Source organism: Panthera pardus, unplaced genomic scaffold (genome assembly GCF_024362965.1).
Source record: "Panthera pardus isolate Hobbes unplaced genomic scaffold, ASM2436296v1 HiC_scaffold_13, whole genome shotgun sequence".
In the NCBI taxonomy this organism is placed as follows: domain Eukaryota; kingdom Metazoa; phylum Chordata; class Mammalia; order Carnivora; family Felidae; genus Panthera; species Panthera pardus.
The window spans coordinates 102,223,136-102,355,922 of NW_026526688.1; the positions used below are offsets into that span (position 1 = coordinate 102,223,136).

Here is a 132,787-nt window from a genome sequence, read left to right on the forward strand (position 1 = left end):
CTATGCCTTTCACAACTGCAGAGCTCCAAACATAGGTGGTTTTTCCTTTATTTACTATGCTTATGTAAAACTGGTACATTTCTGTTATTTCATTTTTTTCCTTCTTCATAGTTTCTAGGTGGTAGCCAAGAAAGAAGATGTGATGACAAGATGTGGTGGATACTATTGATATCCTACCCAGATCCTTTTTAATGGGCCAGTGCAGGCATCTCCCAGATTCTGTGAGTGTTCCCAGAATAGCAGTTCCCAACAATCCACTTCTTCAGGGAATTGCCCTCAACTGAAAGGAAGCCCTGGATGTTATGTCTCCCCTTCCCCATACCAGTGACCAACTGGGGTGGAAATAAAAAGGCTGGGCCCTTGTCTTTAGGTGGGCCACATTTTTTGGTGTAGTTCATGCTCAAGAGCTGCAGAAGGGATTAGGCTTGGCCAGACTCCAGTTGAGACCAAATCTGTGTTTAGCTTTTCCCTCTATTATCCTGTCTCCCTTCCTCCCTTTCTGCTGAGAACATTCCTTCAATATATCATACCCAAATCTTATTAGGCTTTGTCCCCAGTGAACTCATCCTAAGACATAGGTATTACTGTGATAATATAGATGCAAGGTAAGGATTATTCTAGGTGATTGTTATCAAAATTAATACTTCTCTGAGGTTAATAATAACTCTGGGCCAGCAACACCTTGTCTCACTGTTTTAACAGGAACATTGGGCTTAGAAGCAATGCTCAAAGAATTAGGTGGGGCAACTTGGAGAAGGGAACATTTTAGCAGAACCAAAAACAATTTTGTTTAGCGAAACACATTTAGGTGATTATGATTAATTAGAAAATTATCCAAGTCCTATATCTGTTTTTTAACTTCTTTGCTATTCTTAGTTTTTTCCTCAGTTACAGATAAAGGAAAGGAAGCAACTCTCAAATTGCTTCTTAGGCTTACTCTTTAAAAATTTTGGTACTGTAAGTGTTTCTGTATTAAATTTGCTGAAGACAAATACAGAATTCTGTATTAAATTTGCTGTATTAAATTTGACTTAATGGAATTCACAATACATTGAGAAGCTTAGATTTATAGACTTGAAATAAAACAGGGAAATAAGCAAAATAGTATCTGGTGTCTTCAGAGTTCTGTGTACTTTAAAAACTTAAAAATGAGATGTATTTTGTGATTGTTAAAAGCAAATTTACTACAACTTAAGACAACTGTCTTACTCAATCGTGTCCAATATATTTTTATTTCAAATGTGTTAAGCCAAATGAAAGAAGCTGTTAGAAATGGGAAGGTAAAGTGTCTTATGAATGATGTCTAAAAAGAACTGAAGTCACATTAATTGTTTATTGTGTGCCCTGGGACAAATCTGGTCTTCTACCATGTTCCATCAAACAGGGCTTTGCCACAAGCAGATTCTCAGTCTTTGGGTGTCTCAGAGTTCTTTCAGGGGCTTGGTATCATCACCCAAGGTGGTAATGATCTTTCTTTCCATGTTTCTTTTTTAAAATCAATCTAAAAGGTTATTAATTTTTTAAAATACGAGTTTGAGAGTTTCCCAGTTGGTACCACATGTTAGTGGAGACCAATGTATATACTCATGAGTCAATCACTCAGTCAACCACCTTTAGCTGTGTTATGGTTTTAACTATAATGCAATTTAAATTGCTCTTATTCTTAGTCATAAGTTGTTTAATTTATACTCATAAGGGTTGCTTTGAGACCGCAGCATAAGGTTTATAAGTTACTGAAGTGCATGATACTTCTGTAAATTTGTCTGAAGGTGATTTTTATCACATTTAAGATCTAATCATTTTGTTTTTTTTTAATGTAATCCACCAAGATGTCTCTAGTACCTTAAAATATGTTTAAAAAGATAAATTATAGTGGCAGTTTTCTCTAACTTGGCTTTTCATTTTTGTGAAGAAAAACTCCCCACCCTGCTAATTATATAAGAAGTATTTAAAATTAGTACTTTGAAAATTTTGCCATTTAGAAACAAAACACAGTACTTAAAAAAAAATCACTTGCCTTTTCTAGATGCAAAATGAAAGAATTCTAAGTATCATAAAGCTCTTTTTGTGTATTTTTGATGCTATATCATAGCCTCATTTTAATGTTTTAAAATAAATTTGATCTTCAAAATAAACTCTTTTCTTTTACACAAAGTAAATAAACAGTGGGCATCACTTATTAACTGGGAAATAAGCACTGCCAGTATATATTTTGATTACAAATATTATAAAGATTATAGGAAGAGCCAGGTGGCTCACTTGGCTAAGCATGCGACTCTTGGCTTCAGCTCAGGTCGTGATTTCATGGGTTCGTGAGTTTGAGCCCTGTATCAGGCTCCATGCTGACAGTGCAGAGCCTGCTTAGGATTCTCTGTTTCTCCCTCTCCCTCTCTCTCTCTCTCTCTCTCTCTCTCTCTCTCTCTCTCTGCCCCTCTCCCACTCTCTGTCTCCAAAAAATACATAAAACAGCTTTTAAAAAAGATTGCAAGAAGATGAATTTTATAATGCTACCTTAAATAATATAGCAATCTAAAATAAAATGCCTTATCTTTAAAGCTACATTTCTACACAAACATTTTTTTTTTCTCACCTTGGCTTGTAGATGCCCAAATTAATTACAAAATTTCACAATGAAAAAATGAGATAATTATTAAAAATCCTACGGGATTTGAAAGATTATACATTACTATGAAAGTGGTTTGTGGATATGAAAGAGAAAACATTGGATTAATGGTTTCTAAGATTTTGCTCAGCCCTGGAATACTTGTCAAACTTACGAGAGTAATTTTTAAAAAGATAATTCCTGCCCATTCATCAGGTTTTCCGGATTTTGATTTCTTTGTTATAATGCAAAAACGTAGCAGTAATAAATATCAGTACCATTTTCCTTAAGTTGTTAACATGCATTGCCAGGACTTAAGAAGGGAAACAAAACAGACTGGGAAGATTTGGTACCCACTGTCTTGGATAACCCTTTATCAGAACCTTGCAATCTCAGGGACAGTAGAATGCCTACCTTGGAAACTATGCAGTTAAACACAGATTTTGAGGATTGCTTAATTTTTAATTTTATTTTTTAACAATTTTATTTTCAAATTGAAAAATTTTATTAAAAACAATGCAAACATCTTATGGAAAACACAAAACAAGAAGAGGAAAGTTTATAATCCTTTATAACCAACAAAATTTTTTTTGGATTTACTTCATAACAAGTCCCTTCCTATAATTGTAATCATAGTATATACACTATTTTATATTATGCTTTTAGTATGATCCTGAACACTTCCCACATTGCTTTCCAGCCTTCATTATTTCCACTTTCAGTGGCTGCACAGTAGTTGATAAAGTGGAGGCACCATTTCTTTATTGGATAGTTATATCTGCATTTTAAGTGGTTCCTCAATGACGACTTGTTACTTTGCTTTGTTTCTGTAAAACTAAATATCCAAAATTGGGGTTATGTGTTAAAAATATCCCACATTTATAGGTTCGGATGCATATTTCTACATTGCTTTTGAAAGGGTTTTATTGCCAGTTTTAAGCATCACAGTTGATGAGAACATGCCCTCTCTACAATATGCAGTGTTATCACTTACATCTTTTTCTAATTTGAAAGGTAAAATAAAAGGGTATCTTGCTTTAATATTATCAATTACAAATGAAGGTAATAGATTTCTATAAGTTTGTTCAGTAGCCACTTTCTTCGTGAAATGTCTGTTAATATTTTTACCTGTTTACTTATTGGAATAATACTATTTCTTTATTTATTAACTTGTATGAACTGTTTATAAAGATAGTAAGTTTGCATATATATCCCAAATTTTTGTTTAAAATATTTTGCCACATATTGAAATGTTTCATCTTTATTCTTAATATCTGTTTTCTTCTTTTTGATTTCTTTTATTCCTGTTAAGATCAGACAGGTTCCCTTCTGATATAGGCTGAATTGTGTCCCACTTAAATTCATATGTTGAAGTCCTAACTCCAAGTACCTCAGAATGTAACTGTATTTGGAAGTAGGACCTCTAAAGAGGTAATTACCGTAAAATGAGATCATTAGGATGGGCCTTGATCCATCCAATTTGACTGGTTTCCTTATCAGAAGAGATTAGGATACAGACTTGCAAAGAGGGAAGACCTTGTGAATCCAGGAGGAGAAGATGGGCATCACAAGCCAAGGTGAGAAGGCTTAGAAGATTGGTTTGGTTCCCTGCTCACACTTTGATCTTATATTTCTAGCCTGTGAGACCTGTGAGAAAATAAATTTCTGTTGTATAAAGTCACTCAGTTTGTGGTAATTTATTATGGGGCCCCTAAGTGTTCCACCTTCCAACTCCCTAAATTCTATAAAATTCTGTACAACTCTGTGTTCTCCTGTCTCCCCTATGGCTTTATTTTTCAATTTACTTCTGAGATGTATCTGTATTTTTGTTGAGTCTAAATTGGTATGTGTTTTTCGCAAATTGCTACATAGCTAATCCATCTCCAGGCCCTGCTGTCTATTTTAATATGGAGTTATTTAGCCTCAGAAAAAGAATTGTCTAGAACATTCTGGTATCTAGACAAAACCTTCTCACGTCCCTTGCTGGAAATAGTTATTCTTCCTAAGAAGTACCCCCTTCTCAGGGTTTCAATCTTGTTTCACAATCATTTGTGAACTCTCTCCTAGTAAACCAAAGAAATCAGGAAAGAGGCTGTATCTTTCTCATCTGTATTTAGTATTTCTTTAGTCACAACACTGTACATTAAGGAAGAAATGATCAAAGGATCAGGGAATATTAGCTCTAAGTCAGACCTTGGATCATTATAGGCCACTAGTAGTCTGCAGGTTCCTGAGGCCTATTCAGGGGGTCTGTGATTTTGAAACTCTTTTCATTACACTAAGATGTTATCTGCCTTTTGCACTGTGTTGACATTTGCACTGATGGTGCAAAAGCAATGGTGGTTAAGTACGGTTGGTGCTTAAACATGAATCAAAGCAGTGGCTTCAATAGTTACCGCATTCTTCATGCCACATATTGGCAGGAAACAAAACTACATAAATATGTCCGTTGTGAAGCAGTAAAAGTTGTTAATTTTAAGTCTCAATTTGAATACATTTCTTTCAGATATTCTGTGTGATGAAATGGGAAGTATGCATAAAGCATTTCTACTGAATACTGAGGGGTATTGTCTCAAGGAAAAGCGTATGTGTGATTACTGGAGATGGTAGCTGGAACACTTTCTTTAAAAAAGCACAACTGACAAAAATTATGATTAGTCAGACTAGAGTATTTGGTATACACTTTCTTGTGAATTCAAGAAGGGAACCTATCATTTTAAGGAAAACCACTGACATTTGTTGCCAATGCTTAAAATTTGACCTTTTAAGCACAAATGAGAAGTTTGCAAAATTTGTTTCCATGTTTGAGGTAGATAGCTTTCCAATATTTCACAACTTTTCTGATTAAATCCATGGTGATATTAACATATAGGATTTCTTTGATGTTATATAATGAAGACACATTCCACATTGCAATTAGCTTGTAAAAAACTACCACTTGTTGACAATAAATTTCATGTAATAAAAAATAAAAAATAAAAATAAATGGCCAAAAGTTACGAGCATAAAAAAAAAAAGAAAAAAACTACCACTTGTTAATTTTGCGCCAGATTTTCTTCATATACTTAAATAAAACAACCCACATATACCAACAGATGGAATGCAGTAGGAGATCTGGGACTTGCTTGTCTATTCAGGTGGACAGTAAATAGATTTGCAAACACCAATTTGCAGACTTTTTATCTCTTTTTTTCTCCCAAAATATTTTCATTAAAATTTTTATGTAATAAGTTTATTTTTTTTGATTTTTATTTATTTTTGAGACAGAGAGAGACAGAGCATGAATGGGGGAGGGTCAGAGAGAGAGGGAGACACAGAATCGGAAGCAGGCTCCAGGCTCTGAGCCATCAGCCCAGAGCCTGACGCGGGGCTCAAACTCGCGAACCGTGAGATCGTGACCTGAGCTGAAGTCGGATGCTCAACCGACTGAGCCACCCAGGCGCCCCTGTAATAAGTTTATTTTTAAGTACACTTTTAAAATTCCAGTTTTAATTTCTTTTCTTTTTTTTTTTTTTTTAATTCTTGAGAGAGCGAGCACAAACCTGTGAGCAGGGAAGGGAGAGAGAGAGAGAGAGAGAGAGAGAGAGAGAGAGAGAGAGAGAGAAACCCAAGGACACTCTGCACTCTTGTGGAACCTGAATCGGGGCTTGAACTCACAAAGCCAGAGATATCCTAAGCTGAAATCAAGAGTCGGACGCTTAACCGACTGAGCCACCCAGGCGCCCCTCCAGTTCTAATTTCTAATATAGTAAATATCAGCAGATCTTATATAAACAAAAGGTCTTTGGGGTCCTCAATAGTTTGTTAAGAGTTTTGGGAAGGGGCTGTAAGGCCAAAAGTTTGATAACTATTGTGGTAAGCTAACTCCTGTAACGGTGGAACCTAATTCTTTGAAGGACTCTTTCCCGTGTCAGTAAAATAGTTCAGCGTCAACATAAGTTTCACATCAGGGGTCTACACTGAGAAAGACTTAAAGAGGTGCTTCTCTAGACCGCGGTGGGGGTGGAGCCAAGACTGCGTCTCCAGTCTCCCTGGAAACCACCTTTCTCTAGTGTCTTGGGCCTAGTCCTCCGTTCCTCTCCGCCTGTGATTGGAGCAGGTTAAGTCAGTGGGCGGTTCTTTGGGAGAGGGGCGGGGCTTTCTCTTTTGGCCGTGGGCTCCCTTCGCGTGAGCGTATTGACGTCACACTGGACGCCGCAGCCTTGACGCCACGCCTGTGCATCCCCAACTGAGGCCGTCGTAGCGGGGGTTGGCCTTTCGAGGGGACGCGAGCGGGACCCGTGAGGCCTGAGGTCCAGTAGCCTCTGTTGTTCCCGTGCGGTTCCGGCGCTGGCCCCAGCATCGGTGCCACCATCATGGATCTAAATTTAAACCGAGCGGATTATTTACAGGTAAACCTGAGGGAATAAAGCGGGCGCCAAGCGGGACGAGCCCCGCTCCCTGAGAGGATTTTGTCCTTCCACTGACGTCTGTCGGGGTCGCCCAGAGGGGGTGCGGCGGCGAAGGTGCAGGGCTGGGTGCTGCGCTCTCGTTGTCGCTGTCACGGGCAACTACTGCTCGCCCTTGAGGGTCCGCGGGGACTTGGAAAGAAGCGGCAGACGCTCCCGCGTTGCTGGCGGCTGCCAGCATACCTAGAATATATAGAATGTACATATATACACTTAGAATATACCTTGAATACCTAAAAAGAGCTGACGTGATCTCGGATTCCTCTTCAAGGCCGTACGCCTCCCAGGCTGCAGCTACCTGTTGGCCCGTAACTCCGGGAATCTCCCTCCATCTCTCCCCAGCCCCTTCTCCCGAGCGCCAGACCCTTCTCGCTTTGAGCTGGACGTCACCAGCCACATAATCATAAAAGCCAACGACAACTCTTTATTGCACATGTAATTTCTTCATGAGCTTAATTTACATTACTATTTACTCTTCATAAAAATTCTCTGAGTAGATAATGTTATAGATGGTGATCTAGGATCACTTAATTACTTAACAGCGAAAAAGGATGAAGTTCTTAACTTGAAACAAAGTCTCTGACTCCGGAGCTGGTGTTCTCTCTCTTACACTATCCTGCCTCTCAGTATTTCAGCTCTAGCCATTCTGTCCCTCTTTTTCATCTCCTTTTTCAGTGATCCCGTTTTGGCTCATGATACAAAAGTTTGCCCCGTCAGTTTCCCTGTTAGCTATGCTACGTACTTTTCACCGTAATATCTTCCGTAGTGAACTGGTCACCACGTTTTGCTACTGCTTGTGTCTCCTAAACATCTCTTGACTGGTCCCATTTTTTCCCCATCTCCATTACCCCCAATTCAGGTCTTCATCTTCTCTTTCTCCAGTAATTGAAATAGCCTCTTATTTGGGCTCCTAGCCTCCTGCTTCACCTCCCTCCAAGCCGTCCTTCACATCACTTGTTAGAATGTTTCAAAAATGCAAATCTAAACAGATTACTTTATTTTTTTCAAAAAAAAATTTTAGTGTTTTATTTATTTTTGAGACAGAGACAGAGTATGAATGGGGGGAGGGGCAGAGAGAGAGAGGGAGACACAGAATCCAAAGCAGGCTCCAGGCTCTGAGCTGTCAGCACAGAGCCCGACACAGGGCTTGAACTCACAGACCATGAGATCATGACCTGAGCCGCAGTTGGACGCTCAACCGACTGAGCCACCCAGGCGCCCCCTAAACAGATTACTTTAAACTTTAGTACTACTCCTTAGAATACAGAAGAAAGTTGTACTTGTACACTATATGTAAATCGTTTTATGATCTGTTGTTTACTGCAATGCCTGTCCCATTGGTCCCCATCCTCCCCACATCTTCTCTCATACTGTGCACCACTAGTGACAGTTCCCTGCTGTTTGCATCTTCCATACCTTTTGTAAAATAGTCCTCACTATCAGATTGGATGACATGACCCTCAGCATGTTCGGTGTTTTGCAGAAGTCTTCTATGTCGCATTTTTAATAATTGTAATCTATTTCCAAAGATTTTTAATTACTGTACGAAAATGAATAACTGTGTGAAGTTTTTAATGAAGGCTTCTAGAAATATGTGTTCATAAAGTATGTTGCCACTAGTGTCACATTATTTTTGGCTTGACAACTTTATAGCATAAATTTTACTATTTTGGGGTGGTTCCTATATTTTGTCATTTGTGGCATATATTTCATTAGAAAGTAAGTTCATCACTGATAGTAGTTGTTTCGTATCACTAATTGCAATACAAAATGAATTGAATCTGCTGGTTCTTTTAATCTCTTATGTAATCACTTCAAATTAGTGTATCAGAAAACATTCACTAGGTGGCTGGTGTGTTTCCTTAGGTGGGAGTGACCTCTCAGAAGACTATGAAGTTACTTCCTGCCTCCAGACACAGAGCTACACAAAAGGTACTGTAGAGATCCTGGTTTCTCCCTATCTCTTTGCTCTGACAGAGAAGAGGTTTATATTCCTTTCTTTATTAGTAAGTTACTCTTTTTAAAGTGCTGATGTTAAAATGGAAATAAATTTCTTTTAATTTGAACAGAGGTTGGAATACCAAGGCACATCCACAGTCAGTAATTTTCTTGGATATTATAATTTTTGTGTACAATCTGTAATAGTTTGAGCAAACTTATTGAAAAGTATATTCCAAGTTGCTCGATAAATGTTGTTGACTGACTGAAAAATATATTCCATTCCCCTGTTAATAATTTACTCAGTGTGTAATTGTGTGTACTAGATTGTGTATATGAACAAGAAACATAAAGCACATTAGGATATAGAGAAAATTCTTTTCATTTTTTTATTAAAAAAAACTTTTCTAAATGTTTATTTATTTTTGAGAGAGAGAGACAGCGACAGAGTGTGAGCAGGGAAGGGGCAGAGAGAGAGGGAGACACAGAATCTGAAACAGGCTCCAGGCTCTCAGCTGTCAGCACAGAGCCCAATGCGGGGCTCAAACTCCTGAACTGTGAGATCATGACCTGAGCTGAAGTGGGACAGTAAATTGACTAAGCCACCCAGGCGCCCTGGGAAAATCCTTTTTAAACTTCATTGTATTTTTAAGAGTAATTAAGTATTTTGATGTTGAACTTTTTATTTAATTAATGATAACTATATTTTTTAAATATATTTTTAATGTTTATTTATTTGGGGAGGAGGGGCAGAGAGAGAAGGAGACACAGAATCCGAAGCAGGCTCCAGGCTCTGAGCTGTCAGTGCAGAGCCTGACGTGGGGCTCGAACCCGTGAACTGTGAGATCATGACCTGAGCTGAAGTCGAACACTCAACCAACTGGGCCACCCTGACGCCCCACAATGACAATAATTTTCGTAGCAATATTGATCCTATGATTTCTATAAACCAATTATAATTTCTTAGTAGACTGGTAGGATATTTTAATAGCTGCAAAATAAATACAGTATTCTGATGTAGTAACATTTTACTAAGATAAATCAACATATTTTTCATTGTCATTTATTGTATTTGGTCTACTAGATCAGAACTTTTCAAACTTTTTTGGCCTTAAGGCCCTTTTACACTCTTAAATTATCGAGGATCCCAAAGAACTTTTGTTTATGTAGGTTATATCTATCAATATTACTGTATTAAGATTAAAACAAATATCTAAAATATTTGTTATTTTATTTTTTAAACAATACACCCATTACATGTTTACATAGATAACATTTTTAATAAAAAGTAACTGCATTTTCAAAAACAAAAAGAGGATTTAGTGAGAATAGTGGCGTTGTGTCACACTTCTGCAAATTCTTTAGTCTGGCATAAGCAAGGCATCTAACTTCTCATATCTGTTTTCTACATTCAATCTGTTGTCTTGGTTGAAGCATACAAAGAATATCCAGCTCACACAGACACACAGTTGAAATTAGGAGTTATTTAAATAGCTTTTTCCAGGTAATTATGGCTCTTCACATATACTTGACAAATAGTAGTTACTTAAACATTAGTTGCAGTGTGGAATAAGAAGCCATATTGATTAGCTTTTCATACTTTGACACATTAAAAACCATTTGTACTTTGAATGGATCTTTTACCCATGCATAGTTTTATAGCATCCTGTAATGGTCATTTGAGATTATTGGTTCATTGAGATATACAGATCTTCCAAAAGTTGAATGTTCAAATGTTGATTGTTCCAAATGTTATTATAAAATATAAAGCAAATCACATTTGTTGATGTCACTACTGATTTCATCAGAAAAGTTAAGTATGGAGTAGCTGTCAAGCTCACAGTGGCAGATTCAAGTCTTCCGAAGTACTTATTTCACTTGAAATAAGTACTCATTTTCACTTGAAAACCCAAATTTTATCATTGGGAGCAAATACTTTCAATTGTTTTCCTTTAAAATGACAAGCTCACTTCTTTTAGTTTTTTTGTTTTGTTTTGTTTTGTTTTTAATGTCTACAAATACCAAGTGTTAGTAACAGCTTGTTATTAACCATTGCCTTCTTTTTTTAATGTTTATTTATTTTGAGAGAGAGAGAAAGCCAGGGAGGGGCAGAGAGGGAGGGAGTGATTGAATCCCTAGCAGACTCCCTCGCTGTTAGCACAGAGCTGGGTGGCAGAGCTGGGTGCTTGCAGGGCTTGATTTACAAACCGTGAGTGAGATCATGACCTGAGCTGAAATGAAAAGTCAGACACTTAACCCACTGAGCCCCCCAGGCACCCCTTAACCATTGCTAATAGTTGCTAGTTGTTCTTTCATTCTTAAAATTATGTTTCTTGAAAAAATTGAATAGTTCAGCTTGTGACTAAAACTGGTATTAAGTGGTATTTTTGGTATGCAGCAAAAGTGCTTTATGCATATTTTTTATTTTCTCACACTAAATATTAAAAAGACATGATTCAAGGGCCAAAATTCAAGAAGATTAATAATTTTTATTGCTTCATCAAGAACATTCTTACATGAGGTTTGATTTTTTTCTTTACTCTCAAGTGGTGATGAAGATTACAGTGACAACCGGTAAGGTTTGTTGTCATTGTTTTGATTCTTGCCAGACACCAGCAACTTTATCCACAATTGCTCCGCATCATCATCGTAAATATCAACATAGCAAAAAAGAAAAATAAAGACTTACTTAGAAAAATAGTTTTCATTTGCCAGATTCCCTAAAATGTTCTTGTTGACCCCAGGAATCTAGGAATCACACTTTGGGAATCCCTGTAATTATTGTTTTCACAAATTATTGGAGTAATGTAGTGTTTAAAAAAAAAAAACTCAAAACCTTAACTGTTCGTATGTATTTTTTCATCTGAATAGGAATCTGCCAATACCAAAGGTCCATAAATCTCCTGAAAATGTGTGCATAATTATTTGTGAATGTTCATTGTTCTAGAAAGAAAGTCCATAGCTTTCATAAAATGCACAAAGGGATTTGTGATCCCCACACCAAAGTTAAGAATCAGGGACCCAAGAATGTGGCCTGTGCAACATCAACTTTTTGATAATTGAGACTTGTTTTGTGTCCTAATACATTGTCAATTTTCTAATGTTCCTGTGTGCTTGAAAAGAACATTTATAATGTACTTAGGATGAGTGAATTGCTTATTTATGCACGTGTGAGCACACACTCACACACACATATCCTACACATATGTACATGAATGTACACATACATATGTACATACATATTAGATCAGAGGTAATTGTTTTTCTAATCTATATCCTTCTCTTTTGTCTGCTTGTTTACCAATTCCTGAGAAACAAGTGTTAAAATCTCCCTCTGTATTTATTTCAAAATAATCCATTGGTTACATGTTGATAGTTGTTGAACCTGAATGATGGATATGTGGGAATTCATTATAATATTCTGTCTGCTTTTGCATAGGGTGAAATTTTTCTATTAAGAAGGTTTTAAAAATATCAAGTAGGTCAATCACAACTTTACTGATAATCTGTTTTGAAAGTTAATCTTAACATATTCTTATCCTCTAGTTAAGGAAAAAAATTACCTCCCTGACATTTCTGTTTCTGTTCTCTTGCTCTCTTTACATTGTAGGAACAGAATATATGACCAATAACTTCAATGATTCTCCCTACCTTCTCGTTGCCCCTTTCTTGTAATTTCTTGGACTATTATTTTTTGTGTAGGCACTTTCCTAGATTTTCTGATCTCTACTTTCAAAATTATGATTTATATTTTGAGATCTTGTTTCCCCCATATAAGTTAATAGGACATAATTATAGTAATTTCATATTCTCTTCAATCTATTGTAGGTGGTTATTGGAGATCACGATGGGGTAGTTATGTGCTTTGGCATGAAAAAGGGAGAAGCAGTGGTATGTATAGCTTTTTTTTTTTTTTTTAGGAGAAAAAAGGATTTTCCTCTTTCTTTCTTTCTTTCTTTCTTTCTTTCTTTCTTTCTTTCTTTCTTTCTTTCTTTCTTTCTTTCTTTCCCTTCCTTCCTTCCTTCCTTCCTTCCTTCCTTCCTTCCTTCCTTCCTTCCTTCCTTCCTTCCTTCCTTTGTAGGCTCCACACCCAGCATGGAGCCCAATGTGGGGCCCAAACTCATGACCCCAAGATCAAGACCCAAGCTGAGATCAAAAGTCAGTCACCTAACTGACTGAGTCACCCAGGTGCCTTGAAAAAAGGATTTTCTAAAAAAGAAACACACTACTTGTTGAATACTCTTAGGTTAAAATTGTCCTAAAAACAATGAAAAATGCATTGTGAGAAAAGTAGTTACATGAAGTATGAGGCTACAGGCAAGACAACAGTCATGTTCTAGCTAGCTGTAAAATACCTTTGACAGCCTAGGGTGATATATTAATTTTCTATGGTGTGTAACAGATTACTTTTGGGGATTTGAATCAATACTATTATCTCATAGTTTCTGTGGGTCAGGAATATGGTTTCGTGTCTTACATGGCTACAGCGTAGATATGAGCCAGGATCTATTCCTTTTTGGAGCTGGGGTCCTATTCCAAGCTCACATGGTTGTTGACGGGATTCAGATTCTTGCTGTTGTAGGACTGAGGTCTCCATTTTATTGCTGTCTATAAGCCAGGGCCTGCTCTCAACATCTTGAGGCCCCCACAGTTCTTTGCCATATGTCACTGGCCCTCTCATGGTGACCTGCTTCAAGCCAGCAGGAAAATCTGTCCAGTCAGCTAAGGTAGAGTCTTATGTAACTTATGTAACATAATATAACACGAAAGTGACTATCCCATCACCTCTGCCTCTTAATGTAACCTAATCAAGGATGTGATTAATGCATTATCATATTGACAGATCATAGTTTACAAGCAATGGGTCTGAGCTGTGAGCACTTATATATTCACTATACATTATGTAGAATTTATAAAAAAACTGGATAGGGTAAAAACTGTCAGAAGGTGCAGTGTTTCTATTATTTGTATATTCTCCCAGATACTTTATTCTCTGTATAAAGTCATTGGAGGGGAGGGAGAGAAATTGGTGCCAATAATAAAATGGAAAATAACCAGGAAGAAATTAATAATACAAATGGTATTTCCAATTAGATATCAAGTTATACATTCAGGTTTCCAGTAAATTCTACAATCTTTTACTTATACTACTAAAATTTATAAAAATTATGAAGAAAGCAGGAGAGATTAGTTTTAAACAGACAATTCAAGCGTAAAAAGATGTCCATTGGAGCCAGTGGGGGAATCTTGTTAAAATGCAGGTTCTCATTCAGTAGAAAAGTCTGCATTTTTAATAAGGTTAATCATACTAATCGCACTGCTTAATGAACTCTACTTTGAGTTGCAGGAGTTTAGATTTTAATGATGTTGCTGAAATATGTGTGGCAATAAATATTCTAAATTTTGAAGATATTTAGCCAAAAACCTTGAAGACCCACTGAAGTAAATACATTTGTATCTAAAGATGTTTCTATATAATGGAACTATAATACTTTGTGTGTTTGAAATCACAGCGTTTTTTATGGTAAAAGAAAATGCTTACAATAAATTTGTGTACTTAATTTTTTCCCCCATGATTTTTGCAGGCAGTGTTCAAGACTTTACCAGGGCAGAAGATTGCAAGATTGGAGCTAGGAGGGGTTCTTAATACACCCCAGGAGAAAATTTTTGTTGCTGCAGGATCTGAGATTAGAGGCTTCACAAAGAGAGGAAAACAGTTCCTCTCTTTTGAAACAAACCTCACTGAAAGCATTAAAGCTATGTATGTTCATCCTTTTTTTATCTTTACATATCCATTTACAATATTTTGGATAGGTGACAAACATCAGATTGAGTCTCATATCTTAATAGATTTCTTGGGAAGTAAAATTGTCTAAAGGCACTTTGTTAGTAAGAAACTAATTAACCTAGAATCAGTACAAAATCAATTGGTTGTTGAAATGTTTTCTTTTAAAGACTCTCATAGTATTTACACATTAATTTTTGACTAATTGGTTCAATTGATTCATGATTAAGGTATAAAAGAAAAAAGTAAAAGAAATCTAGAGATGTTTAGGTTTCTGTTCCTTTGATGTCTCTGGTAATTTTGGTTATGAGGTAGCATCATTTTGTTAAAAAGCTGGCCGTCAAAGTTGGTAACTACCAATAGGATATAATTTTAGGTAAATCAGTTAAGACCCTGAGTAAAAATAACTCCCTTAAGGGCTTTTGGATATGTGAGATTTTGCAGTTTAAATTTTAGTTTTTTTTAATCATGGGGGGCTGAAAAGCCTTTGAAGTTTATCTAACCCACTGTCCTCAGACCTACTACTGAGGAGCATCCCTTGGCAGCTTAAAAGAGTAGATTTCTTGTCTTACTCATACCTGCAGAATCGGAATTATTAGGAGTGGGTTAAAAGAAAAAGTTCTTCATTTGACTATGATGCAGCCAAGTTCTATAAGCAACCAGACATTGGTTTGAAAACTGCTAACTCAGTTCAGCGTTCTGTGTAATGCACAGCTGTCCTGTATAATTCTGTATAATGCATGTCTCATGTCCTGACATCCAAGCCGCAAAACTTTGGTTTGGTGAGATTAGGTAAGATTTAAACAGTGGTATATGGGAGTGAGTTCAGTGGTTTAATAAGAATAGAATACTTTCGAAATGCTTTTGTAGATAGACATGGTCAATGATAATTGTAAAATGCTAAAATCAAAGTAATACATTAATAATTAGCATAACTCACATTCAGAAGGATGTGTGGGCAAAGGTTTGAGAAAGATAAGGAATTTCCTAGACAATAGTCGCTTTTGCTAGTTTCTTAAATGTTTTTATTGGAGTGGCAGTGGCAGGATGGAGAAGATCTTTACTTAATTTTGAAAATTTATTGTCTGAATCCCCAAATTTATAAGGGTGCATAGGAAAGCAAGGTTATAACTTGGCAAGATTCAGTAAGAGAGCACTTACAACAACTTACAAGTTGGTTACCACTCATGCATCCCTTCCCTGCTTAACGTTTCCATCTATCCCTGCTCTTGTCAACAATAGTGATTGTAAGCAGTACTTTGGAAAATGTGTAACTGCAATATAATTGCAAATGTAATACAGATAGATTTCTAGATGAAACTTTAAGTCTTGAAAAAGAATTTTGTTAGTTGATAAAAATGATATTGAGGACTACTGAAATCATATGCAGAGCCACAGAGTGAGGCCACTTAAGCGATAATTGAAGAAGAGAAAATCAATGAGGATAATTATAGGATAAGAAATAATTTTAATTCCAAAACTTTCTAACTAGACTTTAGAAGTTTCACCTTCAAATAAACCTTCAAATAAAATTACCTTCTTTATTATCACCTTCTTTATGGTTATAGCAGTCTACAAGTGAAAGGTAATATACTAGTATATAATTTTTGTCAAGTTTCAGCTCCCCAAGTGAAAACTGGATTCGATATAGAATTAGAATGTTGTTATGATTATTGCCTACATTTTGTTAAATATAATTTAAAATGAATGTTTTTCATTTCTTTTTTCAAGATAAAAATCTAATGAAATATTTTTTTTTTTCACTGTTTACCATTTAAAGTAGATTCATTTCCAACAGCCTTTGCTAGACAGTTCAGAAAAGTAGTAAGAAAGCTAACTCTCTAATGCAGTCTACTCCACTACTGGTTGTGTGCCATTAGACAAGTTACCTAACATTTTATTGTTCTCTGTCAAAAGGAATAATAATGGTCCCTGCTTTTTAACATTATGAGGATTAAGCTAATCCATGTAATACATGTAAATCATTTAGGACAGTGCTTGTCACATAGTATGCATTTAAAAAAAGTTCCTTTTTTCAAATTGTCTTCAGATATAGACAGTTAAATTATCATTGTCTTTGTTTTCATTTTTTCTGAGCTTAATTTTTGAGATGCCTAAGACCTTAAGGTCTTCACAGCTTTCAAAATCAATGTTATACCTAAAGGCTAAAATTAAGTGGGGGAAATGAGGGGGAAAAATATCTATTCTTTAAGTCTGTGATAAAATGATAGAAACTGTATAAACTTATTTTCATCTCATAAAAGTTCAGGAGTTTTCTATGCTTATTTTTAAAAATATGGATATTTTTTATTACTTTTAATGTTCTCAGGCATATATCTGGCTCAGACCTCTTTCTCAGTGCAAGTTACATCTATAACCATTATTGTGACTGCAAAGACCAGCATTATTACCTTTCTGGGGACAAAATCAATGATGTCATCTGCCTTCCAGTGGAAAGATTACCTAGTATTACACCAGTATTGGCCTGCCAGGACAGAGTGCTCAGAGTTTTACAGGTTTCTGTGATTTGCATTTTTATAGTTTTTCATAATTTATGCTAAATAAGTATTACTGAACAATGTGTATTTAAGTTAAATTACTTATTACTGCCGCTTTAAATGTCTTACTTAAAATTATATCTGGAAAAAATGCCTTTTAATTGGTATGCTAATTTTTTTTAACTTGAGCCAAATGTATTAAGATCTTTGGTGAGTTTTAGGCATACATGGGAAAAAGGATGCTTCCTCCCAATCCCATACATAATTTCTGAGTTAGTCCAGTTTGAATGGAGTGCCTTTGCTATAGAACCCTTCGCAGCTTTTTTTTTTGGCTTTCTTCCTCCATTACCCTTTCCTCCCTGCCAAAATCAAATAAATGGAGGAAATTGGGTTGGGGAGTGGATGTTAGGCTTTAACAAAGAAGGAATAGTTGAGATCAAAGGATGTATCATTTGGGTTTATTCCATATTTATGACAGTATGTGCAACAAAATAAGCACTCAGTAAATACTTGTTGGATGAATAAATGAATGATAGAGGGAAAAATCATTTTATTGTCCTTATATTTCTATTAAAAACCATGATGCATAAGGTATTGTTATTAGTATAATAGTTACACCTATGTCTCTTCAAAAGTGACTTTCAATAAAATACACATACATACAAACACCAGGATCCACAAAATAAAGTTTAATGCAAATAACATAGAACAGGTGGATTATTTGGATCAGAAACTTGGGCTAATGATAGCGCAATTGAATAAAAAATCTAGCTGTTTATTCTGTGCCATCACAGGCTATCTCATTCTTTGGAATTTCATAGTCAGATGGCCATTTCTTGGTGTTAGTCCTTTTATAGAAGGAAAAATCCAATGGTTCTATGAGGTTCTCCCTGCCCCCCCCACCCCCCTGCCAAGGGAAGATAAAGTAATGTTCAAGATTCATTCTAGAGGGATGAATAATTAATTTCTTCCATAGCCTGTACTCCCAAATATGAATTGTTTGAATAAGGCTTTTAAACAGGAGCTGGCTAGAATTCAGTTAGAAATTGTTCCAGCTGATTCTAGGATTCTGCTTTGTTTAACTAGAAGAGATCCATGTACTTGCTGTAAAAATAAAGAATTCAGTAAGGATTTGTGGGAAGTTACAGCTTGAAGCCTTTGCTCTGCCCTTCATATGTCCTTCCTCCCCTTTACTGCTCATTATCCATTGCCCCAGAAGTAGCCTTTTTTTAAACAGTTTTCTTGTGGATTCTTTTGTGTTTATATAGTTGATATATATGAAATTTCAAATGTAATTATAAATAAAAGATAAAGCACATTACTTTTATATATTCTATATATATTTAACTAAAAGGTCATTACATATTTACTGTAATTTCACATTTTTTTCGTTGAATGATTTATCATAGTTATTTTTTCCATGTAAGTGTAGATACTTATAAGTACCCTATTCTTTAATAGCTTCACAAAATACTATGTACTAAATGAAAACATTAGAAGTGGCAAAATTTTAAAAAAGACAAATAAATGGACGTAACTTATTTTCTTCTCTAAATAACACGTCATTCTGCCTCTCACTGGAATAGGTTTTGGAAATACCCAAATACGTATTGACCATGTGACTATGTCAAGTTAACTGCTCCCAACTTCAGTCTCTTCTTCTGTACAATGAAAACACTGAGAACCCACCTGCTGGTATTATCCAACTAAATGAAACAACACATTCAATGTACTACCCTAAGAGATAACACCCTAGATGTTGGATATTGCTGTTCTGGTGGTACTCACCACCTACCTTCTTGGAGTACCAAAAAGTGTAATGGCACATTAAAGAGTGAGAAGTCCTGTTGAAAAAAAAATCTGCATAACCTTCTTGTGTCAGTTACCATCCTGAGAACCTGGACGACCTCTTAAGGTTGACGATGAGAATCAGGTTGAGGGTTAGGTAGGGGCTATTTTCTGCCTTAGATGACACATGTCTGCTACCACTCTGGGACTAGGGTGGCAAACTTCATTCACATTTTTCAGGAAGCAAAATTGAGCCCCTGGGCTTGTCTTTTTCTTAGGAAGTAACTTTGGGTCTGTTTAAATATTTGTGCTCTGAGTTAAAGAAAACAGAACAAAAAACTTATTCCTGGAAAGCTTTGATAGGAAAATTTACCAGTGTCAAGTTTTTGGGCAAACAAAGTATTTAAATTGAAAACTTCTCTAAGTGTTGAGTATTTTAAATATTTCTTCGTGATCTTTAAATATTATATATTTTAAAATGAGTTAACATATACAAAATTGCTAAAGAAATGCAAGTTAATAATCACAGTCTAACTTTTTTCAGCAGTTTTATTCTAGAGTTTTTCTTTATATGAATACTGATGTTATCAAGGAGTATGTATACTAAATTTATGTTCTGTTTCAGTTTTAAAATACTTGTTCTTCTTCAGGGATCTGATGTGATGTATGAAACTGAAGTTCCTGGCCCACCTACTGTTTTAGCACTACACAACGGAAATGGCGGTAATCACAATAAAATAAGGAAGTGCGTTATGTTATTTAAGTCTAGATATTTCAGGTTTTTAATCATTTAATTATATATTAAGTATAGTTAATCATTTAACTGTATGTTAAGTTTTTAATAATGTAACTATATGTTAATGAACTGGAATTGAGACAGTAGTCTGATAACTTGCCAGTAACTAACAATAATGAATTGTTGAACTTTAATTTTCAGTGTCCTCATCTTAAAATTAGATGATGAGGAAGGGTCTTATCTCTTAGTTTATAAAATTCTGTGACTATATAACCATCCTCCAAAATTAAGTTTTCTGTCTTTTTATATTTTTTAAATGATATTTTTACATTAAAGTCCATGTATATGAAAATTTTTTCAGTTTTAAGGAGATCTTATGAGTCATGAGATAAGTATAACATGTTGACTTAAAAAAAATTTTTTTTTATGTTTATTTATTTTTGAGACAGAAACAGAGCATGAGTGGGGTAGGGACAGAGTGAGAGAGAGACACAAAATCTGAAGCAAGCTCCAGGCTCTGAGCTGTCGGCACAGAGCCTGACGCAGGGCTTGAACCCACCAACCGTGAAATCATGACCTGAGCTGAAGTCGGACACTTAATCGACTGAGCCACCGAGGTGCCCCTAACATGTTAACTTTAATTATAAACTAGGTGACTCTGGAGAAGACCTTTTGTTTGGAACATCAGATGGAAAACTTGGGCTTATTCAGATCACTACCTCCAAACCGATACACAAGTGGGAAATTCAAAATGAGAAAAAGCTGGGAGGTATGTTTTTGATGTAGTTTAGATTCTGAAATGTCATTCATTATTAAATATCCTAAATTTTATATAGTTCATTCTGTTTTATTTATTCACAGTATTTGGTAAGCTTAACAATTTACAGAGCCACCTCAGATTTATTTACTCTTTGTTTATTTAGCAGGTCTGTCATACTTTGGCATCATTTTTTAATTAAGAAATGGTAATGGTAATTTAGGATAGGTAGGTTTTTGTGGGCTAATGTCCATCCATAGTATCAAATCCATTATTCACTGATGTAGGAAATTAATTGGAATTTAGGAATATTTGATATTAAGCAAGGAAGAAGTATAGTGAGTCAGGGAATATTCTGGTTTTCTAAAGGATTTATACCTTTCTGAGGAAATTTATATCTGACTTAGAAAGTAGTAAGATGGCTATTTATAGGTATAGTAATTCTATTCATGTATTCATTTATTCCTTCAACAAATACTTGTTAGGGGAGACAGAGAATAAACAAATGAATAAATAGATAACTTCATCTAAGTCATCTGAAAAAAATATCAGACAGTGATGCATTAGTGATAGGTGGAAGGAAGAAAACTAAATTTAGACTGGGTGGTAATGGAAGGTGTCTTATAAAAGGTGAAATTTGAGCCGAGATCTGATTCATAAGAAAAGGAGTTAGTAATGTAAAAATTGGGGGGAAAATTATGCTCCAGAAAGAGGAAAAAATCAGGGCATAAGTAAAGAGGAAAAAATCAAGGCATAAGTAAACTTGATTCATTTGAGGAGCAAAGTGAAGGTCAGTGTGGCTAAATGCATTAGCATGACAAGACAAGTCAGAGGCTTAGCATAGGGCCAAATCATGTAGGTCCTTGTGGACCTTGGAAAAGGATTGAATTTTAATCTATGTGCAGTGGGAAGTCTTTGGAGAATTGTAAGTGGGAGTATGATATGATCTAATCTAACAAAACAAAGCAAAAAACATACCAGGGAGAATGGATCTGGGGGAAGCAGCTCAAAATTGAAAGTGTGGCGATCAGTTAGGAAGTCATTGTTATAGTTGTTATAATTTATTTTAGTCTAGACTACAGATAAGTGGCCTGAGCTAGGCTAATGGTAGTTGGAAATGGGAAGGACTCAATTTCAGTATATATTTTGGAGATAGAGCTGTTAAGATTTGCTAAGGGATTTGGTCTGGGCAGTGAGAAAAAGACAGGAATCAGAGATGTAGTCTAGATTTTTGGCCTGAACAAATGGGTGATACCTTACTGAGATGAGGAGAGTTTGGGGAAGGACCATTGATGGGGTGCACTAAAGGGGAATGAAGAATTTTCTTTGGGGCATAGGACGTTTGAGATGCAAATGGACGTCTCAAAGAAGATGCTGTATAGGATCTTGGATGTAGAAGTCTGGAGCTCTGGGGAGAGAGAGGCCAGAGCTAGAGATAAAAACTATGAGCCATTTCCATTTAGATTATATTTAAAGTCTTGGAAATGGCTGAATGTGGGCAGAAAAGGGGATACCTGATTATGCTTCAAGTTTTCTGTTCTTTGTTTTCCCATTCTGATTCAGTATATACATGTTTTCAGCCTTACTTTGTCTGTGCTTGGCCCTAATATTAGTTTTATTAATAGCTTGTCACCTCTATCATCTTTTTTAAAGGTATTTTGTGTGTTGACAGCTTTGACATTGTGGGTGATGGGGTTAAAGATTTACTTGTTGGGAGAGATGATGGAGTGGTACAAGTGTATAGTTTTGACAATACAAATGAGCCTGTTCTACGATTTGATCAGGTCAGTTCATTTAAAAAGACTATATATGCTTATATTCATCAAATAATTATAGAGATGATTGTGATGTTTTGGGTGTTATTAAATTATATTAATATCTTGTGTTTGGCTTAGAATATTGCTGCTTTGATGTATCAAAATCTTCTCTAGACTGCTCTTATGTTTGAATAATAGGCTATTGCCTTCCAGATAAATAATAAATTGCTTCTTCATTTGGTTTCTAAATATTGTATACCTGAACTTTAATTATTTTGCCTTAGTTTCTACAATGCATAGTGGATTACAGGAGTAACATTTATATGTTTGGGTAACAAACAAAACTGTTGTTTTAAAGTAATAATGTTTTAGGAATAAACTCATGTTGTTAGAACAATATCAAAATATCCTTGAGCAGAGAGAGAAAAGTCGCAATTTCACTTCTAACCACCCAAGACTTTACCAAATGAGAAGAATTACTAAATATGAGTAATTTTAGTTCACAGATTTTAATGTAGTTAAGCTTGTTTATGCCAAGGTACGGAGTTACATGGAGAATCACTCTGCTGTAAAATGAATCTTTCGGTTTCATAAAGTGGTGTTCTCTAGTCCAGGGTTTCCCATCCTGCCTTATGCAGGATGGATTGAGGCTGTTTTAAAAAAAAACAACAACAAAAACCACAACCAGTATCAAGTTTTCTTTGTCTGATTTCACTACTAGTGCTTCCCCTCAGTCCCAACTTTAACTGTAGATGAGCAAATACAGATGTTTTGATGTATAGATAAAGGTATTACATAGATAATATGAGAATAAAAATTCCCTAAAGGTTTCATAGAGGCTATCATCTCCTTTATTCATCTAAAAAACTTTATTCTTTGTTCATTTCCAAAAACTATTTGGAAAAAACGCATGAGAGGTGGTATGTAGAATTCAGATGATAGACTAAACATATTGGGAGTTTTGCTTATGTAATTTTTAAAAAAAACCTCTTTATATAAATAAATGATTTTTGCTCATTATGTGGCTACTGTGGCTGAGTGCTACACACACATATATGAGTCATTTTCAGTCTTCTTTCCCCCAAATTTAAAAGCACTGGAATTTTCTGCCATTTGTGCAGGATTTTTGCCTCTCCAATCTCAGTGTTTCGAATGATAAGTATTCAATAAATGTATGTTGAATGTCTGGAGGGAGGAAAATAAGTTTTATTACTTATTTTAATATGTCTGTGCACTTTTTAGCTATTAATGAAGTACTTGATCTTAAATTTGTTTTAGATGTTGTCTGAAAGTGTCACATCTATCCAGGGTGGTTGTGTAGGGAAAGAAGGCTATGATGAAATTGTGGTATCCACGTATTCAGGTAAGGGAAATGGTAATAGGTAAAGAAAGAATCATTAAGAAAAAATATACATTTAATAAATTATTTTTTAATGTTATTATTTAATGTTAATTTTGAGAGAGAGAGCATGAGAGCAAGCAAGCATGAGTGGGGGAGGAGCAGAGAGAGAGAGAGGGAGAGAGAATCTCAAGCAAGCTCCATGCTCAGCCCAGGGCCCAACACAGAGCTCAGTCTCACAATCCTGAGATCATGACCTGAGCTGAAATCAAGAGTCAGACACTTACCTGACTGAGCCACCCAGGCGTCCCTTAATAAATTATTTTTGATGATAACTTTTTAAAAAAAGTGTTATTAGTAAATCAGTCTTACCTATAGCATTAAAACCTTTACTGGTTAAAAATTAAGGAGGGAAGGAGTAGGTGTATTGGTTTATAAAAGAGGTAATATGTGAATAATGGAGTACTTAACATACTCTACTTAATCTTTGAAAATTAAATGATATTCTTTGGTTTAAAAAGAAGTATTTACTGAACTTTAGTTTGTGTTTTGTTACTGTCTATATTTCTTATAAAAATTCCCTTGCTTTTGAGTTAGTGATTCTTTTACATTCTTAAAATAGCCAATGCGAGAGTTTAACTTTCCATAAACATGATTTTCGAAAGACAGTTCTAATTCATCAGGTATATTTGAACTTGCTAGAATTGTGTTGACTTATTCCATACTTGAAAACTAAAACTATAAATTGAGAAGTGAAAGATTTCTTTAATCATAGTATTATAGTAGTTTACACAAAATAAAAATAGTATCACAAATGTTTATTATGTAGTTTCTTTATGGCTTCAGTATTTTCCAGCTTGATATATTTTGTTGTTTTGTCTTGTTTTTTGAAGGACAGTAAGTCCTAGGACTAAATGAGGTTGATGTTGGTGGACAAAGGGGCATGTATATTGGGGTTTCTTTTAATACTAGCAGTACTTAATGGTGCACAATTTAATTCATCTCTGCAGGCTGGGTTACAGGTCTGACAACAGAGCCTATGCATAAGGAAAGTGGACCAGGAGAAGAAGTAAAAATTAATCAGGAGATGCAAAATAAAATTTCTAACTTAAGGTAATTTTGGATTTTTTTGTTTGCTTTTTTTTTTATTTCATGAAGTGTGTAGTTCTTATATTTTATTGGAAGAAATTATACAATTAATTATTTTATCACCTTTTTAAATTTATCAGTTTGAGAAAATTTGCAGTAAGTGCTAATTAGTATTTTAAAGTTATAAATATACTTTTTATATTATTTATATACATATTATTACTTTTTTCTATACTGACTTTTTCCTAGATCAAAAATTACATTTTTCATTTGTTTATAGATAGTTGTAGTGTTTTGTTTTTTCACAGACATTAGAAAGAGACCAACACAGACAGCTGTATTCCTTCTTAATTGTACTGTTTACTGCTCCTGTGGACCCTTATGAATCTGTAACATTGGCTTATCAGTTTTCTTACTGGAAATGAGTAATGTTGACTCTTTTAGACACAGGGATTGCTTCTGTGGCCTGTTCAGTTTGACAAATCCTATGAAAAGAGACCCCAGACTCAAGTAAATTTGCTTCATACAGTGAAGAAGTGGGAGTTGCTGAAACTTCTAATGACTGCTCTCCCTACTTCAACCCTTACCAACCTCTTGGGGGCAGTGAGGGCTGATCTATTTTTATTTTTGGTGGTAGTTGAGGGCTACTTAAGTTTTTAAGGCAGCAAAATGCCACAAGTACTAGTTTACTAAAGCCACACCACATGTTTACCACAAGCCAGTTTAGCAAAGCCACCTGGACTCCAAGCTCCAACGTTCATGCAATAAGGAAACCAAGTAGAATTAATGGCTATTCTCTCACATCGTCAGTATACCTTACATTTATAACCGAGTCTGTCCCTCCTGATTCCAGTGGAATGTAAGCTCATGAGAAGCTTATGTCTGTTTTGTTCATTCAGCACCTGCAACATAGGTACATATGAGGCTCTAAGTAAATATTTCTTGTACGAATGAATCTTTTCCTTTGTTTTGTTTATCGCACAAATCCCTTCCAAGCTCTTACCCAGATTTTTTCCCCTAAGTTGGGGCTGGCTAAGCCTCATGTTGTTGTTTCTCAGTTACTAGTTGTTACATTTGCATATGTTGTTTCCCTTTAACTGAAGTGACTCTAAGCAATGAAGCAATGTCTGTACAGTTGAAGGTCAACAGAATCCTTTTAAACACTTGATAGAAGAAACTCAGCTGTACCACTGGCTCATGATCATCTTATGGTCCCCAAAATGTTAGTACTCCACAGCCTCCTTCTTATTTTGTCTGTTTCCCCTAATTTTTACTGAAAGGCATATTTACTGGTTTTACACATTTTGTTTCTTCAAATTAAGTCTAACATATTTCTCTGCTCCAGTACAATTAGTTTCTCTTCTGATTAACTATAACTAGATTTGTGTGTTAGAACTGATTATTTTCAGCTTGCCTTGATAGTTACAACTCTTTATTAATATTGCTGGTATGGGACTGAGTTTTAATTTTTAGATTAGAGATAAATAATGTGGAATTGTTTGGTTAGTCATAGAAACAAAACTTTGTATTAGTGTCATAGTTCTAGTTCAACTAATAAAAATCCGTTTTGCACAAGTAAATGTCTCAAATTCTTGTAATCATTCTAAGGACTTCAAATGTTTATACTTATAGGTGACAGTTGTATATATTCTCTCTAGGAGTGAGCTGGAACATCTGCAGTATAAGGTACTACAGGAAAGAGAGAAATATCAACAGTCTTCCCAATCAAGCAAAGCAAAATCAGCAGTACCTTCATTTAGTGTAAATGACAAGTTTACATTAAATAAAGATGATGCCAGCTACAGCCTCATCTTAGAGGTGCAGACAGCAATAGATAATGTCTTAATACAGGTAAGCCAGTGTCTAATTTCTTTGTTTTGTGATTGGATCTATTTTGCAGACCAGCCGTATGCACTAATTATTATTGAACACTTTTAATTTTAGACAGTAATTTTAAGTGTTTTTCTTTAAATTGCATTTAGCTTAGATAGTAATTTTAAAGGTTTATCTAATCTTCTATTAGATAATCAGTTTGCTCATAGATTATCTAAGTTATATCTTTACTTTTTATTTATCCTGTAAGTATTAAACGAAAGACTGATGGACTTAAGTTTTAAGAAGCATCAAAAAGAACAGTAAGGGTTTTGTTCTTTGGCGATCTTAAGAGAATTTTAAGAGATGCAATTTAGAAAACTGCAGTATTTAATGCCCTTATTAGAACCTTTTTTTTAAGCTCTCAATTCTAAAATGGTAGCTTACAGTACAGCTTGCTCATTAACCACCAGTTTCTGGGTAGGTCCGTAGACAAAGTATATTCCCAAAAGGTGAAATATAGGGGTAATAATACACAACTCCATTCAATAATATATTTAATCAGTTTTTCTTTAAATTGTAAGATATTCAGGGAGTGGGAAAGGATGGTAGTAGGATGAATGGAAAACAAGCAAAAGATGGAAAACCCATAAGAAGATGAGAAGAGAATAAAGTGGAGAAAGAAGATAATGTTTAAAAAGATGTGGGGGAGAGATCAGATTATTAATTAAAATTTAAAGGCTGAAATCTGTCTTAGGTAATGCTAGCATAAGGGCTGCATTACACAACTCTAGGAGCACCATTTAGATAGAACTGAGTGCAAAAACAGTGCCCTAGGAACTACCTCTCTAGAGGAGACCAAAAATTATCTCATTTTTGTGATGCAGGTAAAAACTAAATTGATAAAAATGAACTGATAGAATCAGAATGGCCATATTATTATTTTTAGACTATGGTAACATTTTTAGCATTGACAAAAATAGGTAGAAAGATTATACTTTTAAGGGGGTGGTGAGAGATGATCGTTTATGATCTCTAATAGTCCAAATTAGAAAAAAATAAACATTGTGATATAACATTTTTTAGTGCATTTATTTTCTAGAAGTACATTATCAAATGTAAATTAAGAGAATTCATATGCTCAAATTTAAAGATGAACATGAACTAGAACTAAAGAGAACCCTAAGAGAAAATAATGTTTTGTAAATTTTTTAGCTTTCCATCTGAACCATTTTTTTTTTTTTTAATATTGACTGTAGAGTGATGTTCCAATAGATTTACTTGATGTGGATAAAAATTCTGCTGTTGTCAGCTTTAGCAGCTGTGATTCTGAGGTGAGTAAAAAGTATCAAGAAGTTTTCAGACACTTTTTCATTTCTATTATACCATTTTGAATAAAGCCTAATAAATGCTACTAAGGTTTAATGTTTCTTCAATCTGTTTTTCATAACCTTTCCCTCAAAATCTGTTTCAGCTCATTTCCCCTATTTTCAGATAATCCAGAAAACTGGGGTGTTTTCCTAGATTCCTTCCTTTCTCTGATCTGTTAAATCCAGTTAGTCACTATTTTTTGCCAGTCTATGTCCTTGGCTCCTATGTCTCTACTCTGCTTCATTTCCACTTCTGTTAACTTTTCAGGCCCTTACCATGTTTGTTTGAACTACTCATCTATCAGTTTTTCTATCTCCAGTATTGCCTCTCACCTCCAGGCTCTGCTGTACACCGCCACCAGAGAGGTCTTCCTAAAATGTAAATATCACCATGTCATTTCTTTTTTCAAAACCTTTAAAGATTCCTTATTTCCTGCTGTATATAAGTCAGATTCCTCATTGTGGCATAACAGCTTTCCATGATTCAGCTCTTGATTACATCTCTAGCTGATCTCTTACCAGCTGCTACCTTCCCTCCCATGCACATTATTGCTGCCAAACTGAAGTTCTTAAAATTTCTTGAAAATGCTATATAGTTTCACACATTCCTACATTTGAACATGGTCTGTTTCTTCTGCTTGTTCTTTTTCACCATTTCTGGGCTTGTTGAATCTTGCTTAACCTTTATTTAGCAGACATTTGGTGGGTACTTACCATGTGTAAAGTGTCTTGGATGAGATTGTATCAGAGCTTTTGGATATGCTTAATATATCACTTCTTTCTGTTCAGTACTAGCACACACTAGCAGTCCCAGAACTAAGTGTGGCTCCTGGAGAGAAGTTAGGGAAAATAAGGTCTGGAACGGTTGTTTTGGAGAAGGCAAGCCAGAGCAGATGATGATTAGAGTTGGCAAGTCATTATACATATAAAAAAGGGAGGAATAGGGGTGCCTGGGTGGCTCAGTCAGTTGAGCCTCTGACTGTGACTCAGGTCATGATCTTGCGGTTTGTGAGTTTGAGCCTCGCGTCCCAGAGCTTGCTTCGGATTCTGTGTCTCCCTCTCTCTCTGCCCCTCCCCCACTCACACTCTGTCTCTCTCTCTCCTTCAAAAATAAGTAAACATTAAAAAAAATTTTTTTTAAAGGGAAGAATAAAAAGAGTAGATGAAGAACAAAGTTGATAGCTATATTCGGGAATAGTTTTTAATATAATTTTATAGTAAAGCTTTTCTTTTAAGAGAGATTTTTCATAGTTGTATTATGTAGTATGTATGGTTTGTCATCCCTGTTTGAGAATAAGAGATTTTATCAGGGGCGCCTGGGTGGCTCAGTCGGTTGAGCGTCTGACTTCAGCTCAGGTCATGATCTCACAGCTTGTGAGTTCGAGCCCCGCATCGGGCTCTGTGCTGGCAGCTCAGAGCCTGGAGCCTGCTTGGGATTCTGTGTTTCCTTCTCTCTCTGCCCCTCCCCCACTTGTGCTGTGTGTGTGTCTCTCTCTCAAAAATAAATATTTAAAAAAAAGAGAGAGATTTTATCACAGTTGTATTATGCAATATGTGTGGTTTGCCATCCCTGTTTGAGAATAAAACATAAAAGATTAAAGCCTACATTTTTATTTTCATTCAAAAAATCAAGTTAATCTTAAAATCTTAATTCCTAAATTACTGTGAAAGATCAACCTATTTACATCATTGCAGGATTCTTTGAAATGAGTATTTTATACTAACTTAAAACCCATTTTCTAGAAGGATGGCTTTAAAAAAAAAAAAGCCTTAACATGGGGATTTCAAGTATATACACAAGTAGAGAGAATAGTATAATAACCTCACTATACTCATTGTTCACTTCAACATACGGCCAGTCTTGTTTTATGCTCTCCTCTATCTCCTATCCCAAACCTAATCCCAGACATTTCATGTATTTTAATCTTTATCATCTTATTCATAAATACTTAGGTATGTAACATTTGTTTTTAACCACACGAAAGTATATTTATTTTCAGGTTGATTGATATTCTGTTTACTAAATTTAAATGATTTTAAATTAAAACGTTCAAATTTTCTTTTTGATATTAGCATCCTTTTTCTTCATTTACTTATTAAAAATAGGGAAATAGTAGTATATGAAAATTGCATACTAAGTATTTCATGTTGCTTTGTCTGGTTTTGCAATTCATAACCCAGATATATTTCTCTGTTTTTAGTAGTTTAATATTCAGTTTCCAGAAGTTATCATATTTGAAGTAACCTGTCTAATTTAATTCAACAAACATGTATTGAATGCTTACAGTATCATCTCAGGCACTGTGCTATTTGCTGGAAATACAGAGATATGATATTTCTTAGTCCTCTATAACTATTTGTGATAATCAAAGACATTCATGTTTTGTCTTTTAATAGTGTAAACATTAGAAGTTTGTGCTGTCAGTTAAATTTTTAGAAAAATTAATATTTTAAAGTATTGTAGTGGCACCTGGGTGACTTAGTCATTTGAGCGACCTACTCTTGATTTTGGCTCAAATCATGATCTCATGGTTGTGAGTTCAAGCTCTGTGTTGGGCTCTGCACTGACAGTGTGGAGCCTGCTTGGGGTTCTCTCTCTCCTCTCCCTCTTCCCCTCCCCCCTCGCTTTCTCCCTCAAAATAAACATTAAAAAAATGTTATTGTAGAAACTCAGGCTGGAAAGAGCATGAGCTTGTGTCTTAAAAGTATTCATTTGGATTCTGATTTCTTTACTTATGAGCTTTTGGAAAATTTTCCTAACCCGAATGCTACAGTTTCTCCATCTGTAAAAACTTATTTAGTAAAAGTTCGCATAGGGTTGTTTGCAGGAATAAGAAAAAAGCACTTAGCACAGTGTCACCCACATGATATGTGCTTTATAAATGATAACCATTATTATTATTGATGATGTTTTTATTATTATAAAAATGTGAGTTTATCCTTTGCCTTAACTTTGAATTTTTCCTAGTCAAATGACAACTTTCTTCTCGCCACTTATCGGTGCCAGGCAAATACCACAAGGCTGGAACTCAAGGTAAAAATGTTTGACATTACCTTTAATTGAAAGTTTGAACGTTCTTCCCCCTAGGTATATCTTGCAATGTATCATATCACTTCTTTGTATTGTTTTCTCCCTGAAATAAGTAATGACTGCTGGATGACCAGCTGGGTTTTAACTCAGCCCAAACCATTATCTCTGCTATTGGCACACAACCAATCACCTTCTCTAAAATTACCAATCCTGAATTTCCTCTTAGTGGAATTTTTTTTTCGAATTTTCTATTCTGGAAAGTTTCAAATGTATGGAAAAGTAATGACTTCAGCTTCGGTAGTCATCAACTCATGACGTTCTTGTTTATACTATCACTGTCTATCCCAAAATATTCTGAAGCAAATACAAGATTTTTTTATAATTTCAGTTGTAAATATTTCAGTACATATGTCCAAAAGATAAGAACTATTTTTTAAAACATAACCACAATACTATTATAACACCTAAGAAAAATTAACAATAATTTCTTAGTTTCATCAAATATTTAGTATTTAGATTTCACTGAGTTTTTTTTTACAGTTTGTTTGATCCAGTCATGGTCCAGACAAGGTAATTTGGTTATTGAAGTATTTGAGCATTTGTCCTATATTTTCCTACCATTTGGATTTTTCTGATTGTGTTCCAATAATGTCATGCATTACCATCTTTCTAAAGAAAATCTTTTAGTATTTTCTTCAGCAATTTAGTAATATAATCTCTTTCATAATTAAATACTGATTGTAGCACACAAATCTAATTTAGTTAATTAATTTGTGTGAGGTTTTTAAAAATTATTTTTGATATATTTATGATCTAAAAAATTAAGGAATGGTTGTTTTGGAGAAGTGTTGATGCTCAGAGATTCAGTCTGTGTTTTTCAAGAGAGATGTTGTACAATAACTTTTTCACATCTAGTTAAGGAAGTTCCAGTTAAGTGTAGGTTTTTTTCCCCTAAACAATTTATTTTAGTCTGCATAAGTCCCCTTTTGTGTATTTTGAAAGAAAAATTGAAAACTGGAATAAATTTATTTCTAAAGGACTATACTTAAACATATTTTATGTAACCTAATTAAACATTTTAAATTACATATCCACTGAACAAGACTGTGCCAATAAATTGGGAAGTAGGCCTAAATATATTAAAAAGCTATGTTCTTTTTTTTAAGTTGGATGCAACTTAAAACTTTAATGATAGATGCAAGAAAACTAATGAAAAAGAAGAAAAAGGTGAAACTTATATGGTAAAACATACTATGAAACTACTGTAATAAAAATAATGCAGGGTATTTAAAAGGCCTAAATAAATAGGGAGTGCAATAAAATTGTATAGAACTAGAGCTTAACATACATTTATGGAAATTTAATGGATGACTTTTTTTTTTTTTTTGAGAGAAAGAGTGCAGGTGGGGGAGGGGCAGAGGAAGAGGGAGAGAGAAAACATTAAGCAGGCTTCACACCCACTGTAGAGCCCAATGCAGACCTTGATCTCACAACCATGAGACCATGACCTGAGCTGAAATCAAGAGTTGGACGTTTAACCAACTGAGCCACCCAGGTGCGCCTAATGCATGACATTTTTATGTAGGGAAAAATTCTGTTAAATTACTATTTCTATTTAAAAATTGGTGTCAACACAACTGGTATATATCTGGAAGAAAATTAAGTGGATTCTTATCTTAATGCCATATATAAAAAATAAATATAGATGTATTAGGTACCTAATTATTTTTCAAAAGAAGGAAATTTAGTTATCTTTTAGGTAATGGGTGAATATCAGTAAAACACAAAGACTACTACTACGTCTAACTTGTTATAAAAACAACTATTCAGTAAGGAAAATAGGCAGAGAATATGTTCTGTGCCTCAGTTCACACAAGAGGGAATCAAAATAGCTAGCAAATATTAAAAGAAAATGTTCTAACTTACTGTTAGGGAAATTCAAATTAAAATAACAAACAACATTTTCTGCTTATCTAACAGACTGGCAAAAAATTTTAAAAAGCAACATCACCATGTGGCAGGGATGAGAAAAAGACACTCTAAATCATAGCTGAAGGAAATAAAAATTGTTATAGCTGCTTTGGAAAAACAGGCAATAGTCCCACTTGGAGGAATCTATTTTAAGCAATAAAATCACAGTATTATACACACAGATATGTATTTAATTAACTGCAGTATTGCTTGTAGAAGCAGAGGAGTGGAACCAAAGTGAACATTCAATAATTGAATGGTTGAATAATTAGCTATTTATGCATTCCATGGAATATAACACAGCTGCAATAAGGAAGGCATTGATCTATTCCTGTTAACATGGAGTGAATTCCATGAAAAACAAGATGTGGATAAAATCCCATATATGTAAATACATTTTATTTACATATGAATAAAGGTATGAAAAGAAACATACCTGTCTGGTATGATAGCATATGCCACAGGAGAAAGCATGGGTGGGATAGGAGTGGGAGGGAGGTGATGGCATTAGGAAAGACAAAGATAAGGGGAAAATGTGACTATTAGAAATAAAAGAAAGATGTCTATGATATAAATAGAATTTCTTCATGTGAAATTATGATTTTGTTTTTGTACTTGTGCATAGAGAAATGTATGAAGGTATGACTACCAAAATAGCAATCATGATCATTTCTGGGTGGTAGGATTTCAGGCGACTTGTATGTTCATCCTAATTTTTCTGTATTGCTTATATTTTTAATAATGAAAATGAATTTTTATATAATCAAAAAAAGCATTATGACTTTTTATTCTGGAAAAAATTATGTGCTAGTGTAAGCTTACCTTTAAAAAAGAAACCCTGAAATATAGCTGTATCAGATCTATTTTTTATTTCTTTTCTGTATTTTTATTTTTCCTCTCTTTCCATTTAGAGCAATATTTGCAGTGTAACATTTGCAAAAGACCTTGCTTTAAACTTTTAGTTCTCTTTCCCATTTAGGTAAAACATTGATTTCTGCCCCCCTCACATGCTAGGAAAAGTGTGAGTTAAAATATCAGCTAGCAGGTCACCTGGGTGGCTCAGTCAGTTGAGCATCCAACTCTTGATTTTGGCTCAGGTCATGATCTCATGGTTCATAGGAACGAGCATCGCGTCAGGCTCTGCGCTGACAGTGTGGAGCCTGCTTGGGAGTGTCTCTCTCTCTCTCTCTCTCTCTCTCTCTCTCTCTCTCTCTCCCCTGCCCCCTCTCACTTGCATGCGTGCTCTCCCTCTCTCTCAAAATAAATAAAATATAGCCAGGTTAGAGCTATGTTAAAATATAGCTATGGTTAGAGAAGCTACCATTGTAATTCAAGAAGTACTACAGTCCATCTATGAATTTGAAGTGAGAGAAACGGAGACGGGGGGGCAAGAGGGAGAAGCTGGACAGCTTTCCAACTCCTGAAAAATTAATTCTTCACAGTGTAATGAATTTTTATTTTCTGTTAAGTGTTTTGAATCCTCAGGAGGTCCAACCAGGTATATTTAAAATAACTCAAAAGAATTTCCTAATCTAAATATGTTATAATTAGATGGTGTATACTTCTGTATTTTCATAGAAAATCAAGAATTAAGTTCTTAGAAACTTTTTTTTTCTGTCAGTAGATTCTTATATGTCAATATAAGCTGTCAATAGCTATATGCTATAATACCCTTATTTATGAGAAAATGAAGTATTACATTTAAGTTTTAGTTATTTAAAAAACTCACTTATCCACCTCAACAAAATGTCTAAATTTTAACCATTTTTGATGTGAATCTTATGAACTATATTAGACACTTGTGGTTTTAGATGTGATGGGTTAGTATGTAAGAATGTACTTTTTTTGGAATGACACAGCACTACTAAGTGTAGACAGATCATCTAAAAATATGTGGTGGGGATAACTTTTATAGATAGATTAAGTTTGCTTTTGCCTGCCAAAGCTTTTTAAATTTTCCTTTACTCTAGTGGTAAAAAGTAATTGTTTAATAAAATGTCATTATTTCCTTCAGAATATCACAGAAGAGATTAAGGTCTAATTACTTGATTACTTGTGTTGAACATTTTAAAGATAACATTTGTGTTATGTTGCTAGGTTATTCTTATTTTCTTTTCTTTTGTGTTTACTCAGATTCGTTCAATTGAAGGCCAGTATGGCACACTTCAAGCATATGTGACTCCAAGGATTCAACCCAAAACCTGTCAGGTCCGCCAATACCTTATCAAACCCCTTTCACTCCATCAAAGAACTCACTTTATTGATCATGACAGGTAGGACAAAGGAGGGAGCAGTTTATTTTTTAGTATATTACATGATACAGATAAACTTGCTTTTCATTTTATAGTATAAATCTGGTAGCTATTTGTACATTTTAAAAATTAAATATTTAAGCACTGTGGATTCATATTTTTAATATAAGATTTGTCTTCTTTTAAAGGCTGATTTGAGTTGGATTTTCCTATCTTTCTCATATATTACCATTCTGATCTCAGTAGAGTAACAGTTCTCTCTCCCAAATACCTGTTGTGAATAAATATTGTTTAGCACTTGAGTTCTCTGTGAACAGGATCTTATTATAGTATTAACCTCAAAGGTTATATTTCCTTTCTGTTTCACCTCAGGGAATATTGGCAAATCAATTGGTTGTGATAGTCCCTGTTATTTCTGAGTTCCAGTCCAACTTAAGCATCTTCCTGTTGGTAGTTTTTCACTTTCTTTCCTGAGATGAGAGACCATGAGCTTAAATGAAGGAGAAGGGAAAGAAATGAACAATTACTGAATATTTTCCCTCTGCTGTATGTTGTACTAGATGCTTATGCATTGTCATTTAAGCCTTACAGCAAGCAAGACAGGTAGTAATGTCCCCATTTTACAAATGAGAAATAGAGACTTGGAAAAGTAAGTAACTTGCTGATACAGGAAACAGTTATGATTGGAGGCTTAATTGAACATTAAAGCACAGATATAGGTAAGCATTCCTTTTTTTCCATGAGATTGAAAATTTTATTTATCTTATGGTTAATATTAATCTGAAGAAAATTTAATATTTTTATATTTGTTTATACTTTTATATTTGTTTATATTTGTATATACTTTTATATTTGTTTAACTACTATTGCAAAATTCTGTTAATGTGTTGTATACATATAATACCTCCATGTATTCCTACACACAAATGTGTACCTCCACTATTAAATTACAGACCCATGAATACACTGACTTTAACAGGCCAGTTCAGTTTTGCTGAAGTTCACTCCTGGGTGGTTTTTTGCCTGCCTGAAGTCCCTGAGAAACCTCCAGCAGGAGAATGTGTGACATTTTATTTTCAGAACACCTTCCTGGATACACAACTTGAAAGTACCTACAGGTAAATAAAACTTATTACTGGTTCAGGAATGTTTTTATATAAATAGAGCTTCTAAATTTTCATTTGTTTTAAGGCAGGAATAACTTGAAAATAATGTGACTGAAAACCTATACTGTTCAAGAGAATCTATTGAAAAACAAGTAGAATTAATGATTTAAAAAAAATGTTTGAATACAGACGAATATGAAAGATCAATACCTTTCCTATTCCCAACAATAACCAGTTAGAAAATAAATGATTTGAATGATTTGAAAAGACCCTATCAGAGTAGCAATAACAATAACAAAATATCCATATAAGATCTGCAGAAATATCTGTTATTAGAAATATGCAGAACTTACATGAAGAAAACTTTAAAATTTTATTGACATAAAAGACTTGATTAAATGGAGTAATATATTCAGTAGTCATCAATTGAAGACATAAACATGGCAGTACTTCCCCAAATTGATTCATTTATTCTAGTTTCAGTAAAAATTCCATTGAATTTCTTTAGGCAAAAATAGAATATTGCTCAGAACTTGAGAGTTTAGAACAGTACAGGGTTTTGAAGCTATCATATTGAGGGTAGAGGTCATATTCTACACTCTTCTCAAGCTCCCAGTTGCACTCCTGCCCCTTTACTGTCACTACTCATTCATTTCCAATAGGCTTCTATAATTTCTGTTTCTGAATATAGTAGAGGCTACATTTTCCTTCTCTTTTGTTCCTGTCTCTTGAATGTGAAATGACCTATTTCTTGGGTAAGGCTGATTTCTCTACATCTGCTCTTTGAGCTTATACCTGTCTCTCTGTCTAGGATTCTCTCCCTAAACAGATTATTGAGCTATTCTACTTCTTGCTTCCTAGCTGAGACTTTACCATGCTAAATTCTGGAAATAGGAGTGAACACATAATTTTACCTCAGAATGCAGCCTTTTGGGACCAAGAAGTATCCAGCAGTATAGCTGTTTTTGTTTTGTTTTGTTTTTGCATCAGTTCTGTTGAGGTTTTACTTTGCCCTCCAAGGGATCTTACATGTGTCTAAACCTGTAATAATGACTCCTGTTCTGAAGTACCACAGTAAACCTCACACTTTAATCAGAGCAGACAATTCAACATGCCCCTGGCATATTCTGTATTATTATAATAGCATACCTTTGTATTTTCCCATTCTGTGCCCTTAAGTATTCTTTCCTTAACAATCAAAACTCTACTTATCCTTCAAGGCTCAACTCAGTTGCTGTATTTTGAAGCCTTCCTTGAGATTCTCTTTTCTGTTCCCATAGTATTTTATTCTTACCTGTCTTAGGTATTTATTGTTATTTGTTTGAAGTATATAATAATTTTTATGTAAACTTGTTTCTTCAAATTAGACTTTAAGCTCTTCATGGGCAGAGTCAATTTCTTAATTATCTTTGTATGTTTCCTCCAAGTACCTACCACATGGCTTTGCTCAATGAATGTTTTTTGGGTGCCTAAATAAAATACATTTATGTGGAGAAAGTATAGAAGCATGTGCTTTGGAGGCAAACATACTTAGGTTTGAATCATGGCTCTGTGACTCACCAACTATTTGATCTACCTGGATTATTTAACTCTCTGAGCTTCAGTTTTCTTTTTTGGGGGTCGGAAATAATAGCACTTTGTTGAGCTGTGATGATTAAAAGAAGATAAACCATGTGAGTCATTCTACAGTGCCAGGTACTGTTAAGTGTTTAAAATTAAATATCATCAGTTAAAATTAAATACTAGTGAAAATATGATTTTTAAAACATAATTGAAATCAATATAGTATGTAGGATTCACCTTTCTAGAAAAAAGAATTAGCATTTGTCTACAACTAGTGAATATAAACTATTGGTGTGTGTGAAAACCAAATAAAAAGACAGCATTTAATACATGAAAGGTGGTATATGTATTAATTAGGAAACTTGATTATCATAAGAAGGAACCAAATACAAGAAGACTTAACCAAATAAAAAGAATTTATTAGCTCATATAACTTAAAAGCCTAGTAGTAATCTGCCTCAGGCAGAACAGGATTCCTGGCTTACCTGATATCATCAAAACTGTCTCTTTTCATTGCTCAGCTCTGTTTTTGTCTTTTTTTTTTGGCTTTTCAAATAAGTGCCATGTGGCTACCAGCAATTCCATCCAGTTTTCTATCTTTTCATCTATCCCAGAGCCTCTCTTTCTGAATAGTTCCAAATAAAAGCTCCAGGATTGAGTGTCAGTATAAAGCCATGAGGTTGGAATACACTGCTAAATGCTTCCTTCGAAAGTCCCACAAATGGGGATGAGGCCAGTGCCAGTGAGACTACAGTTGACCCTCAAACAACACAGGTTTAAACTGCATGGGACCACTTATACGTGGATTTTTTTTTTAATATATATATAAATACAGTACATTATGGTAGATGTATTTTCTCTAATGATTTTCTTAGTAACATTTTTTTATTTTACTTTAAGAATACAGTATATAATACATACAACATACAAAATATGTGTTGATGGACTGTTTATATTATTGGTAAGGCTTCTGGTCAGCTAGTTAAGTTTTTGAGGAGTCAAAAGTTCTATGCGGATTTTTGAGTGTGCAGGGGTTCAGCACCTCAACCCCCACATTGTTCAAGGGTCAACTATATATGGATTGAGAAAGGTAAGAGAACAAAGAAATGGTTCTGTAAAGAAGATGAAGAGTCCTCTGTGCATAATAAGTGACAATAAATGATGGGCATGGAAGAATGAAAGATGTTACTCTTAGGTTTAATATCAGCTTTCTTTTGAGAATGAAGAATGTAGTCATGTTGTGATTTGGGTGATTACATCAAAGAAAATCATGTAAATAAGCAATTATAAATGCATTTTATATACATATGGGGTTAGTTGTTGGAAATTTTATTAGTGAAAGTAAAGAAAGATGCTTTAAGGAAGAACTTATAGGTAATTGTCATGTTTAAGAGGCATATATCTAACATCTTGTTTAGTTTCACAATTATGTTCAGAACTTGAATTGAATAATAAAAGTTTACACACTTAAATATGCTTTATATTAATAATGTGATGTGTATATAAAGAGATCTAAAATCAAATGAATTTTAAAAACCAGCTCCTAGTCAGAAAATATGTATTCACTGGACCTAGTTACTATATTTTCTTCTAAAGCTGTTCTTTTAAAAATATATTAATTTTATAGGAAAGGAGAAGGAGTTTTTAAATCTGACAACATTTCTACTATATCCATCCTAAAAGATGTGCTCTCTAAAGAAGCTACAAAAAGGAAAATTAACCTCAACATATCGTACGGTAAAAAAAAAAAAATAAAGAAAAATGAATTATTTTGGAGGGGTATTTTTGTTAACAGTAACAATGTTTCTGATCAAAGTGACTTACCTAATTGTGTCTGGATCAACTTCTTCTAGAGATAAATGAAGTATCAGTCAAACACACTTTAAAGCTAATCCACCCAAAGCTGGAGTACCAGTTGCTTTTGGCTAAGAAAGTGCAATTAATTGATGCTTTAAAAGTAAGTATGTATTTCGTGGATTCACAATCATTGTTTTATTGTGATGGAATTTCTAAAATTGTAAAGACTTTAAAGTTACACTGGATTGAATTTTGAACATTAAAGTGCTTCTGTTTTTAATTTTAAATAAGGAATTGCAGGTTCATGAAGGAAATACAAACTTTCTGATACCAGAATATCGCTGTATTCTAGAAGAGGCAGATCACCTACAGGAAGAATACAAAAAGCAACCTGCACATCTGGAAAGACTCTACGGTTAGTGAACTATTCTAGAAAACTTTGCCATATTCCTTTCCTACTGTTTACGAAGGATCATGTGAGAGAAAATGGGCAGAAAGATAAGCAAAGATTACAGCATTCATGAACCAGTGACAGCTAGTTTATTGCATCAAATTTTTTGTCAAATTAGTTTTCATATTTAATATTTTTACTGGGTAAAATGAAAGTAAAAAAGTGAAATAGGTGTAATGCAGTAAATTAATTTCTGTACATGAAGAAACCCGGTGTGAAGTGAATATAACCTATGAAGCATTAAAAATTTTTTTTTTTAACGTTTATTTATTTTTGAGACAGAGACAGAGCATGAACGGGGGAGGGTCAGAGAGAGAGGGAGACACAGAATCTGAAACAGGCTCCAGGTTCTGAGCTGTCAGCACAGAGCCCGACGCGGGGCTCGAACTCACAGACCGTGAGATCATGACCTGAGCCAAAGTCGGACGCTTAACCGACCAAGCCACCCAGGCGCCCCAACCTATGAAGCATTAAAATGTAGGCTGTATTTCACACAAATAATTTTCAGGTTTTGTTGATACTATGAAATATCAAAATGCAGCATTTAGTATTTTTTTGGCAAAATGTAATAAATGATACATTGTGCTATAAATTTATAGTTCAAAACTCTTTTTGCCTTGGTGGTGACATGTTGGATGTTTCACAAATTGTCTTGAAAAACAGTGAGAGCAAGAGGGAGATGTGAAGGAAAGGAGAGAAAGAGGAAGAATGGAACAGCTTAAGGAAAACTTCTTTTATTTTGCAATCTTTATATAAGACCTGCTGTGTATAGCACACCTATTGATTTATAACATCTTTATTAATCAGTTGGGATATTTAATCCTTACAACAACTCTGCAAGATAGATGGTGTTATCTTCATTTTTTACATTTTCTTAAATTGAAATCTGAGACTAAAGAATTTGTTGTCACATTTGTAGTGGCAAAGCCTGCATTAGAACTTCCTCACCCCAAACTGCATGCTGTTTGCGCTATGCCAGATCTTTTAGAGTCAATTGGTATCATCTATCCACACTGATCTTAAGCCTGTCTAATGAATTTATTTTTTACCCTGGGACTTGCTCACAAACTATAACAATATCTAATATCTTAATATTTACAATATGACAAACACATGAAGATGAGTGGTACAAAAAACCATCTCTCACCACCAGTTCCAAAATCCAGAAAGCTTTGAAAACTAAAGCTTGTTTCATAAATCATTTGGTAGCAAATTTGACACGATCTGAATTAATAATTTAATGACAAACCTTACTTAAACTGGCATGGGGTTATTTATAGTCATTTTTATTCCACTTAATGTGAATATTTATCCACATATTTTGTTGCAGAAACACTATTCTGTTTTGTTATCAGATGTTGCCACTTATTCCCCTTGGATATTATGCCATATATGGTATATTCCTTTTATTATCTTTCTAAAATACAAAAAATTCTGAAACATGTCTTGGATAAATCCCAAGAATGTTCAATATATTGATGGAATATTTTATTTCAAATACAGCTGTTAAAAACAGAATCTGTCTACACTATCTCAAAATGGCCAGCTTGGTGGGAAAAATAAACCACTTGTGATGTTATATATACCAAAAGCAATTCAGAACTGGCCAGCAGTTAATTATCTGAATTCAGTAGCTTTTAACCAGTTGTTAAGAGGATTATTAGCCAAATGATTTATGTTTTGAAACTTGCCTTAAAGTACCCCCAAATAAGGGCACCTGGATGGGCTCAGGGGTTAAGCGTCTGACTCTTGATTTTGGCTCAGGTCACAATCTCACAGTTCACGAGTTAGAGCCCCACTTCAGGCTCTGCACTGACAGCATGGAGCATGTTTGGGATTCTGTCTCTCCCTCTCTCTGCCCCTCCTCTGCTTGCTTGATGGCTATCTCTCTCTCAAAATAAACTTTAAAAAGAAAATCCCCCAAATAAATATTGTTTATAGTATCAATCCCTTTAGCCTTGTATATTAAATAATGCAATTATGCGTGCTTAGAGAATTTCAAGTAATAACTTACTTTCATTAAGTACTGTGTTAGAAATTAGTACTAATCAATGATAGGAAATTAACATTTTTCTTTATAGGCATGATCACCGATCTTTTCATAGATAAGTTCAAGTTCAAAGGCACCAATGTAAAAACCAAAGTACCTCTTTTACTGGAGATTCTGGACAGTTATGATCAAAATGCATTGATTGCTTTCTTTGAGGCTGCATGAAATATATAAACAAGGTAAAGTTCCAGAGTTGTCTTTTTAAACAAAGTATGTTAAAACAGAAATACAGGACATGCTAACTGTACACACTTTTATTTCAAATGCTTTTTAATATCATCTAAAAATATTTAAGATGTGACTTCTTTTAGTAGTGCTTCTAATTTTGAGAAATGGAGCTTTTTAAAAATAAAGGAATTTTTATTTTAAAACAAGTGGAATGATTATAAGGGACGTTAATGAATTTTTTGCAAGTGGATATTTTAACTTTTAAATTGAGAAATATTTGGAAAATAAAAATCTATTCAAATATATAACAAGCTACACATATGTATAAATTGCTTTAAAGTTTTCAAAATGTCTTTACATACATTACTTCATCTGATCTTCACAATACATATTATTTTGTCAAGTCTATAAGAAAACCAATTCTCTGTGAGGTTAAGTGATAAAGAGGACATGCTGTTATTTGTAAAACTGGGACCAGATTTCAAGTTCTGTTGCCTGGCTTGTGTCCTGGTTACTGTATACGTTGTTAACTAGTGGAAGTAACTTACCAATTATTTTTTCTAGGAGTTGAGATTGATTTGCAACTGATTTCACTTTTGCTAGGTAATGTTTTTATGACCCATGCTCAGTTTGTGAAATGCTTGAGTTGCCCCAGTGCTATAAATAGTGGCCAGGGAAATGAGCAGAGCTTGCACAGATTGAAGGGATCTTAATTTGATGTCCTGTAACCAGTAGAGCTGTACAAATGTCCTATATGTGAATAGTGCAGAAATAGTGATGGCTTCTTAGATTTTCCTGTACTAGGATCCACTGATTACCTTTTTATCATATATGGAGGGAAATATGACTTTAAGGTTACAGAATACAGAAGTTTTATTCATTAATCTTAATTTACATTTTGTCATATTCAGGGAAATATTGTATTTAAAGGTTGTTTTAAAATGGCATAAAGATTATAATGGAAATAAGCTATTCTTTATGTTTTCAAGAAGGGCACATTCATGAATTTGTCAGAAAACAGTAATGCTTCTTAATCATATACCATTATATTTATTATATGCAAGCCTTGTATATTAAATTTGAAAATTTGTTAAAGTCACATATCACTGAGAGTTTTCTTTTAATAAGGTCATATTTTTATTACATTTAACCTTCATTTCTAAATGGAACAAATAATTATATCTAGGTCACTAGAATTTCACTGGTGCTTTTTGTTGGCTGCCACAGCTTGGCAAAATATTCATCAAAATCAGTGACTGTCTAGTTGAATTTCTTGTAGTACATTACTATTTTTTTATATATATGTTATATATATGATGTATCATATATATGTATCATATATGATGTATCATATGTATATATGATGCGTATCATATATATATGTATTTATTATATAGATATCAACAGTAGTTCAAAGTGGCACCTTACTTAATTGCATCTTCATTAGATAAATTAAAAAGCATGACTGAAGAAACACCTAAATGGTAAGATATTATAGTCTACCACTTGAATGTCAGTTATTACGTTAGCAGCGGGTAAATGATTTATGCTCATTATATAATCATGAGAGCCGTATGACATGTAGACATGACTCCCAATTAATAGATAAGAAAACTGAGGATCAGAGACATTAAATAACTGGTCCACGACTACCAGGCCAGTAAGTGGCTGGGTCAGATTTTAGACCTTGGGAAACCAGGCAGGCTAACTGAAGGTTCCACAGCTAACGACTGGGGTGGCTCACTAATAACTGCTTAAGTTTAACTCAGTTTATCCAAGAGGCAGCCCAGAGCCCAGGGATCACCTAGTGGCCCAGTTTAAAGTCACCAGAAACTCGGGACCCGCCTCTTCGCTCGGCGCAGGCGTTTTCCCTCCCGCCGCCGTTCGGCGTTTCTCCCCCTCTGCTCCGTGGCCTTCGCGGCCGCCTTCATTCGCTTGCGACTGTGTCGCCTAGAGTGACGTCACGGGCGTCGGCCCTTTCCATTGGCTCATTTCAATAGTCGCGGGATACTTGAACTGCATGAACAGCCGCCGCTCCGGCGGGCTGCTCGCGACATCTCGGGGGCGTCTTTAGCCCTCCACGCCCGGCAGTTCCTGCCTACGCCTTTCTCAACTTACTTGGAACTCCGTGATCTCAAGCGGGCAGGCTGGCCCGGGCTGCGGCGGATTGCTACGGCGGGAGCGTTTCTTGTTGGGGTCGGCGGGACGGAGTACACGCCGCTAGGCGCCCCAGGCTGATTCTGCCGCGACCCCGGGAGCAGTGATGTTGGGCAGCTCCGCGCCGGGGCCTGCGTCCCGCGAGGCGGGCTCGGCGCTGCTAACATTGCAGCATACGGAGCTCCAAGAGGACCAGGAGAACATCAACCCTGAGAAGGTGGCGCCCGCCCAGCAGCCCCGCACTCGTGCCGGGCTGGCCGTACTCAAGGCTGGGAATCCGCGCGTTCCAGCACCGCAGCAGAGGCCCAAGACACGACGGGTAAAGAGATGAGCGGTATCTGCAGGAGGGTGGGCCGAGCGGGAGTTTTGCACGAGGTTTAGCAGGCCGAGGAGCGTGGCAAGAAAGCATCTTCCGAGCTTTTTTAAAGGGAGTCCTGGGTCTTGAGTCACCTTGATCCCTAGTTTTCTGGCGTGTGGGATGCCACTTAATAGCTTCTCCCCCATTGCTCTCTTCGCCAGCTGTGTTATGTTGCCTGTCTGCTGTTTATTGGGGATGTTTTTCTATAGATAATGGGAGTCAAACCAAACCCTAATCAAGTCCTACGTGTGTCCGCGCTTTTCTCGCCGCTTTAAACCCCAGGCCCTGCCCTAGTATCTGGACCTCCTTCCCCTCTCCATATGGTTAAGATTACCTCAACTTTAAGAAAGGGTATAAAAAATACTTTGCTTTTAGTAAATTCCGCCATTTTGCCGGATTTGCTCGGTTGCTCCACCCTTGGGCGAAAGTAGTGAACCGACACCTCTTTGCCGGCTCTCCTAAACTTGTCATTTCTCAGCCTGCCCCTCCACCCATCTTATGGCCTTGATTAGTTTTGTATCTTCCACTTAGTGTGACTCTTTTTATAACTTATGTAGGAATGCCTGTAACGAATTTAAACATCCCTTTCTTCAGCCACTCAAACTTTACCGCATGGACTTTGCCCCAGTTTAATTTCCTGAGTATTTGGGAGTAAAAAGCAGACACTGAGACCCATAAGGGGAAGAAACCAAAACTCCATTCAACAGGCTCAAAGCCAAATATTTATTTCTTTTTAGGTTGCACCTCTTAAGGATCTTCCTATAAATGATGAGCATGTCACTGTTCCTCCCTGGAAAGCAAACAGTAAACAGCCTGCATTTACCATTCATGTGGATGAAGCAGAAGAAGAGACTCAAAAGAGGCCAGCTGAATCTAAAAAAACAGAACATGAAAATGTCCTGGCTTTTAATTCAGCCATTACTTTATCTGGACCAAGAAAACCACTGGTACCTCTGGATTATCCAATGGATGGTAGTTTTGGTAAGTTTTAAAGAACATCTGTATCAAATCAATGTAATCGTAATTATTAAATACACTGGGGGAGCCTGGTGGCTCACTGGATTGAACTTTTGACCCTTGATTTCGGCTCAGGCCATGATCCCAGGGTTGTGGGATCAAGTCCCATACCGGGCTCCCTGCTGAGCACGGAGCCTGCTTGAGATCCTTTCTGCCCCTCTCCCCAGCTCACTCCCACACTCTAAAATAAAAAATAATAATAATAATCTCTTTCTTTAACTAAAAAATAGGCTGCATTAATGCTATTTTGTACTTTAAGACATTTTCTTACTTGATCCTTAGCACATTTATGAACGAATAGATTTCAGTTGTATTCATAAGACTCACTTTGTACATACCACTCAGAGTATTTGAAAAGGATGCAGCTTTCAATATTGTGATATCTAACATCTCTTACAGCTTTAAGGTAACATTTATTTTTGAGAGAGAGAGAGACAGCGTGAGCAGGGAAGGGGCAGAGAGGGGGAGACTCCGAAGCAGCCTCAGGCTCTGAGCTGTCAGCACAGAGCCTGATGCAGGGCTTGAACGAATGGTGATATCGTAACCTGAACTGAAGTCGGATGCTTAACTAACTGACCCACCCAGGCACCCGTCTGTTATAGCTTTAAAATTTTGTTTCTGTAAATCCAGTCTGATACCAGAGAGGGACATTATTCTACTGTAAGTCAAGCATTGAACCATGGCTTTGCACTTAACCACATAAACATAAAAGTAGCTGCTATAAAGACAGCTCTGCCAACAGTTTATGCAACTTCTTTACCATAGGTCTGCTGAGTCACTGGGCAACTCATTAAGTTTAGTCTCTAGTTCTACTGTGAGAAGTGGTCTAGAAATCGCAGGAAAATCTTTTGGAAATAAAGTAAAGTTTGTATTTTTATTTAAAGTTTGCCACAAATTTTAACCTCAAAGCGAACCCTGAAGTGAAAAGAATAATTAATGATATTCTTTGCCTTAAAAGATAATTTAAAGTTACAGACATGAATCACTTGTTGATTGTAGTGTTAATTTGTTTGAACTGCTTGTAACAAACCTCATTTTCTCATTCATACACTCATAGAAGCACTGCTTCTTAGTTAGTGCCTAGATTGTACTTTGAATATGTCAGACTTTGGGGTCTGCAAACTCTCAGGATAAATACTACATACTATCTCCAGACTGTTTTGGATTTTAACTCAGTCCTAACAGAATCACTGTGCCATCTGCTCTTATTTCTCATGGAATATGAATATTAACATAGTACTTGATCTTCAAACTCATTTTCCTTTTAGTGGCCTATTAGTATTTTTTCTTATTGATTAAAACCAAGTGGAGAGGGGGTACTAAAACCACAGTGAACTATTCTTTGTACTTTTTCATGAACAGCCCTTTTTAGTTGGATGAAATAAATGCTTTCATATGGGACTCCTTACAAGGGCAGTTTTGGCTATTAATTAGAAAATTAAACAATGAACTTAATCATAACTTCTGTATTCTCCCAGAGTCACCACATACTATGGACATATCAATTGTATTAGACGATGAAAAGCCAATGAGTGTCAATGAAGTCCCAGACTACCATGAGGACATTCACACATACCTTAGGGAAATGGAGGTAACAGCTCTCTGAATCCAATTTTTATACGGTTTTACTCATTGTGGCAAAATGAAACTGAGAGGATGTTTTTAAGTTCCTTAACTGGTGGTGAATTAGTCTAATGTTATACTGATGTTTCTGGTATGTGGCATCTTTGTTAATGGTAGAATAATCTAATTGTAATTTTAATATTATACTAAGTAACTGTCTCAACAGGTTAAATGTAAGCCTAAAGTGGGTTACATGAAGAAACAGCCAGACATCACTAACAGTATGAGGGCTATCCTTGTGGACTGGTTAGTTGAAGTAGGAGAAGAATATAAACTACAGAATGAGACCCTGCATTTGGCTGTGAACTACATTGATAGGTTCCTTTCATCGATGTCTGTGTTGAGAGGAAAACTTCAGCTTGTGGGCACTGCTGCTATGCTGTTAGCCTCGTAAGTCCAACTTGGTTTGTTGGATTAAGTGATTGGTACCTTTCTGTGTAAGGAAGAGGTTGTGATTTTTAACACTGACATTTTAATATACACAAGGCAGAGTTGGAAGCTACTTTAGGGGTAGCAGCATGAAACAGTGTGGAAACTAGTTTAGGATATTAATTTTCCCAGATCTAGATTCCAGGGTACCTTAAAGATGGAGACTGGCTACTTTTTTTTAATGTTTATTTATTTTGAGAGAGAGAGAGATAGAGCACGAGCAGGGGAGGAGCAGAGAGAGAGGGAGACACAGAATCCAAAACAGGCTCCAGGCTCTGAGCTGTCAGCACAGAGCCCGATGCGGGGCTCGAACTCATGGACCGTGAGATCATGACCTGAGCTGAAGTCGGATGCTTAACCGACCAAGCCACCCAGGCGCCCCGACTGGCTACTTTTTAATACACTTGGACTAGATTACCAAATTTAAAAAAGTGTGGTTCCTTCCATCAAAAAGTGCTTTCTGGCATAAAATCATATCTTCTTAAGACATGGAAATTAGATTTAAAAACTAAAAATGTTTATTTTTCTAAGAATTTCCTAAATTTTCATTTATTTGAACTCTGGGATTGTTACCATCTTGGGAACTCTTAGGCCTCTTATTTGACTGCATTGGGACAGATGTCCCACGAGTCCTGTATTGATTTGGGTCTTTCAGTTAGCATCTATCTAGTCTCTGCTGGTAATGGTCAAAATCAGTGGAAACAGGCAACTGGTGGAGTGTAGGTTTGGGACTCATTCCATGTATTCTGCTAAAGCGATTTCAGAATTAGATAAACAGCTTGCTTCTCTTTTGGAAAGACTGATTACTTAAAACTTTTTTCATTGTAGAAAGTTTGAAGAAATATACCCCCCAGAAGTAGCAGAGTTTGTGTACATTACAGATGATACCTATACCAAGAAACAAGTCCTGAGAATGGAGCATCTAGTTTTGAAAGTGCTTGCTTTTGACCTAGCTGCACCAACAGTAAATCAATTTCTTACCCAATACTTTCTGCATCAGCAGTCTGCCAACTGCAAAGTTGAAAGTTTAGCAATGGTAAGTTCTTTTCATTTTGTTGAATGAAGATTCTTAGGTCACACAGTTTAATTACATAGCTTTGGTCAAGGGATTTAGTATTTAGGGGACAAGTTAATGCTATAGTATAAAGAGAACCTACCATTGGTGAAAGGTAACATGAATTCGAAAGTAACTAGGAGTAGTGGAATGAGGATTGAGTCTTGGGAAATGGTAGCCAGAAGAGTTTTAAAAATTATTAAAAGAGGAAAAAATACAGGATGAAGATGGAGCAAAACACTAAGATAATGGATAAGGGCTGTGACAATTTTTTTTTCCTATGGTTGCCATAGAGCCAGTCTTAAAAACAGGAAAATATTAGGACAGAAGGCAAGGATTTGAGGTTTGAATTCTAGAGCTCTTGTGATCATAAAGTATATTTACATTTTCATTGCAGTTTTTGGGAGAATTAAGTTTGATAGATGCTGACCCATACCTAAAGTATTTGCCATCAGTTATTGCTGCAGCAGCGTTTCATTTAGCACTCTACACAGTCACAGGACAAAGCTGGGTATGTATTTCGATGTCTTCACACTTCTGCCTTGCAACTTAAATAGTTGTGTCAGTTAAGTCAGATAATTGTCCTATACAAGAGATGGTGGTCTAGAGGTACTAACCTGGAAAAACTTCAAAAAATCTGCACTGTTTAAAGTGTCTTACCTATTTAGTAATGTATGTTTGTTAGGTAGAAAGCTTAGTTATTACTTGGATTTGAAAGGTGTGCTTAAAGGATCAGGCCATAAGACCTGCTGCTGGCAGGGAAAGTAGTAAAAATTGACCAAAGTCAGCATAAAAGATGGAATAATGACTTGAGAAAACTAGATTTCTTAGCTGGAGGTGTTGGCCCTGAAATTTAACGAAACTCCAGCTTAATGCCAACTACTAACTCATTATGTTTGGTGTCTGTTCCTAAAAACAAAACTCAGTGCTTCTCTACCCACTTCTCTGCAGCCTGAATCTTTAGTTCAAAAGACTGGATATACCTTGGAAAGTCTTAAGCCTTGCCTCATGGACCTTCACCAGACCTACCTCAGAGCACCACAGCACGCACAACAGTCAATAAGGGAAAAGTATAAAAGTTCAAAGTAAGAATTAACATGATACTAAAGAAGCTTGCTTTTCCAGGCTATTGCATGATTCTGGGACACCTGACATTTTAACTTTATCAAAGGATTCACAAAACAGACACAGCCTCCCTAAGAAACTGTTCTCTTAGCAGGCCAGGTGTTCTGAGTATGCTGTAGTTACCCTTTCTGTCCTGCATTTGAGGGAAAAGAGGGGAGAGGAACGGGTATGCGTGCATGTTTTGTGGACCAGACAATGATTGTATAACCATTAACTCAGTCAGCATACAAACAGGATTTTTGAGTTCCTAGTATATGTATCATTCCATGAGCCCCTTTACCCAATGAATATTTACAGTTGTTTTTTTTTTTTTTTTTCCCTATTTCCAGGTATCATGGTGTTTCTCTCCTCAACCCACCAGAGACACTAAATGTGTAACAGTGAAAGACTGCCTTTGCTTTCTAAGATGTAAATCACTCCAAGTATATGGTGTACAGTTTTTTCTAAGGTTTTAATCTTTACAATCATTTCTGAATACAGAAGTTAGGGTCAAGTACAAATTATGGTATCTATTACTTTTTAAATGGTTTTAATTTGTATATCTTTTGTACATGTAACTATCTGAGATATTTGGCTAATTTTAAGTGGTTTAAAGTATTAATGATGCCAGCTGTCAGCACAATAAGAATAAGAATAAATGGATTTAGAAAATTTGGTTTTGTAAGTCAAATTTGATTTGACTACGGTATCACTCAGAAAAATTAATTTCATTTACTATAGAAGGGGACTGGGAAGGCTTCTCTTGTGTAGGAAAAGGGATAAAAGTTTGAGCATCCATTTTCCTAAGCCACTGGATCAATTTGGTGACTTGCGCATAATCCAAGCATATCTGGAATAAATCTGTGCTTATTTATCTGTTGTGATGATCCTGAGAATCTTTCAGCTCTTTGTACACACTATGAAAATGCTTTTTCATTCCTCATCAACTTTTACACTTTACTGAAGTGACAGTTATTTAAAACCTGTTAAGTTGTCCAAAAGGTTTATTTTAAAGCATAATGTAAAAAACTATTATGGAATTGACTAGATTTTATAATGGATTTGTGAAGAGAAAAATACCCAGAGTTATTAGCACTGAATAAATATCCTTTTAATAGTTATATACACAAATATACAACTATGTGAGCTTCAATTAGCAGCTCTCTTCTTTTTTCTCTTTTTCACTGGCTTTTTACTTGGTGCTTTTTCTTGTTTTGCACTGATGGTTTGTGTTCTGTGAATAAAATAAATTAACAGTTTACTAACAGTATTAGCACTACAAGCTGATACCATGGGTGGTTTGCCACACTCATAATATTTTGCTCGTTAATTTTGGATTACCAAAATAGGAGGCCTTATTTCTTCCAGTAGAATATAGAACACTTGCCAACTATGAGAATAAAATGCAGTATTACTTTAAAAGTAATCCAGTTTTATAGAATTAGGTCCTAATGTTTTTAAATCTCAGTTTGAAGAAACCACAGAAAGAACAGCTGGATTTCAAATTAAAAAGGGGGTGTCTGTTTATAGTAGGATAAGATGAGAATAAAACCAGAAAAGTCTTGAGTATGTGTATACACTTGAAATAAATCAGAAACTTGTTACCTTATTTTCTTTGGATTCTTGTCTGGTTCTAAAATGATCATTTCTTCCTCTTCACTGTCTGAGAGTACTATGGGGGCATCTTAAGAAAATGTTAAGGAAACAATATAAATAATCTCTTGGAAATTTTCCACATGGGTTTAGGTCAGCAGTTCTAACATTCTATTTCTGTACAAATATCCCAAACTACTCTGAGTGGAGGCTTACAGAACTACTTGGTTCTTTTCCTTAAGTAATTCCTTGGAGCTCTGAAAAATAACATTACTTTATTTCCTAAAAATTCTGTAATTACATGACAATTATATGTGTTCAATATAATTACATTTCATACATGTCATAATAAGAGAAAAAAATCTATATAACTTTCTATTAGAAACAACACTGGAAGGAAAATACCTAGAAGCAGAATTATTGGGTCAAAAGGCATACACATTCTAAAAGATATTTTGCTAAATTCTGCAAAAATACTGTTCCAATTTATACCCTGAGAAATAAGTATATGAAGAATCCATCTTCCTATTCACACTTGCCAATGGTGACATTTTTAATATTGCCTAATACAGTAGTCAGAAAACATCCCCTTTTGCCTTGAATTTATTTCCTTTGTTACTACTAGGGTTGCCTATGAAATATGTTACTGGCCATTTGTATTCTTTATCTTTGACCAGTTTTTCTCCTAAGCCTTAGTTAATGAACGATATATATAAAATGTGAATTAACCCTTTTCCCAGTTGGCATATCAAGTCTTTGAGTTTTCAGTTAGTTTCTCGTCTACCACAAGGAGAAAGGCTTCAGAAAGGCTTTACCTGCTTTATCCTCCCAATTATCTTAGGTTCACTTTGATTATTCAGTTGAAAATACTATTCTTCAAAGCAGCAACTGAGTGTTTAGCATTAACCTTATTAATCTTAGAAAAATATTTCACAAATATATAAAGAGGCATATGCAAGGATGCCTACTGCTACTGGAGCACTATAACAGAAAGTGGTAACATTTATCAATAAGGGAATGATTAGGCCAACCTAGTTATTGTCAAACCTACAATTCTATGCAGCATTTAAAAGCGTGGCTGATCTATATGCAATGACATGAAATTCTAACGATTCATTCACAGTCCCTGCATTCAAGCAGCTTATCTTGGTGTAAAAATACAGTAAATAAATACCTAAGGGTCCCAATCAATGGGGATTTTTTTTTTCCTTATAAAAACCCTAGCAGGCTCTTAGCAATGTTTATAGGCAATAATTTCATTCCTTGACAGTAGGCAGCTATGCATATTATATACATAAACAGTATCCCCTTCACTATTTTTTTCAGCCAGATTTAGTAAATACACCCTTTAGTTCTCCGCCAGCCTACTTCCTACATCCAAACTTGTATGATTTGTTTTTACTACATTAAGAAAAAAAAAATTTTGCGATTATTATGGGCCAAGCAAGAAACTGACTTTCCTAACAGTAAAAATAACCACAGGTTAAAAACAATTTTCTTCAGTTCTACAGTATTCCAGGTAATTCTAGAGTTTTGTATGTTCTAATACCACTCTGATACAATAGCCATATACAGCTATTTAATTTTAACTAAAATTAAAATTTAAAATTCTTGTGTCACAAACCACAGTTCAAATGCTCAGTATCTGCATGTGGCTAGTGGCTATTATATTTATTGAACAGTGTACATATAGAACATTCCTAACATTACAGAAAGTTCTATTTGGAAAGTACTACTCTAACAGACGTTACGATATGGGCTTTTTATGTTTGAGTCTAGAAACTACAAAGGAAAAACAGCATGTAGTAATGCAATCTTTAAGAAAAGCCCTCCTTGGGGCGCCTGGGTGGCGCAGTCGGTTAAGCGTCCGACTTCAGCCAGGTCACGGTCTCGCGGTCCGTGAGTTCGAGCCCCGCATCAGGCTCTGGGCTGATGGCTCGGAGCCTGGAGCCTGTTTCCGATTCTGTGTCTCCCTCTCTCTCTGCCCCTCCCCCGTTCATGCTCTGTCTCTCTCTGTCCCAAAAATAAATAAAAAACGTTGAAAAAAAAAAAAAAAAAAAAGAAAAGCCCTCCTTTAAAACTGGCTCAGATATACATACAAAAGAAAAAAATTATTAAAAATGCCACTACATACCAAAATACCACTACTCCACAAAGATAAGCACATTGTTTTAGGAAAGAACTGGAGTAATATAGTAGTTTAGCATCAACAGCTTAACTGAAATTTAAATCACAAAATATTTAGCCCCTTTAAAAAAAGAACTGCTAATACAAAAATAAGATCCCTACAATAGGAAGATTCACATGTATTACATAAAAGCCGTAAATAAAGTGTTACCTACCTTGACTTCCAATATTGGAGACTTCTCTAGTGTCCATTTTTATACTATCAAGAATGATAGCTTCATCACTGCCACCATCATCCTCTTCCTTCTCAGAGTCTTCAAGATCACCCCAGGAGTTTTCTATTCCCTCTCCAATTTGGGCAGTTCCAGGAGTCCAAAGCACAGGTTTAGAAACACGTAACAAGTTAAGAAAACTTTACTGCTACTTGATGCAGTGTTAAAAAAGATGAGAATAAAGGTTTCAAGACTGAAGTGTTCCTCAAGTTTGTATGTAAAAATTTTACTAATAGTTAGGCTATGGGATGGCTGACCAATAAAGAAAAAAACATGTAACTCACATAAGATTTTATGGAAACAATGGTGAGAAACAACAAGACATACTGGCTTTTAACAGTTGTAGTAATAAATTTGGCAATTGGATGAATAAATAATTTCCAAGAACAATGTTTATAGTATATAAAATGCTTGACCATGCCATTGAGATTAAAGAACAATTTTCCAGGTGCACCTGGGTGACTCAGTTAAGTGTCCGACTCTTCGGCTCAGGTCATGATCTTGGCTCAGGTCATAATCTTGGTTCATGAGTTCAAGCCCCATATAGGGATCTGTGCTGACAGTGTGGAGCCTGCTTGGGATTCTCTCTCGCGCTCCTCATCTGCTTCCTCTGTCTCTCAAAATAAATGAAAAACATTTTCCAAAGGAAAATAAAATGGTGCGAATTCGTTAAGATAGATTATTTCTTGTTTTTGTAGGATAGCTAAAGAGGTGGATGTTACACCAAGGACTTAATATAACTAATCACTATCTTGTATCTTAAATGCTTTCTCTAACAAAGCAGTGTTTCAGAAAACAAACTTCAGTATGCACACCTTCCCATATACCTAATGACGCCAAAAATGACATGAATTCTGTTCCTGAAAAAACCACCCAATAAAGATACACTTCTGAAGGAGGTTCAGCTTCCGCAATAATTTCTTCTGCTTTCTCTTCCACATCAGAGGTATCAATAGGGGCCTTTTCCATTTTAAATGCTGTGATTCTTTGGCTTGCTATAGACTCGGCAAAGCCAAACTTGCCACCTTCTTTCCTGTGTGGGTGTTTTTTTTTGGTTTTTTTGTATTTGGGGGTGAAGAGAAGTGAAAAGGGGGGAATGAGAGAGGGAAGAGAAAACAGGAAGGGAAAAGTTAACCATTTTATCCTTTTGATGGAGGAGAAAAATTAGAAAAAAGCTATTTGACTAACTTAACCTCACCAATTTATTATGCTTATCAATAGAAATAAAAAAGTTACTATAATTACCATTTACTGAACCATGTGCCAGGCAAATGCTAAGTGCTTAAAAGTATATTGTTATCGAATCTTCAAACCAGTTCTACCAATAGGTATTAACCAAATAGGTATTACCTCCCATATTATAGAATACTGAAGTGATAAGTTATAGATCTTGCTTAATGTCACACAGTAGGAAACAGAGATGGTAACCAACCCCAGTTTGTGTTCCTTCTGTTAATTTGGGCTACTAGATTCTTTTTTCTGAAAAAAGTGTTCATTTTTTTATAGAAAAATATTCTGTGGCTTCTCAATACAGATTATGTTTAAATTAGAATACAATATAACAGTTCCATCAACTTTCAAAAAATATTAAGTAGTATGTATATTCAAATTAGATTAACAAATAATGGACGATGGAGTGTGAAAATTACATGGTTACCCTTGTGCAAGAAAAGTCATTAATGGAAAAATCTATTAAAAATAATAGATTAGAACGTTTAGTTCTAAAAAAATTAAACTTACCTAACTTTCTGGTCATTCTCCAAAGCCTTCTGTATTAGCTCTGTAATTTCCAATACTTTCACACCAGCTATTTTACTACATCTCAATACCTATTTATAAAAGTGAATTCTGTTATTTAAAGACACCAAACTACATAGCTTTCTCTAACAAAACTATGCATATGAGAACAGTTTTTCTACCTTTATAAGCCTGACCTTTTCAAATATGAAAATACAATGTAAACACAAATTAATGCAAAATGTGAGCATTGTTTTAAAATATCTGAAGGATTATCATATTAAGAAAACAGACCAAAAACTTCCCTGACAGTGTAAAAGATACCACTGAAAAGGCCACAGACATATATTATATACTCAGGGATGCACTAACTACCTTGCTGTGTGAGTGAGTGATCCACAAAGCACAAGTTCAAGTCATGGCTACAGTGTCCCCAGGGAAACTTCTATAAAGCAGAGATTCCAAGACCTCAGGGACCTAATGGATTAGAATCTCTGGAAATAGGGATCTGGTAATGGTCTTAATAATGGTAATAGAAACTAACATTTACAGCATACTTAAGAAATGTTACACAGTGCAATATATCTATGTGTACTTACTACATTCTTTTTTAACAAGGTGTCAGTATTCCCTATTTTACAGATAACGGAGCCAAGGCACAAAGATATTAAATCATTTGTAAAAGATCAGTTAGTATAAGGCATAACTGGAATTCCAACTAAAGCAGCCTCTGCCCCACCTGTGCTATATGCTATATGTTGATCTATCTTCTAAAAGCCTCCATGTGAATCTGATATGTAGCTGTATTTGAGAACTACTGCTTATTGTACCCAACTTCTGAGAGTAAAACTATCTTTTTTACCTAATTTCTACTTTTTGGACACTTTTTTTTTGAATAGGGATATGAATCTCTTTCCTCACTGGAAGGAAAAAAGTGTTCCTCTGCATAGAAGGGCTAGACTCTGGACGGCCATAAATGGAGCAGGAAGGAAGAAAGGAGGATCCCTTGCAGCCACCAAAGGAACATAATGATAATATTGAAACCAGATTCTAACATACCCTAGAATCAAACATTGAAAACATCCTTGATGGATTTTAGTTAAACAAGAAAAAGCTTCTAAAAAGAAGAGAACTGTTCTTTTTTTTTTTTTTTTAATTTTTAAGTCTATTTATTTTGAGAGAGAGAAAGAGATGGAGAGTGGGGGAGGGACAAAGAGAGAGAGGAAGAGAGAATCCAAGCAGGCTCATGAACCACAAGACCATGACCTGAGCCGAAATCAAGAGTCGGATGCTTAACCGACTGAGCCACCCAGGTGCCCCAAGACCTATTAAGAAAACATTAATCAAAGCACTAACTTGATCCTTCAGCAGCATTATCCCACCACTGGATTGGATAGTACAAATCTCTCGATGCTTGTTCATGGCAATCACCAGCAAGCCATCCATTACACGTTCTTCTCGTTCATTGGGATCCACCAATAAATATGTACTGAAATGAATGTTAAATAGACCTAAGCAAATCTGAGGCTGAATGCCTGTCAATTTTAAGATAATGAACATTTTTAAAAGATAGCATTAATAAAGTTTAACACAGTGAAGGTCTGAGCCCGTGGATTTGAGTCACTTTAATGAAATGAGATGAGAATTCTACTTTTTAATGGACAAAATGAATGGTAAGTGAGTATCAGTAACTATTAGAGTAAAACCACTTAAGTTCATATTGGTTTTATTTAAATAATATATATTCTAAACCTAATGCTATCACTTTGATGAAATGACTTGTGGCTCATTAATAAAAACTTAGATAACATTAATTTGGTTAATTTTAAAGGCTCCCTGGTATCCTATACTCTGAAGTTTTTCCAGGTTCTGCTAATGTCTCTTTAAAAAAATACTATTTCCTCACTGTGTAATGTTGGTCTCTAGTGACATGTGGCTATTGAGCCTTTGAAATGCAGCTAGTCCAAATTGAGATGTACATGAGTGAAAAATACTGGATTTCAAAGACTTAGTAGAGCTAAAAGAATGTAAAACATCTCATGAATAATTTTTAAGATATTATATATTAATATTTTCGATATAAGTAAAATATATATAAAAATTTTATCTGTTTCTTCTTTTTTTTAATGTTTATTTTTGAGATAAAGACAGACTGAGTGCAAGTGGGGGGGCGGGCGGCAGGTGGAGAACTGAGAGGGAGACACAAAATCTGAAGCAGGCTCCAAGCTCTGAGTTGTCAGCACAGAGCCTGATGCAGGGCTTGAACTCACTAACGGCAAGATCACAACCTGAGCCAAAGTCGGACACTTAACCGACTAAGCTACCCAGGCAACCCTGTTTCCTTTTACTTTTAATGTGGCTACTGGAAAATTTAAAATTAGATATATGGCTCATGTTGTATTTCTACTGGACAGTCTATTTTCCCGCTAATGAAATTCTACACTACAATGAGTAAAAGTTGAAAGCTTTTCTCTAGTTTTATTCATAAAATTATTCAAATACCTTACTTATATCTCTTATATCTTACTTATATCTCCCTTTATTTCTGAAGAGATATAAGGCTCAAGCTTTCATTTAAAGGTACCATTACATGGACCTACAACTCCAGTTTTTCTGTTGTAGGAAGAATTAGCAGTGAGTTGTGAAGAAACTACTAGAGAAATGAAGAAAACTAGATTTTTTTCCCCCATTTGTGAACCATTCCCCCTATGACTTGCTGCTATAACCACTCCATCTAATATGCTCCTCTAACATGCTCCAAAGTCCTCTGTCTTCCATTAATCCACAGTAATTCTCACCCCATTTTCCCTACTTACAGCCTAGCACACAACTCTCCTAACACCTGTACATCTCTAGCACCACCATCCTGCAGTAAATTTTTAAGTATCCTATGAAAAGTGTTGTCAATTCTATTGAAAAGGCTCTTTGTCAACTAATGCCCTTACAAAGAAGAAAAAAAAAAAAACCTACAAGGTGCTTTAATATTAGAGGAGGTATTTGTTCATTTGTCCATAGCACATTTGAACAGAACAGAAAAGTCCTAGCTGCATTTATAATTTCAGTCCACGATAAGAATGAGACTTACCCTTGCTGGAAGAAAGCAAAACTGACACAAATGGGCATGTGGTGGATGCTCAGCGGTACAGGATCACGCTCTTCAGGTGTGTACTGTTTGGAAACAGAAGTTTAATAATTAGTCACTAAATGATAAACATAAAAAATATCTGGCACATCAAATATTAAAATAAAAAATGAAATCCCTTTAATCCTCAGTACTTAAATAACTCTTTTACAATTATGTTTGACTTTGCCACTCGTTCCTTAAAACTTTATGCAAAAACAAAACAAAAAAAATTTATTGAGGTATAAATACCATAAAATCCACTCATTTTAAGTATATATCTACTCACTTTGTAGTAAACTTATAGTTATGTAACATCACCACAGTCCAGTTTTTTAACCTATCCATTACCTCCCAAATCTCCTTGAGCCTGTCTGCAGTCACTTCTCACTCCTACTCCCAGCTCCAAGCTTTCCATTTAGGTGGAATCAAGTAATTTTGTCTTTTACATCAGTTTCCTCTGAAGTTAGCATGTTTCATCCATCTTGTAGTACGTATCAACAGTCTGGTTCTTTTTACTGAATCGTATTCCACTGTATGGATACTGCATGGACACCGCATTTTGTTTTTTGACTTATCAGTGGATAAACATTTGGATTGTTTCTGATTTGGGGCTATTACGAATAACACTACCATGAACATTCACATGAAAGTCTTTTACTAAAAACGTATTATCATTCCTCCTGAGTAGATTCCTAGGTATGGAATTGCTGGGCTGTACAGGTTGACACTTGTTTTTAAGAAACTGCCAATCTTTTCCAATGTGGCTGTTCCATTCTACTTTACCACCAGCAATAACTCTACAGTACTTTTTAATCTTTCTATTTTACTTTCTTATACCAATTCCCTTATCTCAGGGAACATGTCTCTATTGTTAAGAAACCTTTGTCTCTACTTCTAAATCTTTAAAGAGTCTCCTCTAGTCTAATGCCTAAAAGCAGCACATGAATGACTGCTCAGAAATTTATGCATGTGATATTTACTTTCATAACTTCAAGACTCAAACTATCCACAGTGTACCTTTATCATTCCAGCATGAATTCATAGAAACTGAAGTTGACATATCGAGCAAAAAAGAGAAAGGCAATGGAAATAGTAAAAGTTAACAGTTTTCAAAATGTGGCCCTTACACTGGCAGCATTAGTATCACTTGGGACCTTTGTTAGAAGTACAAATTTGTAGATCCTACCCCTCCCCTTTTCTGAGGGTAGAGCTTAGCATATGTTTTAATAAGCCTTCCAGTTGTTTCTGAAGGACTTTTGCCAGAGTAACAAGCACAAGTATCTCAGTGTGCTGAGAATCATGGGTTTTTCACACACATGGTCCCTAAGCCAACTATTTCATCTAATGCTCAATCCCAAGAAAAAGTCATCTGGTTTTATTCTAGAAACGAAGATAGGGTGTGCTTTTATTGACACTTTAATACAAGAGATTTAAGAGATTTCAAGGACAATTTCGACCATATATCATTTGGGCCTTATCAATTTTAGGACATCCCTAATTACCATCTATAGTAACAATTCACTAATAAGTTGCCTGCACCTCAAGGATATTCATTCAATGACAGGAATAAGCTTAGCTCAAATCATGGAAGCTTACCAGTGTTACTTCATCTCCTTGGACAGAGACATCAGGTCTTCGGAAGTGACACAAGGCTACAATTGCAGCAATGCTGGCAGCATCAATAATATTCCCATCGTGATTTAATAAATGTAGGTCCACACGTATCTGCCAAACCTGAATGTGAATTTAAAACAAAAATAAATCCTAACTGATCACAACCAGTGGCTATATATAAGGAAAAGTAACATTGTGTGCAAATTTTTCTCTTGCTGTTAAAACATGCAGTTACTCCTATCAATAAAAAAATACTTAAAAAATGTTAAGCCTAGCCAACATCTGACGTACCAATTGTTCACTTTTCTGAGTCATCTGACAACAGTAAAATATATACTCTAAATAAATAGAACCACGATACAATTAAAACTAAGATTTCCCCACCCCCAAGCCTAAATGTTTTTACTGTGTCTCCTAACTTTAAAACCTCAAACTCTTAGGTTTTCTTGACAATATTTTAATGTTGTCAAAAATATTTAATATTTTAATAACACTACAAGTAATCCAAATAGGAAGAATCCTATTCAAAGATAGTCAAAAAGATAGTCAAAATACCCTAATCAAGAATAAAGTTCTAAAATCATTATGCAGCACAATTTATTGAGAGTATTATTTCCAGTGTCTGCCTACCACTGCCCCCCTATGTAACCCTTTATGTCAATAAACCTATACAAAAGGATTTAATCTGTTCTTCAGTTCTTCATTCATGAAAAAGGAACACATTACCTGCTTCTATCAAGTCACTTAAAGAACATAAGAAAATAAATCAGAATATATGAAAAACCACAAGTTCTTTGAATAAGACATTTTTACACACATCCAAGTTGATGCTTTCACCAATGTTTATTGTCCCTTCAGAGAGATGATATGAAGTTCTATGGGTAGCACTCAGGGACATTTGAAGTGAAGTGAATCAGTATAAAACTAAATTAACAGAAGCTGAGAATAAGAGTATAGATACAGGAATCCATGAATCAACAATACTCAACTAAGATTAATAATTTTGGGCATATTCCCCACCTTTTCACCAGCAACAACACAGAGAGATTCAGTGTCTATACACTTCGAATTTCTTAGACATCTTTCCAAGAGTCTATTCAACTTCACCAAGAGATCTGACTGCCTATGAAAATAGGAATGGGATAAAGTCATGAAATATAACACCAGGTATTAAAACAACAGCTTGCTGTTAGGTTCTCATCTGGCTAAAGCAGCTTTAAAAGAAGATTTAAATACCTGCCAGGTTCAAAAGCTGGGGCAGCCATCTGAGAGAGTTCAAGGTTAAAAAAAAGAATACCTTCTGTTGCCCTATTGAGTTTTGGAGAAACAAGTTCACAGGAAACCTGTCCAAGAACTCTGCAAAGATAAAGTACAAATCTGTTAACTAAATATATCTCCTTTCCAATTAACAATAAAACCTAAAACAGATACCAAGTTTAAATCTTACTCTGAGTGATAACATACTCAGTATGTTATTAGAAGTTGAAATTATGTATAAAGATAATAGAGTATATACAGAAAATAAACACATATTGGCATACCCCCAAAAATAACAAGAAAAAACATCTTATTACTATATATATATATACACTTTATTTTTTGATCAATGATCTTTACTTCTCTTTTCTAAAACAAATATCTGTTGAACAAGATGGCATGAAAACTTGAGATTTCTTAGTTTTCATATGGCATATCTGGCTAACATCTGACCAATATCCTCACAGCTTCCAAACGAGTATTAAAAACCTAATTCTCGTGTCAGGAAAATGAGAAAAGTAGGACTACAAACTCAGGGCAATTACTGCTGGCTGTATATATGACTTGAAAAGATCAGAAAACCATGTGACACTCATGTGACAAAAAATATGACTGGGTGCCTGGGTGGCTCAGTCGGTTAAGTGTCCCACTTCAGCTCAGGTCATGATCTCACAGTTCCTGAGTTCCAGCCCCGTATAGGGCTTTGTGCTGACAGCTCAGAACCTGGAGCCTGCTTCTGATTCTCTCCCCCTCTCTCTGCCCCTCCCCCGCTCACATTCTGTCTGTCTCTCAAAATTGAAAAACATTAAAAAAAATTTTTTTTAAATATATGATTAAAAATTTAAATGTAACTATAAAACCCAAAAACTCTTGCATTAAAGAAAATATATTTATCTTGGCAACGAAACAAAGAAGTCTGTCCACACTTCTTAGCTGCTTTGTAAACAACAAACAATAAGGTTCTTTTAAACTTCTCCCTATTGCGCTTTTAAATAATCTGAATCCTTTGTTACCTTGTTTTCCCAAGTTCCACAATACAGCATCCATAATCTGTTCCAAACGTGATCTTGATGTTCCTATAATCATAGGTTTGTCTGCCATCCAGCCGCTGTAAGCACAACATTCGTTCGTTTATTATTTCAACAAATATTTACTGAGCAGCTACTTTATGCCACGGCTAAACATTTGGGAGAAACGTGGGATACTAACCACTCCCCATAGGAGAGTGGAAACTACGTGCCCCGGCACTAATAGTCGCTGGGGTAACTCCAGCCTTCAACTGAACTGGAGGGGGCGGGGAGAGCCTTAGGGATTGGGGGAACGCACCGGCGGTTCATTCCAGGGGCTCCCTGGGCCTGTGAAGGCCAGCTCTGCGCGTCTAAGCCGGAAGACTAGGAGCGGCCGGGCGACCAGAGCATCCACGCACCGCGAAGTTCCCCGGGGCCATTTACCTTCTTCTCTTCGATGGCGCGGAGTAGGAAACGGCGCTCGCAGTTTGAAAGTGGCGTCTCCTTCATGCTGTAGGAGCACAGGACACACTAGCACCGGAATCCGCCGGGAAAACTGAACTTGGTCCTCTTCACGCGTCTCGGCTCGCTCGGACGCGCAGGAAATTTACGTCATCAAAGCTCGGCGGCTGAAGGTGGGAAAGCCAAGGCTACCGCCGTCGCTAGTGCGCAAGCTCAAAGCGAGGTTGGCACCTGCGGAGCTGGCTAGGAGAAGCAAGTGAGTTTAAGGAGGCGAGTTTCTGAACGGGAAAGTCTGTTTCTTTTATCATGAAGTGTAGGGAAGAAAAGGACACGAAAACAACGGTCAAGGATAGAAATTAATATCAGTAGAGGGCTTTCACATTTCACCCTTTCTTCAGTTCTAGCGGGATAGACTGGACGGGTATTATTGTTATTTTACAGATGAAGAAGTTGAGATTTAGCCAGTAGAAAGATGCAGAGGCAGAGCTTGTATCATTTTCAGTGGAGAAACGCTGGAATAAACGGGCGTAAGAGGAGAGGAGGGAGGGGAGGAAACTTTGAGATGGTGAGGTGGGGTTATTGCAGGCTGAAGGTGAAATCTGGTAGGCTTGAGAAGTTGACAAGAATTGACAATATTGCCGACTTGTAACTAACAGTGTTACAACCACCACTAGCTGAAACAAAATGTGTTTATTTTTTCAATCTCCCCAGTATTTTAAGCGGATAAACTTATTTTTATGCTCATAGAGGAACCGGATACTCGTGCCGCCAACCATTCGGCGTTTTGAAGCGTAGTTAAAAGCAGGAACTCCAAACTACCTAGGTTCAAATTCTGATTCTGCCTCTGACTAGTTCTGTGACCCTGGCCAAGTTAGCCTTTGTGCATCACTTTACTCATCTGCAACAAAGGAGTGTTAAACCTATTTATTATGAAGGATAAAAATGAGTTAATACAGGTAAAATACTTAGAACAAGTGCCTGGCATGGAGTAAGTGCTATTTAAGTGTTTGCATATTATTTTGTTAACATTCGATTCAGAGGTAATGGGCACTGTCCTTTTCAGGCTCCATTCTGCTACTTTTGTCTCTTATGTTTTTTGCTACCACTGATACATTGTAGTCCCAGTTGTACCACTTGCAATCCATGTACTCAATTAATTAGTTACATTGTGTGTGTGTGTGTGTGTGTGTGTGTGTGTGTGTGTGTGTGTGTGAGGTCTTCTGTGTCTCAAGAATAATTCAAGTGTTACAGAACTGGGGTGGACAGAAATCTGTTCCTCGACAAATTTATATTCTCTTTGGAGGAGGCAAGCAATAAATCTTAAACAAAAAAATAAAACAAGTTGACATACTAATGCTATCTGAGAATGGTGATGCTATAGTAATAGGGGTAATTGCAGAAAGTGGTCGTTTTGTAGAGGTGGCAGTTGAGTTTAGTAAATCCTCAGTGATGAGAAGGAGCAGCCATGATATCATCTGGAGGAAAGGAAAAGTGTTTGAAGCAGAAGGAGCAGCATGAGCCAAGAATGAGATAGGATGAGCTTAACATGGCCTGGAGACAAGAATTGTGAAGGAGGAAAGTGGACAGAAATTATGTCCACGTGCTCAGACAGTTGATTGACTTTCAAAACAGGCAAGGGGCTTACAGAGTGTAGGCCATTCAAGTTCTTTTAACAACTTAAGTTCTTTCATAGCACAATTTCACAACAGAACTCCTGGCTAAATTCATCATTTAAATCCTTACGGTCTTTTAGTGGGCATTTACTAGTTTCTCTTCCTGTCAGAAATGAAATGGGCCTTTAATTGAGGTAGTCTATCCTTTTCTGGGGGGGGCAGCTTGGTAGTGCAAATAGAATGGAGTTCGACTTCAGGTAAACTTCAGTTCAAATGGACTTTGGATGAGTTAAGTAATCTGTGAGCTTCAGCTTCCATATCTGTTTGGAAATAATAATTACTTTGTGTAAAGTTAAAACAATCTAACACAGGGGCGCCTGGGTGGCTCAGTCGGTTAAGCGTCCGACTTCGGCTCAGGTCATGATCTCGGGGTCTGTGAGTTCGAGCCCCACGTCGGGCTCTGGGCTGATGGCTCAGAGCCTGGAGCCTGCTTCCGATTCTGTGTCTCCCTCTCTCTCTGACCCTCCCCCGTTCATGCTCTGTCTCTCTCTGTCTCAAAAATAAACGTTAAAAAAAAAAAAATCTAACACAGTGTTTTGAACAGAATAGCTATTCAAATACTAGTTTCCTTCTTTTTTTGACTTGGTAAGGGCTTCCCTTGAAACCACCCAGATTTACCATCTCAGATTGCTGTTCTGAGATTGCTGCTTGATTACTTTGCCTTTGCTTTCCTCCACTTTGGTAGAATTTCCACCATTCTTTCATTATCATATTAGTGTAACTTTAACACTGCAGCATCTGCCTTTTATTGGAGTTAGTCCAAAGATATATAATCCATCTCCACTCACATCTACATATCATCACAGAATTCATTTACTTCATAACCTCATTTTTTTTATTAAAAAAAAATCTTTTTTAACGTTTATTTTTTGTGAGACAGAGTGTGAGCGGGGGAGGGGCAGAGAGAGAGGGAAACACAGAATCTGAAACAGAGTCCGGACTCTGAGCTGTCAGCACAGAGCTGGATGTGGGGCTCAAACTCATGAACTGTGAGATCATGACCTGAACCGAAGTCAGACACTTACCGACTCAGCCAGCCAGGCACCCCCATAACCTCATTGTTAGTAAAAACAAACAAACAAACAAACAAACAAACAAAAACAACAACAAACTTTTGAAACACCCAGGGAAACTTTGTTTCATGTTTTCAGGGGAAAAAAGTTTTTGAAGTTTGAAAAGAGGTTCAGATAATGTTGTACATTCTACTCTTAAAAAGGAATCCATTTGAATCAGCATATTAACCTGGATTATCTGTCTAAAAATAACCTGTTTTTCAACAAAATATCTGAATACACATCTTTTCCTCTTTATTGGACATCTGTTGCTTTGTATGACCAGCACCCTTCTATTTTTTGAAGAAATGCCCACATTATTTTCCTGATCCCACATTATTCTGGTGTTAATGTTAATGCAGGCATAAGTATGACCAGGCTCTATTAATCATGGAAACCCCGTCCCTTTTTCCTCATTTGCTGTTCACCCAGGCAGGATTGAACAGAGTTCTGTCATCAGTCTTGACGTGTGAAGTCTTGGAGAGAGTAGGTCTTTCCTTCTCTAGGATTATGAACTCTAAGAACTACGCAAGGGTAGAACTGTCAGGGGCCGTGTTGCCACCACATGGAGAGAACAGAACGTGTTTGAAAATGAAATCAGACAGAGGCCAGCACACTGAGAGATAAGGGAGAGAAGTGGAGCCCTTATGTAGGAGTAGTTGCACTCGTTCTTGGACTTTCCATTTGATGAGCCAATACTTTTGAATTGGTCTTTGGTTTAGTGTGTCCAGAAGAATCCAGACTAAATATACTTCTACTAGAGTATAAAAATCCATGTCTTATTAACCTTTACAGCACCCACTGAAATGGGCAGTGTACCATGTAAGTGGTTGAATGGTCTATCATAGCACATCTGGTGAAAGAAATTGATAGATGGATAAATAAATGAACAAATGGAATCTTACAATTTTATTTACCATACAGGTCTGCTATACAATTTGTCTATATAAAAATTGGTTTTCTAGAAATTATCCTGGAAAGAAATAATGCAAAATGTTAAGACGGTTATCCCTGGGTGGTGGGATTCTGGGATTTTTTTTTTTTTTCTTTTTGAACTTTGTTCTTTATGAATTTCCCAGATCTTCTCTAAGGTATATGAGTAGCTTTTATCATCGCAAAAAGTAAAAATTAAAATGTGTTTTTCTTTTCTCGTTCTGATGCATTTAACTTTTTCTTTGAAGAGATTTTGGCTTTCAACTACATTTTAACAAAGACATTTGTTGTTGTTTTTCAAGACTCAAACTGGAAACCACTTAGTTAATATGTGAGAAGATTTTATGCATTGACAACTGCTGTGGTCTGAATGTTTGTGCCCCCCTAAATTCATCTGTTGAAATCCTAATCCCCAAAGGAGATCATTTGAGGAGGTGGGGGTCTTTGGAAGGGGAGGGTGGAGTCCTCACGAATAGAATTAATACTCTTATAAAGAGATCCCACAGAGCTCCCTGGCCTCCTCTACCACATAAGGATGCCATAAGAGGTCTGCAACTCAGAGAGAGCCCTCATCCAACCATGCCAGGACCCTGATTTCAGTCTTTAAGCCTCCAGAATGGTGGGAAATAAATTTCTACTGTTTACAAGCCACCCAGCCTGTGGTATTTTGGTGATAGCAGTCCAAACAAAGGCAAAAATGACTGAACACTATAAGTCACATGTAATATGTATTTCCCTTTCATATTTTTAATTTGATAATATAAATTTAAAAACTTATCAAGTTCATCTCTAATTTTTATGGAATAGTTAAAAGAGCTTCCTTTTCTTACCATTTGCTATCCTCAGATATCTAGATATGATCTTATATTATTTTAAGCTTTTTCTGTATTTTTAGAGGAATAAAAAAATTATATCTTCATATAAGTACAACAAAATGGGGGGGAGGAGAAATGGGACATTTTGATTTATGCTGCACCCAGATAGTTGTAACATGTGGGTAATCCTGGACACAACGATATTAGGCATATCACTCTGTCTCAGCAAATGGCTAAAGCTCTTTGATCTGTTCTCATCTGTAAAAAAGAAAATTCATGCTCATTGATAAAAATCTGTAGGAAATTACATGGTTTAATGTCTAAAAAATAAATATGTTCCAGAAAAGTTCTGTGCCAATTAGACTTCTACAAAGAAGATCATATCTTAAGTAGAATTAGAAATAATAAGATAAAATAATGAAAGTAGAATTTGTTATTATGGGTTAAACTCATTGTAACTCCAATAACTATTGTGAGATATATGGTAAACAAAATAATGCCCTCCCCTCAAAGGCATCCTCATCCTTATCCCAAGAACCTGTAAATGTGTTACCTTGTATGGCAAAAGTTATTTTGCAGATGTGACAAAATTAAGGATTTTGAGATGGGGACTTTATTCATGTGGACCCAATGTAATCACAAGGATGCTTATAAGAGGGAGGAGGCAGTAGAGGCAGAGAGAGGGAATGAGACAATATGAGAATGTGACAACAGAAGCAGAGATCAGAGAGGAGAGAAGATGTTATAACTGGTGGATTTGAAGATGGAGGTTATGAGCAGGAATATATGAAGCCTCCAGAAGCTGGAAAAGGCAAGGAAATGGATTCTCCCCTGGAACCTCCAAAAGGAATGTAGCCATGTGGATATATCTTAGATTTCTCACTTCTAGAACTGTAACATAATAAATTTATGTTGCTTCCAGCCATTAAGTTGGTGGTAATTTGTTACAGCAGCAATAGGAAACTATTAGAGATTGTCAGATAAAATGTAGGTGCTAAGTTACAATTGAATTTCAATGAACAACAAATAATTTTTTTAGTATAAGTGTATCCAATTTGTTCCAAATATTGCATGGGACGTACTTATACTAAAATATTGTTTGTTGTTTATCTGAAATTCAAATGTAACTGGGAATCCTGTGGGTTTTTTTGTATTTATTTATTTTTTTACTAAGTCTGGAAACCCTAAACTGTTATAAGGTGCCTTATTTATTCACTTACATATTAATTTCTACCTCTAGTTTTATATATGAAGTTTTCTTTTTTTTTTAATGTTTATTTATTTTTGACAGAGACAGAGCATGAGCGGGGGAGGGGCAGAGAGAGAGGGAGACACAGAATCCGAAGCAGGCTCCGGGCTCCAAGCTGTCAGCACAGAACCTGTCACAGGGCTTGAACTCACAGACCACAAGGTCATGACCTGAGCCGAAGCTGGATGCTCAACTGACTGAGCCACCCAGGTGCCCCGTATACATGAAGTTTTCCTAAAGGAAGATGACTATTTATTATGTTATATTGTTATAAGAAATTATAATATTCATGAAGCAAATTTTACCTGAAAATTCCTCATTGCAGTGTGAGGATTTATAGTTAAAAATGTTATGTGCCAATGTGCCAATATTATGTTAGGAACTTCCTCTCTGGCACAAAAAGGGGAAGTCTACAGATAACATCTAATAATTTTAAAGCTATGTGGGGGTCTGAAAGATTATCTAGTACAGGATTGCAAAGTCAAATGACTTCAAGGTCCAGGCAGATTATAAATGAGTGAAGCTGATCGGTTAGAGGACCATAGGAAGTAATAGATCTATGGTGACCCACACAGCACATGCCCTTTCTAAGAGGACCCAAATATTGTTATAACTCCCTGAGAGCAAAACAAAACATAGACTGAATTTTCTTAGGCCTTCTCTCAGTTTTCATCAACTCAATCCATCTAAAGTCTCAAAGTACAGTGTGCTTGCCAAACAAATTCACCCTTTTGAGGAGTTCCTTAGTCCCTTTCAGCCAGATTTCTGGTCCCAAACTCCTCCTTTATAAATTCCAGAATGTTTGCTGAGCTGACTTCATCTTTAAAAACCATCCAGGGGCAGCTGGGTGGCTTAGTCGGTTAAGCGCATCGGACTTTAGCCTCAGGTCATGATCTCACAGCTTGTGAGTTCCAGCCCATCATTGGGCTCTGTGCTGACAGCTCAGAGCCTGGAGCCTTCTTTGGATTCTGTGTCTCCCTCTCTGTCTCTGCCCCTCCCCTGCTCACATTCTCTCTCTCTCTTTCTCTCTCAAAAATAAATAAACAGTAAAAAATAAAAATGAAAAAAAAAACATACAAATTCTTGCAACTTTTAAACATGATCCACTGACCATCAGCATCAGCATCACCAGGGTCCAGCTGAAAATTCAAATTCTTAGTTTCCACCCCAGACTTACTGAATCAGAAACTGCAGGAGGGATTGTACAGTTTTTATTTAAAAAAAAAAATTCCTCCAGATGATTTTTATACACACTAAAGTTGGAGAAGCACTGATCTAAATTTCTTGAAGAGGTTAGCTCGTTCTTGTCCATAGCTCTGGGATTCCCAATCTGTTTTACGTCAAATGTGCTTACAGCTGTCATCCACTCCCCTCCCCCAGGTGACACTGCTGAGGGCTTACAGATTTCTGGAGTGAAGTGGAGGCAGAAAAGGAATTATGGAATTCCTAATATGTGCTAGGCAGTATGATTGGTGCCAGCAAAGTTGTGCTGCCATGCAAAGATTTCCAACTTGCTCTTCACTGATGTTATAGGAGAGATTTCAATTACAATCTAAACTTGAGCTATATTTCAACAGCATAGATTTTAAAAAATCAATAGACATTTTTTAGAGCACAGCAAAACTGAGTGGAAAATACAGAGTTCCCATACACCCCTCCTTTCCCACCCCTGCCACATACATGCAGCTTCCCCCACAGTCAACATCCCCCATCAGTATGCTTCATTTGTTACAATTGATGAACGAACGTTGACACATCATTATCACCCAAAGTCCATAATTCACATTAGACTTGACTCTTGGTAGTGTACATTCTATGGGTTTGGACAGATGTATAATGGCATGTATTCGCTAATAGTGTATCATGCAAAATACTTACATTGCCCTAAAAATCATCTGTGCTCCACCTATTCATGCCTCCCTCTCCCCTAACCCGTGGCAGACACTGATCTTTTTACTGCCTCTACAGTTTTGCCTCTTCCAGAATGTCATGTAGTTGGAATTATACAGTATGTTACCTTTTCAGATTGGCTTCTTTCACTTAGCAATATGCATTTAAGGTTCTTCTGTGTCTTTTTGTGGCATGATATCTCATTTCTTTTTATCACTGAATAATCCATTTTATGGATGTACCATAGTTTGTCTATCCATTCACCTATTGAAGGGCATCTTGATTTCCAAGTTTTCAGTTACGAATAAAGCTACTATAAACATTCACTGTAGGTTTTTGTGTAGGCATCAGTCTCCAACTCATTTGGGTAAATACCAAAGGGCACAATTGCTGGATCACATGGTAAGAATATGTTCAGCATTGTAAGAAGCCTGTCAGGTTGTATTCCAGAGTGGCTATCCCATTTTGCATTCCAACCAACAATGAATAAGAGATCTTGTTGCTCCACATCTGCACCACCATTTGCTTTTGTCAGTGTTTGGATTTTGACCATTCTAATAGGTGTATGGTGATACCTTGTTATTTTAATCTGCAATTCCTTCATGGCATATGATATTAACATATGTTGAGCAAATACATATGCTTACTTGCCATCTGCAAATCTTTGCTAAGGTGTCCATATCTTTTGTCCACTTTTAAGTTGAGTTTTATATTCTCTTACTCTTGAGTTTTAGGAGTTCTTTGTAAAAAAAAAGTTTTTAAGTGTTCTTTGTATATTTTGGATGATAGGTATGTTTTTTGCAATATTTTCTCCCAGTCTGTGGCTTGTCTTCTCATTCTATTCTGTCTGTGTCTTCCACAGAGCAGAAGCTTTTAATTCTAATGAAGTCCAACTTGTCAATGTTTCTTTTATGGATTGTGTCTATGGCATTCTATCTAAAAGTCATCCTCTCCAACCCAAGGTCATCTAGATTGTCTCCTGTGTTCTTAAGTGTTGTCTACTTTTTCCATTAAAGCCTTTAGCATGTTAATCATAACTATTTTAAATTCCTGGTCTGATCATTCCAACATCCTTGCCATATCTGCTATTGGTTCTGATGTTTGCTGTCTTTTCAAACTATATATTTTTTTAGTGTGCCTTGTAACTTTTTTTTTTGAAAACCAGACATCACGTACTGGATAAAAGGAACTGGAGTCGATAGGCCCTCAGTGTTGGTGAGCTGTAGGGAAGGGGAAGCATTCTATAGTCCTATGATTTGGTCCCACTCTTTCAGTGAGCCTGGGATATGACCTTTACAAGTGGTTCTCAGTTTCTCACCCCCACCTTCCTTAGGTAAGACAGGAAAACTAGTGGGGAATGGAGTTGGGTCTTTTTTTCTCCTAGGTCAGGTAGGCTCTGGCAAAACCCCAGTCTTTTGGGCTCTGGTGACATAGTTTCTCTTATGGCAGGACTTATTAAGAAGAGCAGAGTGTTCTGCCCTATATCAAAATGGCTACTGTTTCCCTCCCCTTGCCAGAAGCATGAGAAAAGTTTTTTCCCAAACCTCACTGTGAGAGTCTGGTAGGGCTTTTGGAGGTAAAACTTACAAAAGAGTGGGAGTCATCCTATGAGTGGCCCCCAACTGGAGTTTTTAACTCTCAGACTTGTCTACCCTAAACTCCAACAATTAGTCTATTACAGCTTAGGTTTCCTACCACAAAGGTTCCTGTGGAGATTTCTGTTAAGTGTGAGTTTCTGTTCTGGTAAGTTGTGGTTCTCTGTATCTGCCTGTCTGCCTTTCTAGATTTTGCGGCAGTGGTTTGTTCTGTGACCTCACTTCTCTGACACATCTAAGAAAGTTGTTGGTTTTTAGTTTGTTCAGCTTTTTTCTTTTCCTGTGGACAGGAGTGATCATTTCCAAGATGACTGTGTGCTAGACCAGAAACTGGAAGTCACATGATGTAAAAACTTAAAAGATATTCTTTTATTTAACAAACATGCATGTAGCACTTACTGTGTGCCAGGTCTTGATTTAAGCACTTATAAATATTAATCCTAATAACTACCCTATGCAGTAGGTGAAAATATTATCTCTGTTTTACAGATGGGGAAATCCAAGATTTGATTGCTGAGATTGATTGCTGAGGGTCACGCAGCTAGTAATTCATATAACCGGGATTCATTTGCAGGCACTCTATCTCAAGTGACTGTATTTATAACCACTACCCTGTGCTGCTTCTTATAAATGGGAATCCACTTCTATGCCAAGTGTATTATCTTCACCTTAACAGTGAATCAATTTATTTTCTTCTTTTGGTGAGGATCTTAACTTCCCTCTCATGATTGCATTGATGTCTACAGTTGATCCTTGAATAACATGGGTTTGAACTATATGGGTTGACTTATATGTGGTTTTTTTTCTGATAAATACAATGCAGTAGTGTAAATGTATTTTCTTAATATTTTATTTTCTCTAGCTTATTTTGTTTTAAAAATCCAGTATATAATACATATAACACAAAAAATATATTTAGTCTATAGTTTATGTTATTGGTAAGGGTTCTGGTGAGCAGTAGGATATTAGTAGTAAAGTTTTGGGGAGTTAAAAGTTGTATGCAAATTTTCGACAGTGTGGTGGGGGGGGGGGCGGTCAGCACTCCTAACCCTTGCATTGTTCAAAGAGAGACTGTACATAGAGAAGAAAGCTGATATTATTAGTTTACCCAAACTCAATTTCTTCTGCTCAGACTTGACATGCAATTAGAAGTCCAGTCATGAAGTAGGGCTCATTAATGCAAAGAGGCATGATGAGATCTAACTGCAATCCCAATGCTTGCATACAGACAGGAGTGAAATTGCAATTTAGCTTTTATTAATAACCAGTAGGAGAACTTGTACGTGCAAAAGTGATGTTGGTTCTTGATTGAGAGACTCTTACAGAATATGTCATTTGTACAACCTTAGCTACTCTCCTTTGGCCCTAAAGTCCAGGGATGCTGCACCTATATAATAGATCAACTCTTTATTCAAATTAATGATTTAAGAGGAAAAGAGTCTACTTTATTTCTTGTTTTCACCTTGTTTACTTCTACCTAAAGTTGCCTAGGAAGTCTTAGATTGTTTCAGAAGCAGCAGCTTCAGCAGAAGTGGGAGAATACCAGATGATGGTGACTCTCAAGAGAGTTAATAGTGGACAGCTAAGACAAGAAGGGGGTTTCGTATGAGCATGTCTCTTTAACAAGCAATAAAGTATTATTTTGAGATAGTAATTCAGTGATAAGCAGCCTCAAAGATAGCCCCCATTGATCCCCACTTTCTGGTATTCAAGGCCTATATACTTCTCTCCCTTTGAGGGACTTGCCTTGAACAAATAGACTACCTTAACATTGAGGAAATGATACCCCTGTGAGTAGATTACAAGAGAATATAAATTCCATCTTCCTAGCAGTTTCCTTTCCTTGTTGACTTTGATGAAGCAAGTTTCTATGTTAGGGGGGCCCATATGGCAAGGAAGTAAGGGTCCTCCAGCCAACAGCCTTATGGATATTGAAGCCCACATTCCACAGCCCAGATGGAATTAAATACTGCTGGTGATCACATAAGTGAGCTTGGAAACAGAGCCTTCCCAAGTTGAGCTTTCAGATAAGACCTCAGCCCTGGCTGGTCTTGATTGCAGCCTTAAGCAGACCCAACTGAGTTGTACCCAGATTCCTGACTCACAGAAACTGTGAGATAATAAATGTGTATTGTTAAGAAGTAATAAAAAGCTAATGCAATTTCTAGCACAAACTCTTAGGTAAGCATTTCATACCTAAGTGGATTTCATATTTCCACTGACCTAGTCTCGTCTTGTTGATAGTTCAAGGAAAATCTATATTTAACATTTTTACAACCTCTGAGTTTATCAAAATGGTGCCAAAATATTTTGTGAAGGAATTTGTAGCACATAAATGTTAATTCTGTATCTGTGTGCTTTCTTTAGTGACCACTAAATTTTTGTTGATCTCTAAGAGGTTAACTGAAAAGAAAGCATGGTTTGTATCTCAAGAATCTTGCTATAGTTAAGTACTACTGGATTAGGACTCTAATTTTCATCTCTGGCAATATAAAATGTAGGGTAAAATGACTTTTTTCTTTTCAAAAAATTTTTTAATGTTTATTTATTTTTTGAGAGAGAGAGACAGAGACAGAGCATGAGCAGGGAGGGGCAGAGAGAGAGGGAGACACAGGCTCCAGGCTCTGAGCTGTCAGCACAGTGCCCGATGCAGGGCTCAAACCCATGAACTGCAAGATCATGAATTGAGCTGAAGCCGGAAGCTTAACCGGCTGAGCCACCCAGGTGCCTCAGGGTAAAATGACTTCTAATATGCAGATGTAAAAGCCTTGACCAACTTTGCTTTTACTTAAAAGAAAAAAACTGAGCCTGAACATGTGGTGTTTTTTTTTAAGTTTTTAAAATCTTTATTTATTTTTGAGAGAGAGAGAACGGGGGGAGGGCAAGGAGAGGAAGACACGGAATCTGAAGCCGGCTCCAGGCTCTGAGCTGTCAGCACAAAGCCTGACGTGGGGCTCGAACCCACCAAACCATGAGATCATGACCTGAGCTGAAGTCGGATGCTCACCTAAGCCACCCAGGGGCCCCTGAACATGTAGTTTTTGAAAGTCATTGACAAGCAAAAATCCATTCAGCAGTGGATTTAAAAAAAAATTTTTTTAAACACTTATTCATTTAAAAAAAATTTTTTTTAACATTCATTTATTATTGAAAGACAGAGAGAGTCAGAGCATGAGCAGGGGAGGGGCAGAGGGAGAGAGAGACATAAAATCCCAAGCAGGCTCCAGGCTCTGAGCTGTCAGCACAGAGCCCGACACGGGGCTCGAACTCACGAGCTGTGAGATATGACCGGAGGCCGAAGTCGGAGGCTTAACTGACTGAGCCACCCAGGTGTCCTAGATTTATTCATTTTTTCAAAGACAGAGACAGAGTGTGAGTGGGGGAGGAGCAGAGAGAGAGGGAGACACAGAATCTGACTCATGATCCAGGCTCTGAGTTGTCAGCACAGAGCCGATGTGGGGCTTGAACTCATGGACCATGAGATCATGACTTGAGCTGAAGTCGGATGCTCAACCGACTGAGCCACCCAGGTGCCCCACCAGCTGTGGATTTTTATCGGATCTGATAATATTCTCTGAAAAGGCAGATGCATGTTGGAATCTCTCTCATGAGTACCTACTTGTAAAAAGGAATAACAGTATCTGCTTATAAACAGAGACTAGATATGAAGGCCAAAATTAACAGAGATTGTGTATTATGTTTGATGGTGACATTTTTCTTTTATTTTTGTTTCTGATATTACTAATAAAAATTAGATTATGTAGCAAGTAAGAATCTGAAAGAATTTAGTCATTTATGTAAATATTTTTGTGAGCATGGTATGTGCCAGGCTCTATTCTAAGCTCTGGAATAATGTAGTAAACAAGGTAGACAAAGTTCCCTGGAGCTTATGTTATACAGATGAGTGGACAGGAAATAATCAACAAACAAGCAAATGAATAATGCCTGTCGATGACAAGTAGTAGGTTTGGATGAGAGAGAGTGGCCAGAATGTTACTATGCAGATAACATACTCAAGAAGGGGCATCTCTGATGAGTAGGCATTTGAGGAAACCTGGAAATGTGGGGAATGGATGAGTAAGTAAGTGGACTTAATTATGCCAAATGACCAAATAGGCTGTGAGGGAGATTGCTGGAAACAAACGACTTCTTTGAGGTTCTATGGTGTGTACTATACACAGCTGGACATGATTTTATAAGAGGGAATTTGAAAAGCCTAGGTTCCAGAGCCAACCTCCTGATTTAAATTCCAGCTCTGTAGCTTATTAGCTGGGTGACCTTGGGCAAGTTGTAAACCTCTCTGAAAAAAAAAAAAAAAAAAATGAGGCTAATAATTACATCCTTGTAAAGTGGTCATGGGGGTTAAATAACGTGTGAAAAGCACTTAGAACAGGCCTAAGCATACTTAGCAATAATAAACATTAGCTACTGTTCTTAATGAGTTTCCTTGATTACAATATTTATTCTTTATGAAGAAAATCATTCTCCAGAGGTAAAACGATCTGCCTTTTATAACATGAGGACTCTAGCCTTCAAATTTGTAAACCCAATTTCCTAAGTAGCTTTCCTGGCCTGTAGAAAAGTTTCAGCACAGGAGCCCAGAAATATCTTTCCAGACACCTTAGTTATAATATACATTGTTAAAACAGAGGTATAAAGAAGTAGGTGTCAGGGGTTCTTTGAAATCATCTAAGAAAGTCACACATTTTTTTTAAAATGTAATTTTTATAGTGATTCAGGGCATGGACTTTGGCATCAGGCAGCCTTGGGTTTAGATCCTGGCTTGGGAAACAGTGGTGTCTTGAACACATCAACCTACTTTTCTAAAATGGAGTTGTTATAACTGATACTCTAGTAGCATTTATTATGATGTGTCAGATACTTTTCTAAGATGTTTACATACATTAGCTCATTCAATCTTCACAATCCCTTTACAAAATGGTTACTATTATCATTCCCATTTTACAAATGAGCAAACTGAGGAAAAGATCAAGTGACTTTCTCATGGTCACACAGCCATGTAAGTGACAGAGTCAGGATTTGAATAGATTCTGTGGCTCCAAGTCTGTGTACTTAAAACCCTTATACTCTACTGCCTCTGTAATAACAGCTCCTACCTCATAGGCAGAACTGTATTAAAAGAGGTTGTGTATAAGCCCTTGGCAAAGTGCAAGATGCTAAGTAAGTGCTCAATAAATATTTGTTGAATGATTGATTATGCAAAGTCATAGTAAATTATATCATAGTAACTAATCTATATGCATACTTTATTATGGCTGAATAATTCAATTGTTTTTTACCTTTTAGGTAACCTTGTATATATTACATCAACTTTGCAAATCCATTGTAGTCTAATAACTCTATTGGATTACCTGGCAAAATTTGTTTGTACTGAGCCCATGCTGGCTCCTGATGGTCACCTCTTATGTTTCTAAATGCCCACAAACCATCTGTTTGAGAATCTATTTTAGAATTTTGCCTGCAATCAGTGTCAAGCTCATCATTTACATATTTGCCTTCTTTGCATTTTTGGAACTTGGGGAACTTCTAGTTCTTTTCAAGATGAGAATCTAGTTTACATTACTGACATGCTTCATTAGTGATAAAGACCATTAGAAATTTTCTACCTAGTTTCAATTTTTTGTTAAAGTAATGGGATGACTGCATTATACTAGAAAAGCATTTGAATCACACAACTAGCAAATCACTTCTATTTCAAACCCATAACTGTATCAGATTGTGGGGCTGATCCAGCATAAAATTAGATTACTCATCTGTTAGAGGAAATTTTCCAACAGGAAAATTTAGGTAGGATATGAGTCATATAATCTGACATTCTTCTGCTATCTAAATAAATCCTATTTCTTTTAACTAAACCATATGTTTTAAAAGAGTAAAGAAAAACTAAAAATGCAAAATTTTTGTACATTCAACCCCTTGACCAATTAGATATTTTAGACATTTGAATTTCTGACTTATAGTTGGACCTTAAAAATAGGTCATTTTTCTTTGCAGCAAACCTTTCCAACTGCATTTGTTCTTAATAAATGATTTCTGATTATTTAAATATAGAAAAGAAATTAAGCTATGCATGCTTTTGTTTTCTCTCTAGACGTATAGTCTGTAGCAAGAGGTAGTAGTGAAAGTTTTGAAATATTGAAATGTATAGTGTGTGGTCTCCCTTCTTAAACTTTCTAAAGGTCAATGACATTGTTAGGAGATGAAAATTAAACTTCATAACTTAAGTTGGTCAAATTGTATTTCATTTCTACAATGTACACTTAAAATGGTAATAAGTTGCTTCCATTGGGAAGTTTTGGTACAATAGTTACAATCAGGGCACATGGACAATGGTTTAGCTTTGGTAACAGAACCTGAGTTTGCACCCACTCCCTGTTCTCTTTCTTCCTTTAGTTTGGTCTGCTGAGAAGTGAGGATGAGTTGTAGTGTAACTACAGAGGATGGGGGTGGTAAGAGAAGGAAAACAAGACAGAGTAGAACTTAGTGGATCTTAGAGGAAAACTAATCTATTATTTGAGGATTTAAAGTCCATGTGAGGCCGCCTGGGTGGCTCAGTTTGTTGAGCATCCCACTTCGGCTCAGATCAGATCTCATGGTTCATGAGTTCTGCCCTGCATTGAGCTCTTTGCTGTCAGTAGGGAGCCTGCCTTCAATCCTCTGTCCACCTCTCTTTTCCCCTCCCTTGCTGGCTCTTTCTATATCAAAAATAAATAAACATTTTAAAAATAAATAAAGTACATATGAGTGTGTATATGCATGTGTCTGCATGTGTGTTTGTGGATTTAAATTTTTTAAATGTTTATTTATTTTGAGAGAGAATTCCCACACACATGTGCAAGTTGGGGAGGGGCAGAGAGAGGGGAGAGAGGATCTGAAGCAGGCTCCATGCTAACAGCAGAGAACCCAATGGAGGGGACTGGAACTAGGAACTGTGAGATCATGACCTGAGCCATAGTCAGATGCTTAACCGACTATGCCACCCAGGCACCCCTGACCATTCCTTTTTAGTCCCTTTTGGGGATTCCTCTTCCTCAGTTCATCTCTCACGTGTCAATGTTTCATTGAATTCTGTCTCAGAGAATTTCTCCCTTTTTACACTATCTCTGGTTTTCCAATTCCCTCGTTTTAATTACCAGCTATGTGCTGATTATTCCCAAAGCTGTTGTGCCAGTCCAGACCTCTTCTGGATTCTAGATTTCTCTAGATGTTCTGTAGACATTTCAAATTCATTGTGACTTCATCTGAACTCATTATCTTTCTTCCCAAACTTGTTTTTTCTTACATTCTGTCTAGTGAGTGGCAGCACCTCAGTAGCCAGTAAATCAGGGGATCATTCTTGACTCCTTTCTTACAACACCCACCTCTTCTCATAAATCACCTCCTCCAGCTGAGGCTACCTACTAAACATGTCACCCATGTGGTCTCTCCAGTCCCACTGTCATGACCATAATTCAGGTCACTATCATCTTTTCTCTAAATTACTGTATTGGCTACTAACTTAGCCTCCCAGTCTCCAGTCTTCCTTTCTTCCACTTCATTTTCCTCATTATGTATGATGCTTCTAAAACAAAGCCAACCAAGGGGCACCTGGGTGGCTCAGTGGGTAAATCATCCGACTTCAGCTCAGGTCATGATCTCGCAGTTTGTGAGTTTGTGAGCCCTGTGTTGGGGCTCAGAGCCTGGAGCCTGCTTCGGATTCTCTCTCTCTCTCTCTCTCTCTCTCTCTCTCTCTCTCTCTCTCTCTCCATCCCTCCCTCTCCCTCCTCCCCTCCCTCACTCATGCTCTGTCTCTGTTTCTCTCTCTCAAAAGTAAATAAACATGAAGAAAAAAATTTTTAAAAGAAAAGCCAACCATGCTGTTTTACATACAGCTCTTCTATGATTTCATGTTGCTTTAAGATAAATTCCAAACTCTACACCATGGTTTACAATACCTTTTATAATTTAGTCCCTGTTTAATTTCCCAGTCCCATCTGTAAACACTTTTTTAAATCTAATCTTCAACTTTATTGAATTATTTTCTGTTACTCAAAGGCTCCAAGTTCTCTCTCACCTCCAGGCATTTTCATTGGGATACTCTCTGCCCGAAATACTTTCCCCCACATCTATCTGGCCAACTCCTAACCATTCTTCATGTTTCAGGAAGAAGTCTTTCCTGAAACCCCAGACTGGGCCGAGTCCCCACTCTATGCTTCTAGAGCACTTATGGCATGCATTTTAAGTGGTCTGTTTGCCTGGATGTGTCACTCCTAAAGCTCCATGAGGAGAATCTGTTTCATTCACTTTTCTATGCACAGCGCCTGAGCCCGAAACATAGCACATACTTAGTCAATATTTAATAAGTGAGAGAAAATCAAGACCAGGATGAAAATGGAAGTGTATTTACCTGGTTAGCAGGAGTAATCTTCACAGTCACATCTGCATTCCTACTGTGTTCCAGACACTGTTCAAAGCAACTTCCATACATGTGCTTTTCCCAACAACCCTAAGTAGATGAGGATTTTGATGCTTACATAAATGAAGTAACTTACCAAAGGTAAGACATTTATTAATTTGATGCTTTCTCCTGCTTGGTAGGAGAGCTGTGAGTATTCACTATGTCTAACAAAATATATTACTAATCATATTTTGCATAAAAGAATCACTAACATGATTATGACAGACTTCAAGTTTGAGGCTTCAGGTTCTCTGAAACAAAGTTTTAAAATCTTTAAATTAGAAAATATCATTTCATTTTAAATAACCATGCATCCTTTTTATGATAAAACTGTTAAAATTATTTTTTCAGATCCTTTGCCAACATTATATAAATAATGTAAAACTTCAATGAAACTACCCTTCTTTATTCAAAATAGTTTCAAAGCCTTCTCAAGGACAGATGGTGTTTTCATCATCTACAATAATATGAAGAATACTAAAGTCAGTTGAGGTGAGGCAAAGTACCAAGTTTCATAGAGCCAGGCCATTAATTTAAGATGCATAAAGAAATTTGTTCAGAATTGGAAATCTTTACAGAATCCCAAAAAACCCACAACATATTTAGCCATCCAAATTGTATTTCACAAGCTGCTCAGTGCATTCTATTTTTCTGTAAGAGATTAGTCAATATTTTGGCAATCAGATTTTCAGCAGGCAGTTTGAAGCTCTGCTTTTCACAGAGAAGGTGATCAGGGTATATGTTGATGGAGTGCTTTTAAATGGCAACACTTTAAGCTTTATTCTGAAGGCCCTACAAGCCAGTTGATTAACTTTGTGTAAAAATTAATCCATGGCAATAAGCACTGGGAAGAATCATATAAAACCTAAACCAATGAATATACTTAGAGTGGTGGGATTCTTTCCCCCTTAACTTTGTGGAGATGTTGTATGTGCCATAGACAAAATCAGGGAGAGATACAAGGTCTGTCTAGCAACTTGTGCCAGTGGCAGGTTCAAGCATGTGGCTCATGTCTACCTGAACTCCTAGAAAGCAGCCTTGTCACCCTGTGGCTACTCCCCACAGGCTCTGATGTCTATTTTGGCTCCAGACTTGTGACACCAGTTAACAAGGTTCATTCTGTCCCAAAGCACAAAACAAACTGTGCTCATTTGATTAGCCCAAACTCTGTTAAAACCCTGTGCTCAGAAGCACATAGTTGTGTTGGATACTTAAGAGCTTCCAGTGGAGCCCATGGATAGAAGCAGGGATGCTGGGGGATGAGTTCTCCCCCGCCCCTCACTGTGGGTGTCATGCCACTGGGGAAGAAATACGGGAACAGCTGGAGCGAGGCAGGGCCCTTGGCAACAGAGCGTGGTGTCAGAACCCAATTTGGTGAAGCAGAAAGCCGTTGGTAGTTACATCAGGAGTGCCAGGTCCTTTCCAGCTGCCAAAAGAGAATGACTGTGGGTAGGTGGGTAGAGCAAAGAGGTGAAGGGAACAGTGCAAGCCCATTTCCAAGAAGGGGTGGGAAATAAGCGATGGAGAAGATGCCCTCAGAGCTGTGACATGCTGATGCCTACTCTGTGTGGGAGGGAGGGGGTCGTCACAATCTGTATTAAGTGAGTTACAGATAAGGTAAGGTTGCTGTGCTCGAGGAGCTGTGTACTTGACACTCAGTGATAAACTTTCAATGAAGTCAAAGATGGGCTTTGTTCATGAGTTCACGGTGGCTCCACACAAGAGGTTTAGAACCTAGTACAGGGCTCCTAGCGTCTCTGTGACAGCTCAGTCTTGGCACAAAAAAACAACTCATTAGAACTGCAAGCCTCTTGGGGTGCCTGGGTGGCTCAGTTGGTTAAGCGTCCAACTTAGGCTCAGGTCATGATCTTTCTGTTTGTGAGTTCCAGCCCCAATCAGGCTTTGTGCTGACAGCTTCAGATTCTGTGTCTCCCTCTCTTTCTGCCCCTCTCTCAATAATATATAAACATTAAAACAAAACAAAACTGCAAGTCTCTTGTGTGACTTCTGGTCCAGAAGAGGGCTTCTTGAGTTTCAGGAAGACATGTTGGTAGAACCTCAACAATCCACCAGGCTTTCCAAAGAAGATTAAGTAGTCCAATTTACCAGATATGATCCCTTGAAAATAAACTTGTCTAAATATGAATGAGCAACTTCCTGGAGGAGGGATGAAATATCAGTATTTAGTATATCGATTCCTTATCTGTAGTTCATACAGACCCTCTGCGTAGAACGGCCACTAAGTGTCACATCTCTACAGGCGCCTTCTTCATTGCTTTTTTTCCCCAATGCCTTTTTGTTCTAGACACCTGCTTGCAGTCTTTTTTTTTTTTTTTTTTTTTTTTGGCAGCTCAATAAAAACTGGTGGGTCCAAAACGAACCAACTACAAAGCCTTGAAATTAATGTTTCTCTTAGTTTTATTTTACTAATCCCACCTCACTGTGCTTGTTCACATCACTTTGAGACATACAATATTAAATTATATAGCTCTTTTCCATCTTTTGCCCTGTAAATGTTACCTGTTTCTTTCATCTCTCACTTTAGTCTCTTCGTAAGCAGAAAATAAATATTCCTTAAAGATGGGATGCATCTTTTATTGTTTATTATTTTATCTGATACATAAAGGATGAACTGAGAACACCACAGATAGAGAGTTAATAGCAAGGGTTTTTATTTCTTTACTTAGAACCTGAGACAGTACATGTGCAATTAGACCTTTAAAAACCTTTTGTTGATTTATCAGATTATTCTGTTTGTGGTTTGGTTTGTGAATCTATCTTAAACAGGTTGTTTGGCCTCTTTCAACATAGTTTTATTAACATATTTTCCAGATCTAAATTTTTATGATTTAACAATAAAACCAATCCACCCCAAACCACTACTTTATTATGTTTTTTTCCTAAAATCTTCTGGAATATAACAACAAACTATATTTGAATGAATAATATTGATGTTGTTAAATTTGAAAATAGCTCCAAATGACTTTTTGGACTTAGAGTATGCTCATCTTTGAAAACAATTCAGGAAGCTATACTCGTGTCTCTTCACATTGGTGAAATTGAATTTGTGCTCTTTGCAGAAAGCACTTTGTTCTAAATTGAAGATTGTATTTGGGATCAAATTAGGTTATGTATGTGAAAGTGCTTGTTAATTGGTCTATAAATATATGTCATTAGTATGAGTAATGATGATGGTCATTATGCAACAGCCAAAATAAATTTAGGTAGTGAGGAACTGGGACCTCACCGGGTGTGGCTGGCACTCACGAGATAATTAGACAACTAGGTGCCACCAGTCTAGTCCTTCTGAAACTTTATTGTGCATAGAAATCACCTGGAGGGGTGCCTGAGTGGCCCAGTAGGTTGAACGTCTGGCTCTTGATTTCGGCTCAGGTCATTATCCCATGATCATGGATGGAGCCCCGTGTCCCTTAATCTTAAGCCTGTTTAAGATTCTCTCTCTCTCCCTCTGCCCCTTTCCCCTGTTAACGCTCTCTCAAAAATAAAAAATTTTTAAAAATTAAAAAAAAAGAAAGCACCTGGATATATTGTTAAAATGCTTCTTCAAAAGCTTGGACTCAAGCTTAATTTCTAACAAGCTTCTAGGTGATGCCAACACTAGTGATCCACAGAAAACACTTAGAGCAGCAAGGTTCTAGCCTTCATAAAAGTTTCTGATTAGGAAGAAAAAATAAAAAGGAAAGAGGATAAAGCTAAAGACTATGTTCTTTGAAGTGCTGTCCATCTATAATGGGCTCATATTATATAACCTTGGTACTTTGCACCCCTAACCACACGCATGCATGTACACACACACACACCTAGAAGTACCTAAATAATCCCAATCAAGTTTGAGGTGGGAGGAGAAGGTAGTTGGGATGTAAGAGAATAAGCAGCCTAGTGTGCTTTTAAGGATATTTTTTATCATTATCCCCCTAAAAGCTTTTTGAAAAAGTATATTTTCCCTAAAATATTTTTTCCTTCTTTATTTTTTATTTTTATATTTGAAATGCATCTTCTTAATCTTAGAACATTTTTTAATTTTTATTTATTTATTTTTTAATTTACATCCAAGTTAGTTAGCATATAGTGCAACAATGATTTCAGGAGTAGATTCCTTAATGCCCCTTACCCATTTAGCCCATCCCCCCCTCCCACAACCCCTCCAGTAACCCTCTGTTTGTTCTCCATATTTAAGAGTCTCTTATGTTTTGTCCCCTTCCCTGTTTTTATATTCTTTTTGCTTCCCTTCCCTTATGTTCATCTGTTTTGTATCTTAAAGTAAAATTTTTATTATAAATTTAAATAGCAGGAAAGGATGTTGCTTATGGATGTTGCAAGTATCCATATTTCAAAATAAAGCTATTTTATTACTCAATGGAAATGTAGATTCTACAGTGATTTGAAACATCATCTTCCATTTAAAACATTAATAAACTCATTGCTAACAGAAATTTCATGTTGTTTCTTTTTCTCGTTCAACTTCCTTTCTAATTTCACTTCTCTATAGACGCTTATCCTAATCTAATAGGCTTTCATGTTGAAAGTCTTATAGGGCTCCTGGGTGGCTCAGTCAGTTAAGCGTCTGACTTCAGCTCAGGTCATGATCTCACAGTTTGTGGTTTTGAGCCCCGTGTCAGGCTCTGTGCTGACAGTTCAGAGCCTGGAGCCTGCTTCAGATTCTCTGTCTCCCTCTCTCTATGCCTCTCCCCTGCTCAGACTCACTCTCTCTCTCTCTCTCTCTCTCTCTCTCTCTCTCAAAAATAAGTAAATGTTAAAGAAATTTTTTTAAAAAGTCTTTTATTGGCAATATTATTGTGCTTCTTCACATCAAATATATATCCTATGACCATATATGTAAACTAATTTGTTTTGGGGTTTTTGTCACTTAAAAAGCAAACTTCATTGGAAATATATCTCTTACTGAGATGGATGGGGGAGGATATTTTATGGTGCCATGATTAAAGAAATTGTTTAAAGGATTACTTTTGAATTTGGCAATGTACAATATTTAGATTAGGAATAAGTAAGAGGTAAGTCTTTCTTGTTAAAGTGGGAGAAAATTTGGAAAGAGGAGTATGAATAGAGACCCTTGACATATTACCAAGTGAAAGAACCCAATCTGGGGGCACCTGGGTGGCTCAGTCGGTTAAGTGTCCAACTCTTGATTTTGACTCAGGTCATGATCTCGCAGTTTGTGAGTTTGAGCCCCACATTGGGCTTGCACTAACAGTGCAGAGCCTGCTTGGGATTCTCCTTCTCTCCCTCTCTCTCTGCCCTTATCCCTCTCATGCTCTCTTTCTCTCTCTCTTAAGTTAAATAAATAAACTTAAAAAATTTTTTAAAAACATTGAAAAAAAAGAAAGAATCCAATCTGAAAAGGCTACATACTGTATGATTTTAACTATATGACATTCTGGAAAAGGCAAAACTGTGGAGGCAGTAAAAAGATCAGTGGCTGCCAGGGATTACTGGGGAGGGAGGAATGAATAGGAAGAGCAGAGGATTTTTAGGGCAATTAAACTACTTTGTCTAATACTATGATGGTGGATACATGTCATTATACATTTGTCAGAATCCCTAGAATGTAAACCACCAAGAGTGAATTCTAATGTAAACTATGGACTCTGGGTGATTATGATGTGGGTCAGTGTAGGTTCATCAACTACAACAAATGTAGCATTCTGGTAGAGGATGTTGATAGGGGGGGAGGCTGTGTGTATGTAGGGGCAGAGGGTATATGGGAACTCTATACTTACTCCTCAGTTTTGTTGTATACCTAAAAGTTCTCTAAAAAATAAAGTCTAATAAAAAAGAGACTGCTGGTGACTCAGATGATTTTAGGAAAAAGTACATGGAAGTTGAAGATTTCGACATACCCATAAAACTAACCATGCTTGTCTGCTCTTTAGAAAGTCTTTATATACCGTCAGGTATATCTGAAATCTACTTTGGAGACCTTTGGTCTAAGGTTATGGGAGAGCCAATAGACAAGAAAAATGTAGGAAATATGGGTTATTCATTGAAAAAAATGGTCTGGGGGAAAAGCAGGGTAGACATATAAAAAAAAATAAGGGTGGATCTCTACCTTCCCCAAAATTAAATTCTGAATGTATCAAAAATTTTTTTAAAGCCCTATAAATGCAATAGTAGAAACATGATCTGGAGAGTGGTAGATGTGATTAGTGAGGCAGGCAATGAAACATACAGCTGGTTTATATAATGATGAGAGAGCTCATCAGCACTGTCAATGGTGTGTTAATACCTGACTTGTGAAATAATAATAAAAATAATAGTTAACTTTTATTGAGCACTTACAATGTTCTGGGCAATATTCTAAACTCTTTACATGTATTAATGCATTTGATTTTCACAACAAGCCAGCGTTGAGGGTATTATTATTACCTCCGTTTTCCAGATGAGCCAGTTGAGCCACAGAATATTGAAGTCACATGATGCTTGGGATGGAAGCCAAGATTTATTAATTCAGACAGCCTGGCTCTACACCCAGGGGCTCAATCACCATACTCTGCTATGAAGCAATGCTTATTTCTATGTGTTTGTAAAAAATGTTAGATTTACAGATTAATGAGTATTAAATTTTGACAAGTTGCATCTACAGTGATAGGTTTAAACAATTTGTACATTTACTTTCCTATAGAAATACTTTATTTTTCTTAATGTTTATTTTTCAGAGAGAGAGAGAGGCAGAGAGTGAGCAGGGGAGGGGCAGAGAGAGAGGGAGACACCGAATCTGAGCTGTCAGCACAGAGCCTGATGTGGGGCTTGAACCCATGAACCGCAAGATCATGACCTGAGCTGAAGTCAGACACTTAACCAACTGAGCCACCCAGGCACCCCTAGAAAAACTTTAAAGAAAGACTGCTTTTCATTAATAGTTCAGTGAAAAAACAGAATTACTGTATCCCTTCTACCTTTCACTGACAGAAGAGTATAATTTTCACATCTTGGCAGGCTTACTTCACAATTTAATTCATGGTATTTAAAAAAATCATAGTGTGTACATAGTTTTAGAAACACACTGTTATCATGCATGAGTTATTTTACAAACATGATTATCAATAGTTTATCATGGAATTATGGGCAAACAGTTGTCCTTTAAATCAATTTTCTGCTTGTATTGAAGTTGAAAGCAAATGTTGTCACATTAGTTTCTTGGCAGAGTGAGTCTGCAAACTTATTAGAAAGGTATGAGTACCAAACAGTTCTAGCTTTATAATACTGTCATGAAATGATTATTGTGATATTACAAAAGATACAAAATAATCGATTGTCAAGTGCTTGATGACAAAAATACTCAATGCTCTTTAGTATTAAATAATCTTTAAGATGAGATCAATTTTTGTTCAAAATTAGATGAAAATTGTGAAGCTATTTTCTTATGGTGATGGGGATGTAGAAAACTTCATTTTTAAGCCTGTACAATGGAGGTTTTTTGTTTTTGTTTTTTGTTTTTGCTTTTGCTTTTTAAGTTTTTATCTTAATTCCAGTTAATTAACATATGGTATTATATTAGTTTCGGGTGTACAATATAGTGATTCAACACTTCTATATGTCACCCTGTGCTCATCACAAGTGCCCTCCTCAATCCCCAGCACCTATTTAATTCATCTCCCCTCTGGTAACCATCAGTTTGTTAAGTATCTGTTTCTTGGTTTGTCTCTCTGTCTCTCTCTCCCTCTCTCTCTCTCTCTTTTCCCCTTTGTTCATTTGTTTTGTTTCTTAAATTCCGCATATGAGTGAAATTGCATGGTATTTGTCTTTCTCTGATGGACTTATTTTACTTCACATAATACATTCTAGTTCCTTCCATGCTGTTGCAAATGGTGATTTCATTTTTGATGGCCAAATAATATTCCAGTGTGTATATATACCTCCTCTTTATCCATTCATCAGTCGCTGGACACTTGGGCTGCTTCCATATCTTGGGTCTTGTAAATAATACTGCCATAAACATAGGGGTGTATGTATCCCTTTGAGTTAGTGTTTTTGTAATTTGGGGGTAAATACCCAGCAGTAATTACTGTGATTACTAGATCATAGGGCAGTTCTGGTTTTAACTTTTTGAGGAACCTCCAAACTGTTTTTTTTCCAGAGTGGCTGCATCAGTTTGCATTCCCACCAACAGTGTAAGAGGGCTCTCCTTTCACCACTTTCTCACCAACACCGGTTGTTTCCTGTGTTGTTGATTTTAGCCACAATGGAGTTTTATTTTTTCTAATCTGAAAAGGAATATAAACATTGCGTATGGTCACACTGTGTGTGAAGTACTGTCCTTAGCAGCCTACCTGGGAGGTCTTATTAATACAACAGTCTTTCTCTGATACTCTTTCTTACTTGGAAATGATATGGGCTTAATCAGAGAAGTTGAAGAACTATGTGTAGTATGCAGGGGCAAAATAACCTCTTGGCAGCTTGTAGACTTTCTTATGGGTGGGGTCAATTTTACTTAAAAGGGAGTTTGATAAACTGGTAGAAGCTAGCTTAGGTTGGTGCTCAGGCTTCCTGCATAACAAAGAAAGCAAAGGAAAGAAAATAATAATTTGGTTGGGAAGACAGTGTTAAAAGGAAAGAACACCAAACTTGTATAAATAGCCAACCAGGGCCTTTGGGAGCCACAGAGCTGTCTAATGGATATTTGTTTGCTCTGTGGTCTAAATTCTCCCTTTAGTCTCCCTTCCATAAATTCTCTGTTTTTCAGTCATGCTTTGTGGAGTGATTTTTCTCTTTTAGAGGAACCCATGTTGTGCTGAGTCCTGCTTATGATTTGCATATAGTGAAAAAGTGATTGCTTTTGGGAGCAGCTGATATGTAGGTTACACGTGAACAACTCTGCTTACTTGAAGGAAGTATGTCATGGCTGGGGGTGAACAGTGAGCAGTGGCTAACTTCTTCTGTTAATGTGTCCCAGGCCCTTCGGGGAACAAACTGCTTTCCTTAAAGAAGGCGCTCTGGATTCCAAGCCTACCCTGTCGTTGTGGCAGCTGGGAGCAATTCACACAGATACTCTCACTCTTCCACCACCCCTGGTTTTGGCAGGAAAAATCATAAGTCATTTGAATTTTGGAACTAGAAGGGACATGGAGATAATTATGTTCAATTCCCTAATTTAGGGAACAGAAGTATAGAGAAATTAAAGACACGCCTAATGTTATGGCTCATGCTAGCAGGGGATGGTGAGAATCCAGGCTTCTTAAGTTTCCAACCAGTGTTCTTTCCACGACACCAGAAAATCTGAAGAAATCTGGAGAAGAAGGAGGAAAAATCATACTGGCAAATATAGCTAAGGCATCAGCGAAATGCTGAAACTGATATATGGCTGTTTTCCTCTTGCAATAAACTTTTGAGTTTTCATCTGAAAAAATACACAAGATAGAAGAAAACATGAAGAGACAAAAATGTAGGTAGCAGGTGCTAAGTTTTGTGCATTGAGTTGTGTGTTCATCTTTTCTCATAGGTGAGAAATGGTTCAACCACCAGCCGGGTGGGTGGAGAAAGGAAATTCTTGGTGGCATAAGTTTCAATCATAGCCCACCATCTCAGCCATAGAACACATGAAGAGGTCGTGATTATGAAGGGCCACACAGAAGAACCAGGTGTGCAATAGACTACAAGGAATATGCATTTTCTTCAGATGTCACAAAGCTTCGTATTCATTACTGAGTAGTCACTATAATAGCATCACTTATTTCAACCAACAGTATCCACGATAGAGAAAAAAAAAACACACACACACACCTCATGACAGTAGCAATATTCTAATACCACTAATTCAAAAACATCCTGTACATTTTCTTTTTGCAGTGTTTTTCAGGTCACAGAAAATGGTGGGACAATCTCTTCATTGCTGAATTTATAATCTATACTTTTTGGATTCTTGACAAATGCTTTGAAAGTTACTGTATCTATGGTGCTGTTCATCTTGGTGTTTAAATGCTCATATCCATTAAGCCAAAAGAAAACACACATGAGCCATAAAAAGAGACTTTGCCTCTCCCAAGCCAGCAGCCTCTAGTCTGAGGTAATAATTTCAGTGGGAAGGATGAGAAGTTTCCTTAGACGGATTCCAGTGGCTTCCAGACAGCTGATACAAAAACCAGAGGGAGGGTTGGGGGGGGGCAGTCATTGTTGACTGCTTTATGGTAGGGATTACAAAAGGAATATCCAGATTTATTCTCTGTTGGAGGCCTTAGAATCTCTCAGTCTCTTTCACTAAGAATTTCTGTTTAGGTTCTAACCAGTATTTATGACAATGGGCCTTCTAATATGACATATTGTAGAGGCAATAATACCAAACCTATAGCTTAACCACCATGGAGTTGTTCTCTCTAAATAAGAAGATCCCAGGGAGAAGTAATTTTCTCATATATTAAATAGCATTGTGGCTTTCTGCATTAAGCATACTTACACGCTATGGGAAATAGTTCTTTGGGGGGATATAGTATGCCTTCCTATAACCGGTAGCCAAAGTAGATTATTTTAACGATTTAGACCTTATGGTAAAGCTCCTATTTTACTCAAAACAAAAGGTATCTATAAGAGTAGTATATGCATACAATAAAATATGTATTAGTCAGGGGTCTCCAGAGAAACAGAACCTATAAGGAGATTAGATAGATAGGGAGGGAGGGAGATCTGCTTTACTTAGTCTACTGGTTGAGTGTTAATTTCATCCAGAAAAACACTCACAGATACACCCATAATAATGTTTGACCAAATGTCTGGATACCCTGTGGTCCAATAAAATTGACAAATGAAATTAACCACTACAGAATACTATCCAGCTTACAAAGGAAGAAAATTCTGACACATGCTATGATAGGGATGAAATTTGAGGACATTATCATAAGTGAAATAAGCTAGGCAGGAAAGGACAAATACTGTATGATTGCACTTATATAAGATACCTAGAGTAGTCAGATTCATAGAGACAGAAAGAACGGGTGGTTGCCTGGGGTGGAAGGGCAGGCGGTAAATGGGAAGTTATTATTGAATGAGTACAGACTTTCAGTTTTGCAAGATGAAAAAGTCCTGGAGATGGCTGGTGGTGATGGTTGCACAACATTATGAATGTGCTTGATAACACTGATCTGTACACTTAAAAATGGGTAAGATGATAAATTTTATCTTAAGTGTGTTTTACCAGAATTAAAAATAAAAAGAGAAGGAGGATTCTGGGAAGATGATGGGTTAGCAAGCACTAGGAATCTGTCTCCCCACTTAGACAACAATTGCACTGGTGGCATGATCTGTCCGATACAACTAATTTAGAACTTTGGAGTCTATAGCAGGCTTGCAATTCCAGAAGTTTGGACCTAAATAATCGTATCAGGGATTACAGGCTCTAACTAACAGTGATTGTGAGCTCTGGGTAACGTCAATTCTGTTGTAATTCCATGTTCCCTTTTACTCCTCTAGCCCAGGGGGCTATAATCTTGTGGTATTTTACCTTCTCCTTTTTGCTCCTTATATTCATTCAACAGCTGTGTAATTGACAACTGATTCCCAGTATTAAATTTCCCTGTGTTGGTTACCTATGGTGGTTTTGTTTTCTTTTTGGGAAACTGATAATACTTTTCCTCAATTAGATTAGGTCAATTTAGGTCATATGCCCCCTCCTGGACCAAAAAAAAAAAAAAGAAAAGAAAAGAAAAGAATCATTGTATTCCCTAAATGACTTTTAGATGACTGGGACCCACATCCCCAGTACAGTTTCCTCTAAGTCATATGAGATACACAGAAAAGAGGTAGATACCTGAATAAAGTCAGGACACTATTAATGAGGAAGACAGAGGGATGAGGTGCTTGGTTTGGTTAGGCAACCAAAGGTATTCAAGTTTACCCAGCTAGCAAGAGATAAAGCCAAGATAAATGTCCAAGTCCAAAGGACTCAAGACTCTTTCATCACTACAATACAGTGTAGGGTAGAGTGTATAGGGCTGGGACTAAGACCCAAAGCTGTGCGTTACCAGTTTGCCTATGTCTTTTTTTTTTTTTTTTTTGGTGGCATTTTTTATTTATTATTTATTATTATTATTTTTAAATTTATATCCAAGTTACTTAGCATATAGTGCAACAATGATTTCAGGAGTAGATTCCTTAATGCCCCATATCCAATTAGCCCATCCCCCCTCCTACAACCCCTCCAGTACCCTCCATATTTAAGAGTCTCTTATGTTTTGTACTCTCCCTGTTTTTATATTCTTTTTGCTTCTCTTCCCTTCCCTTATGTTCATCTGTTTTGTCTCTTAAAGTCCTCATATGAGTGAAGTCATATGATATTTGTCTTTCTCTGACTGACTAATTTTGCTTAGCGTAATACCCTCTGGTTCCAACCACATAGTTGCAAATGGCAAGATTTCATTCTTTTTGATTGCCGAGTAATACTCCACTGTATATATACTATATATATATATGTATATATTTATACACACACAATGTATATATATATACAATATATATGTGTATATATGTATATGTATATATATGCACAAATATATTGTATATATATATACATACATATATAGTATATATAGACATTGTATATATATAGTATATATATATTGTATATATATACATTGTGTGTATATATATATATATATATATATATACATACATATACCGTATACACACACACACACACACACACACACACACACACACACCGCACATCTTCTTTATCCATTCATCCATCAATGGACATTTGGGCTTTTTCCATACTTTGGCTATTGTTGATAGTGCTGCTATAAATATTGGGGTGCATGTGTCCCTTCGAAACAGCATACCTGTATCCCTTGGATAAATACCTAGTAGTGCAATTGCTGGGTCATAGGGTAGTTCTATTTTTAATTTTTTGAGGAAACTCCATACTGGTTTCCAGAGTGGCTACACCAGTTTGCATTCCCACCAGCAGTGAAAAGAGATCCTCTTTGTCCACATCCTCGCCAACATCTGTTGTTGCCTGAGTTGTTAACGTTAGCCATTCTGACAGGTGTGAGGTGGTATCTAGTTGTGGTTTTGATTTGTATTTCCCTGATGATGACTGATATTGAGCATTTTTTCATGTGTCAGTTGGCCATCTGGATGTCTTCTTTGGAGAAGTGTCTATTCTTGTCTTTTGCCCATTTCTTCACTGGATTATTTGTTTTTTGATAAGTTCTTTATAGATTTTGGATACTAACCCTTTCTCTGATGTGTCATTTGCAAATATCTTCTCCCATTCTGTTGGTTTCCTTTTAGTTTTGCTGATTGTTTCCTTCGCTGTGCAGAAGCTTTTTATTTTGTGAGGTCCCAATAGTTCATTTTTGCTTTCGTTTCCCTTGCCTCCAGAGATGTGTTGAGTAAGAAGTTGCTGCAGCCATTGCCTGTGTATATCTTGAGGGCGGCTTGGACCCCTAGATCTGGGAATGCGGGTCCTAGTTGTTGAGGTCACCAGATCTTATAGCTGGCGTTTTAGTAAAGGAGTATGGATTACAGAAAAATTCTACTTTTCTCCAATTTCTTTTTCCCTTGTGGCAGTTCAGTTTTAGTCCTATGTATGTGCATGTACATCTGCAAGCCCATGGCTGTGATTATTATCAGCTCATATAGAAGTCTGCAGACCTTCCATTAGAGATGATAGTTTCACTGCTGCCATTATTGAAGTTGTGCTGAACAAAAGATATATTGCTCTATAATGCTCAGATTTTTTATTTTGCTACATGACATAGTATTGATCAAGTCTAAAGGCACCCACAGTCACATCGACTTTTTCTAGTGTTCCTGCTAACTTACTGGAAAGAGTCTAAATTAAAGAAATAGTGGTTGGCTGTTAGCACAATCTGTCACTTAATTTTTTTTTCAATATTGCACAGACTTGGGTATATTCTGTTATGTTTTAAAACATTATAAACCAAGGACAGGGTCTAGATTTTTTTTTCTGTAGAATTATTTTTAGTGGTGAATTCTGGATTTCAAAGGCTACCCACATAATATGATCTCCCACATACCCCTCAAATAAGTTTCTTCCTTAGATTTCCCTCCCGCACTCCTTTCCTTCCTTCCCACTGGAATTCCTAAATGGTTATGTGAGATTTAAGCAGTTTATCATTTACACTTTACTTATTTCTTGAAGAGGATCTCATTTTGTAAGTATTGCAAAACTGCGTAAGTCATCCTTTTGGGATGGAGTAGGAAAAGAGGTGAGGGTGTGGAGAGCAAGTCCTATTGTCAGGGTGTTACAATAACTGTTGGTTAACTTAAGAGGACTCCCTGAGGTAGAACAACTCACTTTTCTCCTCTTCTGCAGCAGTAAACATTCCTATAGATGTTCTAATTCTAACCTAGAGGGTTTGTAAGGGTTGTGAAGAGTGTAAATAAGGGGAAATTCCAAAGAAGCCCAGCTTGTATTATGTAGAAATCAACATGGTGGTACATTTGTATATGGGGAAGAAGCAGGGGATATGGGGTGTCAGAGGGACATGTATAGTATGGCTGGGGTATTTGGGGGCCTTTAAGAGTTGCCAGGATCACTGGGGTGATAAAGGTCCTGACTAGCTAGGACAGAGCTTCTTAGGGCCTGGAAACTTCCATAGAAAATGGATCTCATCCTCAGCACATGCATCAGTGCTTTACAGGAGATCCCATCTAAGCAGAGACCATCTATCTACCTGTAACCCAGTTTTTAAGGTCCTAGCCACCTAGAAAGGTGTGCAGTGACTTAAGAACCCAATGTTAATAATCATGGTCCACAGCATATTTTGAGGTCAGAGCATGGTGCGAAATATTTCTTCCATTTCTTTTGGGTGCCTTTCAGGACAAATTAAGTTAGCCTTAGAAAGATACCTGGAGAGGCACCTGGGTGGCTCAGTTGGTTGAGCGTCTAACTCTTGATTTTGTGAACATTATCTTGTTTAGTCTGTGTTCAGATTACCATGTTTGTCTCATGCATATTTTCTTTCTTTCTTTATTTTTTTTTTTTAAAGCAACTCTTAAAAAAGAAATAAGGCAACTCTTGATTTTGGCTCAGTTCCTGATCTCACAGTTCATGAGACTGAGCCCCATGTTGGGCTCTGCCCGACAGCATGGAGCCTGCTTGGGATTCTCTCTCTCCCTCTCTCTCTGCATCCCCCGCCCCTCAAAAATAAATAAATAAACTTAAAAAAAATAAAGGTGCCTGGAAGTCTCTTTTTCTTATTCTCCCACTTTTATCCTTCCCCTGTCTTGGGGAAGCTGCTTCCATCGTGCACTTACTCCCAACAGGTAAGTCCTGGGAGGTTTCACCCTGAGGTGGTGACAGTAGAACTTTACAGCCCTTCCGTGGTGTTTTCTTAAGTCTTTAGAGTCTTTTTTTTAAGTTTATTTATTTATTTTGAGAAGCGGCGAGGGGCAGAGAGAGAGAGGGAGAGAGAGAGAGTCCCAAGCAGCCTCCGTGCTGCCAGCTCAGAGCCTGACTTGGGGTTCAAACCCACAAACCATGAAATCATGACCTGAGCTGAAACCAAGAGTCTGATGCTTAACAGACTGAGTCACCCAGGTGCCCGGGTCTTCATAGTCTTTAGAGAAGCACACTTATTTATAAGACAAACTCTTCTATTGCTACCCTTAATCACTTCTCATAAATAGCTTTGATGCTTGTTATGATAAAAGATCCCTCCCTATCAGAGGTGAGGGTGAGGAGGAACAGAGCAGACAAAGGGAGAGAGAACCCTATTCTAATATACACCATAGCTGTCCATAGCCAGGACCTGGAACAGCCCTGGGTCAATATCCAGTTGTTCTGAGACTTGTAAGGAGTGGACTGAGGAGTTGAATGATACATAAAGTCTGACTCTGAGTAGTGCCATGTTATGTGGACGCATATGTAGGGTCAACTTTGTGGACAGTAGTATGGGATTGTAATGATGTAGCCTCCATCTACTTTACCAGTTTGCATACAAGGGCTTTCTTTTTAGGTGCTAGAACCAGACAAATGCTTATCTATAGTAAGTGTCCTTTCTGCCCTTTAAATTCTTAGGTTTTCTTTCCACAGATTTCCATTAATATGCATACTTAGGTAGAGAAAGATTGTGTCTTATTTCTATGGAGTCATTTATATAATAGAAACTGAATTCAGACCATCTTATGAGGTGTATAAATATGACCAGAGGCTTAAAAGTACTGGGAACATGTAATAAGTGTAATAAGTTATTTTTTCTTGTAGCAACATTATTTCAAATATAGATCCTACTGAGAGTGACTATGAGGATATATTAGTTAATATTTATAAATCTATTTAAGCTGCTCAGATAAATGGAAAATCTAAATAGTTATGGTCAGGAAGGCTGAAATGGGTTTGAACGTGGTGACCTAAAACTTTCATCCCTTGGCTTCTTTCCTCAGCATCTCCAGGCAAACACTGGCTCATTTGAAGCTTTTACCTTCAAGATTTCAAAGAAAGGAGCTGAGATGTAAGTAAGCAAAAGGTATATATTTCTTGAAATGTGTTTTCTTTAAGTTTGTCACTCAAAAGAAAAAAAAAGTGTGATCATTAATTTGATGGTGATACACAAGAAAAGGGTACTTTCTTCTGGGAGACAGGATACCATGGGGGTTGAGAGTGAAGGTTCTGGAGCCAAACTCCCTTGGTTCACATCCCAGTTTTGCCACTTGTTAGCTGTGTGGCTTTAAGGAGGTCATGTAACCTCTCTGTGTTTCAATTTCCATCCTTTGATAGCTTGGCTATCTGGATGGCAATGTGCCAAATGGCATATTTCAAACACTTTATTGATTTTAAGCATATAACATATGTAAAGTGAGTAAGTAATGCTTTCCCAGTCAGTATTCCCATCTGCCAGCTGCCATTAAACACTCCTTCTCGCTACAATAAGATCTACTGGAAAACCAGTGGCAGCTCACAGAATGGAAGAGAGGCAGGAGAGTCAAGTTTGGGAAAGGGGCAGAGTAAAGGACATCACGGAGGCGGGCAATGAGAGCCACACCCAGGTCACTCCCAGGACTGGTCTGGGTCTTGGAGTTTCTCTGCCACTGGGATGCATCTAACCTCCAAACATTTCCTCCTGTTCTGACTGCTCCCAAACTTCAGAGTTGTGGAATTGAGGATATTTGGCTGAGTTTCTGGCATGGCTCTTTCTGCCCTTCTTCCTTCATTGTATCAGGAGTGAGTAAAAGATATATCTGACCCTCTTGGTTTCCATAATGGGAGGTGGCAGTGGAAAGCAGTCACTGGATTCTGTCCTCCTATCAAGATTAGGTAAAATGGAGTATTCTACCAGTAAGAACATGTGGTGCTTCACAAATCTTACAAATCTCTGCTTTCAGGTAAGACTTTAAATTCTCAGTAGCTCCATGAGCCATAGTGTGGTGGTAATTGTTTAACAACTGGCTCTCTGGCCCTGATTTGTAACATCTGGACATTTCCAAGGGCAAACACTCCCACTGTGGCCAATTTCAGGCTACCCACATGACATCTGAACACAACTGAAAAGAGATTTTCAGGGCACCTGGGTGGCTCAGTCAGTTGAGCGACTGACTTTGGCTCAGGTCATGATCTCAGTCTGCGAGTTTGAGTCCCATTTGGGGCTCTGTGCTGACAGCTGGGAGCCTGGAGCTTGCTTCGGATTCTGTGTCTCCGCGTCTCTCTCTCTGCCCCTCCCCTGCTCACACTCTCTCTCTCAAAAATAAAATAAAAACATAAAAAAATTTTTAAAAAGATGTACAGTAATATATACTATTATATAATATTTCAGCCATACAGCTACAACAGATGTAAATAACCTCAAGTGCATAGAAAATAGTGAAATGTAGTAAAATAATTCATAAGTAATTAGTTTTTATTTATAAGTATTTATTTATGAGTATTCATTACCTTTGTTGTTAACATAATTTATAAGTTTATATGATTTTTTTGCTGTTTATTTTGTATTTATTTTGAGAGAGAGAGGGAGGGAGAGAGAGAATTCCAAGCAGGCTCTGCACTGTCTGTGCAGTGCCCAATTCTGGGCTTGAATCCACAGAGCATGAGATCATGACCTGAGCTGAAATCAAGAGCTGGATGCTCTTGGACTGAGCCAACCAGGCACCCCTATATGATTTAATTTTTAACAATAGCTGTATTTTAACAAATGGCTTGCAAAATTTTTCCAAATAATTTATGAGCCAGCACACCACTGCCTATGAGATGGATTAATAATCAAGAGAGAGATTTCTTATAGTGTACAATGCTTGGTGAGATGCCTAGGAGCTAGAAATTTTGCACAGTATATTTTTATACACTGGGAATCCTCAGCAACAGATTAATAATAGTATCTGACATTTATCTAGCAAAACACATTCTTATTCAACATCCTAATTTATTTTTTATCCTTACAACAAACCCAGGGAAAAGGTAAGCAAGGTATATTATAGGTGAGGGGACTGAGTCAGAGAAGTGAAGTAACCTCTGACAGGTGGAGTAGAAACTAGATTTGGGTCCTCGAGACTACCGGTTCACAGCTTTTTCCATACCATCCTGTTTCTTTGAACCCTTGCCATCCCTGGAGTAGCCATTTATTACAGGCAGACTATTAAATAATCTGGAATGTGTATGTCAAGACTTATTCCCTGAATTCAGCCCAGGGGGCTCTCCTGTATCTTCATAAATAAAAAATGAATTAAGTCGGAGGCCCATGAAATGGACAATGACAACATGTTGCATTACCAGCTTTGATGGCAAGACTCCAAGATGGCCCCTGATGATCCTTACCCCTGATGTTCATGTCCTTGGACTCCTTCACTGTAAGGCTCACCTGTGTGACTAATAGGACATTACAGAAGTGTTGATATATGACTTCTTAAGCTAGCCACAAAGAGCTAGCCTTGTTCTCTTGGGCCAGTTGCTATGGGAGAAGCCAGCACAGTGTTACAAGGACACACAAGCAGGCCTGTGGAGAAGTCCACATGGGAAAGAGCTGAGGCCTCTCACCAACAGCCAGCACTGTTCTGGTGATAAAAGCGAGCTACCTTGGAAGTGGATCCTCCAGTTCCAGACAAGCCTTCAGGTGACTGTGGCCTTGCCTGACATCTGACCCTAACCTCATAAGAAACTCCAGGTCAGGATCACCAAGCTAAGTGCTACCAAACTCTTAACTCACAGAAACTATGAGAGAGAACCAATGTTTCTGTTGTCTTAAGGCATTGAGTTTTGGGGTAATTTGTTACACAGCTCTGGATAAACTGGGTTTCTTTACAAGCTACACCATATAGACTATGGGTGATCTTAACCAAATACAGATAGGTGTTAGGGACTTAAACGAACATTTCAAGTAATTGTTTATTGTATTGTTTCTGCTTTCCACCAAGGAAATTCAATTTCAAGTCAACATTCTGTGAAGCTTTATACAATATAACTTTTGAAATGCGTTTTGTTGTTAATGCTTTTCTTTCCTTTTTTTTTTTTTTTTTTAAGAGTTTCAGGCTCTACCTACTGAGCCAGCCAGTTACTCCTTTTTTTTAATGTTTATAATGTTTGTTTATTTTGGGGAGAGGGCGGGGCGGGGGAGGGGGAGAGAGTTGGGGGTTAGGGAGAGAGGGAGAGGCAGAATCCCAAGCAGGCTCCAGGCTCTGAGCTGTCAGCACAGAGCCCAGCGCAGGGCTTGACTTCGGGAACCATGAGATTATGACCTAAGCAGAAGTCGGAGGCTTAACCGACTGAGCCACCCAGGTGCCCCTGTTATTAATGCTTTTCTAAGTGGCCTGTTGTTGTCCATAGAAAAGAGCACTCTGGACTGAGTACGTGTGCGACTCTGAAGAGCAAGGCAGGTTGAACTGGAATTCACTCAGGCACCATGAAGTCATCTCACAGAAGGAAGTCATCTAATAGCCCTTTAGACCCCACCTTCACTGCTACCTTTCTGGGCCATGGCATGTTTTCCCTCTGGGAAAACCAGGACAGGGGAAAATATCCAGAAATCAATTAATTAGGAAGGGAGGGGACTAGGAATCCATTGGATGATGGGGGTGGAAATCTTAAAATCATTTGCAAAACACCAGCCCCAACACCCCTTGGAGACTGAGCCGTGACCTCTTCTCCTGGCGTCCCCGCCCGCTAAATTCGCTCCTAGAAAAATCCGCTCACTTCCCCAAGAGCGCAGGAGAGGATCTCAGCGAAGCGGGAGGCTCTCGTGCCTGCTGGGAGAGGCGGAGCTGGGATTAACCAGCTCCTTGGCGCTTTTCCTCCGAACTGGGGGAGGCCGAGCACGGACCGAGAAGTAGGCGCCCAACGCCGGGCGCCCGTAAGGGGGCGGAGGAGACTCGGAGGTGGGAGAACGGGTGGCAAGCCTGGTCCGCCAGCTGCTATCCGCGCCTAGCGCGCACAACCACCGAGCGCCGGCGCCTCAAGCATGGAGTGGGAGCTCAACTTTCTGCTCTACCTGGCGCTCTTTTTCTTCCTGCTCTTCTTACTTTTCCTCTTGCTCTTCGTGGTCATCAAGCAGCTGAAGAACTCTGTGGCCAGCACGGCTGGGGCGCTCCAGCCCGGGCGTCTCTCACTGCACCGGGAGCCTTGGGGCTTCTCCCGAGAGCAAGCGGTGTGACCCGTAAGGCGCGGGCACCAGCGGGAGGGCACGGAGCTGCGCGGGCGCCAGGCTGGGTCTTCGCCTCGACTCTCTGTCCGCGTGGCCACCCAGGTTCCAGTGCTAGGCTCCGTGGTAGCGCTGGCAGGTTCGTTCAGAGGTGGAAGGGGCCTGCGGAGGGGCGAGTTTCTCGGCCCCTCGGGGAGGCTCTGGGCTTGAAGCACGCTCTGTTGCCAGGCACGGTGGGTGTATGGGGTCTGGGCTAGCGCTGTGCTCTTAGGAATGGACCCTCAGCTTTTCCGGGGGGGGGGGGGGGGGGCGGAGAGGGAGAAAGAGAGACGTTCAGCCTTTGGAGCCGGAATGGCTTTGGGCACCTGCAAGCTCTTCTTCCCAGTCCCACTGCATTTTAGCTTGTTCCCAGAGGATGGCAAGCTAAATCATTCGGATAATTCAGCCCAACCTTCCATACCAAATTTGATTCCAAAAATCGAATGTCAACCTAAATGTCCAAATTATTTAGAGTATGGGCTTTGGGACAGGGAGCCCTGGGAAACAGTGCACACTTGAAGTATGCCGAATACTGCTTTAAATATCTTTGCCCTTTGGTAGAGGCTAACTGAGGTTCGTCTGGCAGCGGCCTATCTTCACCTAAATCCTTACTCCTCTCCTAGCCACCGACCCGGTTGATGGCTACAGAGTTGCCACACCGGGTGGGTTTAGAATCTGGAACAGCGGGACGGCGAGACTTAGAAGTCATTTGAGAGGTGCCTTGGGGTTGCTCTGGAGGGCCGGTGAAAAGAGGTACTGTTTACACGTTTTAGGGCAATAGGAAAAAGAGGACCGGAGGAGCAAGGATGTCTTTTCAGAATACATGACTAGACCATTTGCGAGAAGATTGACCGGCAGCAATAAACTTCTCATTAATGTGCCCTAAGCACCCTCCAGGCAATGTCAGTTTGGGGAAATAAGAGTTTCATCTTCCAGATGCTTTTTGTTCGATTTTTGCTGTCTCGAGTTCTGGAGTCAAGCTGCCGCCCTGGGTTGGTGCCTTGAAGGCGGCAACTGCAGGTCCGGTTGGTAATGGGAAACCCTTCACAGAGGGGACCTGAACAACCCGAGATGGACGTCTTCTGCCAATGGTAAGAGGGCACCGCCCCGGATGACACTTTGTCCCTGGTTACAGCTAAACTTCTGAAGACTCAGGGCCTGAAAAAGTGAGAGGTTAAGATGGAGGAAATGGGAGCAATGAAAGAACTCTCTCCCACTTAGAACTGATGAACTTCTATTAGAACTGAGGAGCCAAACTGATTCCTAACTCAGGGCAAGAATCAGTGTCTATGTAGAGGAGCGTAGAAATTAGAATGGGATGTGAGGAGTGTTTGCAATTTTAATAAACATTCTACTCTTTTGGAAAACAGTGCAGGGGGTCTAGGAGTTGAAATATGTAATGGAGGTAGCTTTTGTCTTCAGTAAGGGTTAGGATTAGTCACATTAAGGTGGGATAAGCTGTCCATGTCATGACTGAATTTTGAAAATATTTATTAATTTGAGGTAAAATGACCATGTAGAGAGGATAAAAACAACAAAATACTAAGTTTTGCCTAAGTTGATAATATGAAAGTGAAGCAGAAGACAATTACTTTGTTAATTCAAGGTAAGGAAAAATAGTCTCATGTAGGTAAACATAATTATGGGGAAATTTTTTTTTTTATTTGGCTGAGACATTCAGATACTTTCCCATATTTCTATTTCACTTTGCTTGAATAGAGCTGTTGTTAATGAAGTATAGGTGTGTGTATGTATGTGTATATATACGCATATATTTCTCTCTACATATAAATATGTATAATTCTATCTGTCTATCCATCCTTCTCTTTATCAGAGCTATAGTATGACTTCATTTGAATTTCCAGTTTGAATCCCAGAATCAACTGCAGTGACTCTATCTTGTATTTTAAACAATAGGTCTCTAATTGGTTGACACTTCCATAGTGGCATTTAACTATAGGGTTATATGGTTAATATGGACACTGAAGATGAGTGTAGGAGTAGTTAATTAGCAATTATACTTGTTTACAAGGATGGAAAACAATCGCTTCGTACTTTATTAATAACTGGACTGAAAATTATTTTAACCACCTCCTTGACTTCTTGATTTTGTAATCCTTTAATCTTCCTGCAGTGCCACTGGTGTCCAGGGGTGTAAACGAGCCCTGACTCTTCTAGAGAGGAGACTCTGGAGAACTGAGGGTGAGTAGTGTGCTGCCATCCCAGGATTAATCTGGGTTGTGGTTCTACTGACTTTGTTTGAAAGGACATGAAAGGAATGGTTACTTTTCTATCTTGTGCCCAGTGCCATTTTATACCCTCCTTGTAATCTATTAATTACTAAGTTGCCATTTTAATAGGCAAAAAAAAAAAAAAAAAAAAGAACAAAAACCAAAAAACTATTTATTCCTGTTACTCCATCACTGCCTGCCTGGAATGTGGCCCTAAACTCTGGGAATTAAGCTTCTTCACATTTGCTCCCAGAACTTGCAGCTGGTGTTCTCCTGCCTCACTCCTGCTTGGTTAGGCACTCTGCTTTTGAAACTTTGACACCTGTACTTGAACTGCCTTTTTCTATTCATTTATTCAATCATCATTTTTCCAAAACTCAACAAAGACTGACCTCCCAAATTAGAACTACTTCTGAACTCACTTTTTTTTCTATCTGTATGTATTCTTGATCTAATGCTCTAACACCCACAATGCTCTAGTTTCCCAGTTTGTACATGTTGGCTGCTCCATCCGCTGACCACATTCTGATCCTATCATTATCCCAAATTGATTTTCAAAGATGCTATGCATGTGGGTTAAACACTAAAACATTTGAAAAATAAGGAACGTTTAAAATAACGGCTCATTATTCAAATGTAACTTGATTATAGAAGATTCTTATGTTCTATTTCAAATAGAAGGTATTTAGTGACTCTTCAGCCATGTTAGAAGCTGAGTTGAATTTCTTACATTATAAGGAAATGAGCCATAATTCAGTTATTATGAAATGTTAGTATTTTATGTCAGGTGTTCTTATTTCATTGCTGTGTCTAAATTTCAGTTGTTTAAAATGACTTCGAATTTTATTAGGGTAAATAATCTTGATTGTTTCACTGATTTCCAAACCTGTCAATGCAGTGAATCAGCAGTTCCACTTGGAAAGATAACCATTTTAAGTTGAATGAGAATGACATCACACTCACACCTGCAAAATCTAAAATGTCTAATATAAAGTAGACTCCTATATCTGAACTTCAATTTTAGGGCACAGCTGTACATGCAGGACTGATGCCATCTGGTGCAGTTCCACAGAATAAGAGAGAAAATTTACCCAGAGTGTGCCATGCACTGGCTTTTCTGGGAATGACAGGTTGCCAGGATTTGTTTTTGGTTCACTTGCAGGGGTGGAAACTTGGAACTAGGTGAGTTGTTTTACATGCAACATCCCCATTTATAGCTTGACATTTCATATTTCCAATTTTGTTTACAGTTTCAAAATAAGTGCAAAAGAGCTAATTTTTTTTAATGGCCCCAAATTTAAACATTGTATATAGTTAACCATTTAGGATAGTGGTAAATATTTACTTCTTCTAACTCATACCTGCTAATCTAGGGATGTTTAGAATACTAATGGTGCTAGTGCAATACATAGAAAGTATTTACAGAGTACTATACTTTGGTTTTAATTTTTATAACTACTCTGGGGCAGGTGTACTTATTATAGCTAAAACCACAATTAAAATTCTGGGATCATTAGGAAATCACTGTCAGGCGTCTGTGTCACTTACAAGAGGAAGTTAAAAATGGAGTTGCAGATCCTTGCAGTTGATTTTTGTTATTTGTTTGTTTTTTGTTTGTTTTCGTTTTGTTTTGTTTTGAATCAGTGAAATGAATTATCAACTCTACATTTCTTACTTTGTCCACACAAAATGAAGTTACAGATTAAATAATAATGTGGTTAATTATCTGAGTAGTTAGCATCTTACCACATAAGAATTTGGGTGATCAGAAGGGCCGACCTATGTTTAGAACAGTAGTTAGAATATAGTAGGCATTCAGAAAAAACGTCCTGATGAATTCAGCTAAAAATCCTCTTGTTTTCCTTAACAGCAGCTATTTTATGTAATAAGCCTAATAATTTTCTTCCACTGTTGTGCTGTGTAGATGTGGATGGGTTGAAGTTAAAATTAAAAAAAAAAAAAAATTAGTGTTTGTTTATTTCTGAGAGAGACAGAGCTAGAGCACAAGTGGGCAAGCGGCAGAGAGAGAATCGAAAGCAGGCTCCGTGCCGTCAGTGCAACACACAATGCAGGGTTGGAACCAATGAACCGTGAGATCATGACCTGAGCCAAAGTCGGATACTCAACCCACTGAGCCACCCAAGTGCCCCTGAAGTTAAAATTTTTATACTTAACTTGATTTTTTTTATGACTCTCTGAAGTTACTTGAACTTTATTGAATATATATATGGATTCTTCTGACAAGTTTTTTTTTTTTTAATTAAAAAAAAGGGAAGGGGCAGAGAGAGAGAGGGAGACATAGAATCTGAAGCAGGCTCCAGGCTCTGAGCTGTCAGCACAGAGCCTGACGCGGGGCTCGAACTCACAAACCCAGATCATGACCCGAGCCGAAGTCGGATGTTTAACCGACTGAGCCACCAAAGCACCCCTTGGTTTTTTTGGTTTTGTTTTTTTGTTTTTTTACATTAAGATGGAAATTTTGCTTTCCTATTGGGAACCAAGATGGATTGCTCTCTCGGTAATACAGTAGGAAGTTATTGGACTTAAGGGTAGCTTAAACAAAGTAGGGATTTTGTTTCGTTCTCATGTGACAAGGAGGTCGGGGGTAAACTATTGCTGGTGTTGGTTCAGCAGCTCACAGATGTCAGGGCCAAGGTGGCCCCTGAGGTTCCCTTGGCTTTTCCCATAGGTCCCAAGATGGTTGCTGCAGCCCCCCCCACAAGAAGATGAAGGAAGCTGAAAGAGGAAATGAGGCACACCATTTTGAGTCGGCTTCCTTTTAAAGAGCTTTCTCAGCAGCCCAGCAACTTTTACTTACATCTCATTGGCCAGACTGTGTTATATCTGCAAGGTTGCATGAGAAATGTAGTTTTTGTAGCTGGACATAAAACAGCCTTCAACAAAAAATCTGAGGAAATCTAAGGAAAACGATGATTGTGGATCTTTGGGGAACAGAGTAGCAGTCTGTGCTCTGGCTACAAAATACGGTTGTAAAGGAGCATAACGTTTGAAACAGATCAACACTGCAACTCCTTCACAACTAACAATACTCCAGGCAACACTGCTCTGCTCAGACAGTAAGCAGAGTGAAGACATGCTAGCTTTTTTCATGAAACACCTGCCAGGACTGGCTTTTGCAATCAGCTACTGGCTTGCCCCACATCAGGATTTTCTAGAGGAGGACCCTGGGAACCTGTACGCTTCCTCAGTGGACATAATCTATGGAGGTTTGGAATGGGATAAAGAATATTCTACCTTGCTGCTTTCCCATCTGCTTCACGTATTCTAATTTTCCTTACAGATTTTTGGTGGAGTCTAGTTTTTGTTTGATCCCCTAAAAGGATCATCCCTTTCATATATAGGAGAAGGTAATCTATGTAAAGAAAGGCTACTTTACTCCCTTCTGTGACTCCACCACCAACCTAGGAATATCCTGGGAGAAGACTTGCTTCTCAAAGCTGCTTCCGTAATCAGCCTACATCCTGCCTAAGCAAAGGGAGAAGAAACACTTCCCACATCCAAGGCTGTCCAAAAGAACTTTCTGTGGTGACAGAAATGTTCTATATTTGCACTGTCCGTTATGGTAGCCATTAGCCATGTGTAACTAGTGAACACTCGAAATGTGGCTAGTGTGACTGAGGAAGTAAATTTTAATTTTATTTAATTTTAAATAATTAAAATGTAAATAGCCATATGTGACTAGTGGCTATTGTATTGTACAGCTCCAGTATTCAACCTTCTTTTTCCTGTGTTTCACCAACCACCTGGGAGGGGTTTGGGCCAGTCATGTGTTTGGTGTTTCATGGTCTTCACTGTTCCACCTTGCCATTGAACTTGTCTCCCAGAGAAAAGGAAAAATGGTATCTTGGAACTAAATTCCAGATCTTAACTTGATATCTGCACATTGCACATATTTCTGTATAAATGCAGTGATCTCTTGGGAATAGGTCCTGTGATTGATTTTTGTGATAATTGGTGATGGAAAAATGGTGGTGATGGTCCATTTAGCATTCCTGGTGAACATTATGTGTTCCTAGTGAGGGTGAGTCAGCGGGAATTATTTTGTTCTGTTATGCTTAATTCTGTTTTACTTTATTTTTGTAGTATCGTGGCTGCTAAATGATTATGCCATGTATGTTTTTCAAACTACTTAGTGGTTTATATTTTTAAAAAGGCTGTGGAATAAAAAAAATAATTATATGTAACTCAGCTTTTTGTGTGTGTGAATTATTATTACGCATAATTTTTAAAGAGTTAATTAGGGTGAGATTAATGGATAGAAGGAAGTATTTATTTTTATATCAGATTTCCTTTTTAGTGGGCATGTCTGTATGCCAATTAATGTTGTCCTTTTGAAATATTAAATAATATTTTAATTGTATTTGGAGTTTGGATAAAATACGAGGGTGGTGATGGTATTGGGGTAGTTTTTTCCTCAAGTATCTGGTTCTTCTATACTGAGAATCACTTAGATTTTGTTTCTCTATTGTGCCTTCTTTGGGGTTATTTCTTTTTTTATTACTGAGTTATAGAAATGCTTGTTATTTCTAGACACTATTGAATTATGAGATGTATGCTTTACAGCAGTTTTCTCCTAGTTTGTGGCTAGCCTATTCATTTTTGTAGCAATGTCTTTAAAAGAGGTATTTTTAATTTTGAAGTTAGATTTAGCCACTTTTTCCTTTTATCTTTTTTTATTTTCTCTGTCTTCTCTAAGAGACTTTTGCCTGTCTTTAGGTCACAAAAATATTGTCTTGTACTTTTTTTTCTAGCTTAGAAACTCTATAGTTTTAACTTTTAGGATGTCTATTATCCATCTCAAATTAATTTTTGTATACAGTATGAAGTAAGGATTAAGGTTCTTTTTAGGAGTGCCTGGGTGGCTCAGTCGGTTAAGCATCTGACTTCGGCTCAGGTCATGATCTCGGGGTCCGTGAGTTCGAGCCCCACGTCGGGCTCTGTGCTGACAGCTCAGAGCCTGGAGCCTGTTTCGGATTCTGTGTCTCCCTCTCTCTGGCCCTCCCCCGTTCATGCTCTGTCTCTCCCTGTCTCAAAAATAAATAAACGTTAGGGGCGCCTGGGTGGCTCAGTCAGTTAAGCCTCCGACTTCGGCTCAGGTCATCATCTCACTGTCCGTGAGTTCGAGCCCCGTGTGGGGCTCTGTGCTGACAGCTCAGAGCCTGGAGCCCGTTTCAGATTCTGTGTCTCCCTCTCTCTCTGCCCCTCCCCTGTTCATGCTCTGTCTCTGTCTCAAAAATAAATAAACATTAAAAAAAATTAAAAAAAAAAAAAGGTTCTTCCCCCCCGCCGCTGTATGTATACACAGTTTTTCTACACATTTATTGAAGAGATTTTTCCCTCCCCATTGGATTGCTTGGGCATCCTCATCAAAAACAAAATGACCATATAAGTGTGGGAGTATTGCTGGGCTCTGTAAGGCCATTCTTATGCTAATAAAACACTGTCCTGATTACTGTAGTTTTATAGTAAGTCTTGGTATTCACTACAAAACGTTATTGAAACTGAACTCATAATAAACTACTAAAGTCTGGATCTACACACAGTAAAGGAGCTTCAGTAATTTTAGTTGAAAATAGTCAAATTCAATAAGAGAACCCCACCCCAATACCGTGCTTTTTTTATTCTCAATCCTAGTTCCACCCACAATCTGAATCTAGGTTTGGGGTAGCACTTGGTGAAAAGGGATGTCCTTGTGTTTCTACATATCTGGATAATTAAGAAATAAGCTTTTTCTTCCTGTTATTACAGTTGAGACCAAACTAGTTTATAAAAGGGGCTTTTTGCTAGAAAGCTAAAAAACACAGCACAGAAGCTCAAGTGTTGCTAAAGTCCCATCTTTGTTACCAACCTTGTATTAGCCACAGATTGAACTGCCTGGCTCAAGTAAGTATTAGGCCATCCATTTTGATGTTTTCCTCTCCCTCAGTGGTATCTGACATTTGACCGTCTTATATCTTATGATGCTTTTTAGAAATTTAGCTGGGATGGTTTGATTGGCACCAAATCATGTCTCATGTCCCATTTTTACTTGCGTGCAGTTTTCCAGACATACTACTTTTTGTTCTTTACACATCTCACCTTGGAACTCACTGCAGAGTCTCAACCCATTAGAAGCAAAGTGAATGGTTCCCTCCATCTCCAATTGTGTAATCCCACTCCCCTCTTTGGAGCTAACTGTCGTTAACAGTTTGAGGTATATCTTTTGAAACGATTTTCTGTGTATTCGCCATGCATCGTTATCCAGTCACATTTATGCACATTTGCGTGCAGATACACAAAAGGTGTATATATACACGTGTATATATATATACACGTGTATATATATATATACACGTGTATATATATATATATATATATATATATATGTATACGTGTATATATATATACACGCGTATATATATATGACATCAGACCATGGATACCTTGCAATTTGCTTTCTTCTCTAATACGTTGTGGCAGGCTGTATTTTCAAAAAGATGGTCACCATTGTGTCTCCCATTTCACATGCTCTTACAATGTGATTTGACATTGAGAGGGAGAGTCTAGATCCCCTCTCCTTGAATTTGAGCAGGCTTGTGACAACAGAAAGTGGCAGAAATGATACTGTCTGACTCATGAAGCTAGGTCAGGAAAGCAATGCAGTTTCTCCATTGTTTGATGGAATACCTACTTTTGAAGCCCTGAGTTACCATGTAAGATAGGATTACCCGGCAGCCATCATCATTCTATCAAGAAGCCTCAGCAGAGAGGCCCCATGTAGATGTTCTAGTCAAGGGCCCCTGCTGGTGAATAACTCCCAGGTGTTAAGTCCTCCCAGCTGTGGCTCCAGACTTGATGGAATAGAAATCAGCCAGTTTCACTGTGCCTGGTCTGAATCCTAGTTGTTTTAAGTCACTAAGCTTGGGAGATTCGTTCTAGCAGTAGGAACTGGAACATATGTTTTAAAATTTTTAATAAAAATAGAATCATCCTTATTGTTTTAAATTATACAGAATCTGCAGCAATTTATTTAACAGATGTATAGTATTGATGAACATTAAGTTTGTTGCAAATTTTTCTAAGATTGTACTCACAGAATTATGATTTCTGGGTCAATTGGTTTAGAAATTTCAAGTCAGTAGATATGGACAGTCTCCATCCTAAATGACAGTGCCAGAATATATCTATCCACTTCTCCACAGTATGTGACATTATGGGGCTTTAAAAAAGTTGCCACTATAGTGAACAAAAAACAATAAAACCTTATAGGTTTGATTTGAAAAATTATAAGGGAGTTTGTTCCTCTTGTTTTATGTTTATTGGCCACTTTAATTTCCTCTTCTCTATGTGCCTATTCATATCCTTTACCCATTTTTAAAATAGGTTGTTTATCCTTTTATATGTAATTTATGTATAATACAGATATATAATGACTATATACATAATGCATCTGATGGCTGTATATATAAAATCACCAACTACATGCATATAGTTATTAATCATTTGTCAGTTGAAAGTTGAAACTACTTTCTCCTGGTGAGTTGTATGTGTTTTAACTTTTTTTTTTATTTCATCTTACTGAAGTTTAAAATTATATATACATACTGTTTAATGTCCATAACTAATACTATGATAGAACAATTGTCTCTCTCATTTGATCTTCATTTTTCAAAAATTTCTTGGCTATTGTTATGGGGGGGGTGTGTTTGTGTGTGTGTTTCACATAAGAAGTTAAGAATCAAACTTATTAAACTGTTCTATGTATTGTAATACTATTTTTTCAGTGATTTTCTTGGATTCTCTAGGCGGTCAATCATATTATGTAAATGATGAGTCTTGTTGCTTTATAATCTGCATTTATGCAGTTTATTTCATTTCTTTTCATATAATAATGACCAGGACAGCTGGTACGTTGTTGAATATTACTGGTGATAATGGGCATTCTTGTCTTTTATCTTATTACTAATTTAAATAATTATACTTCTAATGTTTAACCTTTATTATATTTGCTGAAGTTTCGTATATTTTTCTCTTCATTTTTTAATGTGAATGATTGTTGTTTTCTCTTCTGACCTGTTTTCTTTTTCTCAACAGTTTTTGGAGCAGTTTTCCAAATCCAGAAGCATATAGATAAATAATTTTAAATGTCTGCATAATAATTTCATTGAATATACATACTAGAATCTACTTACCTAGTCTTCCAGTGGTAAACAAGTATATATATTTAATATGTTTGTGTGTGTGTGCTTATATATATATATATATATATACACATATATATATATTGCTTATATATATATATATATATATATATATATATATATATACACACACACATATATATAAGCTACACTGCTTTGAATCTTTTTGTACAAACAACCTTTACATTTGTTTGATTCTTGGCAGTTAGATAGCTTGTGCTAAAGTAAGGGAGGTATCTAACTAACTTTAGTGTACATTTTGTTACAAATTCTTGAGGCTGAATTATCCTCCAGAAAGGATATACCAAATTACGCTTCCATCAACAGTGAAGGAGTGTTCCCATTTCCCTCTACCCTTTCCAACTGTGTGTTTTGAGGATCTTTTTAGTCTACAGATTTGATAGGTAAAAAAGTGTTCATGTGTTGCTTTTATTAGCGTTCATTTTGTTTAGTTTGAACATTGTTAATTTCTCTTTCTTCTTTTGTGAGTTTCCTATTCATATCTTGCCCTTTCTATTAGGGCATTCTTTAGTTCCTTATTGATTTTTTTGTTGATATTTTCTTTTCTTCCCTTGGAGAATGTTATTTTATTCATAAATAGGAACATGATGAGGTTAAATTGCACTTCCCTCCCTAACTACCAGCCTCCATTTCTTCTTTATGGTTACCAGGTTCTTATTTATACTTCTAAACTTATGAAATGTGTACCCATGTGTATATATCTTTATTATTCACACAAATAAAGCCACATTATATGTACATTGTTTTGTACCTTGTATTAAAAAATGCAACAAATATTCCCTATTCATTTATTCAGTAAATACTTCTTTTTAAAAATTTTTTTTAACACTTATTTACTTTTGAGAGACAGAGGCAGAGCATGAGCAGGGGAGGGGCAGAGAGAAAGAGAAGGAGACACAGTTATAATGCAGGCTCCAAGCTCAGAGCTGTCAGCACAGAGTCCCACACGGGGCTCGAACTCATGGACCATGAGATCATGACCTGAGCTGTAGTTGGATGCTTAACCGACTGAGCCACTCAGGTGCCCCATTCAGTAAATACTTCTTGAGCACCCACTATGTACCAGGTACAACCCTAGTTATTTGGGAATATATTAACGAGCAAAAAAGATAATTCCTTTCTTCATGGAGCTTACTTACATTCTGCATGTAGGGCTGCCTCTTTTTAACTGCTTTCTAGTATTCCATGTGGAAAGGAAGCATAATTTACTTATCCAACTCTTACTTAATAGATATTTATTCTTTTCCAGGCGTTTGCTATTCCTAACAACACTGAATAATTTTTGACACAAATCCTTAATCAATATGTCCATGTAGCTATAGGATAAAATCTTAGATGTGGAATTTCTGGGTATATGTATGTGTAAAATTTTGTTATAGAAATTTGAAATATATAAAAGAGGAAATATTGCCTCAAACTTATTCTTTTTGATAATTTCAAAATTTTATTTATTTTTATTTGTTCTGAATAATATTCCATTGTATGGATGTGCTATAATTTGCTTGTTCATCTGTTCACTTATTGAAGGGCATCTTGGTTGCTTCAAAGTTTTGGTAATTAGAATAAAGCTCTACCATTCTGGTTCCTCTCTTCTGGAAGTCCTCCAATTTGATAATATTCCACTTAAAAAGTGGTGCGTGTGGATAAAACAAGTCCTCTCATATACTCTGGTAGAAGTTGGAATTGGAATACATACATTGGAGGGCAGTTTGGTCTGTCTATTCACATTTAAACTGCATACAAACAAGAATTCCATGGTTTCGTATCTGTTACGGAGAAACACATAGACACGCAATAGGTAACACTGCGTATCTGGCAATCAAATGGGTCAGCATTTAGCTGGAACATGGGTCATTTAGCATGGGTCAGCAGCTGGAACTAAAGGAAGCTGGGCCCAGTGGAACAGAGCAAAGGGTAAGCCTCCTGGACTCACTAGAATTAGAGAGCAAGGCAAAGAAACTGAGTCAGAAACCTAGTCGTGTAGTCTAGGCCAACACAGTGATGAGTAGAAATAGGCTGGGAAACAAAGTTCTACCTCAGGCTCCCTGGGTGTCTGGTGGGTAACAGAAGAGCCAATTCCAGATTCCCCATTGCCAACAAAAGTTGGCATGCTGAAATAGCTGGTGTACTTTCTAACGACAGTAGATTCTTGCCAGGTAAGGCTGGAGTCGAAGGAACTGGAAACCATTGACCTACGTCCAGAATATTATCACCACCTGTGCAAAATATGAAACATTATTCAGTGGTTTTCAGATAGCTTCATTTCTAAATGCTGCAAAACTATACTTTTAAACATAGAATTTTGATGTGGACTGACATTAAGCCTTCCTTCATAATTTCCAGAATCATCTCCTTACCCCTACCCACACTGCCCACTTAAGACCCTTTCTCTGCCTCCAAACTCAAAGTTTCCACCCTATTGCCTGTGATTCCTCTGCATCCCTTGCAGCCTTAATGTGAAACTGCCTCTGCCAGTCTTGGCTTCTCAGAACCCAAGCAGGGGAAGGGAGGGGATTTGGATTACAGCTTTTCTGATAGCTGAAATCACCAATCACTACTATATTTGTCTCTGTGCCAGGTTTTCCTCTGAATTACACTGTATTATTATATCTGATAGTAGGCCAAGATGCCTATCTTGTAAGAATTTCATTTTTTTCCTCTCTCATTTTACTTTCCACTGAAATGATCTTACAATGATCATTTATGAATTTCTCTCAGCCTCTATTGGCTAGCTCTAATCTCTTAAAGAGGCATTGCCTGAAAACATAGAGATTGTGGCCAGACTCCTGCATTTATATCCCAGGTGCATCATCTCTCTGTGCTATAGTTTGCCATCTGAAAAAACAGATACTAATGCTTGTAAAATGCCTTGAACATATGTGACCATATGTGATACACAGTAAGTGCTCAATATATGTTATCTAATATTTCAACAAGGTGTACTTCTTCCACCACTTTATTATAGGTCATTGTCTCATTTCACAATATCTTCTTTTGTCTGATATAGCATTGGTCTCCTTTTACTAAAATTTCAAGTTAATTTATAACCTATATTTTGTTAGTTTATGTATAGACATGTGAGTTCGTGGTACTGTCCCTAATCCAATCCTTGTTTTCTGCCAAGATTTATTAGTCCCCTCCAATGCCATTTTTCTTTTAATGTCATATCTGTTATTCTCTGTATGTGTACAGTTTTATCAGGGAATTTTTCCTTTCCTACACATGTCAGATTCATACATTCCTGCCAAGTATATTCCTTCTAGCCCATGCAGACACACTCCAGCCTCTGCAGGAGCCCTCTGTCCCAGAAATCTAAATACATCCCTACTCATAAAGAAAGCTGGCTGGTCACATCTCACATCCTTCTTTATCTTGCAAAGTCACAGCCTTTTCCTGGAAGGCAAGATAAAAACACATCCTGTGCCCTGGGGACCTTCAGCTTTCTGCCCAGAACTTCAAAATGCACAGAGAGACATTTTGGAGAGTTCCACCCATTTCCTATGTGCTCAGTTGAACCATTAGAAGTTAGTAGTACTAAGAGGATTTGATCAAAGTGGGCAGATTTTGACCTAACTCGGATATAATCAAGAGCCAAAACTATATGGGCTCACCGCTAATGAGTATCTGAGTAGTCAGGGAGGAGAGAGATGCAAGATTAGACTCTAAATATTCCCAGTGTGAACTTTCTGATACTTCAGGAGGGTCCGAAGGGTCATACACTCATTATGTTGGTGAGGTTTCTGCCCAACAAGGTGGCTGAAGATGCTCCCAGGGTCTCTATGCATCTGCCCTCTCCAGGGTAGGTTCTGTGATGAAGGACAAGAGCAGCAGGGGCTGCAGTGTTTTTCATATTCATTATACCTGGAGACTTTATTTCATGTAGAGAGTCTCTGAATTATAATAGATACCTTTTCCATATGTATAATCTTAACTGAGTCCTTTCTCCTGCAGGAATTTGTGATATATAACAAGATGTGAACTAAGACCTCAGATGTGAGTTTCTCTCCACATTCATTAAATTCCTAGCCTCACTCTATTTTTATATGTGAATTTTTTTGTGCTAGGAGAGGGAGTCTGCCTTTAGTATTTGATCTTACCTCTCAGATTTGCCCTCATGAGTGACAGTTCCCTTCAAAAGTGGACTTTTGAGTAGTCTTTTGATTATTTCTGCTGGCACCCACCACATGTCTTCACCTTGGAATAATAATAATAAAAGTGTGTAATAATGTTAAGTGTTTACCATGTAGCAGGCACTGTGCTGATGTGTAGTTACTCACTTAACCCCGACAACACCCCTGAAGAGGGTGCTAATATTATGCCCGTTTTGTTTTCCCCATACCTCCCTTCCTTGTCATACTTTGCTCCTACAGCATATGGTGTCCCCAAATCACCCTTGCCTTTGGGTCCTGTGGTCCTCTGTTGGGACCACAGGACTCAGCGGCCCCATTTTGGGGAACACATTGCCAAAGCAGATCTAAAATCTTTATGCAGTCCATGAGTTCTTATGGCCACCAGATGGGAGTATTGTGATTATAAAGAACTCTCCAGAAAATAGATTCAGTGCAAATGTGAGGAGATCGACCTCAAAAGGTTTGCTTGTGATTTTAATACCTAGAATGATTTTCTAAAGCATAGCCAAACTTCTTTTGTAAAAACACATTTTAACTATTTTAAGGTACCACAAAGTGGGGTATATCAATAATATTACATTGTTTTGAAGATTTTCTATATGTTATAACTCTACACACACACGCCCATACCTTTTAGCACAAACATTGTTAGATATACAGTTCTTAATATTAGTTCTAATGGTTTCTGTAAATACATAGGTTAGGATTTTCTAGGCTGGCACTTCTCATGCTTGCTTCCACTGGCGGAAGAGAGACAGTAAACATGTCCCCCAAGAACAGCAGACTGGCCTTAAGTGGCCCCTTGGGAAAAAAAATGCCTTTGAAGTCTCAGGTTTCACTTCACAAGTTGTGTGTATTTTTCTTTCTTTCATTCTTTCTTTGTTTCTTAATAGTTCTTAAAAAAAAATTTTTTTTGTTTTTCTTTATTTTGAGAGAGAGAGAGAGAGAGAGAGAGCGAGCACGTCCACAAGTGGGAGAAGAGCGGAGAGAAGGGGGGACACAATCCCAAGCAGGCTCCACACTGTCAGCACAGAGCCTGCTGTGGGGCTTAAACTCACCAGCCCATGAGATCATGACCTGAGCAGAGATCAAGAGTCAGATGCTTAACCCACTGTGCCACCAGGCACTTTCTATTCCATAATACATATCAGTGTTTTTAACTACAAAAATAACATTAAGTAATATGGTCATCTCTGGGAAATGTGACATGCTTGCCCCACAGTCAGTTTGGGGAGCCTGGCATTTAGATTTCTGGAAGACAAGAAAGGACTAGACATGCCAGTAGGGAGCTCTTCAATGTCCGTCTCCCTTGAGATTTTCTGGTTGTTATCTGCTGTGGTGTTTGACTCCTATTTGCTGCTTAGATTTTCTTTTATTCTGCATCTTGGGCCTTCATATTTATTTTTATTAACATTTTGGCTCAATTTTTGGCCTTCAGCAATGCCCTTTCTTCAATTCCCAGGATTACACTTACTCTTTCTTTCATGATAACTCCCAGACTTCTTCTCAAATCAAACTTTTTGATGAGATAACTTGCGTTTGTCTTAATTCTTTCACTTTCTCGTTTCACTACTGTTCACTTTGTAATGTGTTTTATTTGTTTTAAAAATAACTAAATAATATATATAGCAGTCCCACACCTTTTAGAACAAACTAAAAATTCTTCCTGTTCAAGATCATCACAAATGGGTGAAGGAAAAAAGCGTAACTAATAAAAATTATACTATTAATATTTATAATGATGATGATGATGATGATGACAAAGAATAGTAAAGAAGCCAGGGAGAATGGTAGTCCCTAGGATCTTTATCTTCATTATCTTTAATGATCTTTATCTTCATTATCTTTATCTTCAGATATCCTGAATTTTTGCCAAATTCAGAGTAGAAATGATTCTGATTACTAGAAAAACATTTTGGTGAATTTAGAAGTGCATTACTGCTTTACCGTTTTATTTTAAGCTCTCTTTTACTCCTCCCCCCGCCCCCCCCATATATTCTTTACTGACATCTTTGAGATATTAGAATTAGCAAATACCTGCAGGAAGTGTGCTGCTGAATGTTTTGTCATCTTGATTAACACAGGAACTTATCTTCATGTGATGTCAGTATAGGATTAACTCAGGGAGGTTAAACGTCTATTTGATGTCAGATTCTGTGACCTACATGTTACCAGTTGTAGTAGGTTTTATTATTTGTTCAAAACATTGTCTGCCCCTCTTCAGTGGATTTATTCCTGCAGAATGCCTCCCTGGAGAAGGAGTTGAATTGGTCAGGCTTGGCCTCATAACTTTCGTTGGCCAGTGAACTGTGAACAGAAGTGACACGTGCCTCATTCACGACAATGCTTTAAGAGCCATCCCACAGCTTCCTCATTGCTCTTTTCCTCCGCAATGAGAACAACATGCCCCAGTTAGGGGCAGCTCCTTCCATCTGGATCCTGGGATGAGAAAATCATGTGAAACAGAGTCACAGCATACCCTTATGTGTGAGAAACAAATCTCTTTTGTTAGCCACTGGGCTCCTGGGGTCATTTGTTGTAACCTAACGATGGCTGTGGGACATACCAGTGAAATCTTTATCAGGCAATTTTATCGATCTGTAAACAATAGTAGTTTGTCCTTGATACAGTGTATCTGTGTTATATATTAGTCATTGCAGGAACAAATTTAGCTGGAGACCAGTAGCCACTGATTATTTTCAGTAAAATTCTCTCTTAAATTTTGCTTTTGAATAAATAAGGACATGTAGAGTCTTAATTTTGCCATATTCTTCCTCTTCCAATAAAAGTATTAGAGAAGCCCCATAGCTAGGCTTGGTATACAGACATGTAGTACATGGTCCAATCAACTGGTTTTCTCAGTATGGTTATAAGGTATGATGAAGCAGTCAAGATTCCTGCGTTTCAACGAGCCATAGGTTGGGTTCCCTGGAAAGAATCTGAGGTGGATATTAGTGAGTAAGAAGTTTACCCAGGAGAACCCTTGGGGTTAATACCTGTGGAAGAGAAGGAAAAGGAAGGAAAGGGAAAGGAGCATGGCTTGGCAGAAAGAAAAGCTGGGCTATAATGCAGTCTGAACAAAGGACTCACCCAACCTCACAGGCAGCTCTAAAGCTGGGCTGGCCCTTCAGAGTGGTCCCAAGCTGGGATGGGGGTGGGGGCCACAAGCTTTATACTGTACATTAAGCAGTCATTGGATGTGGACTTCCTAAGGGTGTATGAACTTATGTAGTGCATCTCCTTAGCTGAGACAATCCCCATAGAGGACTGATGGCTGAGGACTCTGCTGACTGCTCTCCTGAATGGAGGAATGCCTAGGGGATAAGTCCTTTTTCTCGAAGGGGATCTGGGTGGCACAACACAGCCTCCACTGAAGTCCTCCCCTTTTGCTGCTCAGATTCATTTCATTACTAAAGTTCTGGGAGCAGACCTTCCAGAATTTTGTTGGGCTTCTTTTTTTTTTTTTTTAACTTTTTTTTAATGTTTATTTTTGAGAGAGAGAGACACAGAGAGACAGAGCACGAGCAGGGGAGGGGCAGAGAGAGAGGGAGACACAGAATCTGAAGCTGGCTCCAGGTTCTGAGCTGTCCGCACAGAGCCCAACGTGGGGCCTGAACCTACAAACTGTGAGATCATGACCTGAGCCAAAGTCAGACCCCTCACCGACCGAGCCACCCAGGTGCTCCTGTTGGGCTTCTTTCCTGGGGCTACTTGTAAGAGGAAGACTGGTGGGATGTGAATCACAGCCCCTATTGCTGTCGTTGGCCTCAGAACTGCCACTGAAATTCACTCTTGCTCCCATATGATCCGCTCTAAGTTACTCTCCTCAGCTTCCCTGCATGTCTCTGTGGCCCACTTAGCATCATGATGTTGCCTCTGGTAACCATGCCCTTCTCAGGCTGTAGCTTGACTATTTGTCCATTTACTATCAAAATGGAACAAGGAAATATACAGAGGTGTCCATGTCAATCACCAGATGTGACATGTACTTTCTTTCTTGTACTCATTGTGTAGCAGAGGTTGTTACCTCCTCCTGATGATTAGGGTTAATTATCCCAGCCAGGTTCATGCTGCATTTCTTGTTTGCTAGTCTCTTGGCAAGAGGGGCCCGAAGTGTCAGCCCTAATTTATGGGAATCTTGCTGTGTCCCCTGGAGAGAGTGTATGCCCTTTATAAACCATGACCTCTAAACCCACAGATTCCAGAGATGACAGGACAGGAAGCACAAATTCTCCAACTAGATCACTGGGAGTTGTAGTAAATGGGCCATTTCCACTTCCATCACTTGATTCCTAGACCCATGTATTGTACCTACTGGGGACACAGCACCATATCAAAGTCATCTGATAATGTTTATTGCAGGATCCTGGAGGATAATGTTGTAGCCTCCAAAACTTTAGATAGTGATATGTGCTAATGAGGAAAAAAAAAAAAAAGAAAAAGAAAGAAAGAAAAAAAAAAAAAAGCAGAGAAGCAAAGGGAAGTGTAGGATGGGGTGTTTAAAATTATAGATAGGGTAGCTAAGGCAGGCCTCACCTAGCGGTGACATTTGAGTAAAGATCTAAAGGAAGAGAGAAATATAGGGTAAGTATATTCCACACAGTGGGAGCAGAAAGTGCCAGGCCTGTGGTAGTAGTGTTCCTGGCATGCTCAAGGAACAGTGGTCAGAGTACCAAGAGTAGAGAAAGAGAAGCAGGGTGTTGGAGGATGATGTCAGAGTGGTGATACGTGACCATATCATGTAGGGTCTTCAAGGTCAATGTAAAATACTTGCTTTTGCTCTGAGTGAACTGAGAAACCACTGGAAAGTTCTGAGGTAAGAAATGATATGCTATGACTTAGGTTTTACCAGAATCTCTGTGGCATTATTTTGAGGATAGACGGAAGGGGGAAGCAGAGATACCAGTTACAAGGCTCTCCCACTGTCACCATCCTAGTCCAACCACCACGGTCTCTTACCTCATATGAGGGTAACAGCCTTGTACCCTCATATGAGGTAAGAGACCGTGGTGGTTGGACTAGGATGGTGACAGTGGGAGAGGTCTCACAGATTAGAACTTCCAGAGGCACCAGTCACAATATATTCTATGTCAGAGGGGTCTCTTAGACTTGTATAACATGGCAGTACGGGTTAGTCAAATTCTTGCTACATTTTGAGGCAGAGACAACCAGATTTGCTGATACAGAATGTGAGAGGAAGATACAGAATGTGAGAGGAAGAATGTGAGAGGAAGTATGAAGGATGGCTTCAAGGTTTGCAGCCTGAGCAACTGAGAAGTTGGGATTGTCATGAATTGAGACGAAAAAGACAGTAGAAGGAGCAGATTGGGGGAGTAATATTAGTACTCAGTTGTAGACACATTAAGGTTGAGATGCCTATTAGACACTCAGTCAGCTGCTAGATATGTGAGCCTGGAAACCATGGGAGGTGTTTTGAGTTCCATACTTTGTAATCATTAACATAGATGGAATTTGAAGCCATGAGAATGGAGACAGTTTACTTACTAAGGGTGGCGAGAATAAATGATCAGCTAAGGAGTGAGTGTGGGTAAAGAGAAACAGGACACTGAACCAAGCCGGAGACTGAACCAGATGCACTCCACGTTCAGAATTTGGGGAAAGGAGGAGGACCCGGCAAAAGAGATGGAGCAGGAGCAGAGAGATGGAAGAAATCCAGGCCACAGAGCCATCTGGGAGCCAAGTAAAGAGGATGCTTGAAGAAGAGCTGCAGAAGGAATGAAGGAGCCAGGCATAAGGTCTCTGGAACCAACCAGAACTGTTTCCCTAGAGTGTTTTACTCTCCATATTTAGTGTAACGTTGGAGAATAAAGTGCAGCATTAGAGAAATGTGCATTCTTGCATCCCTTTGGAACTTAGACAATAAAGGTTCAGCTTACCACTTTCAAAGCAAGTCTGGTATTCTAGAGGAGGGACCCACAGGTATAGAAGACATTTCAAAGCACTCAGTCAGGACTGTAGTTCTTTCATTTCTATCTTTCTTAAAACACCTATTTTAACAAGTTGTTTTTGGGCCCTTGCCTGGAAAGCTAAAAAAAGCCAGAAGCTGTCTGTTGTCTTAAGCCTCCAGCCTCACCCGGTACATGAGAAGAACGTGTCGGCACACATTGCCGGATTCATGCTGGGGTGCTGTTAAAGCCTCTCACAGAAGCCCCAGCAAATAAAAAGAAGGTGGAAATTTCATTCGTTACCAATCGATTTTGAGAATGCTTTTATTTTTTTTAACTTTAAAATTTTTTTGTTTGAGAATGCTTTTCTGTTTTTTAAAATTTGACTTTTGAGGAGAGAGAAGTGGCAATAAGAATTTTAAAACAAATATTTTCAGAAGACAAAAAGAATTGATGCATTTTGCTAATATTTCAAGTAGAAATGTAAAATCTCTTTTTAAAAATGTAGGACTCTTTTCCTGATAAGAATACAATATTTGGGGAGAGTATGGATTGGTCTTCTTTCCAAATACTTCCTCCTGAATTGCAACATCATGACAAATTCTGTCTGATTTCACTCATTTCAAATATATTTTAAGACAGGGGAAGCATGAGGAAGGATTAAAATAAGTGAATATCCAAAGCGGTTTAAAGTAACTAAAAGTTTCCTTTTCCATAGATGAAAACACTTTAAAAGTGTTCAGTGCTGTTTATTTCAAATTTAAATTTTATTCACAGGAAAGTTATTGTAACTTTTGTACCTATGAGAAAATTTCTTTTTAAAGGTAAAGGAAACAAAATGTATGTTTAAAAAAAATTTTTGAATAGCTTATTGTGAGTAAGCAACTTTGTTAAGCAACTCATCTCTTTCTAGCATACTTTTGTTAGACAGATGTTTGTGAAAATTAATTTCTTAAAACTCGGGGCTTAAATATTATCAGAAATAACTCCATATTACTGAGTTATTGCCCCAACCTGCATTTTATAGGACCTAAGTCCTTTCACGAGCTTTTATCAGTGTCTCAGTGAATCTCTGGGTTGAGGCAACAAGCCTTCTTTATAACCTCTGTGAGTGATGGAAGAGGGACCCAGTCCCATGGTGACTTCATGAGAAACCACTTGGGGGCGACATCTCACAGACATCCCTGATGTCTGTGTCCCCAAAGCCCCAAACCTTGGTTTGGAAATTGGGAGTGGGCAGCCCCCTACTGAGCTATTTCCCTTCTGTTATCTCAGCCCTGAGGCAGCTCTTTCTCCTTGTGAAACCTGTTCCTTCACATGCTGCTTGAGGCTTTCTCTATAGAAGGATTTTTCCAAATGGAAGCTGATGGGTTATAAAATCAATTTAGTCAGTGAAAGAGGGTGGTATTAAGAATTGCACAAGGGCAGGAATGCCTTGGTGGCTCAGTCAGTTAAGTATCTGACTTAGGCTCAGGTCATGGTCTTATGATTTGTGGGTTCAAGCCCTGCGTTGGGCTCTGTGCTGACAGCTCAGAGCCTGGAGACTGCTTTGGATTTTATCTCCCTCTCTCCCTGTCCCTTCCCCCACTTGAACTGTTTTTCTCTCTCTCAAAAATAAATATTGAAAAAATTTTAAAATTTTTAAAAAAGAATTGCACACGGACAACAGGTATAAACTGGAACCGCTCTGGACAAAGCAGGACATGTACTCACCCACTAGTTCAAGCCCAACATTAAAGAAAATAAACTGGAATCAGGGGAGAAAAGATCAGTGTGTCACTTTTGAAAATACAGTGTTTCATGAAACTTTTGCTGGGAGCAGGTAAAACACATTTCTTACTGGAGTCAAAGACAAAAACGGTTGAAAAATCATCTCTCTCTAGGGCTCAGACTAATCTGTAGAGGGAGCCTTGGGAAAGGCCATTATGTTTTCCTTCTCCTTCTCCTTTTTTCTCACCTACCCAGTCTCCTTTTGCCCTAAACTTCTCCAACAAAGCAACTCTTATAGCTAAACTCTTCCTGCTTGAACCCCAGCACTGGGCCTGGATTAAGCCAAGTGCCCTGAAACATAGTTCTTATAAGATAATACTGTTCTTGCCTGGAATCATTGAGGAATATAAGTGGTTCATCTATCACAAGGGTATCTAAATATGGACTTCTGTGGAATAGAAGCTGATATCTATATCTATATCTATATCATCTATATCATCTATATTTTTTCCCCCTCTCACTTAGCTCCTTGAGGGTAAGAGCCTTCTGAGAGAATAGCACCCAACCTGAGAGATAGAGGTCCTCAGGAACTGCTTACTGAGCTCCCCTGGTCTGAAGACTGGATTTTCTGTCCTGCCTCGCCCTGTGAAAACTGATACCCATGTGTCATTTCCCCAGTGGATAACTGCCCTCTTTGTGGAACTGCTCCAGTATTTTCTCTCAGAATAAGGGCAAGTGTCCAATGGGAGAAAATGTACACTCTGGAAGTCATACTGCAACAGGGGAAGGTTCAGCCAGATACTTCATATAAAGCAACAGCACAGTGCTTGGTATCCAGTAAGTGCTCAGTAATGTTGGCTGACGCTCTTATTACTATTGAGTAAGCAGAGGAGAGGCAAAATAATACACAAAAATATACTGTGTCCCTTCACAGAATGAGACAGGGCCTTTAAAACTTAGTTTGGTGGTTCTGTTTATTAGGTAAACCATTAGTGAACTATTTTTAAGTGATATGTTGGTTCTCAGGCCCCCTGATCCACGTGTTTTTTTGTGTCTTCTCCATGCTATCTCCATGCCCAGATAATGCAGAGCAGGCTTTATGCCAGGTTGGGAAGCAGGAGCAGGCCCATTAGCTCCATGCTGCTTCCTCTGAAATTGAAATGCCTGTGGTTTGATTCAGGGGCCTCCTGCTCTGGGCTTTGCTGGCAGTCTGAGAGAAAATCATGGCCTTCTAGGCAGATGAGCAGGGATTCTCAACAGTTGACATTTGAGGTAGGATGATTCTTTATTGTGCAGGGTTGGCCTATACACTGTAGGATGTTTAGCAGTGTGTTGGTCTGTGTTCATTAGATACCAGTAACATCTCTGCACTGCTCAAGTTGTAATAACCAAAAATGTTTTCAGACATTACCAAATGCCCCCTGGGGTCAAAATGGCCCCAGACAAGAACCACTAAGATAGATTAAGGGCAAAAGTTAAGATAATAGTCCTATGGTGACTTTAAATATATATGTTTGGATCTCAATAATCTATATGTCCATATGTGTGTGTGTGTGTGTGTACTTAACAAGTAGCCATCTTAAAGGACACTTTTGCAAGGTTTATTACTATTGTATTATGAATATTATAATTTAAAACGTCTCACCTTTTAAAATACAGCAAGAATCAAGAAATCTCTCCCTCACATTTCCCACATACTCCACGCCCAAGCATTGCCTTCTGCTTACAATGCACTTCCCTTCCTGGGCAAACTCCTACTCATTCTCCAACGCCCAGCTCAGATGTCACATCCTTTTTAAAGAATTCCATGTGTTCCAGTGGCATTTTATGTATATCTTCTACCACCATTTTTATATTCCATTATAATTATTTATGGGTCTATCTCCTCAACAAGGGTAGGAACTATGTCTTATTCACTTTTCCACTTCCAGCCTTCACTCGGCACAGTGCCTGTCACAAAGCCACGGTAAATGGCTAAGAGCCGATTGTCAGAGAGAGAGCGTGGAAGCTGAAAATTGTTTCACTCTTCTGCTTTTTATTCACTATATGACTTTGGACAAGTCATTTAACTTAATTTAACCTCAAAAATCAGCTTCTTCAGTCAAATGAAGAATAATATATAGGGGTACCTGGGTGGCTCTGTGGATTGAGCCCCTGACTCTTGATTTTGGCTCAGGTCATGATATTGCAGTTCTTGAGATTGAGCACTGTGTGTTGGTCTCTGTGCTGACAGCAGGGAGCCTGCTTGGCATTCTCTCTCCCCCTCTTGCTCTCTGCCCCTCCTCTGCTTGCATGCACCCCCCACCCCAATAAATAAATAAACTTAAAAAATATATGATACTATTTAAACTTGATAGGTAGTGTTGTGATTTTAAAACACTAAGTTATATTAGTGCTTCTTTGGGAAATAAACTGTAGCCTGTGGTAGACTAGAAAGTATGAAATCCATCCTTAGAATTTTGTAGTTGGGCATGGTGTAGTTTTGACTGAGGACTCCCAGGAGAAATTTTATGCAATATTTATTATTTTATTATGACTATGTAATAATTTAATAATGACTTTCATTAAAATATATTAAAATTTTTTTAATGTTTTTATTTATTTTTGAGATAGAGCACAAGCCAGGGAAGGGCAGAGAGAGAGAGAGACACAGAATCCCAAGCAGGCTCCAGGCTCTGAGCTGTCACTACCAAGTCCGATGCAGGGCTTGAACTTGTAAACCTCAAGATTATGACCTGAGCCAAAGTTGGACGCTTAACTGACTGAGCCACCCAGGCACTCCTATATTTTTCTTAATTCTACTTTGACTTCCAGAAATATATCCAGTGGACTACATTCAGGGCTGAAAACCCACCATTATTTGGATATTACTGTTCCTGAGACCCCATTAGCATCATAGGCTGAAAAGGCCCGGTGACACTGGATTATATCCTCATAAGTTGGTCACTGCTGTAGGGAACATTTAATTACATTCCTGTGATTCATCTGCTTTCTGCATGTTCCACTGGGAGCAGTGGAACAGAAAGATAATGGGTCCTGGGGCCAGATGATCCACTTGTTAGTGTATAATCCTTGGTAAGTTGTTTATACTCACTGAGACTCATTTTCCTCATCTTTTAAAAATGAGAATAATAATAAAAATAATAATATTAATAATATCTCTCAATTTTTTTGAAAATGTAAAGAGGCCATTTGCAGTGGACTTTTAGAACAATGAATCTACTCTGTATGACACTGTAATGGTGAATACATGTCATTATACATTTGTCCAGAATAGAATAGAATATATAACACCAAGAGTGAACCCTAGTGTAGACTATAGATTTGAGTACTTGATGTGTCAATGTAGGCTCATCAATTGTAACAAATGTAGCACTCTGGGGGGATGTTGATAATGGGGAAGGCTATACATGAGTGGAAAATCTCTGTACCATCCCCTAAATTCTTCTGTGAACCTAAAACTGCTCTAAAAAATAAAGTTTACTAAAAAACAGATGTTATATGTATAAAATATCTAATAGATTCCTGGCACATAGGGAGTACTTGCCCAATATTAGCTATATTTCATTCACAGATGACAGAGAACATGTATATATCATTCTGCTGTCTGTCTACCATGTGGTATATATCTGGCTTGCTTCCTTACTATCAAAGGCTCTGATGCAAAGAACCATGAACATGTGAGAAATTTTTCCAGTAGTATTAATAGGGGTATTATTATTCCCTAGTGACAATAATCTTATTAAAACAATATCAACCACAACAAACCCATGCTTCTGCATGCTTCATATATACTAACTCAACAACCTTATGAAGGAAATCCTATTATTACCCCATCTAACAGATTAATTGAGGTGCAAATGGGATAATTGTGCGATGTCACACAGTCGAAAAATGGGGGAACCAGAGTTGAAAAACATAGACGCTTGCCATCAGAGTACATCTTCATAACCACTTGGCCTCACTGTCTGATGGCAGTTCATTGTTTTGGTCACTCCCTCAACAAACATACTTTGAACAGTTATTCTGAATGAAGACAAATAAGACTTACTGGTAGTCCTCAAAGAGTTCACACTGTAGTATGGGAGACAGACATGTAGAAACAGATGACGTCCATGTAATGTAATAAGAACAACAATAGAGTTTGCTGTTAAGTACAGCAGGAGCACAACATGACAATTGTCTGGGTGATGTCCCCCTGAGAGAGGAAGGAGCCCCTTAAAGGAATTAAATACATGAATAGCCTTGCTATAGCAATGAATACTCAGCAACAGGTGAGGCTGGTCAGAAGCAGATAACTTCCGATAAACTTGGCCTGAAACCTAGCTAGACATAATTTAGGTTTTCATCACTCAGCCCATTATTTTACTGCCTGGATTACCTTCTTTAGGAAAAACAAAACAAAACAACAACAACAAAAAGACAATAAAATATTATGTGACTTACAAGCTAGGCGATTGCTTATATGTGTTCCTATTATCAATAAAACTGATAAAATGTGAAGCAGACACTCAACTTAGTCTATAAAAATTAACAGATGCCGTCCTTTGATGTTTATGTCTTCTGACAAGACTGTGTTTTCAGTATTAGACTGAAGCGTGGTGATCTCAAGCTTTGCTCTGACCAGGAGGAAACTAGAAAGAAAGGTTTCAGATTATTTCCTTGCTCCGTGAGGATGTTTCCTGTTTCATATGCTTGTTTTCTGAGTCGTTAGGGAAGATGTGAATGGCAGGATGCCTCAGGACGGTTGCCTGCCAAGTGTATTTGTGCTTTTCTCATTTTCACTGATGGCCCGGAAGGGAAGTGTGGTCTCAGAGAAAAAGCCATTATCCTAGGAAGGCCCGTCTGTAATGAATGCATTGTGGCTTTCAACCAATACATCACTTAAAGATGGATAACTGGAATGTGTACTCGGTGCCTGTGGCTTTCCTCCCAGCTGAGGGGAGAAATGAGTTCCCCAGATTTTAATGTTGCAGTTTGGCAAAACAGGCCTTTCCCCACCAAAATAGATTGTGAATTTAGGGAGAGTTCTTACATAGATCTCCTAGGTAGCTGGATTAAAATATGTAGGAGGAGTTTTAAGCATTTAAAAAAAGCCAGTAAGAGCTGATTCCAAGTACGATGAAATGGCCTTAATTATGAAATAAGGTCTTGTGTGTGAAAGGAGATATTCCACGGGGATGTGCTGGTGGCCTGGGAAGAGGAGGGGCTGTCCGGGGACTAGAGCGCCGCTGAGGGGCGAAGCTCTGCAGAGATGATGCTTTCTCTAGTAGCTGCAGACTGTTAGCCTAGCAGAGGGCTTTTCAATGATCTAGGGCAGTGCCTCTCAAGCTTGTTTTTCTCCGTCCTAAACACCTGACAGTCATGAAATATTTGTAGTAGAAACCATTGCAGGGTTGGGATCAGAAACTCTGGGGGAGAGGAATAAGGTTGGTAGGAAGGGATGTGGTGAGGAAGGCAAGGCAGTTTTAAAAACAAATGAGGCAGGTGAGTGGGAATTTACATCCTCAGCTGTGAGGAGACACCACCGCTGTTCCAGTGAGCCACTCTCCTTTGGGACATCTGTGACTGATGCCACCATCCTCAAAGGTTACTCTGGTTCAGATGTAGGCCACTCCTACATCTCTGTTGGCCTTAAGTTTGTTCTCTGGAATTTCCCAGAACGTGTCTGCTATCCCTTCCCACACGACAATTCTTCAAATATTTGGAGCCGGATCCCCTCAAACACTTCGCGTTTCTAGATTAAACTTCAGCTGTTTTTTATCCTGCCCATCCCACATCTTTTCCTGACGTCCCCACTCTGTGCCAGGTGAAACCAGATAATCTGAAAAACAAATGCATGCTACTGTGTCACCTCGTGATAATAAGTTACTCTTATGTCTACAGTCATAAAACAGGAAGAGAGCTTGGAGGTCAGCTTACCCAATTCCACATTTTGACACAGAAAACAGTAGAGACTTCCTGTCACACAAGTTGTTGGTGGGTAATTAGGACAAAAATGCAAGTGTCTGAGCACTCAGCACAGCAAGGTGTGTGCCAGACCACATTCTTGGGAAACATTTTAACAGGCAACACATCAAAGAGTAACTAACCGGGGAGAAACTAACAGTACAATAGAGAATCCAGTCTCCTGTAGCTTTTTGCCTATTTAAGCACACTCCATATCATTTAATTTTACAGAATAAGATCACCCCCAAATCAGTGGGGATTCCTGTTTGTTTCTTCTTCTTAAGATAATGGTTTGTTGGGGCGTCTGGGTGGCTCAGTCGGTTGAGCATCTGACTCTTGATCTCAGCTCAGGTCATGATCTCACGGTTTGTGGGTTAGGGTCCTGTGCTGGGCTCTGCGCTGGCAGTGTGGAGCCTGCTTGGGATTCTGTCTCTCCCTCTCTCTCTGTCCCTTCCCTGCTCTCTCTCTCTCTCCCTCTGTCTCTCTCAAAATAAACTTAAAAAAAAAGATAATGGTTTGTTATTATTGCTTTGTTTGATAAAATATACACAAAAAGTGAACTGCTTTTCTCTTAGTTTTGGTTGGTAATACTCTGCCTTCAAAGATGTAATTCTATGGATGCAACTTAATTCCAAAATTGAAGGATCCTTAAAGGACCAAACAATATTATGTAGCAGCTATATCATTTACTATGAAGGAAAGTGAGAGAAAAAAAATTCAAAGCAGTATTATTGGTATGAACATTTTGCCTAGAAATACACAAACAGTTCATATGTTTTTTTTATTAATAAACTCTTAATTTTAGGATAGTTTAAGGTTTACAGAACAATTACAAACATAGTAGAGAGAGTTCCATATACCCCAACCCAATTTCCCCTATTTTTAGCATCTTACCTTAATATGGTAACCATGACACAACAAATGAGCTAATAGTGATATGTTATAATTAACCGAAGTCTTTTCTTTATTCACATTCCCTTTGTTTTTATCTAATGTCTTTTTTTTTGTTCTAGGATTCAGTCCAATGTATAACATTACATGTAGTCATCATGTCTTCTTCCTTCCTTTCTTTCCAGAGGGAGAGACAGAGAGAGAGAGAGAGAGAGAGAGAGAGAAAGAGAGAGAGAGAATGTGTGGGCATGCGGGAGAGGGGCAGAGGGAGAGAGAAAGAAAATCTTAAGCAGGCTCCGTGTGCTCAACAAGGAGCCTGACTAGGAGCTTGATCCCATGACCCTGGGATCACGACCTGAGCCAAAATGAAGAGTTGGATTCTCAACCGACTGAGCCACCCACCCAGATGCCCCAGTCATCATGTCTTCTTAGGTTCCTCTTGGTTATGGCAGTTTCTTTGACTTTTCTTGTTTTTGCTGGCCTTCACAGTTTTGAGAGGTGTTGATGAGGTATTTTGTAGAAGGTCTCTCAATTAGGACTTGTCTGATTTTTGTCCTTATGATTAGACTGGGTTTTTGAGTTTTATGGAGGAAGACCAACAACAATTGTGTCAGGAGTATATGCTATCAACATGACCTATAGCTGTTGATACTGACCTTGATCACCTGACTGAGGTGGTGTTTGTCAGGTTTTTCCACCAGAAAGTTACTTTTTTTTTTTTTCCTGCTTTCCATCTATACTCTTTGGAAGGAAGTCACTACTATATGCAGCCCACACTTCAGAGATAAGGAGTTATACTCAACCTTCTATGAGATATTTAAAGTTAATTTTTGTGAAGTGTGTAACATCTGTGTCTAGTGTTATTTATTCATTTTGTGTATGAATGTCCACCTGTTGCACCACCATTTAAAGACTGTCCTTTATCCACTGAATTATCTTTGTGCCTTTGTAAAAATCAATTAACTATATTTGTGTGGCCCATTCATGTGACTTTGAAGGTACATTTGAAAGTGATTCTTGAGAAAATTAGTTGGCTTTTATTTTGGTAGTCTGTGTAATTTAATTTTTTTTTTTTACTTAAAAAAATTTTTTTTAAATCTTTATTTTTGAGAGACAGAGGCAGAGTTTCAGTAGGGGAGGAACAGAAAGGAAGACACAAAATCCGAAGCAGCCTCCAGGCTCTGAGCTGTCAGCACAGAGCCCGATGTGGGGCTCGAACTCACCAACCATGAGATCATGACCTGAGTCGAAGCCAGACGCTCAGCCGACTGAGCCACCCAGGCACCCCTGTAATTTAATTTTTTTAAGTTTATGTATGTATGTATGTATGTATGTATGTATGTAAGTCATCTCCACACCCAATATGTAGCTTGGACTCATGACCTGGAGATGAAGAGTCCCATGCTCTTCCAACTGAGCCAGACAGACGCCCTTCAGTGTAATTTAATTTTACTGAAATATTTTATGTCCACATATGTAGCTAGTATAGTGGCCTTTGAAAGTGGCACCTCTTAATAAGAAACAAAAAGTCTTTAACTTCAATTTCCTCTTCAGTACATAAGATTAGCAAAATGTTAGGGTGAGAAAGGAAAGTTAGAAACCCTGCAGTCTAACAATATTGTTTGTCCTGTGAAAAAGCAAGAGGCCCATGAAGTACTTGCTCAAGGTCAAATAGTTGGTAAGTGATCAAGCCACTGACCAATGATCAGTGACTCTATGAGCACTCCAGCCACGCCTGTCCCTCTACATGCTATTCTGGTTTAAACACAGATTTCTGCCTTTATAGATCTTTCTCTCCAGTCACACTAATTCATTGATATACATATTTCTCAGGTGATTGAGTAAACATTCATCATCCACAAAGTTAACCAGAAAACTAGACCAGGAGTAATCATTCTGAGAGGCCAGGTTGGTAAGAGCATGGCACTAATGAGGTAACTCCTGAATTCTTGCACCCTGGGAGACAATTAATTGGCTTCTTTTTACTCTGTAGCCCAACTGCATTTATAAAACCTCTTAACAAGCTTGTAAGGGTTTGCTTCTGGTCACAAATGGAACTCACTGAGAAAATGTTGGAGTATATATATAATCTACTGCTATTATTGGAAAAAAAATAGCTCACTGGCGCATATCCTGCTGATACTAAGTCAGGAAGATAATTTTCATATAAGAAAAGCCATAGGGCACCTACGCCTGCATGAGTGGGCATTATGTTAGGTGATTACTTTGTTCAGAAGCAAATG

The 132,787-nt window shown here is 37.5% G+C and overlaps 4 protein-coding genes and 1 long non-coding RNA gene across 11 annotated transcripts; 3 read left to right on the forward strand and 2 right to left on the reverse strand.

The window, feature by feature from the left end:
• The first annotated feature begins 6,789 nt into the window (after positions 1–6,789).
• On the forward strand, positions 6,790–43,407 carry BBS7 (Bardet-Biedl syndrome 7). Of its 2 annotated transcripts, XM_019418842.2 has the most exons (19): positions 6,790–6,993; positions 8,917–8,982; positions 12,817–12,879; positions 14,574–14,749; positions 17,103–17,289; positions 19,710–19,782; positions 20,448–20,564; positions 22,206–22,336; positions 23,588–23,672; positions 24,659–24,761; positions 26,396–26,588; positions 27,809–27,883; positions 30,888–30,953; positions 35,055–35,194; positions 36,127–36,291; positions 39,470–39,579; positions 39,696–39,799; positions 39,931–40,054; positions 42,172–43,407. In XM_019418842.2, exons 1-19 carry the CDS (start codon positions 6,958–6,960, stop codon positions 42,303–42,305), a joined length of 2,148 nt encoding a protein of 715 aa, XP_019274387.2. In that variant the 5' UTR covers positions 6,790–6,957; the 3' UTR covers positions 42,306–43,407. The 2 variants fall into 2 exon arrangements, with proteins under 2 accessions (XP_019274387.2, XP_019274398.2); XM_019418853.2 differs by lacking the exon at positions 30,888–30,953.
• LOC109248862 (uncharacterized) lies at positions 35,196–44,248 on the reverse strand. The gene is made up of 4 exons (XR_002072293.2): positions 44,113–44,248; positions 42,238–42,297; positions 37,856–37,924; positions 35,196–35,663 (listed from the first exon to the last, which is right to left on the reverse strand). It is a non-coding gene; the product is annotated as an uncharacterized LOC109248862 (long non-coding RNA).
• CCNA2 (cyclin A2) lies at positions 44,242–51,659 on the forward strand. Its single transcript, XM_019418883.2, has 8 exons — positions 44,242–44,784; positions 45,561–45,804; positions 47,319–47,431; positions 47,630–47,853; positions 48,721–48,928; positions 49,344–49,457; positions 49,898–50,031; positions 50,401–51,659. The coding sequence occupies exons 1-8, from the start codon at positions 44,572–44,574 to the stop codon at positions 50,447–50,449; spliced, it is 1,299 nt and encodes a 432-aa protein (XP_019274428.1). The 5' UTR covers positions 44,242–44,571; the 3' UTR covers positions 50,450–51,659.
• EXOSC9 (exosome component 9) lies at positions 51,137–63,341 on the reverse strand. 2 transcript variants are annotated; one of them, XM_019418868.2, is made up of 12 exons: positions 63,226–63,341; positions 62,788–62,882; positions 61,754–61,873; positions 61,538–61,640; positions 60,500–60,637; positions 58,865–58,947; positions 57,136–57,268; positions 55,783–55,871; positions 54,929–55,075; positions 53,986–54,164; positions 51,656–51,734; positions 51,137–51,284 (listed from the first exon to the last, which is right to left on the reverse strand). In XM_019418868.2, exons 1-12 carry the CDS (start codon positions 63,289–63,291, stop codon positions 51,200–51,202), a joined length of 1,317 nt encoding a protein of 438 aa, XP_019274413.1. In that variant the 5' UTR covers positions 63,292–63,341; the 3' UTR covers positions 51,137–51,199. The 2 variants fall into 2 exon arrangements, with proteins under 2 accessions (XP_019274413.1, XP_019274426.1); XM_019418881.2 differs by lacking the exons at positions 51,137–51,284; positions 51,656–51,734 and having other exon boundaries at positions 54,003–54,190.
• A 48-nt stretch (positions 63,342–63,389) lies between these two features.
• SMIM43 (small integral membrane protein 43) lies at positions 63,390–107,903 on the forward strand. 5 transcript variants are annotated; one of them, XR_008421701.1, is made up of 6 exons: positions 63,421–63,499; positions 80,912–81,007; positions 90,734–90,950; positions 97,289–97,356; positions 103,640–103,707; positions 106,392–107,903. XR_008421701.1 is itself a non-coding variant. In XM_053901281.1 (3 exons), the coding sequence occupies exon 1, from the start codon at positions 101,287–101,289 to the stop codon at positions 101,476–101,478; it is 192 nt and encodes a 63-aa protein (XP_053757256.1). In that variant the 5' UTR covers positions 100,822–101,286; the 3' UTR covers positions 101,479–102,596; positions 103,640–103,707; positions 106,426–107,903. The 5 variants fall into 5 exon arrangements, 1 of the variants encoding a protein (XP_053757256.1); XR_008421700.1 differs by lacking the exon at positions 90,734–90,950; XR_008421702.1 differs by lacking the exons at positions 80,912–81,007; positions 90,734–90,950 and having other exon boundaries at positions 63,390–63,499.
• The last annotated feature ends 24,884 nt before the right edge of the window (positions 107,904–132,787 follow it).

What these genes read in the sequence shown, in the direction of transcription:
- EXOSC9 (XM_019418868.2), bottom strand. Translation starts at nt 63,291, where the DNA reads ATGAAGGAGACGCCACTTTCAAACTGCGAGCGCCGTTTCCTACTCCGC. An exon ending in GAGAATGACCAGAAAGTTAG is followed by an intron (nt 55,076 to 55,782) that starts GTAAGTTTAATT and finishes ACACCCACACAG; the next exon opens with GAAAGAAGGTGGCAAGTTTG. An exon ending in CTCCAATATTGGAAGTCAAG is followed by an intron (nt 51,735 to 53,985) that starts GTAGGTAACACT and finishes CATTTTCTTAAG; the next exon opens with ATGCCCCCATAGTACTCTCA.
- SMIM43 (XM_053901281.1), top strand. Translation starts at nt 101,287, where the DNA reads ATGGAGTGGGAGCTCAACTTTCTGCTCTACCTGGCGCTCTTTTTCTTC.
- BBS7 (XM_019418842.2), top strand. Translation starts at nt 6,958, where the DNA reads ATGGATCTAAATTTAAACCGAGCGGATTATTTACAG. An exon ending in AAATGAGAAAAAGCTGGGAG is followed by an intron (nt 20,565 to 22,205) that starts GTATGTTTTTGA and finishes TCTTTTTTAAAG; the next exon opens with GTATTTTGTGTGTTGACAGC. An exon ending in TAGATAATGTCTTAATACAG is followed by an intron (nt 26,589 to 27,808) that starts GTAAGCCAGTGT and finishes TATTGACTGTAG; the next exon opens with AGTGATGTTCCAATAGATTT.
- CCNA2 (XM_019418883.2), top strand. Translation starts at nt 44,572, where the DNA reads ATGTTGGGCAGCTCCGCGCCGGGGCCTGCGTCCCGCGAGGCGGGCTCG. An exon ending in AGAGGCCCAAGACACGACGG is followed by an intron (nt 44,785 to 45,560) that starts GTAAAGAGATGA and finishes ATTTCTTTTTAG; the next exon opens with GTTGCACCTCTTAAGGATCT. An exon ending in CATACCTTAGGGAAATGGAG is followed by an intron (nt 47,432 to 47,629) that starts GTAACAGCTCTC and finishes CTGTCTCAACAG; the next exon opens with GTTAAATGTAAGCCTAAAGT.